The 144,179-nt window shown below is 40.6% G+C and overlaps 4 protein-coding genes across 19 annotated transcripts; 2 read left to right on the top strand and 2 right to left on the bottom strand.

The window, feature by feature from the left end:
- Positions 1-30,289: 30,289 nt before the first annotated feature.
- TMTC3 (transmembrane O-mannosyltransferase targeting cadherins 3) lies at positions 30,290-65,227 on the bottom strand. Of its 2 annotated transcripts, XM_083573423.1 has the most exons (16): positions 64,869-65,227; positions 61,829-61,939; positions 57,226-57,320; positions 56,025-56,240; positions 53,708-53,926; positions 51,126-51,225; positions 49,681-49,796; positions 47,345-47,517; positions 45,720-45,972; positions 43,856-44,004; positions 39,200-39,320; positions 38,047-38,158; positions 37,216-37,319; positions 36,016-36,185; positions 34,225-34,451; positions 30,290-33,073 (listed from the first exon to the last, which is right to left on the bottom strand). In XM_083573423.1, exons 4-16 carry the CDS (start codon positions 56,211-56,213, stop codon positions 32,232-32,234), a joined length of 2,775 nt encoding a protein of 924 aa, XP_083429549.1. In that variant the 5' UTR covers positions 56,214-56,240; positions 57,226-57,320; positions 61,829-61,939; positions 64,869-65,227; the 3' UTR covers positions 30,290-32,231. The 2 variants fall into 2 exon arrangements, with proteins under 2 accessions (XP_083429549.1, XP_083429548.1); XM_083573422.1 differs by lacking the exon at positions 61,829-61,939.
- Positions 65,228-65,444: 217 nt separating this feature from the next.
- CEP290 (centrosomal protein 290) lies at positions 65,445-112,140 on the top strand. Of its 10 annotated transcripts, none has more exons than XM_083573389.1 (56): positions 65,453-65,794; positions 66,595-66,715; positions 66,822-66,899; positions 67,870-67,939; positions 68,455-68,501; positions 69,567-69,710; positions 70,573-70,626; positions 71,390-71,542; positions 72,227-72,409; positions 72,714-72,803; positions 72,886-73,008; positions 75,038-75,058; positions 75,154-75,277; positions 76,148-76,320; positions 76,880-77,042; positions 77,885-77,985; positions 78,109-78,196; positions 78,757-78,869; positions 79,240-79,812; positions 80,297-80,389; positions 80,720-80,804; positions 81,122-81,264; positions 82,223-82,387; positions 82,786-82,935; positions 83,453-83,568; positions 84,093-84,195; positions 84,589-84,819; positions 85,281-85,454; positions 85,881-85,992; positions 86,583-86,788; positions 87,459-87,610; positions 89,476-89,587; positions 89,717-90,172; positions 90,680-90,844; positions 91,036-91,143; positions 91,277-91,411; positions 92,150-92,419; positions 92,834-92,941; positions 93,790-93,989; positions 95,502-95,715; positions 96,810-96,947; positions 97,961-98,182; positions 98,792-98,908; positions 99,307-99,452; positions 99,812-99,967; positions 100,977-101,100; positions 104,234-104,368; positions 104,608-104,694; positions 105,260-105,424; positions 105,682-105,804; positions 106,303-106,475; positions 107,443-107,584; positions 108,349-108,422; positions 108,515-108,618; positions 109,717-109,805; positions 110,606-112,140. In XM_083573389.1, exons 2-56 carry the CDS (start codon positions 66,614-66,616, stop codon positions 110,792-110,794), a joined length of 8,082 nt encoding a protein of 2,693 aa, XP_083429515.1. In that variant the 5' UTR covers positions 65,453-65,794; positions 66,595-66,613; the 3' UTR covers positions 110,795-112,140. The 10 variants fall into 10 exon arrangements, with proteins under 10 accessions (XP_083429519.1, XP_083429522.1, XP_083429521.1 ...); XM_083573392.1 differs by having other exon boundaries at positions 68,455-68,505; positions 69,571-69,710; XM_083573391.1 differs by having other exon boundaries at positions 65,532-65,785; positions 68,455-68,505; positions 69,571-69,710.
- RLIG1 (RNA 5'-phosphate and 3'-OH ligase 1) lies at positions 111,971-119,584 on the bottom strand. The gene is made up of 7 exons (XM_083573483.1): positions 119,363-119,584; positions 117,876-117,993; positions 117,082-117,177; positions 114,378-114,494; positions 113,616-113,813; positions 112,986-113,155; positions 111,971-112,357 (listed from the first exon to the last, which is right to left on the bottom strand). Exons 1-7 carry the CDS (start codon positions 119,450-119,452, stop codon positions 112,169-112,171), a joined length of 978 nt encoding a protein of 325 aa, XP_083429609.1. The 5' UTR covers positions 119,453-119,584; the 3' UTR covers positions 111,971-112,168.
- On the top strand, positions 118,326-138,099 carry LOC310743298 (uncharacterized protein C12orf50 homolog). Of its 6 annotated transcripts, none has more exons than XR_014538929.1 (13): positions 118,327-118,438; positions 122,246-122,322; positions 124,199-124,318; positions 125,354-125,477; positions 127,881-128,039; positions 128,614-128,691; positions 128,784-128,897; positions 131,319-131,429; positions 131,556-131,663; positions 133,484-133,591; positions 133,897-134,008; positions 135,683-135,772; positions 137,865-138,099. XR_014538929.1 is itself a non-coding variant. In XM_083573470.1 (13 exons), the coding sequence occupies exons 2-13, from the start codon at positions 122,251-122,253 to the stop codon at positions 137,888-137,890; spliced, it is 1,314 nt and encodes a 437-aa protein (XP_083429596.1). In that variant the 5' UTR covers positions 118,327-118,438; positions 122,246-122,250; the 3' UTR covers positions 137,891-138,099. The 6 variants fall into 6 exon arrangements, 5 of the variants coding, with proteins under 5 accessions (XP_083429598.1, XP_083429596.1, XP_083429600.1 ...); XM_083573470.1 differs by having other exon boundaries at positions 133,805-134,008; XM_083573473.1 differs by having other exon boundaries at positions 118,348-118,438; positions 122,246-122,412; positions 133,805-134,008.
- Positions 138,100-144,179: the final 6,080 nt, after the last annotated feature.

Raw genomic sequence — 144,179 nt, 5'->3', positions numbered from 1 at the left:
TAGAAATTCATTAATTCCACACTTTTCAGAGCATTTCCTTGCCCTTACTGCAAAAAATCTTTCCCGCCCCCCAAGTAGATTTGTTGCACCAGGGTGACAGAGTGCTTTGATCTGCTTTGACTGCACAAATCCCGATTTCCGATATGCGCTTAAATTCCTCCCACAAAACAGCAACACTCTGGAGGCCCCTACACACATCTGTCTTCACCCCTAGAAAGCAATACTGTCATCTAACTTTAAGGAAGCAAAGCTGTTCTTATTCACGACAGTGCACATTCGGGTCACAGCTAATCCATCAATGTGGACCACTTTAAAAATACTAAAGAACCCAACTTACATGTTTCCCCCGTTTGGTTTTCTCACCCTAAAGAAATCCTTTAGGTTTTCATTCTGATTTTATGCTGGTTCTACCATTCTAAAATAAATCATTTATTTTATTTTTTTGTGTTATCAGTGTCCTTTTTATTCAGGGAGCCTTCAGGAGGAAGGAGTGGGTGGTTAAATTCCTTTTTAAAAAGAAAATATCTACAGATAGTACAGCCTTTAAGAGAGAGTTGTAACTTTATGATGGCCTCCCTGTCTATTTGGCAATGGGAAATGATTTCCTAGGAAACATGAGATAAAAACAAACAAACAAACAAACAACAGTGGTTCCAAATTTGTAATGTGGGACATTTGCAACAAGCTCTGGTCATTTTTCAGCTTCCTTCATCTGTCAAAGGACTTTGTTGCTGTCCATCCCCCTCATTTAGCAGTGGTAGAAAAGAACTGGAAGAATCAATGTGTTTGTGCTTCTTCTCCAGCTCCTGAAAATTAAAGGACGATTACTAGTGTTCCCTTCATCGAAAAGCTAAAGAAAAAAGCCTATCTACCCCTTAGGCATGTGGAATAGATTTTAGTGAACATTCAGTCATATTTTCAGCCGCACCCACCCACCCTGCTGTCTGTTTTGCTCGGCTTCTCCCATCTCCTCACCCAACCATAGATCCTGCTCAGGAAAACTTCAGCAAGCTCTAACTTACAGTTAACAGAATACAGCTATAGGCTAATGCGTGTCTTTGTCAATCAGCACTTTTCTATGGGAATGTGTACATCTGTGTTTTCATATAAATGCTTGATTACAGTAGTGTTATGAATGAACTGGTTTTCATTCACTGGACTAAACTTGACACTCCATGAGCTTTCCCAAGCACATCTGCTTTGTTGTTATGTACAGAAGCTTTAATGGTGCGTGAAATATAGCTTCACAGCACAACCCTACACATGTTTACTCCAGAGTAAGTTTCACTGCCTTTTATTGGGGCCTACTAACTAGTATGTGTAGTGCTGAACTACCTTGAAGCTCAAATAAAAAGAAGGTTTATCCTAATTTGCAAAGAACTTGATTACCTTCAATATAAAAAGTGGAATGAATTGCTTTGTATTGTGGAGAGCCTTGAGAACCAAATTAATAACTTAAGCCCCTTCATGCTAAATTCAAAATATTATTACCATTACTATTATTATTATTATTATTATTATCATCATCATCATCATCATCATCATCATCATTATTTATGCAGCCTGCAATAACAATTAGGTGAAGGAAATATTTTAATCCTTTAAACTGAAGTGGAAAAGTGCTAAATTTGAGCCCGGCCTTGGCTGGGAAGGGCGGGGTATTAATAAAAAAATATTATTATTATTATTATTATTATTATTATTATTATTATTAAATAAAATTACTCTTTCTGAATTAAATTACGCACTTTTGAAAAACAATGTTGCACCAATCTATTGTTTGTGAAAGCACATGTTTCGATTTAGGTTACATATGCTTCAGGTTACAGACTCTGTTAACCCAGAAATAGTGTTTCAGGTTAAGCACTTTGCTTCAGGATGAGAACAGAAATTGTGCTCCGGCCATTAGCTAAAGTGGTGCTTCAGGTTAAGAACAGTTTCAGGTTAAGTACGGACCTCCGGAATGAATTAAGTACTTAACCTGAGGTACCACTGTATATGGAAACAGGCCTTAATCTGAACATGGATTTAATATCACACATACAAGCAGTTGCAGACTTCATGCCAAGAACTGTGGCCTTTGTCCAGCAGCGTTCAGCCACAACTCATAACCAGAAAGAGACTCTGATTACTCAAACAGTGTTTAAGGACATGAAAGATAGCTTCAGTATATGCACCCTGTGTGAAAACCAGGATCCTAATTCATAAAAGCACAAGGAAGAATTGTGGAGCAAGACAGGAAATTTGCAGTTCAGAAAATGACATCAAAAGTTCCTGCATGTTTGTTAATAAGCTCAGTGGTCAAAGTCCTAATGTTACTCCATTTGCAATCTGGATCACTGATATAGAGTAGTCAATCAGCTATAACCAACCCCGCCTTCCAGCTTGATTGCTGGAAAATAAAAGGACTTCCATCAGTTGTTTTGTTGCTAAAAGCAGAGAACCCAACTCAGAAACTTTTCTTCTGAATTGGCTTGCACCCAATGGTGCTGTGGCAGAAGCGGAAGAGAATTTGGCTTGTGCAAAACCACCAGTTTGGGCTGATACCTGCTATAGCTTCCTGTGCCAATAGCATGGCCATGTATACTGTCTCTAAACTGAATGGCAGAAGCTCTCCAGCTGGTAGAGCAGGAGAGGGTGAAGAAAGAGCTATGAGTGAAAGGGGGTTCCCATCCTCTGGACCTCCTGGAGAACTCAAGAAACCGACTGCTTCTGGAACTGGGTGTGGAGAGCACAGCTGTCTGGGACACAGCTATGGGCTGTCTGAGGGAATAGCATCCACCTTGGGCCTGCCCACAAAAAGCAAGTCTAGAGTGAAAGACTAGGGTGATGTCTGCTGTTTTCAGAACCCTTCTAAGTTGTGAGACTTTTGTGGTTGAGCTGAGAGTTTGTTTAGACCCTGGTGCTGAGAGGGACGGTGCATCAGAAGGAAAATGAACTGATATTGATTTCTATATATATTAGTAACTTTGTATTGATGTAACATGTTTATATGTAACTGTGTATTGATGTAATTTTTTTGTTCAAGTTGTTTGTCGTTGCTTCAGTTTTTTGAACACGACTCAGCCGTATTTTAAATATGCTAAGTGGTGTGTAAATTAAATAATCAATCTCCAGAACTGAAGACAGGATCTGCTTGAATTAGGAGGCTTCTGCCTTCAAAACATATGTTCCACCACAGAGCTATAGTCCTCTTCTTTAACAGTTGAACCTCCTACTGAATCCAAGCTGAAGCTAATGAGCCACTTCTGTCACCATTGTCAGAACTAATTACCCAGTCTTTCAACCTGGAACTGTAGCACCGGTTCATAAAATGATTACACAGAAAAATCCTGGCATCCAGTTTAATGCTAAGGCTACATTTTGTGCTGTGTGCCACGGGTAACTGTGAGGTTACAGCCACCTAGAAAGCAAAATGGAGTCTGAATGTGAGATTAGAACTCAAATCATATTGAAACAATAACTGTGAAGCTATTCAACTTTGTTGGCAAAGTTGAGTAAAATGCCATTTATTTAATGAATCCAGCTCACAAAGAAAATCCACAGGTGTTTAAGAGTTCTTTGTTCTCACATGTGAAAGGAGAGACTAAGGGACACTTACCTTTGAGAGTGAATATTGCTGAATTCTAAGAAGTGCAGTGATTTATGAAAGTCAGCAGTTCTTCACCTGTATCCAAAAGAAATAAGGAAGAGCAATAGATCATTCTGCAGCAACATTTAAATTAAATGTAAAACCTGTGAGTTTGGAAAGATCCCATGATAAAAGACAAGGCTCTCTGAGGAATTATATCCACAGCTTGAAAGAACAATGTTAATAAATCTAGACTCTATTGTAATGGAGACCACGAAAGGGACATGGCGCTGGCAAAATGATGAGACAATAAGATAAAGGTCATAAGATGAGCCCTGTTGAATCACACCAAAGGTCTACTTAGTCCAGGATGCTGCTTCACAGAAGTACTCACCAGAGGCCTCTATTAAGCCCCTTACCATCATTTCCCACTATCACCACTGCTCAGAAACCATTAGTATTTAGTAGCACACTGGTGATTTGATGTAGGCAAATTTGTGCAGCATCTTTTACAGCCAGCGGCTATGACCACACCCTGTGGCACTAAATGCCTTTAATGAACTAATGACTTCCTTTTATATTTCAGGTATAGTAGACTCCGCAGCATCTCTGTGGGAAGGCGCCATCTCATTCAGATAGGTCATGGAGCTGCAATCCTCGAAATGCCTCACTGAGGCACATGGTATGAAGTCGTTGTCCATGCAGTGGTACCTTGGTTCTCGAACATAATCCATTCTGGAGTCCATTCAATTTCCAAAACTGTTCAAAAACCAAGGCGCTGCTTCCGATTGGCTGCAGGAGCTTCCTGCACTCAAGCAGAAGCTGCGTTGGACATTCGGCTTCCGAAAAACATTCGCAAACTGGAACGCTTACTTCAAGGTTTGAGGCGTTCGGGAGCCAATTTGTTTGACAACTAAGCTGTTCAAGAACCAAGGTACCCCTGTATTAACTTTGCAAGGTGAAATCCTTGATATCTGTGGGGTTTCATGTACTTTTCACTTATATTCCAGTTGCATGGGGATTAATGGCAGGATGACAAAAATGGACTTTATGGACTGTTATGGTCTCTAAGCGCCTGGAATCAGCACCACTGATTATGCAAATGTCCAAAGACCTTAACACCCACAGTACACTTATGCTTTTGATAAACACCAACTTTGCCTAGTTCAAATGTTAGGTTAGCTTATATTACTCTGTATGCAAACTAAGATGGAAGAATTGATGTTTATTGTATTCTTAATTAACCGGTGGTTGTGGGGTTTTTTTCTGTGTTTTTATTATTCTTTCTTCCTTCCCTCCCACTTTTGTTTTCCCCCCCGTATCATCAAAAATTTTGCATTAAAAACAGTTTTAAAAAGAACTAATTCCTTTGGACTGTCTGCTGATAGTCTTTTCCAGAGTGACCCCAAGAAGCAGCAGCAACAAACTAGACTCTTTGGGAAAGGCCACAACATGTTCCTGTTCGAGGAAAGTTACAATAACTAAGAGGACCAGCGCCAGGCCATCACTGGGAGGGTATCATGTTTTCAAGAGAAGATTGTCATCAGGTGTTAGCATTTATAAGTGATATTCTCTCCCTCTGGTCCATCTGAAATCTCATCATTCACACTCATTGGACTGGTTGGCAGGTCACATTAAACTATGGCTTTAAACCCCAGCTTCATCTTGTGGTTGGTGAAGAGAGAATTTACCAGGAAGGAGCAAAGCAGCTGTGAGCTCCTCTCTGGGAGTTCACATGTTTGCACAGTCCGGGTAAGTCACCGTCTGGCTTATCATGACTCACGAACCAGGCCATTGTAATGTCACATGATAAAGAACAGTTTGAACATGGCCCTTGTTATTGAGAAAGTAAAATATTTTGCTCAATTCAGGAATACAGTTACTTAACATAATACTTGGGGAGGAGGAGATATATATTTTTAAAAATACTTATTATTTGTGTTCAGTTTAATTTTATGTTTTGCTTTAGTGCCAGTTTCCCTTGCATTTCTTTCCTAGCAGCAAATTGCATTACAAACTTGAATGTGTTGGCTCTGTCTTCAGTCAGTCGCAATTATTTCCCACTCTTCATCTTCTTCCTTATCGATGGTAGGTCTCTGTTCTCACAAACAGCTGAAGCAGACTGTCCTGTCACAATCAATTCCTGAGATGGCTTCCCATTATTGAAGCAAAGCTGTTTCCATTATCTTTCCTAGTCTTCCCTGTTCTATGTTACTTAGTCTTTACTTACTATTTTCTTGTAAGAGGAAAATTGCCCATACTGCACCTCAGAAACAACTGTGATTGATAGGAAATCTATCTGTCCGAAATGCCAGCCAGAAATACTGATTGCTGTTGGGAACATAACACTAATGTTGTATAATAGAGCAAAGAATTATCTGGTTTTTAGCACCACAAGGGACTAAAAAACTTCCTACTAGTGCTAACATCCATTAACATTTTGCTGCTACCCCTCCATGGTGCACGGATACATATATAACTTAACAAATCACTAAAATGATTATATTTTCATTTGAAAGAATGCCAATAATTGCTTCAAAAAAGAATGAACTCAGCTAGATGAGCAAATTGGAAGGCAGATAATTTGTCTCCCCCTTTCTACAAGGAGGATCTTTCATTTAGGCTCCAATCTTAACCTCGCTTACCTGGGAGTAAGCCCCACTGAATTCAATAGGACTTCAGTCTGGGTACCTATCATTAAGATTGCACTGTAAATTATTTACTGATCAGCCAAATGGCTTGCTGTAAATGAAGAGAGAAAGAATGGCAAGAGATTAGTGGATTTATGAGATTTGGAGCATCACCAAGATAGCTAAACTGACATTTTATAAGAATCCAGATGGGCTGGAAACCTGAAAATTCCCACATGAGGTGGGAATCTTAATTTAGGAGGTTGTCAGACTTAAGAGAGTGCGCTAGACTCCAGAACACATCCTCCTGGAGGTCAGGAGCATATTAAAGGCTAATTCCTTTCCAGGGAGAAGTAGGGTCAAGGAAAGGAGTCAAAAACCCAAACCCACTTGCCACTCTCATGCTCATTTATTAAAGAACATATTGCAGCATTGAATAAATCTGTGGTTCTGCTGATTCATAAAGAAGAGTTCATAAGAGTATTCAGTGTTCTCTCGCTTTGCTGGTTGTAGCTACTTACATAAAACCCTTCACCATATTGTACCAATAGAAGCAGTATATTTCCTAAGATAGGGGCATATCTATACCACGTTTCTCTCAAGAGATGGTTCAGTGCCATTTAAATTTGTGTTGTTGCAGCTTTCTTGGCTGCTGAGTTGCTGATAATCCAGGACAGTCAAAAACTCTTACAGGAGGAGATAATAGTTTGAAGATTTCTCTACCCCTCATCAATCTATCTGCAAGAAGTGGAATCTGTGACCACAATGCGCTGCTGAGGTATGCATGTAGCAAAGGAAAGAGTTTGCACTTTTGAATTTGGGGAGAGAGAGCCAAAGTTTTAGCTAGAGTTAGCTAAAGTGGGGGTGCTATAACGGTGAGCTCCCAATGCTTTGTCCCAGCTCCTGCCAAACTAGCAGTTTGAAAGCATGCCAGTGCAAGTAGATAAATAGGTACCACTGCGGTGGAAAGGTAAACGGTGTTTCCGTCCGCTCTGCCTTCCATCATGGTGCTCCATTGCCCCAGAAGTGGTTTAGTCATGCTGACCACATGACCTGAAAAGCTGTCTGTGAACAAACGCCAGCTCCCTCGGCCTGAAAGTGAGATGAGCGCTGCAACTCCATAGTCACCTTTGACTGGACTTAACTGTCCAGGGGTCCTTTACCTTTTTTGTTTTTACCTTCTCTGGAATTGTTTGAATTAGGCTAAGCAGATACACTGCCTGCTATAGGACTGCCATCATTTGCTTGTCTACCTGTAAATCAAGCAAATATTGGCAAATAGTACAAAGGCAGTAAAAAGTTTCCAGGGAGTTCTCTGTCATCCAAAGGAGATAAAATCCTCGTGTTGTTTAACTTTTCCCCAGTAGGGGAATACTTTAATGTAGAGATGGCATTATAGTGTTTAGAATTGTGTTAAAAGCAATTAACAATAAGCTCCCTAAAATCTGTAAGAAGTAACAAAAAACATGAAAGAGATCAGGGAGCCTAATTCCATAAGCTTTCTTTTATGAGTAATGTGAAGGTCAAGCAATATTTCAAGGATTTCAAAAGAATTATCACCAGGATTTGGACTTGTTTGAAAGGAAGTCTTGAATCCTACGATACTGTGTCCCCATAAAACTGAGGAACAGACTGCGTGTGAAAGGATCTAAACAGTTCTGCTTGAAGAGATGCTTGCCAAGTTCTCCGTCACGTGCTTACCAGATGCAGCGCTTCATTTAAAAACATATTTGCATTTTGTGTGCATGTGTAAAAAAAGGTTGACAGACTGCATAGTAAGTGCAAAATTCAAGGGATATACGTGTTTCGGTTCTCATAATTGTTCCAGAAAGTGTGAATTCGATAGATTCGGTTTCAAAGGAGACCTGAATTGAATTTCTCTCCAATCCCCACCCACAGATTTGTTTCATTTCTGAGCCTCAAGCAGACATAGACCACATGTTTTCAAACTACTCCCTGTAGGTTTAGTTGCCGGAAGTCCTTGTGCCCCCTGCTTTCCTTCCCCCCTCCCCAAACCTTCTCCCTTTAGACTTGACCATAGTCCCTTTGCTTAATTTCCAGCCAATATCTAGGCTGATGATAGCCGGAAATAAGTTACAAAGATGAGTCATGGTCCAGCTGAAGACAACTTTCCTGTCCCTTTCCCATGGGTTTCTGAACTCTTTTGGGGACAGGGTTCATGCCTTAAAGACAGAACTATAACATCTGCAGCTCACCCTACCCCATCATAGCCTTGCAAGTAATCATCAGCAATGAGTTTTGTGGGAAATAATCTAGTGTGGTATAGAGATTTTTGGAGTGTCACTGCAATCCTTCTGAAGAAGTGTGCATGCACACGAAAGCTCATACCAAGAACTAACTTAGTTGGTCTTTAAGGTGCTACTGGAAGGAAAAAATTTTTTTTGTTTTGACCACAGAGACTTGTGAATCCACTTGGTTTTTAGAATGATTTGGAGATGCCTTGGTAATTTGGGGTTATCACTACCTTGGTGGACCCAATGGTTTCAGCCACAGCCTTTCTTCTTGAGGCCTTCTTCTTAAGCAGGGGTCGGCAAAGTTTTTGTGGCTCGGGCCAGTTCAGGGTCCCACAGATGCCGCAGTGGGCCAGAGTGTGTGTGTGCATGCACACATGCACAAACGCTATTTCTGGCACTCCTTCTGGTGTGGAGGAGGCATGCAGCCAATGGGAAGCCGGCTGGCATCACGGAAGGTGGTCCCTGCTCTGCGCCATTTTAGCATAGCGCACAGGAGCTGACCAAGTGGTGGCAGGGGTCCCCGAGAAGGTGGCGGGGGTCAATGGGCCAGTTAAATGACCTCCATGGGCTGCTTGTGGCCCATAGGCCTTAGGTTGCCAACCCCTGTTCTTAAGCATGAGGGAGGAGTACACCTGCAGACCACATCCTGACCTATCTATGCTCAGCTACCCATACAAATACTGGAGGGATGCTCTGTGAGTGCAGCTAAATGCAGTTGCACACAACTGAGTGCATGGAAGGAGCATGGCTGAACAGGACTATGCTTTGGACATGACAATGCACATATGGCCTCTCTGTTGACAAGAAAACAAAGGCAGCCACATTTCACACCACTTAAAGCACTAAAATCCCATTTTGAGCAGGCAGCACTTCTCCCAAAAAATCCTGGGAACTGTACTTCATTAAAGATGCTGAAAGGTTTTAGGAGATCCCTCACAGAGCTGCAATTCTCAGAGTAGTTTAAGAAAGCCTCTCCTCTTGCAAAGAGGGGAGGGGTTGTGGGCGGGACCTGATGTCTGCCTCATGCAGGGGGCGTTGCCCCCTGCTCCCCCCACTCACCTGGCTGGCGCACCTCGCCCGCAGGTAAGCCCCCAATCGGGTAGCTTGGAGGGGGCGGGGTTTGCAGCTCAACTTGCTGCTGCGCCAGCCATGCGGCCTCATTTTCCACCTTCCTGTCGCGAGTCACCCACCCTCCACTCCCTTAGAGCTCAGGGTTTTGGTTTTTTCTCTTGGCCTTGCTATGGACCTTAGGTTGCTCGCCCAGGTTGTCCAGGGGGCTTGGTAGGAATTTTTCCATTTGGCATTAGGCCTTGTGGTTTTTTCGCCTACCTCGTAGCAATCGTCACAACTTTCTTGGTATTGGTGGGTAGGTTAGGCATTGGAATGTGTTCGTGGTGTGTGTAAGGGCTAGGTGTGGCCATCGCCTACGCCTTCAATTTTGGGTATTCCGTTAAAGGAATCCGGCGGTCGTGGATCCTGTCTGATGCCTGTGTGGCGGGGGGCCATGGCACGACCCTCGGTGACATCAGGGGAGAGCTTATAGTTGGATTAGCATCAACAGGCTCCACCTACTGGTGAATAAACCCCCTTTTTAGGCTCACCCATCTTTGAGTGGGTGGAGTCAATTGTCGTGATCCAATGCCTAAGCCAAGACCTTTTCACTTGCTGTAATCAATAAAGTTGTGGCCTTTTCTTGCCCATTAACCTTATATTACGTGTCCGTGTGTCTTCATTTCACTAAGCGGGGATCGGGTCCTCGAACCACAATCAAATACTCTTGATGGGGGACTCTGGGAATTGTAGCTCTGTGAGGGGCTTCTTAACAAATCTCAGCAGTTTTAACGAAGTACAGCTCCAATAATTCTTTGGGAGAAATGCTGCCTGTTCAAAATGGGATCGTTGTGCTTTAAATATATGGTGTGAATGTGGCTGATGCCCTTTTGGCTTGATCACAGGAGCTCCAAGATATGAAGTTGCAAGAGAGATAGCCAGAGCATACACTGAGTGCAAATTAGAGGACACCCCAAAGTCTATGTGATGATGGCAAAAATCTATTTTTCTCTGGCACCACAGCATCTGATCGACATCCTCTAGTTGAGTTCTGCCAAATAGGAAAGGGTTTATTACATTCAGTTTTCCCAAAGTGTAAATAATCGCCAATGGACTGCTGTGCCCAGCTTCCTAGATATTTTACAGATACAATTGTTGATATTTCTCCCAACTCGGATTCTGGCATTTTTGCAGGCCTAGGTGTGATTGTATTTGAAGTTTCTTTTTGTGCCATTTTGTTGGGCAAGATGGGGGTAAGATTTTTGGAAATTGTAAATGTGGGAGTTGCCCTTGATCATCATGGCTTGTAAAAACCAACCAGTTTTTGCTGAGTTCCTTTTTGACAGCTTTTAAATGGGCATTCGGGGAACCAAGTAAAAGTAGCTGTAATTTTCCCCTTATAGGAAAAGCCCCCTTTCTCTGATATAAACAATTCTAGACTGGTATCTAATTTTGTAGCTGCATAATGGAGTGGGCTGTTTGGGACTACTCCAGGTTCTCTTGGAGAATAAGGATTTTTCTGGACTCATACAAACCACAGCAGGATTCAGAACAGACAATGCTTTATCTTTTAGCAAGCATCTAAAAGCATGGCTGTTTTGGAGCACATTTTTGGTGGTCTGACATAAGATGAGATCATGGTATTAGTTAATTGTTGCTGGTTAGTTATTCATATGTCCTGTAGCATTTTACTGATAGGTCTTTGTTTTTCATTATGATTGCTTTTTCTGATTTTATTGTTGTTTTAAGATCATTAGCTGTTTATGCTTCAGTTGTTGTTCCCAACAGAGAATTATAGCATAGAACTAACCAATGATGTAATGCTTAGATTCACAGTTAAACTGAAAACAAAGAAGGGAGTGGGAGGATGAAAATCTTTGAACATGGACCTAGAGACCTTGGATTAAATCCCAACTCAGCCACGAAGCTAATTAGGTGACTTTGGGCCAGTCACCATTTTTTTTCAGCCCAGTCTACCCCTCAAAGCTGCTGTGAGGATAAAATGGAGGGAGCATGTACGTGATTCTGAACTCCTTTGTGAGATTAAAAAAAAGTTATTTAAATAGTGAGTTTACCTGAGAAGACTCTTGCATAATTCTTTATGGCCTTTTTTTTCTCCCTGTGGGGGAAAGAAAAACCTGTAGTGCTTCCTTTTTCCATATTAAAATAATGCCCTTCAACCTTTTCTTGATGAAATGTCTATGAAATCACAGTATAGTAAATAAATGATTTCCCCACACTTCTTAAACAGAACCTTCCTTCATTATTCATCTGTTCTTTTTACAAAAGAAATGAATTATTGACTGTGTTTACTTACTTTAACATAACATTAAAATGAAGAGTCTGCCAAAGATTTGACCTTTCAGAATGCTACATGGTCTTTTAAAAGCTATAGAATTGTCTCCATAGTTTTATCTTAGGGCAGGTTTGTGAAGATGCCTGATTCATCTTCTCACTACTAGGATATGGGGCTGTCACATGATAATGTTAGTTTTTGGCTTGGTTAAAAGTATAAATACTAGATATGGTATAATTAAAAGGGGGGAATTCCCTGGATGCCCAGATCAAGGTTTGGGACAAATAATATTTGGTGAGAGAGTCCCAGCAGAGAATTAAAATCACGAAACATTCAGCCAAGCAAAACATGGAAATATAAGCTGCTAGGCTTTTAAAATATCCCCTTCTAAGTTGCTTCCAAAGTTCCCCACTTCCCTTAGCATAGAAAGAGACCACATATTTGGTAAGTTAAAAATGTTTTACTTAAAAACTCTTCAAAGGTCAGATTCATGTGCTTTTCCATACAGCAGCAAGAAAAGATAGGCAGTACAGTGGTACCTCAGGTTACATATGCTTCAGGTTACAGACTCTGCTAACCCAGAAATAGTACCTCGGGTTAAGAACTTTGCTTCAGGGTGAGAACAGAAATCGTGCTCCGGTGGTGCGGCGGCAGCAGGAGGCCCCATTAGCTAAAGTGGTGCTTCAGGTTAAGAACAGTTTCAGGTTAAGAACGGACCTCCGGAATGAATTAAGTACTTAACCCGAGGTACCACTGTATAATTTAGGTTCTGAAATGGTAAATGTTTCTAACTTTTTTGTAAAGAAACACAAAGAAGCCACACAGTCTAAGCTTGGAGCATCCCGCTTAAACCTCCTTACCGATATGGTTCACATGGTAGAAGAAAGAGAACAAAGAGTTGGGTAACCCTTCTTCCCAAGATGAGGGGGTGTGGCCTAGTTAAACCTGGGGGGACAGCTTACTCTGTGCTCTTAACCCCTTCATGCATTCATTAGAGTTAAACGTGTTGGTTATGTGAAGCTGATGTTTTAGGACTCATAACCGCTGACCGGGGGGGGGGGGTCACATATTTTCCACTGTTTTTGTAGAGTTTTTCACACACAGAAGGAAAGAGAAGTCAGGTAGACCATGGCAGGTCAACAGAGATGATGGATGGATGGATGGATGGATGGATGGATGGATGGATGGATGGATATTGGGCAATGCATTTCAGTCTTCAAATACGAAAACAAAATGTTCCTATCATCATGAACTAGTTCGTATAAAACCTGCATAACCTTTTTGATTTTTGAGCTTGTGCCAATTTGCACATTTTACAGAATTCTGAGTAACTTTCATAAAATGAAACATAGCCTCTGGAAGCTGAAATTGGGAGCAAAAAAAAGTGGGTGGTGAACAAATGCCTACTTTTCCCTCCAGCTGTTTTTCTTCTCAAACACACCCTCCTCAAACTGGTTTAGTCCCTACAGGGAAGGGACTTTCCTTTGCTGTGGATTGCAAACTTTCATTAAAATAAGAAACTTGTAAAAGGTCTCCATAAATTCTGTGTATTGGCTCTTACACAGAGACAAATAGATGAATGATGACAGTGCAACTGTATGATTAATTGCCTTCAATGGCTGTGGACTGTATGAATGGTTTACTTGCTCTTCCATTGTGGCGGTTGGCAAAAGTTACCATCATTGTTGCTTTTCCTTGTATACTGCAATTAGCTATATTCTATTAGTAACATCTGGAGTTCTAGAACTTCCTCAATTAATGGCTTACTGGTGCATGGCGGCAACGTTGACTATTAGAAGATATTGCCTTGATGCTAGAGAAGCATTGGTAACAAGGGGCTTTCCCACTGCTCCTTACCCTGTTAGCCCCATGGCTTCTCCTGACCATCAGGAATGGGTTAGAAAGTGGTGCGGGAGGTTGAGCAGAGACTGGAAGTTAACCGAAGACTGAGCAAAGGCACTTTCCATGAGCAGGAACTCTGCTCACAAAAGGTGCCCCTGGCCAGATTTTCAAGAGTCCATTCCAAGTCTTCCTGAGCTGGGATCTGGGGGCACTCTTATACAGTGGTTCCACTCCATCCTCCTGGCCGTGTTCAGAAAGTGGTGTTGGGAGATGAGTGTTCAGACACTTGGGCTCTCACTTATGGGGTGCCTCAGGGTTCTGTCCTCTCCCCCATGCTTTTTAACATCTACATGAAGCCACTGAGAGGGATCATCAGGAGGTTTGGGCTGGGGGTTCATCAGTATGTGGATGATACCCAGCTCTACCTCTCTTTTAAATCGGAACCAGTGAAGGCAGTGAAGGTTCTGTATGAGTGTCTGGAGGTGGTTGGAGGATGGATGGTGGCTAATGGATTGAGGTTGACTCCTGACAAGACAGAAGCACTGTTTGAGGGGGGGACAGGGGGTGTGGGGGTGTGGAGGACTCCCTGGTCCTGAATGGGGTAACTTTGCCTCTGAAGGACCAGATGTGCAGCCTGGGAGTCATTTTGGACTCACAGCTGTCCATGGAGGCACAGGTCAGTTCTGTGTCCAGGGCAGCTGTCTACCAGCTCCACCTGGTACGCAGGCTGAGAGCCTATCTGCCCGCAGACTGTCTTGCCAGAGTGGTGCATGCTCTGGTTATCTCCCACTTGGACTACTGCAATGCACTCTACGTGAGGCTACCTTTGAAGGTGACCCGGAAACTACAACTAATCCAAAATGCGGCAGCTAGACTGGTGACTGGGAGTGGCCACCAAGACCACATAACACCGGTCCTGAAAGACCTACATTGGCTCCCAGTACGTTTCTGGGCACAATTCAAAGTGTTGGTGCTGACCTTAAAGCCCTAAACGGCCTCGGACCAGTATACCTGAAGGAATGTCTCCCACCCCATCATTCTGCCCGGACACTGAGGTCCAGCGCCGAGGGCCTTCTGGCAGTTCCCTCACTGAGATGAGAGGGCCTTCTGGCAGTTCCCTCTCTTGTATGAGAGAAGCAAAGTTATAGGGAACGAGGCAGAGGGCCTTGCAGGAAGTGGTGCCTGCCCTGTTAATGCCCTCCAATCAGATGTCAAAGAAATAAACAACTATCTGACTTTTAGAAGACACCTGAAGGCAGCCCTGTTTAGGGAAGCTTTTAATATTTGATGAATTATTGTATTTTATTTGATGAATTATTGTATTTTATTTTGCTAGAAGCCGCCCAGAGTGGCTGGGGAAACCCAGCCAGATGGGCGGGGTATAAATAATATGTTGTTGTTGTTTCAGCAAGGTTTATGCCTGGATCCTGGTCACAGAAGGTGCCTCTGGTTTTAGCCTCCTCCTCCACAGTATAGTTTAGGAGATGCTTTTTGAGGGGCTTGGGAAGCTGTTGCCTTCCACCACCAGCACCCTTCTGCTGATCCTACCCTAGGTCTAAGCCATAATCAAGGCTTGCTGAAAACAAATTCAGAAAATGATGGAGCTGACTCCTTTAGAGTCATTGCCTCTTGTGTGCAATATCGTGGACAGTTTGTACATCCTGTTTCTATTTTACATCAGAGGATTCAGATTCTGTGTACATCATGAAAAGTGAAATGACTATATGGACTGTATGGACAATGAAGAAGTCAGACCAATGGAATTGGAGAGTGGCAGCATCTAAATCAGACAATGAAATACTGACTTCCTGAGAACCATGATGAACAAATTCAACATTGGCTTCAATGAAAACGCAGAGAGTTCCCTTATCTCTTCTACAAAGCAAATTCCCCTTTTGTTCTTGTTTCATGAATCTGTCTAGGTACTAGGTTCATCCTTTTGAGGAACTTGTCTGAATGGCCCTGTCCTCAGATTTAAGGAGAGTGAGGATTAGAAATAGAGCCAACTCAGTTAAGGCACCCTCTCCTTGGAATTCTCTCCTCCTTCTTGGAATTCTCTCCTTTTTCTTTTGGCCCAACCTGAAGGGCCTATTTAATTTAAAGTTTATTAGGTTCATATGATTTGTTTAAAAATGAAGTATAAAAAGGAAAGGAAAATGCCACATTATCATATGCTAACAGTCTAGTCTTTTCTCTATTTAGTAGTCACAATAAATTAGGAGCAGTCAGTGAGTAGTTTGTTTCACCAAAATTCAAGTAAACATTCAAGACCAGCTTTGTACAAAGTTACCTATTCAATATCCAGCTTCTTTTGCTTATGTGGATGTAATGGGTAAGTTAGCTGTATCAGGTTGTCATACATTCAGAAAAGAACTGTTGGTCTTTTATAGAAAGTCATATTGAAAGATGTATTGTTTTATTATATTCTCTATTTTATTGTATTTTCATGTTTTGCTGACCACCACCATATAAGGAGGGCAGTTCTGTTCAGTGTGTATCTATGTTCACATTGCATTAGCTCTGCACTTGATCCAGTGTAAAATGATATGCTGTTCCAACTTGTATTAGCGTTTTTAAGTACAAAAAACCCCCATGGCTTTTTAAAACTAGCTAGCTCGCTAGCAAGCAAAGAAAACAAAGACCAATGGGGATTCCTGTTGGCTGCTCCTTAATACCTACATCAAGCAGGCATGGATAATCATGTGTACCTTTTCGGAGTGGGTGTAACTTTTGGGACTGTGGTTTAACTGATAAACTCCTGAAGCTGTCAATATTAACTTTCGCTTTATTGAGAACTCACACAACTAACATAAACCTTCCTTGTTTTAAAAGCAGAAGCTGCTGATATATATTTCTAACCAATATTCTCTAGAAGTAGGAGTACTAATTGTGCTGCTGCCAAAATAGAACACTGTGCAGTACTTTAATCTTGCAAACTAAAAAACAACAACAAATAGGGTTGCAAATTCCTTTACCGTGTGAAATGCAATTGTTATAACTTCACAAGTAACAGTACGCTGCTGCTCACTCCTATTAATCACAGCACATACCGTTTTGACTGTGATTGGCATCTGAAAAAACAATGAGCAGGTATTACTTTTCACCTTGTGAGAAATGCTGTGTTTGCTTTCTGCTTCAATTAGGTTTGCTCCTGTGCCATTCCATAACAAAGGTGGTTACGGTGATAATTTCCCCCACTGGTTGCCCCACCTCTTCCTTTCATTTCTAGCCCTGCTTTCAGTGCTTACTACACCACTATCACATGCATCCATGCGATGATACCTTTCCAGGTATATAGCCTGCTTCTTTCCCCTCTGTTATTCTCTGTTAAATCTGTACAGCTGGAGAAGGAGGCACAGACTGAAGAAGGAGCCATTGTGGTACCCTACAAATTTTTGGACTGCAGCTCCCATCACCCTTGACTATTGACCATGCTGTCTGAGGCTGATGGGAGTTGTAGTCCACAAGAAATGGAGGCCGCCACAAGAGGACAAACTGTAAGTCCATGAAGCACAACCCACCTGCAAAAATTCAGTTCCATACACCCAATATGCAATAACACAAAGGACCAGAATTTTATAAGGATAATGAATTTGTAAAGCAATGGAGTGTGTTCATTAAAAAAAATATGTTATGACTGCATGGAGTTCTGTTTTTTAAAGAGTCTTCACACAATTCTAGGAAGTTTATCCATTTTTGAAACATAATGCAGTAGTTAGTAAAAAGCTGGCCAGGAGTTGGTGAAGAGCTTGCCAAGTTTTTAAAGAAAACTTTCAAATAATATCCTAGTTTATCAACCCAGTTCTGTGTCTTGCATGGAATTCTACAATCCCCCATTGTTGTAGCAATAAACATCTACTTCTGAAAGCTACTGTGATACACACTTCTTTGACTTCTCAGACACACAGTTTTTAGCATGATAAATTAACTGTGAACGCACTTGAGAACCAGATCAGGTGGCTTGTGAAGGATTTGAGAATCTGATGTCCGCCTCTTTAAAAAGCTCTCCTTCTGGCCCAATGACTTCAAATCTCCAATACAGGGAGGATGGCTTCTCACATCTCACAGACACAGAAACCTGGAAATCCACCCCCCTCCGTTATCACTTTTTCTTCTTCTTCCTTCCTGGGCTGAAAAGGTATTAATTACTTGTCTCCTTCTGTGTGTGTGCTTACAAAACTGCTTACACAACATGATAGTTCCCTTGCCACGGCCACCATTTGGGACACAGACCAGCTCATCCTCCTCCCCGAGCTCAGCGGTGGCAGTGCTGGCTGGGGAAATAGCAATGTCCCTAGAGAATTGGGGCACTTGGAGGATATGCCATGCATTTCAGTTTCAAAGTTTCCTTTGTAGTCCTATGGTCATATGATTTTTGTTCTCTCTCTGAAGTCAAGCATGAAATTCTTCATTGGCTTCCTCCCTCTTTGTTGGACATATTACATGCATGTGTTTAACCAACACAAACACAGAAGCCAGATGGTTCAACTGAGTTCTTCTCCATGGAATTTTATTTCTTACATCAGAAAAACCACCTTAATTAATAAACAAAGCATGACTTTGGCCAGAAAATTGGTGATTTTAGGATCATACTGCTTGCTCCAAGCTAAATTCCGTCAGCAGCTGGGCAACTGTTTTGTCTTCGCCATAAGGCCTCAGTTGACCTTACCAGCTTTTTCAGGGCTCCTCCTGACCCCCACTTCTCTCTGATTTGTGCACAAGGATACTAAATGTTGTCACTCAGGGATCTGGGCGTTGGTGCCAACACTACATTGATGACAACTCCTCATATGAAATGCAACCAGAACTGTCTGTTCTTGTACCACTATGCTGCACTTACATAATGTTAGAATCTGGCCTGAGGACACGGGTGGCATTGTGGTCTAAACCACTAAGCCTCTTGGGCTTGCCAATCAGAAGGTCGGTAGTTTGAATCCCCACAATGGAGTGAGCTCCTGTCACTCTGTCCCAGCTCCTGCCAACCTAGCAGTTCAAAAGCATGTCAGTGCAAGTAGATAAATAGGTACTGGCATTTCTGTGTGCTCTGGTTTCTGTCACGCTGTTCCATTTAGTCATGCTGGCCAGATGACCCAGAAAGCTGTCTGTGGACAAAGGTTGGCTCCCTCAGCCTGAAAGCGAGATGAGCGCCACGCCCCATAGTCGCCTTTGACTGGACTTAACTGTCCAGGGGTCCTTTACCTTTTTACCTTAGAGTCTGGCCTTAATGGTGTTTTACTGCCACCCTTTTAAGATGATGCTTCAAAATGTGGTAAGCCAATCCTGTTGAGTTTGAGGGCTCTCCTGTTCATTCTGATGAGCAGGACTTAGATGTCTGCCCTCAAAGTCATCTCTTGATGGTACCATGTCTGACTATGGTCCACAGGTAGATTTCAAAAGTGCCTTTCTTAAACACACACACTCACTGTAACCAGACACCCAATATTTTGGAGGAAAAAAGCTACACATTCAGCTATGAAAATAAGCAAAAGTGCATCTATTTCCCTCCAAATGCTTAGATATTTTGGACGGTTTCCCTTTGCCTTGTGAGTATTTTGGCAGGGAAAACTGCACTCACCTACACAAGCAACAGCCCTAGTGATGTGATGAAGCTGTTGCTGGTCTTCTTACCATTTCAGATCTGAGGCAGAGGATTGATTATTCTCCACCCAATTCTCCCAAAAATGTCCCCCCCCCATGGAAGCTTCTCTATACATGCAAAACTACCATGAAGATTCTAGCATGACTTTCTGCTGCCAGTTTTGAAAGGTCAGGGATCTCTTCCTCCTTGGAACTGAGCGAGCTGAAAATCCAGTGCCAAATAAAGGTCACAAGATGTCACTTGCTGCCTTCTTCTCTACATTAATTTACAGGTTCAAAAATACAAAATCGAGAAAATGTAGTGTTGGTTTTTGGGGAAAAAAACACACAGTGATGAGTAACTTTTTGTGTTGAGATTTTATGGGTAGCTTCGGAAGTTTCTTCATGCAAGAAAAGCTTGTGACTAACATTTTTAAAATAAAAAGATTTTCATAATAACTAATAGTTTATAATAAACAAAAAATAAAGAAATAAAAACTCATGTCATGATGCCTAAAATCTGTGCTGTCCCTTTCTCAACAGACAAATCAATACTTTGCTAAAATTAGCAGTGCAAGAGCTGATGGCGGAAATGTTATGGCCGTGATACATTATTTTTAATAGCCTCAGGAACTCTAACTGACCTTTTTATTTCAGCAGCCAGCCTATACCTTCTCATCTGAGAAACCAACACTAAATTCACTAACTCTCCTCATTTCATTTGAACATTGGCGTCACATGCGACAGACATCACAATTACATAATGTCTTATGTCTGCCAGAGCCATAAATTGAAACCATTGCCACAGTAACAAAAGAGCTGTTTTTTGAGTGGAGGGCTCAGACATGTATTTAGTACAAGTTGTGTTGTTCTTACTGATTTGCAGCAGCACATTATTACAAGTTGCCCTTTAATAAAGTTGGGACAGATATTAAATGGATTATGCAGATAATCTATCACGTTTGGCCAAAATTCCTTTTTTAAGATACATTTTTATTGAGTATATTTTTTTATAATATACAAAAATAAAAGAAATATTTAAAAAAATCTAATCTAAAAAGAAACAAGAGTGAAGAGAACAAAGAAGGAAAAAAGAAATGGAAGAAAGAAAAAGAAAAGAGAAAAAGAAAAAAGGGAAGAAAAAGACAAAAAGACTTCTGATTCTCTGTCTGCCAGCTAAATATAATAACTTGTTCAAAGTATTCACTCAGATTGACATCCAACTATTCTATTTTCTATAAACCACTATTTTTTCAATCTCCAAATCCAGTTTTTACAAGTTCAGTTTCTTTATTACACAGAAAGTCCATAATAAGTTTCCAATCCTTAATTAATGTAAATAATGTTTTGGGGGTTTTTCTGATTGAACACATTTGGCCAATATTCCATACCTGTCCATTCCTTATCACCTTTGTTACTGGAAATACTCAACACATGAAAGACTTTTGCTTGTCTGTCTAGCATTGCCTGTGCAGTCAATTGCTCCCTGTATTCCGTAAGGCGCCCTAACTCTGTTTAACTCTCACTTGACTGGTTATGACCTAATTGACTGCTGATTTGGGATGGAATGGGAAATACATGTCTGAATCCACACCTTAGAGGGTTAACATCATAATATAACAATCTTAGTTGACTGCTGGTTGTAAAAGGTAATTGCACTGAACAAAGGTAATAACTATATATTTCCCTGGACTAATTGGCTACCGCTGTACATGAACTTTGCTACAATTGTGCTTCAGGAAATAAAATTACTCCCAATTGGTTTATGGCAACATTTATGACCGTAAGTCACCTGCCCTATTATTGTTGACATTTTCTGTTGTAGGAAGTATAAATCATGTGAAAAGGCTTAGCTTCATGCAGTGGCGTAGCGTGGGGGGTGCAGGGGGGGCCGGCCGCACCGGGCGCAACATCTGGGGGTTAGGGGGCGCAAATCCACGGGTTAGGGGGCGCAAATTACTTGCCTTGCCCCGGGTGCTGACAACCTACGCCACTGGCTTCATGCCTCCTTTCATGGACAAGAATCTCAGCTAGGCACACTGCACGACTGACTGTCCCAGACCTTTTGTGGGGAGTGTCATGCAGATTCATTTTAAAAGAACTACACCCCCAGTGACCTTCCTAATAGGTGGTCAACACAAGCTGCACACCTTGCATGAGAAAAATCTGTCCTTAGAGATCGTAGACAGAAGAAATGAATAACCAGAGGGAAAGGGATAGTATAGTTAATCCTTTCCAAATAGCAGATCTACAAGATAGCTCAGTTAGTAGAGCTTGAGACTCTTAATCTCAGGATTTTGGGTTCGAGCCCCCCACTGGGTGAAAGATTCCTGCATTGCAGGGGTTTTGACTGGAATAGATGACCCCCATCATCCCTTCCAATTCTGCGATTCTACTTCCATTTTACAGGTTACTAGAGGTCATTAGGAGACACACGCTTCCTCTGAAGCTTTTCACAATCTCCTCAGCAGAACCCAGGCCTTCCCATCACCCACCGCAACAGAAAAGAATACAAGAAAACTTTCTGCCAGGCTGAAGTTCACAAAGTGTTTGTGCCAGCGTTGTACAGTTTTATTTCCAGAACAATCTAATCAGGATTTATTTTGCTACACCTTTAGGAGGCACACCTGGATTTTCTGAAATGTCTATGTGCACATGTGTCTGTGTATGTATGTATGTATGTATGTGCACACACATACTTTCCTAACACCGATGCATGCCAGCATCTTTTAAGGCATTCCAAGTGAAAAAATCAGAAAAAAGCAAATCTACTCAGCAAAGCTTAATAGTTTTGCTAAAAGGAATAATAAATGATATCTAAAAATTATTAGTTGATCACGGATCTAAGCCAAAGTTTTTAAGGTTCTGTAATCTATGCAGAATATAGATTGGCAGCATTTTCCTATGCCTGCCTGCTCAGAAGTGAGTCATCTTGAATTCAAGGATTGCAGCCTTGCTTTCTTAACAAGCTGTGACCTCGATGAACAACAGACTCCTGCATTTCACTTCCAAATCAACCAGCCACAATACTTAAAGACAGCTACTCTGTTGAAGCAAATGGCACTAAATCAGCTGAAGTCAAAGTGCTCCCATTTAAATGGATTTGTACATGCAGACCTCATCTCTCTAAAATGAGGTAACAGTAGTAAATTATATTGCCCCAGCTCCTCTTTCCAAGATCAAGTAGAAATGACATTGAATAGTCTGAACAAACTCAATTTTCTTCACAAAGAATGGAATAAATCAGAGAAAATGATCCACAGCAACTGTTCAGCTTAGGCAGAGCACTGCATGCTATATTCATGAACTAGCTCTCTATCCTTAGATGCTTCCCTGGTATGCTGCTGAGAAAGAGTGTCTGCTGTGGTTAAATAGCACATGTTCTCCCAAATGGGCTCTGGATTTATGGGAGGTCTCCAGCATCCCCAGCATCCTTTTGTGTGGTGTGGAGGAGGAGATATAAAATGGGAAGGTTCCAGCGTCTGATACAGTGCTGGATTTAAGTGGCGCTGTGGGTTAAACCACAGAGCCTAGGGCTTGCCAATCAGAAGGTTGGCGGTTCAAATCCCCGCAACAGGGTGAGCTCCTGTTGCTCAGTCCCTGCTTCTGCCAACCTAGCAGTTCGAAAACACGACTAAGTGCAAGTAGATAAATAGGTACCGCTCCGGTGGGAAGGTAAATGGCGTTTCCATGCGCTGCTCTGGTTTGCCAGAAGCGGCTTAGTCATGCTGGCCACATGACCCAGAAACTCTACGCTGGCTCCCTCGACCAATAAAGCGAGATGAGCGCCGCAACCCCAGAGTCAGCCACGACTGGACCTAATGATCAGGGGTCCCTTTACCTTTAAACAAGCTATAGCTTAGGGTCCCACTCTCTTGGGGGCCCCAAAAAAGATTTAAAGGAAAAAACCCCTGGATGTACATTTCCAAAATATAAGATAAAAAACAAAATAAAACCTACATACAGCAACAGTGTTTGTGTGTTGTGTATGTTCCTATGATGTAAGTAATGGGCCCCGCCTGCTAGAATGCTCCCTAAAATATCACTATCACTATTAATATGCTTCTTCTTAATTGTATTTCAGTTCAACAATTACTTTGATAAAATACATATTTTGTTATGTGCAAATGGATTTAGATACCTATTGTGCCCATAAATTACCATATAGCATATATTCAACACAAAAAACAGTGACAATTTGTTGCTGACAAAGGACAGCTGGACATATAAAGGGCCCCATTACCTTCAGTAGCTTAGGTCAAGCTAAAAGGACCCCTGACCATTAGGTCCAGTCATGGACGACTCTGGGGTTGCGGTGCTCATCTCGCTTTATTGGCCGAGCCAGTGTACAGCTTCCGGGTCATGTGGCCAGCATGACTAAGCCACTTCTGGCGAACCAGAGCAGCGCACGGAAACGCTGTTTACCTTCCCGCCGGAGTGGTACCTATTTATCTACTTGCACTTTGACGTGCTTTCAAACTGCTAGGTTGGCAGGAGCAGGGACCGAGCAACGGGAGCTCACCCCGTCACGGGGATTTGAACCGCTGACCTTCTGATTGGCAAATCTTAGGCTCTGTGGTTTAACCCACAGCGCCACCCACATCCCTTTCAGTAGCTTAGGGCTCATCAAACCTAAATCTGGTCCTGATCTGATGTATATGTGTAGGTACACTCATATCAAACATTATATCAAATGCATGGAGTGAACGCAAGCATGCACCCATTCCTCCATTGTACCAAACAGAGCACAGATTGCAAAAACCAGTCCTATGAGTGGTTACATAGTAAACTGAAACTGGTTTAACTCTCATAGCCAAATGATGTCATTGCTTCCTGACATTGTTACTTGTTACAGTGCTTTTACATCATTTTATTGTGTGTTGTTATTGTTTCCAGGGTGTCTGCATTGTTTTTAATAGCTTTGATGTTAGAACAACATTGTATTTACTTATTTATACCCTGCACGTCCTGTCCCTGAAGTGGAATCTAAGGCAACCTAAATTGTCAGTTGAAAGATCTAGCTATCTTTCCTTAAGGCAGCACTTCATTTTCATAACAGCTCACAATCATTTGCAGATGGGAAAGTGCTATTCAATCGCATGCAAAAATAATAATAATAAAAAATAGCGTGAACACCTAAAGAAGGATCTTGCCTAGGTCTCTAATTCAGTACTTCTCAAAGTTGTTGCCCCGCCCTGCCCCCCCCCCGCCTCCCATGCAGATCATCTGAGAATTGCCAGGAGTCTCTGTGGACCACTAAACAAACTTTTTTGTTCTACAAATGAAAGCACATACCCTACAAAAGAAAGTTGTTTACATTTACAAGGAGATGTACACTCCTACATCTCTCCATAGCAATATGCAAGAGGATCACACCTAAGAACTTTTCAGAATTTGCACATTTTCAAACTTGGAGGCTAAACACTTGCTTGGAAAATAAGAGTAAAAGCTGGAGGAGCTGTCCAGGTGGCAGATGATATACAAAGCTACAATCTGCATATATACAGTGAATCCACAGGTACATAAAATTAATACTGCCCTGTACGTTGAAGTTGGCATCTCATTCCACCTCTGCTTAAAAACCTTCAACGAAGGAGAGTCCACCACCTTCTGAAGGAGTCTGTTTCACTACTGAACAGCTCTTAGCATCAGAAAGTTCTCCTGAATCCTGGGTGGGACTGGATGAGGGTTATCTTTTTGGGAAACACACAAAACAAAGACTGGGAAGGCTGTCCCAAAGTAAACCACAATTCAAGCCAGCAGTTCCAGTAAGTAGAGTTTTGCATCCCGGCAACTTTAATTTTATGCCATTGCTATCACACTAATAAAACTGAATTTTAAGAGCCGCCTCATCTGGTAGCAATTTAGTCTGGCAGGTAGTAACAAACTATCCATTAGTACATTTAGACTTGGCTGCTGCTACGTTGCATTTAGGAGTCTGTCATCGCCATTCCCCCTTGGATTGGGTTTTATTAATGTTGAAGTGAGAAAAAACACCATTCAGTCCAGCGTACAAGTCACCAAAACTGTGAAACAGTGGTCTCATCACCTCTCGAGGCCTCTGCAATACATCAGCACAATTAGCAAACATCTGCCATGCAGTGGAAAGAATGGGGGGGGTGGAATAGTGTGAAGAGCTGGCAGCAGTTAATGTAATAACAGACCCAAAGTATTTGTCACATCCTCAGTGACACTTTTGTCAGTGCCATGAGCATCCATGTGTATGGCATTTTGAAACTGCAACATGCAGATGGAATGGGAAAATGAAGATCAAACGATCCCTGGGACACACAATACCTAGGTGAGATGGCTGTTGACAGCTTCCTAGGAGCTGACAGACTTGTTGAAATTTCCGTTTGGGGAAAGATGGAGCAGAATGGGACGAGTGGACATTTCCAGGTCTCTGGTGCCTGACTTTGGGCTGCCAATGGAATCTTGTCCAATCCTATCCATATCTACTCAGGAGTAAATCCCATTAAATTCAATGGGACTTAGTCTCAGCTCAGTGTGTGTATAAGATTTCAGCCAGGTGGCACTCCAGCTATCATAAGTTTTGGATGACAACTCTCATTGTCCCAGACCATTGGCTGGGCTGGATGGAGCTGATGAAAGCTACTATAGTCTCCTGCGTGTATTCCAGGAAAATATATTCCTGTTTATGCTTATAGATGGGGATGCTAGAAACATGACCCTTTACACATGCCATAGAAACAGCAACTGTGCGCTCTCGTTCTCTCTCTCTCTCACACACACATGCACTTTCTTTCTTTCCAGGAAATATTATACAATTTGCATTGCATCGATGTTGCATTGTTGGTGAGGTCATGAACAAAACAATGCTTAATGATTTTTATCTATCAGTTCTTTGACTTGCAGTAATATACAGTGAGGCACACCACTCTCTTAACTATACATAGTTTCCCCCTATCTCCATTAATTTTGTACCTTTTAGAGAATAGCGCTTGGCAGCTTACTTCATAAGTTCCTGCTTCCTCCAATCACTCACAACCCTGCAGTTCTGCACATACTATATTCAGACCTCTGCTGACTGATAATGAGGGGGTACATGCTTTTAAACAATTGTAGAGAAGTCATTAAATGCTTCTAGAATTGGCACGAAATGGTTGCTGTTTTCTGAGCTGATACACAGCGATACACCCACACACCAGAAGCTGCTACACTGAAAGCTGACACAGAAGAACCAACTTCAATTATTATTAGTGTGTGTGTGTGTGTGTGTGTGTGTGTGTATCTCAACTTCATTGCTCTCCCATGTCTATTTTGAGGGTGAAATGCATTAATTTCTAGCAACAAATAATACTGATAAAAACTCTGCTTTCACTCACTGTACATTTTATATTTAAGCATTTCATTGTTGCCTTGACAAAGGCTATTGTTAAGAAAAGCTATGGCATCAAAACTACACTGCAGTTACCAATATTTTTTTTTAAAAAAAAAACCCCAAAGAAAGGTGAGAATGCTCTTAAAATATTTAGAAACCAAAAGTCACACGTACAGTATGCTACTTCCTAGAATTGTGATCCTTTCCTCCCCAAAATCTCCCCTATTGTGCACATGAATGAACTACAAATATAGGTACCCTGGTCATCACAGCTTAAAATACACCAGCTCTTTATAAGTTGATGAGCACAAAAGCGACATGCTGCGTAGATGCAAGCTGCACTGTGTCTGTTATTATGGTTCAATGTTCACAGTTCCCTTTCATCCAACAACACAGTGTCTATGCCTGGGTTCACAGCTACCTGTGGAAGTATGTTCTCTAGCTCACTGTCCATCTATCCTCTCAGAACACAAGTGGAACAAAATTTCAGCTAATGCAGGGAAGTTTAGTCTTACCAAGCAATCATATGCATATCTAGTCAGAAATAAGCCTGTCTGAGTTCAGCTGGACTACCTTCCAGGTATATCGAGGTAGCCAGTTTGATATATTTTTAAAAACATAGGTTTATAAAAGCATACAATGGAAGGCCACCGAAACTGAAAAGATTCCATGAGCAAGCTAGCTGGGATTAGATTTTCCCTGAGATTGTGACAACTATAACTACAAAGCAGTGTACCGATAAGTTAAAATGAATCTGCGTCGTTTAAAGAGCTTTGTGGATGCTTTGCCATGATCTTTTTCCTGTTCAAATATAGTCTTTTGTTCCAAGGAAAGCCTTGTTGAACATTCAAAAATAGAGACTGTAGTAAGGAAACATATAAGCCTATAGGAGGAAAATGGCAGGTCTTGCATCCACCCTCTAGCAGGTGCCATGAAGGGTATAGAGTGAAAACAAGCTGCTGCAAGACAGATTGTTGCTGCACTCAGGTACAGTGTTGAAATAAGATTTCACCAGTGCAATTCAAACTATCTCTTTGAGTCTTCTGTGGTGTGATATTTTGGTTAATGTTGGACTGGGAACCGGGCTCAAATTCTCATGCAGGCATGGAGCCTGCTGGGTGGCCTTAGGCCAGTCACAGTCTTTTAATCTAACAGAATTCACAGGATTGCTGTGAGGCTGAATCAAGTAGGTGGGGAAGACCTTGAAGCTAGCATCCTAGTCAAACCAATAATGGATGGCATGCTGTTGACCACTGTAAGAACCAAGATGACATAAGCGATGCTCAAATATTTGCCAGAACACACAAAAGGTTATTCTGGGGGTGGTGCAGAGCAGCAAATAAAAGCCATGCCCCTAGCATCCTGATGCCTAGGCTGCTCTTCAGATCTTTGTACAATTACTACAAAGGTCTGGACATGATTTTTAAGAGTGCTCAGTTTAGGAATTCCCACGATTCAAAACTCTGATAAGTCAGATTTTCTGTTTGTGGGCAGGTTTTTAAGCATGTTAAACACAGTTTAAAACCCAGTCTACACTTTTGTGCTAACCATGCAAAGATTGTAAGAGCACCCCTGGGATTCTGGGGGTTAGAACTTGTTTGTATGCATGCCCTTTCTCCGTCTGCAGCTAAAACTTCAGAATGTGGGTCTGAACACAGCTATAGTTAAGATATTAACACGAGGTTAGGATTATAATTAATAATATATTATTATTGAGTTGAAAATGTTGGCCTCATTACAAAAAAGGAAAGAACTCTTAACTAGTTTGAATTGTCCCAGTCAGATAAACAAGAGTTCTATTTACAGAGGTTTTCACTGACCCTTGGTCTGATCATTCATAAAATTTATAGAATTTTGATTGCACAGTTTCTCTTTAAATTTGCTACGTTGGGCAGGTGAGTAAAAAGCAAGAGAACGAAAATGTGCTCATAAAGGAAAGGAAGCTTTGGGGTTAAGCCATCCATTGAAAAAGGGCCCTTTGAAGGTGCAGTGATTCAGATCAGGGTTTGATATTTTTTTAAGCCAAACTGAAGGCTATCAAGACTGATGTTGAAACTAATTTTCTTTAACACACACACGGTGAGTTTGGAAGACTCACTGCCTACCTAATCCGAGAGGTGCTGGAGGTTGTTGCATTCCCCAATATTTTTGCAAGGCCAAATAACACGGGCATCAAATACAATTATTGGGTTGAAACCTGACTGGGGGTCCATCTGCACAACACATTTAAAGCAGTATCATATTACTTTAAACAGACATAGTTTTCCCCAAAGAATCTTGGAAAAGTCATTTGTTAAGGATGCTGAAAACTGTGAGGAGACCCCTGTTCTCCTCACAGAACTACAATTCTCAGAGTGGTTTAGCAGCAATACCTCCTCCCCAGAAACTCAGGGATTGGTAGCTCTGTGCATCAAAGGACTATCATGTGATAAGTCATATGAGATTTGCCTAAGTCAGGGATGTTGTTGCATTCCAGCTCCCAGCCAGTGTGGCCAAGGATGATGGAGGACCACGGGCTCCCCACATCCATATGCATTGTCCAGGTCCTTTTGAGATAGTCTTTTTTACCTTTTCTGGCTGTGTGGACAAAGTTTTCTAAATAGAGATGCTCCAAATACTAAATCCAGGTGGAGAGGTCACTTGACCCTACAAGGCCTCGCTTCACTACAATCTGCTTCCAAGTTTGAACTGTTGGTATCTTCTTCTTCTTTGGCGATCACTCGTAGCCGAGTAAGATTGTCTTCCATAAACACAGTTTTAACAGTGAGTCTGTAAGTGACTGTGGAGGCCAGTTCTGGATCCACATGTCCTTCCACAGTGGGGACATAGGTTTCCGGGCGGGAGTTGATCACAGTGAGGGTGTGCCTTCCTCTTAGCACATTTCTACCTTTCGTCCCGAGTTCAAGCATCTTCAAAGCCCACAACCCCTTTGGTAAAAACTGTTCTCCAATTGGAGCGCTTGCAGGCCAGTGTTTCCCAGTTGTCAGTGTTTATACTACAGCTGTGGTTGAAGCTGTCTATATGGTATATACACAGCTTCAACCACAGCTTTCTGAAAGTATGTATCAGTTGAACTATATTTTGAATAAATGAAAGCCCAGCCTCCAGATGCCTAAACTATCTCTTGCTTACTTTGAATAAAAAGTCACTGGCACATAGAATCCTGGTATTCTTAACCAGGGATTAAGAAATACATGTATTATTGTTGTGTTTTGTGGTCATACATTAGATGTGAATGACTGGTAGCATTTGCCCTTTGTTCTTATTCCTTCCAAAGCATAGGATTTTTTGTTGCACTTGCAGGAACTTGAGATGCAGTTTGTGATATGGTAAAAGTTGAAATCCTTTTTTGGTGTGCACAAACTGTCTGGTCTTGTGGCTGCCCTTTTTCCAAAAAACAAACAAACACAAAAACAATCCTGAGTGTTCAGAGCTTAAACTAAGCACTAAATTAATTCCAAGGTATTTCATGCGATCAATTTAAATACAAGATGAAAAATGTTTGCTTGCGTCAATTACTCTTGACTTCCCAGTGTTGAACACACTGAAGAGCTCACAGTAAAACAAAACAAAAAGCAGCATTTTTTTTTAGGCAATCCAACAATATATTTAGATGGGGGGGGAATGCATAGCTGCCAATATAAAATGCAGAAGTTATCAATCCATGTTTCATATAAGGAATTGGGTTAACTCATTTTAGAAAAACAATGTCATTAGTGGAAACCATTTGAAAACTTAGCAGACTGAATAAATATTTAATTAAAAGCCCTAGAACTTTTGACATGAAAAGTGAAACATTTAGTGTGTTAGCAATCAAACCAGAAGTCAGTCTTTCAAGGTTGGAAACAATGCAGAATCTGGAGATTACACATCATTTCCAAATGGAATATACATTAGGTGTATGTGTGATCATCGTAATTTGCTTTATGGACACATGATGATCCACACACGTTGCATGCTCTCTCCTACCAGGAAGTGCTTTTACTGCACAGCCTTCCCTAGCCTGGTACTTCCAAATGTTTTCAACTACAGCTCCCATCTGCCTCTGTCAGCATGACCAATGGCCAGGGATTATGGGAGCTGTAGTATAAAACCACCTGTAGGGAATAAGGTTGGGGAAAGCTGATCAGGTGGTCCTCCAGTGTCCTGCAGAAGTGGTTTTCTCCAGCCTGCCCTACAGCTGTTAGGGGCTGATTGAGACCTGTTGCATGCAAATGATGTGCTCTGCCACTGAGTTACAGATCTTCCCAATTAAGTCCAGTGGGGTTTATTCTCAAGGAAGTGTGCGCAGGATTGCAACCTTAGACAGACAAGCACTGGTTTATGTCAAAAAGTTAAAGCACATTTACAGTGATTGCAAAAAATAAAATAATGAGTAGTGATGTTTTGCAATCCATAAAATTTTGGGAGTCAATTTGTGAGAAACTTAAAAGCACAGGATGCCCCACAAATATTGCTTAATTGAAAAGCAAAGGGGAAAAAGAAAACCCACAAAATTTTCCACACTGGATTCACACAAAGTGATTTCCTACAGCATGGCCGGGGGCTGTTGAGAAACAATCACATTTGTTTCTAAAACGCAAGAGCTCCATAGGATTGCAATAAATAGCATAAGGGGCAGGGAATTTCAATAAACTTGAATAATATTCAGTGGAGCCACTCAGCTGGGAGTAAGGCAGAATGGGAAGGCAGGCAAGTTTCAGCAATCTCCCTTCCCAATGCAAACCCCAGTGAGTGACACAAGGATGGGGCTTTAGGGGGAAGGGAAACAGTTGAAAATTGCTTCTCTCTCTGCTCCACTAATGAAACCCTTAGCGTCTGAGTGTCAACTGAGTGTCACTGTTGAATACAAACCTCTGTGGGGGTTTTGCAGGGATGTCCCCCCCCCCCCCGGCATAGCGGACCGCTGCACCTTTAATATGATCTGCGCAGGACTGAAAAAACTACAAAATGCATGCATGCACATACATAACATGAGTGATATTTCCTAGTTAACCTTCAACACATTCTGGAATGCCTGTAATTCCAGGGTGTAGGTAGAAATGGACTGTATGATGCATAACTTAATACCTATAAAAATCACCAATGACTTGATGAGTAAACCCAAGCAAAGAAAGTTATCCAAACGAAAGCTGCGTTCCTAAATCATTTGCACCAGTGAATTTCCCTTACAGTCAGCCTGGAAGCCATCATACCTGAGGTACCCCTGTTAAAAAATTGCCTTCTAGCACTTGACAGTTCTTTAGAAGACACGAAGAACTGAAGATACCTGATTGCTAGTAATTTGCAGCCTGGACCTAAGCAGGTTTACTCTGAAGCAAGCACCACTGGGGTTCAGCAGGGCTTGCTTCCTGTGACTCGGCCTGCAGTTCTCAACAGCAGCATTAGAACTGCAGGTGCTGTACCTGGAAAATCCCCATGTTGTCAGTTATGTTCAAAACCCTAAACCAAAAACATTAAAATCCATTATTTTTACGACGTATTATTTCTTTGTGTGGTAGGAACAGCCTTCTCCTGCATTTCTTTTTAAAGATGATATGGTTTCAGTATTCTTTCCAAATTCAAAAGCTGCCTAGTAGTCATACCGACTGAACATAAGACGCACAGGCGCACAGAACCTCGGAAGTAGGTGCAAAAAACCTCCGGCACTGGAGGTATTCCCAAGAAATTATTCGCCATTCAATATACGCTCAATCTCTTCTAGTCTTTTCAGAGCGGCAACCCTTTTTTTCTCAATGTCTTTGATTTCTTTTGTAGACTTCTTTTTCGTCTCTTTGTCTGTGGTGTTCTTCTCCCCTTGTTTCTTGGGCTTCGCCTGCCCTTTGTTGCTGTCACTGTTTGTGGTCCGAGAGCTCCTCTGTTCATTTTTGGCCACTTTCAAGTTTTCATTTTTTGCCCCTTTCAAGTCTTCAGGAGGAGTTTTCCCTCCCTCTGAAGCTGTCGTCTTTTCCGAGGGAATGGTAGCTGCTTCTCCGGTACCGAGCAAAGCGATTTTACTTCGGACTATGCTCAAGTGACGCTGGATGTATTCCTCATGCGGCGCTAAGGCCAGAGTCTCCACCAAACACTTCTCCGCTTTGATCAAGTCCCGCTCCTCAAAATAAACCACACAAAGGTTGTGTTTCCCTTGTACGTTGTTAGGGTCCATTTTCAGAATCTTCTCAAAACACTCCTTAGCTCCCCGTATATCTTTCTTTTGGTTCATCAAAATGTCTCCCTTCAGGATCAAACCTTTGGTATGATCAGGGTAGTATCTTAGCAGCTCTTCCAGAACTGGCAAAGCTTTCAACTCCTTTGCAGTCTGGGAATAAAGCAGGGCCAAATTGAACAGAGCGCTTCGGAAGCCCGGCTGCAGCTTTATGGCTTTTTTCATCCAGGTTTCTGCCTCAGCATCTTTTTTGTCATCCATTGCAAGCATGCCCAAGTTGAAATAGCCATTTGCATCATGAGGCTCTTCTTTCACATAATTTAGAAGTCTTTTCTTAGCTTCTGGCCTAAGTCTAGCATCACCTAAAGGGAAGAGGGGGGAAAGTATTATGAAATTGTCCTTTTGCTGCACAGCTGTGACAATACAGAACATGAATATATTCTAAACGAAAGTGATCACTGTGTAGTTTTAGCTACATGCTGTGCATGCTCTGTTTTCCAATAATAATAATAATAATAATAATAATAATAATAATAATGGGAGGAAGGAGAGACAGAGCCTCAGTGAACGACTGACAGCAACTGACTTTGAATGCAAAATGAGGACATTGCAGCACACCAGACCTATAAAATTGGACCCGAAGAGGAAGTGATTTCTGCAAGGTCACTAATGACAAGAGAGATGTGAATGCCATGAATACAGAATTCTCAGGGGTTCAGTAACTAGAAAATGGCAGTCAAACACAGCACATGGTGTCCATAGGTGCCCTATGATGAGAAGAGTCTGTGATTTTGTTCTGGTTGAATAAAAGACTCACCAGAACCCCTAAGTGAATAATAAGAGGGTTTAGGGGCACTATGGGCATACTGAGCCTAAAGGGGGGAAAAACTTATGCTGTAGGCAAGGCGATGAGTAATATCACATTAGTATTAAATCTAAACTGGAATAGTACTCAGGATTTACTTAACCATGCAAGGGTGTTGCAGGCTGAAAAGAATGAGAATTCAATGTTGTCTCCTCCATGGATGGAAAGGATTTTTATTTTTTTTTGGCAACTCCTGCTTCTGCCCAGCCCAATCTGTTCTGGATGGTCCCAAGGAGAAATCAATGGAAATCATCTTACACCCTCCTTTACCGACTGATGTTCTCTATCAGCGGAGGAGACATCATTGAACACTGCCAACTGTACTGATTGCACCATTTGTTGCTGTACTTTGAGGTGTAGATAAAACACTGTCCTGCTCATGCACCTTTTAAAGGGGTTCATGACTTTTACTCATGTGCTCTGTGTCAAGCTAAGGTGGAATCTACACACATATAAAAAAACGCTGTGGAAATGTTTTTTTAAAAAAAAACGTTTTGAAAAATATATATTGAATTTGCCACAACTCACCATCGCCATCTAGAGTCACATTTGTATATTTGCAACTGCATAGCTAAGTCCTAAGAAACATAACACAGCCCTTGGTGTGCACGTTATACATATGTGAGTTTTAAGCGAACACACACATACCGGATTCTTGCATTAGTAGTGCAGAATTAAATAGTGCTAGTTTATGACTAGGATTCAGTTCTAATGCCCTGTTGAAGTTCTTCAGAGCTTCCGTCGGATCTTTCAGTTCAATGTAAACAATTGCCAAGTTATACCACAGGTCTGCATTGCTCCTATCCAGTTCGAGGGCTCGAAGGTATGCTTCCTTGGCTTGCAGAGGTTTGTTCATTTTCAGAAGCAGTTCGCCCCTGTTGAAGAATCAAACCCAATGAGTCTGACGTCTTTTGAATACAAAGTAAGATGCAGAGCTTCCAGAGTGAGAGACTAGCTGGATGGCCCCACATCTTCAGATTCTTTAGAAGAACAAGATCTCAAGTTGAAAAGGGGGCCTCTGTTACTTGAGATCAACATAGACCAATTTATAGAATAGATCTACACATCCCTAAAAGAAATGAACAACATGAGCATTGGCTGGCTTTCCCAAGCAGGTGCCTACTAGATGTTTTGAACCTCAACTTCCATCAACCTCAGGCAGCATGGCCAGTGATCGGGAGTGGTGGGCTTTGCAGTCCCACAACGACCATGGTGGGTACCAGGTTGGACATGGCTGATCTATGGGCTTGCCCACTCTTGCAGTTACACCCTTCAAGAGTCAATTTTGGAGGCAGAGAATCCCTGCAGATGTTCTCTGGACTCCACTATGTCTGACCACTGGCCATACTGGCTAGGGCTGATGGGTGTTCAACCACATCTGGAGGGGCACAGGTTCCCCACCTCTGTCCTATTTTGCTCATGATGCATTTAGTCAGCTTCTTAAGTGCCAAAAGGTTCTGTTCCCATTTCTTAATAGCATTCTGGAAGGAGAAGGAATGCCCAGCCTGGCCTTTTCAAGAGTGCATTCCAAGCCCATGAACTCCTTTGTTTTATTATTATCTGAAGTGTACACAGGATGAAGAGCTACAACCAGATGCAAAAGGAGAACCCATCCAGCTTGGCTGGCTAAAGCAGTACATTCCTTGCTCATTCTAAATAGTTCCTTTGTGTTATCCAAGCAGTCACGGGGCTGGAGTTAGACCCAGTGTACAGGGGAAAGCCCTTGAGACTGGACATGTATTCTTTCCCAGATCATCTCAAAAAATAAGTTGTAGTGTTATGACAAGTCTACACCAAGAACTTTAAACATGTCTCTGTCCAGAATCTAACGCTAAATATGGACGGATAATGGTGTGCTGCTCTGGCTGTGTGCAAGGGTATTTCCTGCAAAGAAGGAGATACATCTGTAGGGAATTCTAACTATGCATCTTTGTTGATGCTGAATCATAAGGTCAAAACTTTTTGTTTTAAGTGACCGGTGTAGATGATGGTAATCTAACTCCTTTCCTTTGAAACTTAGGGAAATGTGAAATGTTTTCCTGCTCCAATAACTTTGAACCTGAACCTTTCACACCTATGCATCTTGCCAAAGCTGATTGTTACAGGAGGTAGTCAATGGAAATGGGGACCAGTTTCCTGGGAAGCTGAGGGAGCAAAAAAACTGTGTGAAGGACAACATTATTATGCAGTAGGGCAGCCATTGCTAGGTGGGGATGATGGAAGCTGTAGACCAAAACGGCTGGAGGGCACCAGGTTGGCAAAGACTATAGTAGGTTATGAGGCACTTTCTTCTGATCAAGGCCCAAGGTTATAAAGAGATAGCCCTCTTGCCCAGCTGTGAGATGTCTTAAAGCAATATACCTTGCCCCTTTATTCACTGCACACTATTTTGCTTACATTAATGAATGCCTGGAAATATCTCAAAACATAAATAAATACCTGCTTATGTACGCCTGTTTGAAGTCTGGCCTCATGCTAATGGCTTGGCGATATAACTGGTCTGCTTCTTCAAGGCGAGACTCATTCGCTCGAATCAGGTTTGCAAGATTGATATAAACATTCAGGTGGTTAGGAGCGACTCGGGCAGCGTATTTTTTACCTGGAATAATCTGATAGCAGAAGAAACTGTTCTTAGGCCTTGAAGGCATTAAACTGAGCTGAATGACAAGATCTTAGTTGGTCTCTAAGGTGCTACTGGGCAATTTTTAAATTTCTTTTATTTATTTTGACAAGATAATTTCTTAAATTTCTTTTATTTATTTTGACAAGATCAGTGACAGTGTCCACACATATCTTTAAACCATAGTTAGGTTTATCTATAGTTTAACGGTTGAAGGACACAACATGCTGGTGCACAGTTCTTCCCTTCTGCTACATGGCTTGGTTTAGCATCTGAACTGAAGCTCATAGTTCATTTCCCTTGACAAATCATGAGCAGCAAGCCCAAAACAAAACATTGGTTACGGTTCATTTTTTTGGGAGAGAAAACCACAAATCTCGCTTTGTGTCTAACACTAAGGAAAATAATAACTTAGCTTCCAGCAGCAGGGACTACGATTTTCAACCTGTGCACCAGTATGCTTGCCCATTCAGCTTTCAGCCATGGTTTAAAGTGACCTGCAAACCAGGGCTATGTAGTAAAAACAGCAGATTTATGTATATATATCTTTTTAAAACTGCTTAAACAAAGATATATCTCAAAATATTATTATTTGCAAAGAAAGAGCTACTTCCAATTGCACCAAAAGTAAACATGTCATTGCAAAGCCATGCAGTGAATGACCTGCAGGCAATATCTAGACTGCATCATTGTAATTTTTTAAAAGGAATGCAGAAATTTTAGGAAGCAGAACAGAGTTAAGTTCCACTGCTACCACTCGGGCAGGCTTTCAAAGATTTGCTGCTCCACACTGTATAAAAGCGACTGAAATTCTGGATCTTGATGAATCGTGCAAATAAATGCACAGCTTCTTTTGACCATAATTTTATACGTTTTTCCAAGATAATGGAAAGGTTAAGTCAGGATGCTGCAATCCACACAAATAATTAATGAAAAGGAAGAAAAAGAAACTCCGCTGCTTTTAAAATGATATTCCGGATCTACTGAAAGTGCATTTGAAGAGCTGTTGTCCTACTTACTTGTGGCATCAATGATTTTGCAATCAGGTAAGATTCTTCAGCTTCTTTGGTTCTGTTTAAGTTTTTATAAGTCCTTCCTACATTCATGTGGGCACCAATATCATCTTCACATGTAAAGAAACAAATATTCATATTTCTTTTCCCATAAAAACATTTGCCTTGGGAATAATGTTAAATGGCATCCGAAGATATAATAAACAGGCACAAGTTTTATTCAGAATACAACACCTATGCCAAGTATGGTTGACTACAATTGTCTGGTTCTCATATAACATAAAGCCATCATTTGCTAAAAAACAAACAAAACCTTGGCTTGTTCGATTGTCCAAACCCAGCCCAGTGGCTTAAATGTTTGCGACCAAAGAACCAAAATCTGAAGACATGGTTTCCTATTGGCTCACAAACCTTAGTTCGTTTTAACTATGGCTTGGTGGAATGTGCAATGCTGTCATCTTTCCTTAACCATAGTTTGTTTGGTCATCCCCACTCTAGACACTCACCAGCCATGAAGGCACAAGCCAAGAATAGCTGGAAAATGAACCAAACTTTGCAGAAACAAGGCATGGTGTGAATGTCTTCTCTGACTAATATTGTTTTACAATACAGTTTAGCAATAGCTAGGTGAAACAGAGAAAACCCCTTTCAATACCTTTTTTGAAATATTGCTATTATTGAACTGAGGATCCAAAATAAGCTAGCCAGCCATACACCCTCGTAAATAATACAGACCCCCTATGACTTCACAGTATTAAGCAGTCTGTAATTATGCAAAGACAGAGTAGAATCTTTATTTCCTGGCCAGTCCCTCCAGAAAATTGTTTCCAAACTCACCAGGTTGCACTTGGGTGGCTTGTATGAAGAATCTCAATGCCCTTTCAAAATTCTTTTCATTTTCCAAAGCATGGCCCACATTATTCCAGAGTTTAGCATTGTTCTTATTTACCTGACCACAGAGAAACAAACTTAAGTGCATCCAACACAGCCATGTGCCATACAAATTTAAGTAATGCAATTTTATTGATTGTGAAAGCGTTAGCCTATCTGCCAAATCCTTTGGACTGGGTGGAGGGGAACTGGATAACACCCATATCCAACAAAATAATTGTCCTCATGGAATGACTTCTCCAAGCACAAGGGCACTTTCCCTCTCTCTCCCCCCACATTATCATTCCCCTAATCTGCTCTGGAGTTCCAACACCAGGTGTTGTGCAAGGAAGCGAAGGAAGGAAGGGGGGGGTAGTTCTACTGCACTTGTGGAAGTCGTTTGGTGCACACTATGATGTAGGGTTGTACTCAATTAAGTCCCTGTCTGTGTAGGACCGTCTTTCATACATGGGAGTTCCATGTGTGCACTGTAACTTCAAAGGACTTTTGAAACTGAGCTACTCAATGCAGAGAAAAAAAATCTACAGAACTCATAATAGAAAAATGATTTTTTTTAACTCATGGTGGATTACAGCAATGCACACACATATTCCCTAGTGGAAGAAAATGCCTGTAGCAGTCTGTTAAATCTAAAACAGGGGTAGGCACAACAATGTTTCCCTGTAATATCCAGGTATCCTTTCACCCTAAATATATTTCATGTGCGCTTGGGAAATCTGACTCCTCTATCTACTTTCTTCCTATAGAGACTCCATTGAGATTTAAACCGCAAGTTGTATTTTCCCCAATAGCTTTACCTATCAAACAACAGATATCTCCAACACAACCCCCTTTAGAAGTTCAGATTTCAATTCAACACTATATTAAGGGGCTAAATTGAGGAACCTTTTCTGGGTTTGAAGAAGCCATAAAACAATTTTATTTTTGGATGTGTACTTTTAGATATGAAGCTCAGAGTTTCACATTTGAAGAAAAGACACCAAGAGAATTTGGTCATCCTGGGCACCACTGTACAGAACACACCCAACAGGGTTTTTACAGATCTGAAGTTCTTTTCTATGATGAAAAGTAAGAGAAAGTTGGAATCGCAATATTGTACCTTCAAGGCAGACATGAACAGTGTATATTCTGATTCCCAGTCCCAGTTCCTGTGCAAGGTTTTTAAGGCATGGATAAACAGCACCAGAGAGAGGCAAACCCAGGATAGCTTTCTTAGGACACTGTTTGGGAAGAAAAAGGCGGGAGGAGCAAGTTTAAAAAATACATTTAATTCCATTTTTATCACTGGATGATAGACACCCCAACCGTGCAAGCAAATACCAGACTTCCCCCATATGAACCCATCTTACTTTCTTGGCCACCCCCACCCAAGTCATGCATTTACTCCAACTTTTCACACTTAGTTCCCCACTACAGTACAGAGCCTGCCGCATGGAGTTGCCCACATAGTTTCAAACAGCTTGGAAACAAAGCAAAATAAAATACGGATGTTAAGGTGCCCGAAATGTTCTGAACCTGCAGCTGATTTTTATCCACCCTTCAAACTGGGGATTAAGACTTTTCAGAAGTCATTTCTGCTCTTAATGCTATAATTGGTTATATCCTTTCATTCAATTCTCTGAGGATTTTGTTAGGATGCTTGGAAGGCTCTCTGTGTTGAGAGAATTGTGAACTGGCTTGACGTCTGTGAACTGTGGCTATAATCTTAACTCCCCATAAATGGCAGGACTCTTAATCCTCCAACTGTCAGATAACGGCTTTCAAAGATTTGGAATCTAGCTGTAATGGCCAAATTAATGAAGACGTCCGCCTACACGACAAATAAACAGCAATCTGAAACATTTGACCAGATTTCTGTAAAGAAAAGTTAATGGTTTGGGACACTTAATAGCAGTAAGGTATTTCTGCTGCTTTTGTAAAAGTTATTCCTTGTCTGATTTCTTATTGATACTATTTTCCAGATTTAAAAATACCAGCACTAATACTGTGCTTCATGGACCAATACCAATAATTCTGCTGTTAATGTCATTCCAGAAATTCTGTGGTTTTATAGTCCTCATCCAAGAGGTAATCTAAATAATTCACAGACAAGACATTAGTAGGGGGTAAACAGTAGAAGGGACCATGAGCAGCAGGAGAGAGGGCAGACAACAATTAGGCGGCAGCAGCAGAAGAGCAGGGAGGATGAGGTTAGTTTATGAAGGGAAGTTAGAGAAACAGCACTAAATGTGAAGGTGCAAAAGGCAAAGCAAAAGGAAACAGACCATTCATCTGAAGGGTGGGAATCAGAATAGGGAAAAGAACAGGTGATTTATAATTTAAATAATGAGTAAGAAAATACCACTGAAAATTTAAATGTGACATTAATGGGGGCCTCTTTTAATTTTAGGGTAGTGCCCACTTCCCACCCATTGCAACCTTAACATCTGCTCCAGAGAGTCTGCAGCAGATTTGAGAGAGGGCATGGAGGCGGACAAGGGCAACTACACACAGATGTCACCCTAAGTACTGAAACTTCCATGCTGATCCTTGTCGATAGATAATGATCACCTTGCTTTTAATATCAAAGGACAGAGAGCTTGAGCAATGTTTAGGCAACACTGAATAATGCACTAAGAAGTTGGAGAAGCACAACATGTAGAGAGTGGTTTTCAAAGGTAGATCACAACTATCATATTCCACCATCTACCGTGTTGTTTGTGTGCTGAGACAATAACCGGTTAAGCAACAGCTGCTGGTACAATTCACACGGGGCTGGAATCAGAACAACGCTTGGTGAAAACCGCATTACTGTGCCACAGATTCAGAATTATTGCCATGTATTGATTCACTGTGGTTGTGATCCCATCAGAAGCATGTATTGCAATTTACATGCCTCTGTTCATGTACATGTCAAGGCTGCTGATGGATTTATGGTATCTTCCGCACTCATGGGGGGAAATGAAATAAATTACCAAAATGATGTGCTATTTTACATCTTGCTAAGCTCTTAAGACGGATTCAAATGATTAAGGCTAGAGAGCATGTTTGGTATTCACAGATATTACTCTGCGTCTATATATAGCCCCTGATATTATGAAAATGTACTTTTGAAAAGGAATTTTAATTACCTAATAAACTGCAACTCATTTCATAATAATGATTAAAAATCTGTTGGGCGGGGGGGGTGGGGGCGGATCAGCAACTGATAGTATCTCCCCCTCCAGTAAAGTCAAGCTGGAACAGATTCTCCTTAGATACACCTAATTTACATTTTCTTTGTTCTCATTCTTAAAAAGAGAGAGCAATGTAAGAGAGAAACAAAATTAATCATTTGTTTCTTTGATATAAAAAGATCTGAGACTAATTATTAGGATTAGCGTGGCTAGAAGTGTAATTAGTAAGCTGTAACAAATACCTTCACACCAAGTACAATGTTGGAAAGCAATTATGGTTCTTTCAAAGAGATGTTGAAAACATATCTGACTCTTGGTTTGAGAACACAAAGCCTGATCTAGAGATCGCTCTCTGTGTGCGCATCTGAGGTGTAGATATAGATCTTCTGCTCATGCTTTCCCATTTGTGTCAATGGAGGTATTGTGCATGCACACACATTATTGTGGCGTATGAAGGCTAAGGCCCCTTCTTTGTCCTATATAGGAAAATAGGCAGGCAGGGTGACCATGTGGCTCAGTTCAGGGCAGGGATATTGAGAGGATAGGGATATTGCAAGGATTCAAGAAGGGTTCCTTGCCTACTGGAATCCTTGGAATGAGGTTCAAAGCAAGAAGGGTCCTGTTTGCAGGGAAAGTGCCCTTGTGCTCTTCAGCACACAGAAAGGACACAGGTGGCAATGCGCAAACTGGTGGACCCTGTTTCCCTACCATGGATGGGACTACCATAATCTATAATGCAACAGTTGCCCAACACAAATTAGGGTAAATACAGTCCTTCCTGATCCTCACTGCCCCTACGACAACCTCAAGCTTCCATAGGAAGTCACCTATGTCCAGCTGGTCCTGACTGTGTGTGTGTGTGGGGGGGGGGTGTCATACAATATGGTCCCCCTCCCCACAACAATGCTATTGCCGTCTATCAGGAAGAAGCATATCCCAATACCAGGAAAAATATACAAAAGTTGCACAGGTTTGGGGTTGATCAATCATAATAGAGATTGATACGAGGTGACCATACCACACTCACTTGCTCTTGCCTGTACATGTCTCCCTGTCTCTCACAGACCACACTCATAGCTACCATTTCTCACTTACCATTTATGCCTTTTCCTCTCTCACACGCCACACCTCCTTCCCACAAAGACCACACACACACTTCTCTCTTTCCCTCTCTACCACAGGGAACCTCTCTCAATCGCATCCCACCCACAATATTCAAGCCTCTCCTCCTTCCCCATTTAGAAAAACTCCTCTATGCACAAAAGAAGTGCCAGCCATTAATACACAAGGGCCACCAACCTGGTCCTGTGGGCAATGGTTTAGTGATCCCTAAACTATAATGTCTGCTGGTGAGATGTATTTTAGGAAATTACTCTTTTAAACAAGTATGGATTTTAAATCATGCCTCACGAAGCTGTGCAGTTAAACTACAATGGAGACGACTCCCCAATCTGCTTTTCCTTCCTTGTTCCAACTTATGGAAAAGCAGGAGTTCTGTTTTCAAATTGAAAACACAACCATTTTATAATAGCCACATGATGTTTCAATTATAAGAAGTGCTCAATCAAATATAAAAAAATCCCTTTATCATATTTAGTGGCAAATTATATGAAGCAAACACAAATATGTAATAGCTATGGGAACCGAGGGAAAGAGAAAAAGGGGGGAAAATTACTCAGTGTATAGGATGTACCCAAAATTGTTTTCAACAAATACTTATTCATTTTTGTTTCAGAAGGGTATTTACCATTTTATACAGCCTTGCATTTAAGCACTTGCCTGGTAGTCAAAGTGACTGCATGTAGGTAAGCATATTACAGGAGGAATAGAGTGAATGGCCAGGGAAGCAAAGCCCTCTCCATGCCAACCATTAAAAAAATGTAGTGGGCTGCTGCAAAAGGGATGGAACTGCCTGTCTTCCCTCCATCAATCCCAAGGCTAGTGAACATTTTCTGCAGGCTAGTAACTTCTGTAGAATTGTTTATAAGACTGATTTAACAGGGCAATCCTCAGCGCCACTGAGTTCACGTGAACATGCTTCCAGAAAGAGTGTTTTAAGGTTGCAATCTTGTGCACACTTTCCAGGGAGTAAGCCTCATTGAACGCAATGGTAGGTAGGCAAACATAGGTGTCCACTGCAAATTACTAAATAGCTACTTTCAAAATATTTTTACATTTTAAACAAGGCAATTGCATGCTATGCACACTGCATACAACTGTGAGAGATTTCCACCAGACTTTTAAAAATGGTATTACTTTGTACTGTGTTGATTTTGTTCAAGCTGCATTTTTAGAAAGAGTGGGTTATAAATTCTTAAATATTAATAGTAATTATTGTTGGAGCTTTATCCTCATATTGAAGGACAGAGTAGCAGTTGTCACATTTGTCACAGGATATCCACAAAAATGGCCTCCTGGCCAAATAGAATGACACATAAGGGCGCATTAACCCATGACTTTGCTAATCATGTTAATGGGAAAAGATGGTAAAGCGAGTTAAGAGCTTGAGCCACAGAGACAGCTGCCATGCATGCAACGCCACAACATTAAATTGCCCTGTGAACCCCATTCTCACCCGCAAGCAGTAACTTTTAACCTACCTGTTGCTTGAGAGCTTTTTCCACCCATGGGCTACTAGCATGCAGAATCCCATGCTGGGAACATACAACACTCGCTCTGCTACTACGAAGCCAACAGGAAAAAAAAGGTTGGAGGCTGGGATGAATGGCAACACTATTAAACAAAGCGCCTAAAAAAAGCAAAAGAAAAAAAGACACACAAACACTAGCTAGAATTGCAAATTGTGCATATATTCATATAACTCACTACATTTATTTACCACCACCTTTCTTCTTTGGCACTCTGACATTCATAATAAAATAACAATAATTCTGAAGTGCAAACTGCATGCCTTCAGTTCTACCGAAACCATGACCAACAGTACACTTTATCAAATCTGTAGAACAAGTGAGCTGTAAAATGAACGGAAGAAAAATCTTGTTATGGCTTCAGCTGATCCAGATTGCAAGACATGCCTACTCAAGAGTCCTGAATCGCCCTGGGGACTGCTCCTATATTGAATTTTGTTTGAATTCTCACACCATTTCTGTAGCAGGGATGGCTGTTAACAAGTAATAGAGCAGCTGCCAGCATCCTTGCTGTTCACAAATTTTGATTCATCCCTAGAATGCGCGTGTGGGGGAGAGAGAGAAAAAAATCATCCTGTCCTAATGTTCACACTGTTCCTGGTGCTACTGGCATGATGTCGTCGTAACCTGACAAAAAAACTTTGCTGCCAACACGGCCCACATTGCGTGAACACATTACCGAGGGGGAGGGGAGGGATACATTACAAGGGGCGATAAGAGTAGAGGGGGAAATCGGCAGTCACAAAAGTACACTGCAAAGCAGACAGTGCAAAGTTAGAGATACACTGAAAAATGGGGCAAACTATTGACAAACACTACATACCATGCAACCTTAAACTATAGCTATACAATGTACCAATTTGATGGTTCAAAAGCATGTCAAAGTGCAAGTAGATAAATAGGTATGGCTCCGGCTGGAAGGTAAACAGTGTTTCCGTGCGCTGCTCTGGTTCGCCAGAAGCGGCTTAGTCATGCTGGCTACATGACCTGGAAGCTGTATGCCGGCTCCCTCGGCCAATAAAGTGAGATGAGCGCCACAGCCCCAGAGTTGGTCACGACTGGACCTAATGGTCAGGGGTCCCTTTACCTTTAAAACATTCTTAGGAGCACTGATCTAACTCAGCTTGATATGTTGTCATGCTAAATAATAGAAAGCCATGTTAGGACCTACTAGGTGGTGGTAACAAATATATAAAAGAGAGTTAATTTAGGGGTTCCGTTCCTGGCCCTCGAGTTCGTCAGCGGACCACATGTTAGTCCATTCTATCCTTTTCCAGGTCCAAAAGGACCCACATGTCAGTGAATTAACGCAAAATGGTCTAACAAAGGAAGCAAGGTAGTGGAGGTGAATGAGCACATATCTAGCAAGGATCAATTAATATGAAGCAATGGAATCTGGCAGTGCAAGTCCCTGGTGCATGGCCCCTAAAAGGTGTATGAACACAGCTCATACCCAAAGGCTCTAAAAGGAAGGAAATGGATTTCCCTGTTAACCAGTTTAAGCAGCACTTTAAGGAATCATTCTATCAACACTAATGCATCTTCATTTTCTGGCACTCAGGGCCCTTTGATGCGTCTAGTGTTAGACTTAAAGAGCTTCTCAGAATCAGATTCATGAAGAAACCTGCAAAAAAGTTTCCATTATAATCTGAATATGGATATTTTCAGGTACAGTGGCAGGATAGAGACAGGCACCAGGAGACTGGAGCAGGAGAAGAGTTGTCTGAAAGAATACCCAAGATGATTTTCTCCTGTGAATTCTGGTCATGGACCATTCTTCCATTTCAATTCTAAATCACAGTGAGACATCACTTACCATCAACACAGTCTTGGAAGAATCTCCAGCATAGCGGAGACTGAAGATGAGCAATGTTCCCAAAAAGCAGAAGAAGGCGATGGTGGCAACATTTCTGATGTCTAGAAGAGATTCTACCAAAGGTATGGTGCCCATCGTCCAATCACAACATAATTCTGAGGGATTAAGAAGCAGCCAGGCATTCACAGGAAGGAGGTAGTTGAAAGTCAGCTGCCTTGCAGGAGATGGACTGACGGCAGCTGGGTTATCAAACCTAGTTCAAAGCAACAACAAAGGTTCTGTTTTAAACCGTTCTGAATAACAGGAGATCCCAAGACACTGCAAAGAACAGCAGATTCTGAACTTAAATCATAGTAATTTGCCGTAAGAAAAGTTGGAGGAGAAAAATCTTGAAATCTCCAACTCCATAATTGATCAAGCTTTGCCAAGATTAACAAATATAAGCCATGGGCCGTAACAGTTAAGTCAATCTGACAGCGTATACTCTTTCTCACTGCTGATCAGCGACCAGAATGGATTAAGGAGAACCTCAGAGTGTACTGAAGTCCACAAGTGAATCATGCAAGAGTACATCTGGCCTGCAAGGGGGAGGCTACATGTGCCTTCTGATTTCTAACAGCTTGTGTGTAAGTCCCTTTGCCTTCAAGTCTTTGCAATGACCTAATAATGAGTCACAAGTAGAGGTCAAGTTGAGGCCTGTCTGTTCCCCCAGAAACTCCTTCAGGAGCCTCACCTTAGAACAAAAACCACTGAAGAAAAGAGATAGCCTAGTCATTGTCCGGTTGCATTCTTATCCACCTGAACTACTATAAAATAGAATCAATCTGCCTCATACATTTTGTCTCAATAGCATGAGCTACCAGTGTAGAACTGTGCTTCTGTCAGAAACACACATCAGCCATGCAGCTAGTCATGAAGAACAAGGTTGAAGTATTACCATGAGGTCACTTGCAAAAGAATGGCTAGCATTCTGAAAACCTTTTAATTAAAAAAGTTGTTTTATTCCACCTGCAATGACAGAACTGGCCATGGCTTGGAGTTTGAAAGATGAGCCACAAGAAACTTCTTCCCTTCCCTCTCTCCTAGTGCATTTGAAATGAGACTGGAAGCTCCCACTTCAGTTTTAGATTAACCACAGTTAACAGGCATGCTGCCTAAACCCAAAACTGTGGTTATTAATCTCTATTACGGTCAGTGAAAATAAGATCTCTTCATATCATAACTATGGTTAGCAAGAACAAGTAAAGATTAGCCAGCGTGGAAAGCTGTGGTTAATCTAAAATGTACACAAAACCTTTCATATCCTTCCTTGTGGCTTTGCCAGAGGAGAGGGGTCGTTCAAGCCCAAGACTTGCCGAGGCTCATTGTGTAACCCTAAATTGTGATTTAGTGGGCATTTGGTGAGAACAAGATGACAGACAAGATGGGCCGCTGGACTGAACCAGCAGGCTTTGCATAGCTTCTTCTTAAGGACATGAATTAGGGACATATCTTAGTTTTCAGAGAAATCTAACGATATAAAAGAATATCAGCTCTGCAATAAATCCAAGTGGACACCTGGTGGAAACTTACTCATCACCAAGTTGTAATATTTCATAATGATATACTGGGTCCTTTTTTTTTACCTTGTAAACACTGGCAACTGCGACTGAATGACCTGGACTCTGATCACAACAAGAAGCAGAGTACTGAACATCAGAACTATCAGCTTCAACAGCATTTGGAGCATACAGTAAGGAATGCTGCCTTTGCCTCGGAGAATCTGTAGCACTGTATCCCAAAGAATAGGCAAGGTATACTGAAAAAAAAGGGGGGAGAGAAAAAGCTTAGTTTTCAAGCAAAGTAAACCTTTCACTGCCATTCACTGCCATGAACCAACACCAGCAATGAATACACAGTTATGGTTAGTTAAATCGATAGACCAATTTTGAAGTTCCCCAAACAGCGTACAATAAAAGCGCAAGCAATAAAGTCACATAAAGGCAACAAGAGGCAGCATAAAGTAAGCACAGCCATAAGTACTGTCCACGAGCCTTGCAAGAGTGAAGTGCTTCTATGGATGCCATTAATGGTTTGCTGCTGCTGTATTTTTTATGGATCCCAGCTGCTGGAAGCTTTTGTGGTGGCTCTATTCAGCCAAAGCAGCCTCTGCAAAGACTCCATAGCTGCTGGGCCATGCAGTGCCCCTGATTTCATGTACTTCGGAGGTTTGCCAGGCTGGGTTGCTTTCTCTGGGGAGTCGTGGCATGGCAGCACACAGGAACGAGCCATCCCATTTCCCAGCCCCCGCCTCACTTACTGAGGCTGTGCAGCTGTGGCAGCTTCTGGTGAGATCTCCGGGGAACCCGCCACCATGCAACCCCAATGGTGGAAGGGCACCCATGGGAGTGCCGCCCCACAAGATTTTGCCACCCAAAGCGGCTGCTTCAGTGTGCCTCATGGGCAGTCTGGCCCTGGCGGTGTGGACTGCACACCTAGTCATCGCCAAATCATTAAGGATCCCCCCTCCCCATTTGTTGGATCTCAGACAAAAGATCTTTCTGAAAATAAAGGCCTAACTATTCTGCTTTAAGGGAGAAAGATGCCTACCCACTGACCCATCCATCCTGCCTGCCTGTCTGTCTGTCTGTCTATCCCAAAGAATAGGCAATATCTATATCTATATCTATATCTATGTATCACGGGTGGCCAACCCATGGTCCTGCCCAGGAGTAGGAAGAAAAACACACAACCCAAAATCCAATTTGTGACAGTCCCCTGCCCCACAATGTTTATTACCAAAACTTGCAAAGTATCTAAGAATGCAGATATTATATAGACACACATTGTGAACAACTTCAGAGAACCTTTTCAGTAAAGAAGAGAACGAGGTAGATTCAAGGAACGTGAGGATAGCATGTTTTCCAAGTTAATTTTAAGGACTGTGGGGGGGGGGGGAGGGGAGGAAACTTATTTGTCTCATTCTTAACCACCACAATTATAACTTCTAAACCTTGATTAAAAAGTCTTAAAGTTCACCAAATTAAAAAGTCGGCGTGTTTTAAATTGAAAACATTTCTATTGATATTTTGTTGGGTGCTTGCATGCTCCCCTATTCCCCTATTGGCTCAGAAGTGGATCTCTAGAAATATGAAAGAGTCTGCGCTCTCCTCCCCAGTTGCTCCGCCCTTCTCAGAAAAGCTAGGATTTTGTAATAGGGTGGAATGATGCTAAGGAAGTTCTGTTCAACTGGCTAAATGGGAGGGATGCTTTCAAAACATCTCTAGATGGTGATTAATCTTGAATTGCTTTGAAGACAGGTGAAAGAGGATCCTGAGAGACATTTAATGACTAGGAAAATAAATCAAAATCTTAATCAAGAAAGACACTGAAAAGCGGTTATATGTAATCACATGATATTATGATGAGGGCTGATCTGAGGAGCCAAAATATTTTTATTGGTTCAGGATGATGGGTTGCATTTATTAAGCTTGCTTGGTTTGATTTGTGAATAGAAATCATGTGTGTAAACTGGAAATGTATAAAAGCCCATTTCTTTGGATGTGGTTCTTTTACAGCCTCCTCATTTTTGAGGCTGTCCCTATGCACATTTGTATTTCAATAAAGGCCTATTTTTTCACTTGAAGCCTGCATCCTTTTTATTTTTGGTTTCTGGGAGGGTAACCTGCAGTCTAGGAACCCCTTTTAAATTTTTCCAACAGTGGCACTGTACCTTGTGAGTCAACCAGCCTGGAATGTTTTCAGTCCGTCTGTTCTGGCACATCAAGACTGACTAGATTATCTTGAGGTGATTTTTAGTTCTATGCTGCCACGAACCTTTTGAGGGGTGCAAGCCACCCACCCAAGCATGACAAAATAAAATAAGTGGTCACATGAGCACGGCGTATTATCACAAAATTAGAAATGTGCACAATTCTTGGGTTAACCACAGGCTTAGAATGAGATTGCACGAGTTCCTTACCCCTTGAGCTATAAATACTTCATAGACACAACAGATTCCCACCACTGTTATTCCTTGTTCCTTACATAATGTTGCCACAGCCACCAGAAACACAGTCACTGCAATAGGAGTCCACACTGCAATGCAAAAGAGACAAACGGTTAGCTGGCAAAAAATCTAGGGAAAGAAAAAGGTCATTTGTAATTGCTGAGAGCATGACTAGCAATACTTTATGAATTGGGAGCTATCATCAATTTCCTTATCCTTTTGTAGACTAAATGAGGTGGACAAGCCAATCATACTGGGTTAAGCAAAGCGCATTCCTACTGCTAGTGCAGTGGTACCTTGGTTCTCAAACTTAATCCGTTCTGGAAATCTGTTCCAAAACCAAAGCGTTCCAAAACCAAGGCGTGCTTTCCCATAGAAAGTAATGCAAAATGGATCAATCTGTTTCAGACTTTTAAAAACAACCCCTAAATGGGCAATTTAACATGAATTTTACTTTCTGACGAGACCATTGATCCATAAAATGAAAACAATAAACAATGTACTGCAGTCACACAATCAATCAATCAATCAATCAGTAGCTGAACTGGGTTCCACACAGTTACAAAAACAAAACAAAAAGAGCCGCAAAAGCAAAAATGCAAAATAAATAGCAAAAAGAGACAGACCTCAGTCTAACACTCAAAAGGGAGCACGCTCAGTTTCCGAAAAAGGTTCGCAAACCGGAACACTTACTTCTGGGTTTGCAGTGTTTGGGTTCCAAGTTGTTTGAGTACCAAGGCATTTGAGAACCAAGGTATTACCTGTCCCGAAAGCTAACAATAATGTAGCATTCTAACCTACTGACACAGACTTAGAAAGCAATCCTTGTATACACTGCCTATTTTTGAAGTTTTTAGAGGTGGCAAGTAGGGCTTCTTCCTTTAAAAATGAACCTAAAAGCTGGCATTTTAACAAGCACATTCAGATGAAAAGAATCCATCCTAGCAGCTCCTTTCCCACCTGCAGCATCTCCAGGCAGAGTTGAGAGAGACTCCCATCTAAAACCCTGAAAAGCCACTTCCAGGCAGCATAGGCAATGCTGAACTGGTTGGATCAATGGTCTGACTCCTATGTTCCAATGGATAACCAATGGAAGCTTCCTATGTTCCTAATGATGTTTGAGGCCAAACAGGGTTTGAATGAGGAGTAAAAACAATCAGAATGCATTGATTTAAGAAGAGTGCCTCTTTACTCACACTCACCAATTCTTACCGGTAGTGTACTACTACTGGTATACCACTCATAGTAAGAACTACTACTACTAGGATTGCACTATTAGTACTCCACCTTTTCCAGAAGAAAAAGGAGCACCAGAGACCAACACAAAGGGAAGTTTTGATAGCTTTCTTTTGCGGGCTGCACCCTTAGAGGTCATTGTGTCTGTGAATAAAACTACATGACCCAAAGCAGGTATTTACCAATCGTGTTTTCTGGACCTCTGGACCTGGTATATGACAAAAAAGCAGCTAGGAAAAAGATGGAGGAGAGAAGCTCTGCTCTGCCCACTACACCAGTTACCTAAACAGAAGAGGAGAGAGTGATCATTAGGTAAATAAAATTAGGATGTAAAGACAGAAGATAAAAGCAGCTATGCAAGTGATGAACAAAGACTACAGGATAAATGCAATCCTTAGGGGCACCTGTACTAAAAGTAAACTGAATAAAAAAGCAAAGACAAGTGGCATGAGCTTCCACTACTTTGGTGACGGACGATGTCAAGTATAGCATTATTGTGCCCTCATGTGGCTGATAAATGGAAGTACTCAAATCCTAATTAGGATTGCTCTGTTATTTATGTACAAAACGTTGTGAGAAAGCATGCCGAACCAATGACATTTTCGGCGGATGCATTTATAGTCTCACCATGCGCAACATGCACAAGTGCTTGCTCAAAAAGACATGCATGCACCAATTTCCAGAGGGCTCAGCCTTTCCCAGGGCACCCTCCAAGGGTTACAAGACCACCACCACCATTCCCAAACACTGGTCACGCTGGTTGGTGCAGAATAAAGTTGTTGCCCAAAATATCTGGTGGGCAGCAGGTTGGGAAGACTAGCCTTTGCCATAATAAATGTACTGTTCATTTTTTGAGGCTTTTAGTAGCTTATAAAAGCAACACAGAAGAATATAGAACATATTCAGTTAGCAGAACCATCTCCCAGGAGTTGAGTGCTTGGAGTTTGACTGTTATAAACCTTCAATGTTGTTTATTTCTACAACTGATCAGCCATGTTTAGAACTTGCATTTCAAATCCACGGTTAAACTTCTACTCGAGTCCCACTCAAACTGATGGTACACAGGCTGGTGCTGGTCTGCAAGTCATTGGCTGCTCATCCTCAGCGACTCTAATACCCCATCTGTGAACTGCCCTGAGACTCCCAGGTATAGGGCAGTATATAAATTCAATAAATAATAACAACAACAACATCACAGCCCAGCTTGGGCAGGATGCTTCATGGACCAAATACAGTGGTACCTCGGGTTACATATGCTTCAGGTTACAGACTCCGCTAACCCAGAAATAGTACCTCGGGTTAAGAACTTTGCTTCAGGATGAGAACAGAAATCGTGCTCTGGCAGAGCGGCGGCAGTGGAAGGCCCCATTAGCTAAAGTGGTGCTTCAAGTTAAGAACAGTTTCAGGTTAAGAATGGACCTCCGGAATGAATTACGTTCCTGACCCGAGGTACCACTGTATGGTACAGGCCCCTGGCATATGGCGGTTGGGGCGGGGATTGCCAGTCCCCCAGATCAGATAGCTTGAGAAGCACTGCTCTACACTGATTTACCTGGCTAAATTCAGAAGCTTCAGTTGGTGCAGAAGGCAGCTGCCTGCAGGAACCAAGTGATGGGAGCACGTAATACCCTTTGCATTGGTTTGTTTCCTGGTCTAGTTCAAAGTGCTGCTTGCTACCTTTGAAGCACTAAACCAGGCAATAAAAAGCCGACCAGAATTCAACACCCAGCATTCCTGAGCCCTGGACTTTCTGGTTGGGGATGATGGGAGCTGGAGTTCCACAACATCTGGAGGGCATGATGCAAAAGCTAAGATATTGATGGCACTCACAGACAAAGTGTATCTTTTGAAAAGGGGCTCAAGGAGCAGTCAGGCTTATGAAACTACCCAAACTGAACATTGCAACAGGAAGAAAGGAAACTGCCTTATATGAAGTCAGACCCTATAGCTCAGTACAGTGGTACCTCCGGTTGTGCACGGAATCCATTCCGGAGCTCCGGTCGGATCCCGAGGAATTCGCAACTGCAGGTGCCTGTTCTGTCCATGCGCATGGTAGAGCGCTTCTGCGCATGCAGCGAAACCCGGAAAAATACGTCTGGGTTTGCCGCGTGCGTAACCCAAAGGATACGCAACCAGAGGTACCACTGTATAGTCAACATTGGCCATGAATCTCCAGGGTTACAGAGAGAGGACCTTCGCCAGTCTAGAAAAATCAGGGGTTGAATCTGGGACGTTTTGAATGCAAAGGATGAGCTATACCACTGAGCTTCAGCCCATGCCCTAACAGGGATGGAAAGAAACAGAGAGAGAAAATTAACATATTAATCTAGGCCATCATCCAAAGGATTTGTTCATGCAAATGCAAATGAACTATGTAGCTAGCAGAATTCTCTTTGTACTTAACCCTGATACAATTCCCACAGCCAACAAGGTAAGCTCATTTTAAAGACAAGTGACAGCTTACTTCAAATGCCTGTCATTGAAACCTACCACAGAGAAGATGACAAAAAAATGCTCCAGTTGTACTCTTGGAATTTTTTTTACCGTGCCAAACCAACTTCTTGAGATTGTTGGAATTTGAAAGTTGACAAATTCAACACACCACGGTCTGATTTAGGTCTGACTCAATACAAGGCCGCTTTCTATGTTCCTATTCTCCTTCCCAAGATAGATAGAAGACTGTCATTGCTGATAGTTTGTCATTTGTTGTTAAGAGAACTATTCTTTAACAAGAACTCAACAGAGCCCTTTCAGGCTTACTTACCGCTTCAGTGTGTATTGGGTGCACTGCAAAGAGTAAGGAAGCAACCAAACTGCTCCTGTTGTCCAAGAAAAGCTTACAGACCTTGAGGAAGACAATACAAACAGCTGCATGGAAGATGACGTTCAGGAAGTGGTAAGAGACAGCATTTAACTCGCTGAACAGGTAGTTCAAACGGAATGTGAGCACAGTGAGCGGCCTGTATGACTTGTGACTTCGCTCCTAAAAAACAAAAACACACAGACCCACGTGTAGATCGAACTGGGGGGGGGGGATATATCCATCTTTGGGGTAAAATAGCTCAACTAGAGCATAAAATCAGAAGCCTAAAAGCAAGACGCATTGCAAATAGTTGAGTCTTCCCAAGGCAGACACCATAAAAGAAAACCTCCCAACATTCAGAAAGATATTGCTCAGATGCAGGCTTCACAAATATGGTCACTAGCAGCAAAAAACCCTACCTTGAGCAATACAGTCGTACCTCAGCTCCTGAACCCTTTGGGAGATGAACATTCTGGTTCCCAAACACCACAAACATGGAAGTGAGTGTTCTGGTTTTTGAACGTTCTTTTCAGAAGCCGAACGTCCGATGGGGCTTCCTTCAGCCAATCAGAAGCTGCGCTTTGGTTTTCGAACGTTTCAGAAGACAAACGGACTTCCAGAACGGATTCTGTTTGACTGCACACACAAATCCTTGCCCCTGAGATTGCTGGGCATTGTACAGAATTCATAAGGAAGCCTCACACTCTACATTAATAAAGCTCAGCACAATGTGAGAACTTCCCACTGCTCTCCCAAGTTTGCTAGCTTGTGGAGAAGACTTGATGGAAGCTTGGGAGGTTCCCTGATGTCTTTCTGAGCTTTGGATGCATTCACCCCAATTCTGCCTGTTCACCCCAGTAGCATATAAAAAGAACCTGTCCCAACTCCCCTGCGAGCTTATGTCCTTTGATTATTTGTTTACTGCAAACCTTGCAGTTTTGCAGATGGGGCTCGGTGTCTAGATCATATAAGCAGAGCCCTGCAACAAACTGCTACAGATTGGAGGGCTTCTGTTCGGGGTTCCAGCCACTCTTTCCTTCTCTGTCTGTGCCTTGTTATATCTTTGTTCCTCTTCCTCTTAGTGGCCCCATTCCATTCCACTTCCCACCTGCTCTACAATCCCACACTCAACCCAATCAGACAGCAATCCACAGCCATCGAGTCCTTACTGGTGGTTTTGCTTTTTTTAACAGACATTTTGGGTGCTCCTGCAAACCTCATGGTTACCTTGCTCTGCCAATACCTCCCATCTTTTTTTTTAAGGGTCTGTTATTTTGGCAACATTTGTACAAGCTCATGAAGTCATGAATCGGACATAGAGAAAGCAATATTGCTCTTCTCTTGGTACTACAGCTCAATGTCCCTGTATTCCTTTGTGTCCAGGGATCAGCAACCTTTTTCAGCCGTGGGCCGGTCCATTGTCCCTCAGACCTTGTGGGGGGCCGGACTGTAGTTTGGAAAAAAAAACGAACGAATTCCTATGCCCCACAAATAACTCAGAGATGCATTCTAAATAAAAGCACACATTCTACTCATGTAAAAACACGCTGATTCTCGTACCGTCCTCGGGCCAGATTTAGAAGGCGATTGGGCCAGATCCAGCCCCCAGGCCTTAGCTTGTCTACCCATGATCAAGACTGTGAACATATACATTACAAAATAAAGTTTATGGAAGGTATAATACTGATTTTTCAGCTTTTCAAAAAATGTCATTAAGAACTTTAAAGTTTGGGTGTCGCAAGCCACTGGCCTACTTCAGATAATTATATATCAGCTTAGTAAAGGTAAAGGTACCCCTGACCGTTAGGTCCTGTCGTGGACGACTCTGGGGTTGTGCGCTCATCTCACTCTATAGGCCGAGAGAGCTGGCATTTGTCTGCTTACAGCTTTTGAACAAAACCCCTTCACTCCTCCTTTTGCAGGAGTAACATCTAAACCAAGAAATTTCTAACAAACCACCATTTCCCAATCTGGGAAGGTTGAGTTACTGGTTTCTGAAGGAGCCAAGATCTCAAACTAGTTCAAACTGTGAAATGTTCTGGTTCGTTTCAAGTCTGGTAACCCCACTTTCCCAGTATGGGTGGAATGGGAAATCATGGTTAGAGATTTCCTGACCTAATTGAAGCTTGCAAAACGGGGATGCAGACACAAGCAAAAAAGACCTCAATCAAAAACCAGTTTAAGCCAATATATGATTTTCCTAATGTGGCCAATGTTTCAGCTCAGCAAGACACTTAAAAAATGCTGTCAATATTTCTACAGGATGATAATCAGTTACCTCAGACATAGGAGTCCCCCAGAAGTCATTCAGGAAGAGATTTTTTAAAGGAGTAGAAGGATGCAAATCTTTGTTGTCCAAAATGGCTGAAACGTCGTCAAAAACAAAGCCACAAAACAGGCTGTTCCAATAGCAAGCTGCCACCACTCCAACTATTAGTGCAATTTCCTTTAGGTTAACATAAGCCATCTTCTCCGGAGCTCTCACAAATTATAGCTGTGGAACAGATTCAAACATGTCTTAACAATCTATTTTTTCGTAAAAATCGGCATTTGCAACTCAAAATGGCTGATTTAACTAGCACAGCCTTCGCCAACCTGGTGCCCTCCAGAGTGTTTAAATCCAAGCCATATATTTCAGTGCTCTCACCTACTGGTATTTTGCCAGTGCGGTCATATGAATGGTGCAAAGGAGAAACCTACAAACCTGAATCCTGAGATAACAAGAGGAGTCAGGGTAGTAGCGTTCATCCCTGTTTTAGATGGCGAGGGGATAAGATTTTAGTCTGCAATCCCATACCTGGGAGTCAGCCCTACTGAACACAAATGATGATTCCTTATGAGAATACATACTTAAGATTGAGCTGCTAGATTGAGTTTATAGGAATCATAGAAGCAGAGAATTGTAGAGTTGGAAGGGACCCTGAGGGTCATCTAGTCCAATCCCCTGCAATGCAGGGATCTTTTCCCCAACACGGGACTTGAACCCACAACCCTGGGATTAAGAGTCCCATGCTCCACCAACTGAAGTATCCCAGCAGTAAATAATTACTCCTAGCTCACAGCACTATAGTTTCACAGCTCTGTCTCTTAACCACCATACAGTGCTGGTCTCCAAAAGCAAATTTATGGAAAATTCAAACTATTCTTTCACTAGTTGTTCTTTGTCAGGGTTTCAGGTCATTTCCCACCCCCATCAGTGAGATCAGCCACATTATAAAAAAAATAATACAGGAATTAGTTGCAGATACTGGCTTCTATTAACAACCTGGGGTTCACATTCTGATCTCAGGAACAAAGAGACATGCCCCAAAATATCACAAAGAATGCTTGCTGCTAAAAATATATATTCAGTTTTGCTCTTTATATTAGAAGGAAACAACTACCTAGATTTTATTTGGGGTGTGCATGTCATAATTTAAAGCAGTATGAACCTGATGACCAGCGTCTGCTGAACATCTTTAATAAAATCTTTGACTCACGTTTCAAGCACAGTATCTCTTCATTTAAGCATTCTCTTCTTTAAAAATCTGTTTGGAAGTCACTGTGATCAGCACTGGATTTTTATGGATCTTTACTAGAAAAACAGAGAATAATAATTATTATTATTAGCAAGATAGTTAACATTTTGCTAAAAGAACTGTGATTTCCCCATACAATTGCAAAGCCCTTACACCCAGATAGTTGAAAGCTGACAAAATATATATTTTAAAATACTGCAAGGTGTAATAAACAGGATAGTATACAAATAATCATACATACAGGAAATAATTTAGGAAACCACTCTTTAAATTACTTCCAAAAGCATCTTCTGTTTCAATGCATAAATAGGGCTTTCCAACTGGCAAAGGGAACCCCATTAGTTTATATCTATTTTATAATTGATTTTATAGATGTAAATAGCTTAGAATCCAACTTGGCATATAAGCAATTTATACATTAATAAACAGTAACTAGTAACAATTTGAAGATACCTGTTTAACAAACTTGGCCTCTAATATATCAGAACTGGTATATTATTGTAGCATGTTACAATGTACATGTCCCAGATATACAGTTAAACATTTAGGTGGAGTGGGGAGGACATTTTTGGCAATTACCCCTCCCTACATCCCCTAAATCTGCTCCAGAGGATTGGGGGAGTCTCCAAGGGGCTGCAAGGGGCAGCGGAAGTTGCTAAACATTGCTTGCCTTCCTCTTCTGCTAACAGAAGCTTTAAAGTCAGTCTTGAAAGTGTGTGAAGAATGCTCAGAAGAGGGATCATAAACTCAGAGGTTTAGCCCATGCTTCACCCAGAGAAAATTCAATTTATGTCTGACTAGGAGAAACAGGTCAAGTTTTACAAAAGTGAGCAATATACCTATACTGCTTTAATTTTGCATAAAGTTCACATTTTCTTTGTGCATCTTTTTTTGGGGGGGGGGCGCAGAGTCAAAAATACACAGCATTCATAAAGATCTCTGTGCAAGAGCTCTTTGCCATTCACCTCACTGATCACAGCCAGATGCATATATTTGCACAGAGCAATCTAAAGCACCAATATGAATATGAATGTCTCTCCATTTGTGCAATGTTCTGCTTGCATATTTGTAAAGATATTTTAAAAATTGTCCAGTAGCACCTTAGAGACCAATTAACGCAGTTGGTCTCTAATGTGCTACTGGACAGTTTTTTATTATTATTATTTCTTTTGACTGCGTCAGACCAACATGGCTACCTACTTGAATCTTGCATATTTGTGTCCTTCAGAACTTCAGGTGAAGTATTCATTTCCAGTACAGTACACATTTATGCCATGGAATAAAAAATTGGGATGTGGGGTGGGAATTTTCTAGTGCTTTGCTTTCCCATGGAAATCTGTCCATTTTTTGAGTTCATTACTAATCATGCCAATTGCATGTACAGTATTCGGCAAGCTTGGCAGCAACCATTTTTAACTTAATTGACACAGTATAGGTAAAATTAACATGTTATACTAGATTGTTCTCTAAGGCATTATAAATTTTTCTGTGAAAATTGCTTCAATTTACTTAGGAATGTTTTCTATGCCAACATTTTCCAGAAAACACACACCCCTAACATTCTACAGCAGAGAATTAAAACATGCTTAGTAGGTTCTCTCTCTCTCTCACACACACACATTTGGTGTGATGCATAGGTGAGAAATCAGAAGACAGTGAATGTATCTCACACTCTGGGAATTAGAAAATAAAAACAACCAAACATCAGAAAGTTCACAAGCTGTCATTTAAGATCTCCAGAAAAACACTACAGAGGAGAAAAAGAAAAGATAAAAACCAACAAAGAGAACTCTGTCTTCTTTTCTTCCTAGTGCTATTTAAAGAGCAGTTAAATGGAGACCTGCCTGCCATAATGCACACAGAAGGGATGCAATTTTTATGTCAGGGAAGATGTCGCTAGGATATAGGCACCCAATGGGAAATGGGCAGGTTTCTAATACAAACTAACAGGCATATATAGGAGTCAAAATCTACATTGAAAATGGATCATTTCTAAAGAGCTAGATGCAGCTAGATTCTCCCCATTGTTAGCTTTTTTTAAACAAAACAAAAAATCTTCTTAAAGTTGGTATACGTGGTTCTCCTGATTTAATCCCAGCAACAACCCTGTGAGGTAGGTTAGACTGAGAAGCAATGATTGTCCCAAGATGAGCTTCATGGCTGAGTGGGCATTTGAACCCAGGTCCATCAAGGTCCTAGTTCCACACTTTAACCATGAGAGAAAACCATTTGGCATCCTCAGCTAGAGAAGCTACACAGACTGCTCTTGAGAAGACTACCTTTTGATCTGCCATCATGGACCAAGTTCTCACTACAGCAGGGATGGGGAACCTGTAGGCCTCCTAATGTTGATGGCCTATAGCTCCTATCACCCCAGATCGTTGGACATGCTGGATAGAATGGTGTGAGTTCAGAGTCCAACAACATTGGGAAGACCACAGGTTCCCCATTGCTGCCCAAAAGACTGGGCAGGTAACTGAGCCTTCATATGACCCATATGACTATTAATATCAATCAAGTACCTTCACTGTATTCTTATTGGCACCTGCTAGAAACATTCTTGTTCAGACAAGCCTACCCAGATGTTTAGAAAGCTGGTGCAAGTTTTAATTTGTTTCAGCCTGTTTTTGTTTTCACTTTTTGCATGTTTTAAACTATTGCTGTATACAGTGGTACCTTGGGATACAAACGGGATCCGTTCTGGAGCCCGGTTCACATCCTGAACATAACGTAAGACGCGACAGTGCGTCTGCGTGTGCTGCATTTAGCCACTTCCGCACATGCACGTGAAGTCATTTTGACCATCTGCGCATGCGCGAGCAGTGAAGCCTGGAAGTAACGCGCTCCGTTACTTCCTGGTCGCCGCGGAGCGCAACCCGAATGCGCTCAACCTGAAGCGTATTTATCCCGAGGTATGACTGTATTTTTTTTAGTGATAATATCATTGTTGCACCTTTTTTGGAAAGCACTTTGAGTTCTTTTCTATGATCAAGCGGTATATAAATTATATGAAATAAGTAAGTAGCTGACAAAGTAATACTTCATCCCTAGGCATGTACATGGACTACTTGTGTATTGGTGCACACCCACAGGAAAGGTCTCTAGAGACACAGAATGTCGTATTTCCCAGTGAATTTACCTTTAGCCTACTGTAGAGAACCTGGAACAGACAAGGATTTCCCATGAGTCAAGGGAGCAAGGGAATCTTTTGTTTACATCTTCAGCATCTTCCCATCTTGCTAACTAAGCTACAAATGATTTCACAATTCGTCTCAAACGAAGAGGGATTATGCAAGAGCAGGCAACTGGAATTATACCACTAGTCTTGCCCTTTTTTTAGGCCTCAAGGAGAATGTTTGCTACTGAAAATATTGTTTGCCTGCAAAGGTGAAGGAATTTTTGGGAGTCTCCCCTTCAGTAAAGGGTTTGACCACCAGTGCACAAAACTAATTGAAGACGTATGATCACTTAAAGAGTTGCTTGTTAAAACATCAGCTGGAATTTTTCTTTGTAGTGTCTGCAGATCTTGCATGTAGCCCAACAGGTGTTTCAAACATAGCATGTTGAGAAGATTAGAAAGAGAGTTGCCAGGCCTGGACTGGCCCTTTGGACATTACAGAGACAGCCGTGCTTCAATTCTTTCTAACATCCAAGGTAAGGATCTCCCCAAATGGAAGGGATCTTGGCTATGAGAAATAAAATGTGTTCGGAAAAATGAGTCATGGGTCTGGCTCATCCCTCTGTAGATTCACTCGGACAGCTCATGAACCATGGATTACATTTCAAATGACAATGCTGAGCACCAATGCCCTATGGGAGAACAGAAGTGTCTGGACATATTGTTGCACAAAACTAGATAGTATAACTAAGACATTGAATAGATCATATAGGGCAACTCAATGATGTAAATCTTCCTGAATTCACTCACTGTGAACAGAAAGATGTGTGCTACAAACTGTTTTGAGGAAGAAGCCTATTGTACACTTGCCTTGTTAAAATGTGAATGGTGAAAGGTTGATTTCTTCAAAATGTGGTAGTCAGACTTTTGCCTGCAGCCCAACAACTGAAGCACAGAACTCCAACTTTGTTTCAATTTCACTGATTACTTGGTTTCCAGGCTCCTTTCAAAGCCCAAACTCAGCCCTCCAGTTATTTTGGGACTACAACTCCCATCATCCCGAGCTAACAGGACCAGTGGTCAGGGATGATGGGCATTGTAGTCCCAAAACAGCTGGAGGGCCAAGTTTGGCCATCACTGCTAAACAGTCTTGAACCTTGCTACCTCAAGAAGGGTCTGTCCCAGAGCTGCTGTTCTCTATGCCAACATCTTGGGTGGTTATGTGAACAAGCATGAGAGACAGAGCCTTCTTGGCAGTAGTGCTTGGACTATGGAGTACCTTCCTGGTATCTTTTTATATGGAAACAAAACATGTTTTATCTTAGCAGGTTTCAACTGTATAATTTCTGCTGCTGGTTCTTATTTTTGATTGTTGCTTTTTGACAGGATTGCTTTAAGTTTATACTTTGCATAAAGGCAAAAAACTGGAAGATCTAGAATGCTGACCTTTCTGATGGTAATCTGACAAATATAGGAAGATGAAGTGCAAAATTGTAATATGAATCCATTCTCCACACCTGGTTGCACATAGTTATTCAAATCCAGAGGATCACACACCTATAAACATTTACAGTATGAGTTTGAACTGCTGGCAAACTTGTTTTCTCCTGCTCCAGAGGATAGGAACTAAACCAATGGCTTCAAGTTATAAGAAAGAAGATTCCAACTAAATATCAGGAAGAACTTTCTGACAGTTACAGCTGTTCAACAGTGGAACAGGCTCCCTTGGGAGCTCTCCTTCCTTGGAGGTTTTTAAGAAGAGACTGGATGGCCATTTGCCATGGATGCTTCAGTTGAGATTCCTGTGTTGAAGGGGGTTGGACTAGATGACCCTCAGGTTCCCTTCCAACTGTACAATTCTATGGTGCTTTCATTTTTAAAATTCAAACAAGCAACACCGGAAGTGACCTCATACTGAGTCAGTCCATTGAGTCCATCTTGCTTAATACAGTGGTGCCCCGCAAGACGAATGCCTCGCAAGACGGAAAACTCGCTAGACGAAAGGGTTTTCCGTTTTATGAGCTGCTTCGCAAGACGAATTTCCCTATGGGCTTGCTTCGCAAGACGAAAACGTCTTGCAAGTTTGTTTCCATTTTCTTAACACCATTAATACAGTTGCAACTTGACTTCGAGGAGCAACTCATAGAACGCAGTGTACATAGTAGCCTTTTTTGAGGTTTTTAAAGACTTTGGTGATTTTTGAAGCTTTTCCAAAACTTCTTTTGCAGCCATTTGGTAAGTTAAGCTTTTAAAACTTTTTTTGGGGGTTTTGGATTTTGGGTTGGGGTGTTTGGAATTCAAGGACTTGGTGTTGGGGAGGGGTTTGCAAGAATCTGGAAGCTTGTATGTTTTTTTCTGCATTTTTATGATTTTCTGTGACCATTGGGCCACTCTGCTGTTTTTTTAAAAAAATTCTGGGTTTGAATTTTGAAATGCTCTTTACAGTATGTGTGACTTTAAAGAGCACTTAATAAACTCTTGTTGTACCAAATTTGGCTTTGTTTGGACTTTTTTTGACCATAGGAACGCATTAATTGATTTTCAATGCATTCCTATGGGATTTCGTGCTTCGCAAGACGAAAAATTCGCTAGACGAAAAAATTCGCGGAACGAATTAATTTCGTCTTGCGAGGCACCACTGTACTGTCTACAGTGCACTACTGACAACAACTCTCAAGGATTTCAGGCATGGAGCATTCCCAATCAAACCTTCTGCATGCAAAGCACTGCACTACAACCCTTCCCAAAATCTTCAAAAGGTGTTTGTGATATGGTGTGGAAATCCGTTGTTTAGAAGAGAAAAATTTAGAAGTCTCACAGGACAATTAGAAGTCTTTGGGCTCACACAGAGTAGATAGAAAAGCTATTGGACTGGGGCTTGAATCACCACATCCAGTTATACGGTATATTAAAAACATCTTTGTCGAACTGGAGTAGAGTCAATTACTACTTTTGCACCGACCATTTGGCATTCTGCACTGCACTAATTGCTTTAAAATGTTTGTTTGTAAGGTATGCAAGCTTCTCTCCGAGCATAAAAAGAGCAATAATGCACTTATAAGAGAGCTATGGTCTTTTTATTGGTTCTTAAAGAGAGTGTCTGGGAAGTGACAAGCTGATAATACCAAGAATATTCACATGTAACAGATTATTCCTTGTCAGGCTTATACTAACAAAAAAAAGGACACATGAATAATGAAAGACGACAATTAGAATGCCTTTGGTTCAGTATTGTTGAGCATCCCAATTACTGGACTGTTCTTTATTCAAGCTGCTCAAGGCTGCTTATGATAAGAGGTCAAATAAAACAAAGCAACATTGCAGATGGGGATAAGCAGTCAGAACCACATTTTGCCTTAAAGTTTCAGGCTCCCCCCCCCCAGCTCATAGTCTGTAAATGGTGAATAGATACAGTATAGATACAGTCACCAACAAACATTAAACCTTGCTAATAAATTATCTATGCAGAACGAAAGTGACACCCAAGTTTATATATAATTACTGTGTGTGTACTCGGGTATATATTTCCTCTACCCTCTTCCTGTTCCAAAATGAGTTTTGTTGCAGCCTGATCTCCAAAGCATTCCTTAACAAATGTTATAGCATGTAGAATATCAACAAAACATAACAGCAGTCACTTTACTCTGCATTGCTACTATCTACTTGATGAAATCAACATCGTAACGAAAAACGCCACACATTACAGTATTTGTAACGTTTGCTCATAACTTGTTACACAGTAACTGGATTCTCCATAGTATAAATACAGAGAAAGTAAGAGAAAGTAGCGCTTAAGCCCCATGTAACCAATCGTATCACTCAGTTGAAACTAATGTGCGGCCATTTAACTTCGCTGCGGCTTGAGGGTGCAATCCTAAACTCGTTTACTTCCCGAGTAGTTCCTATGGTATGCACAAACATTTGCTTCCGAGTGCACGGGATTGTGCTGGGCCTACGGTGCACTAAGAAGTTGGGAAACACTTAGGTTTTCCCATGGGGCATGTGCAACTATTTCATTGCAGTCACTATTTTCTACACAGAGAGCACTTTCCTCTCTGCCCCGCCCCCCATATGCACGAAGAAATCCACGACTTAACTCGGGGGTCTTTACAAGCGTCACGTGTGAACACTCACGCTATACACTGCAAGCCTTTCCTTCGGACGACCATATCTTAACAGCACATCCTCCCACCTTAAGGGAGACCGCGAGCTGCTGAATCGCACGCGAGGTCCAGCGCGCAATTCCAAAAGCAAAGGCGATTCATTCCTACATCGGGTTGAATCCTGTACCTGGCATGCAAACCGCAGCGCTCTCCTCGAGAGTCGCGCAAGAAACCGCACCGGACAGAGCCAGGCACCCCCGCCTCTTCCCCTCCGTCCCTCTCCCGTCCCCGTCGCGTGGGGGCCAGAGAGCCAGCCGCTCTCTTCTCTCAGAACCCCAGCCCGAGACTCTCCCCGCAGCTCTTAGCTGCGCGCGATCCTGTACCTGGGTCCGCCTGCGATGCACACGCTCTCCGCCATGTCTCGCTCCGCTGGTGCTTCAGCCGCACCTCCCTGGGAAAACCGAACCCGGGGCGAGCGATCGGAGCCTCCCTCCCGTAAGTGCGCACGCGCAGACACTTCCCCCTGTCACCCACGGAGCTCGGCAAAGGATGCTGGGAAGCCCGACTCCCTCCCCCGGCATTCCAAGCGGCGGATACTCCGCCGGCTTCTGCCTCTTGGACGGCGCGGAGCACCCTGGGATATGTAGTTCTCTCCGTGGCTCCCGCCCTTTCCCTTCTTCTTTAGCCTAAGATTTCTTCGGCGGTATCTTTTCCCTGCTGAAGGCCGCGGCATGCCGTAAACAAGCACGCCGGCACGCTCACTCGGGAAAGCGAGTCTGCCCTTGTTCAGTAGGAAGTCAGCCTCAGCGCGCGCCCTGTTCCCTTTCGGTCCGTTCACCTCAAGGCATGCCGGAACTTGTGGTCTTCGGCTGGGGCATGATGGGGGTTGTAGTCCCGCGGGAGTTTTGACTGGGCTCTCGCTCCAGTTAAGAAGATCCGGGTTCTTCCGGCTGAGGGCGAGCAGTGTTTGAGGGCGTCGCCTAGCAGCAGCGGCCTGCTCCGCCTCCTCCGTGAACGACTTGAGGAAACCAGCGAGCCAGAAGGAGGGAGGGAGGTTTTCGTGAACAAATAAACGCGGATAAACGTCGCCTGCACCTGGCGGGCGAGGCGGGGCTCCGGAAGGGGGACTAGCGGCCACTAGGCTGCCCTCCTCGCAACCCGTTTGGCTCCGAGAGCGGAGAGGCGTTTCCTTCCTTGGGGAAACAAATGGCTGCAATCCTCGACCCGCTTCCTCTGGAGTAAACCTACTGGCTCACTGCGAAGCGCGCAGGAGAGATTGCGTGAAGCCTCCGCATCCTAGGTATCCGGGGTAAAAAGGCTCATAGCTTCGCTTCCTTTCCCAGCTGACCCACTTCGGAGGGTCTAGAGGCGCTTTCGAAAGGTTTATGGCGAAGGTGTGTGTGTGTTTAAACGCCTTTTAGAGAGTCTTGTAATAGACATTGAAAGACCAGCCAATCTGTTAATCTTTTCTCCCCCCGTGAACTATAGGTTCAACTATATACCTCTATATAGCTATATACCTCTATATAGCTACATACCTATAACTATATACCTCTATATACCTCAGCTATATACCCGTGAACTATAGGTACAACTATATACCTCTATAGGTTTAGGGTGTACTCGCTTGAAAGTGTGTGCGCTTCACGACCGTAGGGGTTGTGGACTTGAGCCCACTGTATCAGGTAAGGACATAAAAAACGAGCCAACTATAAAGTTGTGGGATTCAATCCCATGTGAGAGCAACAAAGCCATGCACATATACCATTAGAGTTGTCCTTTCCCTCTCTTGTATGACACGAGTAGCTCAGGAGGGCCCCTCCTATAAGTGATGGCCCCTCCTGAACTACTCCTGGTACAGTTAGAGATGTTAAAAATGGAAGTGATGCTGAAGCACTTGAGCACACAAGCAAGAATGTTTTGATTCTAATAATGACCTGTTTTGTGTTTCTGTTTACATCATGAACATAATGTCTAGTAAACTTTTGCTTCCTTTGTAAATATCTTTGTAAATGTCTTTTGCTTCCTTTATAAATATCTTTGTAAAGGGAATGACTACCTTTGTGGATATTTTCATGTCTTCTCAAAATACCTTTCCTTTTTGTTCAGAGATAAATGAACATTCAAGATGGCACCCATTTTAGAATGGAAGAAGGTTATGAGAGTAGATCCTGATTCTTTACCTCGTCAGGAGGAGCTAGCGGATACTTTGCTGGAGATGTTGGCTAAGGTATTTTGAACAGTGAATTGAGCATTTTATGCGAAGAAACTAAATGGATATAATGCTTAATATTAAACTGTTTAATAGTAATAAAGTATTTTGCTTTTATCTTTAGGTTGATGGAAGCGATCTGAAGGATGAGAACCCTGAACGTTTAATTCAGCTTTTTAAAATTTCTCAGTCACTAATGAGGGTCAGTACTGGTGCGTCCTAATTACTTCTAAGAAGCAAATTATGCATGAGCATGAGCTTTCCATTCCAGGCTAGGCAGCAATGCAGAGTCTATTTCCTCCATCCTAGGGCAAACTCTCTGCTTGCAGCCTTTCCCCTCCAGCCAAGTCAGCAGGTGCCCCCAACAGTAGTAAGTGCAGTTGTTCCTGTCAGGAGTGTGGCAAAAGTCCATCTTGTTGTGGAAAGTCAGTCTTTTTCACTTAACCTATGATGGAAGTTCTGATGTTTGTGTCACAGGGTAATTACTGTTTTTTTACAGGGATAAATTAGAATTTTGAAGTGAAACATGTCATTTTGGCCTGCCCATCTACAGTTCCTTTGGTTGATAAATGCAGTTAGGAAAAATGTGACAGAAATGCTTTTTCATAGTTTCATAGTAGTGCAACCCTCTTGAATGCTAGTGACAGTGCCCTGAGTAATTTGAGTTTTGTCCTCCTGGTCTATAGGAAGGTGTACACCCGTTGAAAGATTCCCAGTCCTTAGTCTGAATAACCCTGTTAGGAAACAGTCTAATTTCCCTGGAGTTCTTCTTCTGGGTCATAAAGTTTTCTACCCAATTCCTATTGCAAGTGTGAAAATGAGAAAGTTTCTTGGTTTCTGATGCATAGTATAGAGGTTGCTTTTTTTTTTTTTTTTTTTAGCTAAGGGCTGCATGGATCCATTCCCAACCCCCCAGGAGTTGAAAAGTGGGCATGGTCATTTTTCAAAAGGGCACATTTGGAAATAGCTGGATGAATCGCTCCCTGTTGCTTGCTTTATAGGATCTGCTGAAATTTATAACGGGTGCATTCCTCCAGACTAAAACCTCTGCTTGCTTATATTGTGTTTATCTGTGTGTAGTAACATGCATCTTATTTTAGTCTACATAATCTTGTAGCTTCATATGTAATTATTTGTTCTGGGCACTTGTCTTACTCCTATATTTGTTGTAGATGAAAAATCAAGAAGTAGAACTGGCATTGGAAGAAGTTGAGAAAGCTGGGGAGGAGCAAGCCAAATTTGGTAGCATCAGTTTTTGTGGATAAGTAACACACACTTAAATGTATACTTGTATATTTCCAATTTTCAGCAGGGTCAGTAGATGATGATGGAAACTTCCATTAGAAGTTAAAACATATTTAAGTTCCTGAGTTCAGTGTCTTGAACTTTATTACGCCTGGCTCCTCTGATTCATCCTGTCCCCATTTTTTCTTTTCAGCTCATTTCCTATTTTTGTATTCTTTCTGTGAAGTATAAGATACACTAGTCATTTATATGATTTATATTGACAGTCCATCAGCATGTGATTCGCAATTTCTCCTCTATTGCTTGTTTTATTGTTTTCAAAACTATGTAAAGAGTATTTTTTTTTACAAAAAGTATCGTAATATAGCTTCAATTTTGTTGTTACTAAAATTTGATTCAAATAAGTCACTCATTGTAATGTTAGCAGAGGTTGCCACCAAGCTTATTGTAGATTTCATTTGGAGGCTTATGGAAATATATTTTGGTAATTTTGTGTGTCTTTATTCTAACAGAAAATCAGTTAAAAACTAAAGTGATGAAATTGGAAAAGGAGTTAGAGGTATGTCAAAATGTAAAGTTGCATTTAATACTATTTATTTTGTTCTTGGTGGTACTAGTTGATGTATTGCATTTTTAAGTTATTCTTTTTTTATGGGCATTGGCAAAGCAATCCTAACGAGAGGCAGGGCAGTGGTGGAGTGGAACAGCAAGTCCACCAGTACATTCCAAGTCCTGCTGGCTCGTTCTGGCCAAGGCAGAAGAAGTGGGAAAGAACATATTTTCTGCTGTGCCAGCTTGAGTCTGGCACTCTTGATGGGTTCAATAATTGACACCTTTACGAGACCCAAACCCCACTGTGGAACATCCCAGCTTCATACTGGCAAGAACTTCTGGTGATAGCTTTCCATGTGCCTGAGGAAAGTTTAGCTTTCTTTCTGTGCAGTCTCCCCCTGGAGGATGGAAACTACATATAATCCTAATCCCTTCCAATCGTAAACATTGGAGAGGAGAATAGGATTGTGTTTCTAGCCTTTATTTTTAACATTTTATTTTATTTGATTAAACATAAACAGAACATTTGGGGACACAACTATAAATTGTAAGTGTGTAATTCAACCTTTTAAAGTTAGATACTTTTAAACGCTGTCCTGCAATTTCAAAGGGCAAATGAAATAAGCAGGACTTGAATTTGCTTAACTGTAGGAAGGTCAGACCCTTATTGGTCAAAATCACAGCTATATTGATCACAGGTTTCATCTGTAGCATAGTGCCTTTAGAATGTAGCAAAGGCAAGTTCCTACTGCACGCTATAACAAAATCACTTTTAGATTTTCCTTTATATAGTGGGAATGTAAAACAGCTAAAAATATATAATTGTGCATAGTTAGTCCTTTAAGACATACCTTTATTTTAAACCATTTGAATTTTTGAAGCTGAAATACCCTGCAGTACAAATACTAGATTAAAGTCAGGTATAACCTGACTTTTCCCAACTTGTGCAGAATGAATGAATGCAAAATGTTTGTGTGTGTGTTGAAATTTTGATTAAAACAGTTCTGTACTGCCCTGCTTACCTTAACTGGAAACACATTCATAGCTTGTTATATTTTAATGGTGTTTTAAGGCAGCACATCGATCTACTGGTGGTCGTGATACTCGCTTTTTGCGTGATGAGATCCGTCAGCTGGAAAGGCAGATGGAACAAAAAGACAGAGAGTTGGCAGATATGGAGAAGGAGCTGGAGAAAGAAAAGAAAGTCAATGAACAGGTATGCAGTATTTTAAGTAGACATCTGTAAAACTGTGGAAAATAATATAAAATTGAAGACTTGTATTGAATAATAGCAATAGAAATGAAAAAAAGTTAATGGTGTATGCATTTGCACGAAACAGAGGTTGTGTATACACTATGAGACCGGGAAATAAGAAATATACAGTGGTACCTCGGGTTAAGTACTTAATTCATTCCGGAGGTCCATTCTTAACGCCAAACTGTTCTTAAACTGAAGCACCACTTTAGCTAATGGGGCCTCCTGCTGCCGCGCCACCGGAACACGGTTTCTGTTCTCATTCAAAGTTCTTAACCCGAGGTACTATTTCTGGGTTAGCGGAGTCTGCAACCTGAAGCGTATGTAACCCGAGGTACCACTGTAATGCAGTGCAGTCTTGTACAGTTTTAAGAGGAGCAAAGGGATGAAATATTTTGTTCTCTTCAATCCCCTGCCCCTCCCCAGTGGCAGCAGTACAGAGGGATCTTGGGATTGGAGCAAGCTGTGAGGGGAGAGGGATTGGCAATATGGTGGGGGTGGGTTGGCAGGTAGGCTGAGATCAGTTGAATTCGTTTAAGGAGCTGTGAGGGGATGTGGGCTTTGGGTGAGTTGTAAAGGAAGAGGACTGGCAATAGCATTGAAGGGTTTGTTGGGGTAGTTGGTAGGAAGGGTTGATGAGAAATGCGAGCAGGAGCTGCCCTCCCCCTGTGTGTGTTTGTGTGTATCTATTTACCTACCTATCTATGCATATATAATACAATATTTACTATTCATGTACTCCAGGAGTGTTGATACTTCTGGAAAATATGCCTTCGTTTTGTACTTGATACATTTTCCTAGCTAACTAATTTTGTTGTTTTAGCTTGCTCTTCGGAATGAGGATGCAGAAAATGAAAACAGCAAGTTGAGAAGGGAGGTTAGTGAAGAACTTTGGAATCAATGTTTGATTGACCTTTCCTCCCATGCATGCAGCTCTCCCTCCCTCCTCTGGTTTAAAATAGTATTTTAAATAATTTAGAGTGAGACTCTGTTGTAGGGCGGCAAGGACTTGTGTTACTAAGGAGTATTTTCTGTTTCATAGGTGTTCTTTATAACCTGCTTGTTTTCTTTGTCTTACTGTCACAACTGTTTTATCAGGCACTGTACTTCTAACCTGCTGTCTGTCTATCATTTCTTACCTCTGGCTTGTATCCAAGTCCTAAATATATTTTTTAAATTTAGGCCCATTAATTTGGAATGATTTAAATCACTGTGATGGGTGAATTCTGATGCAAGGAGAAAGGAAGTCCTCACCTTCTTGCACAAAGACCTCTCACTTTAACTTATTAGCCACTGCCAACATAAATTTCATAGCATTACGCTGTTAATGTGCTTTTTTGATGTTTCCTGGCCAATTATGAACAGCTCTCTTCTTTTTACTTTTAAGCTTTCCTAAGTTATATGTTAATTAGCCTTGATTTTCTTTCTTATTCTACTCTATTTCCTTTGAAGAAAAAGCGAAGAAAAAAGAGGGTGAGTATTCAGCTTAATAGTTTGTAGGATTATTGGATATATTTGTGTGTGATATTGTAGTTTGTTTCAGATACTGTAGATCACACATTGACTTGTGGCATTTGTTGGCACACTTCAAATGCTTGATTTGTATAATTTTCCCAATTCCTCCTGTTTGTCTTATGCAGAATGAACAACTTCGTCAGGATGTAATTGACTATCAGAGACAGATAGATACACAAAAAGAAACCCTTCTTTCACGAAGAGGAGAAGAATCAGATTACAGGTCACAGTTATCAAAAAAGAACTTTGAGCTTGTCCAGTATCTAGATGAAATTCAGGTAAACTTAAAGGGGTTGCCCTTGTCTTGTCTTTATTTTCAGAATTTTGAATCTAATATAAATCTTCGGACTGTATCATTCTATCTAGTGGACTTTCGGAGTCTTTCTTCTGCCAAGGATACTTAGTTAGGAATTTGGGTTATTGTGATGAGTACTTCACCTTTCAATAACGAGAGAAATTTGTTACAGTGGTGTTTTAATTTATTTTTATCCTGCTTTTCTACAATAATGACCAAAACAGCATATAAGTATCAGCGTATTAAAAATTATTCAAATTGTTTTTTGCTGTATATTGATACAATCAGCAGCACGAAAATAGCAGAAGAATTTAAAACATCAGCATTCAGTGAATTTTGTATCTTCTGCTGATATGAAGATGGCATAGCTCCAATTTTTCTAGATGGACGTTAATATGACACTTAGGATATGGCTCTTAAGATCTCTTGATTATTAATGTTGCAGATGGCTTTGTTTTAGACTTTGGGGCTAAGAAGTAAGTGAGTAATATATTTCAGTGGATTCAGCAGTGGTTGTCAGTTGTGGTGGTCTTGTGGTAAAAATTAATCCTACTTTACTTGGATTCAGGGTTGGCACTATCGGTCCATTTTGGAGTTTGCCAGAGCTGGCTTTTTTCAATTTTGAAATGGGTTTCTCATTATAAATATTTTACTTTTAAATTCGTAGAGTTTGACCGAAGCTAATGAAAAATTAGAGGCTCAGAATCAGGAAATGAGGAAGAATCTAGAAGAATCGGTGCAAGAAATGGAAAAGATGACAGATGAGTACAATAAAATGAAGCTTATCGTGCAGCAATCTGACATTGTTGTGGACCAACTAAAAAAGGAAAAGGAACAGTATAAGTTTCAGGTAAAATGTAACCTACCTTCTTTCCAGAAGCAGATTAGTAAAGATACTGTACAACTATAAAAGACCTTAAAATTGGAATACAATGGACCAAAACAGAAAGATCAAATCAGAAAGATGACACATCCTGCGTGACCACTGAGTGATGACAAATTGATCATTAAATAAGTATTTGATCCAGTAAGCAAATAGAGTAAAAACTGGATTACCATTGATTCCCTTTGTTAATGCATCTGGAGTAATACACTCATAGCTTGTATTTTCATACGTCATATTTCATGCATCATATATTGATGGTATCTTACAGGTGCATGAGTTAATGGAGCAACTTAAAGCAAAGAATGAAGAAGATGACCCTCTCATGGCAGCTGTGAATGAAAAAGTGGAAGAATGGAAGGTATTGCATATTTTATTTCAGCTACCTTTTAAGATTTATGTTTTGTTGAAGATTTTCCACCTTACCATATTCTGCTTTGCAGGGAATCTTGGCTTCTAAAGATGAAGAAATCATTGAGTATCAGCAAATGTTGTTAACTCTGAGAGAGAAACTGAAAATGGCCCACCTTGATGCTGACAAGAGCAGCGTTATGGCCCTCCAGCAGGTAGTTTTCTGTCCAATAAGAAGAAACCAAACAAATATTTGTGTTAAACATTAGAAATCTATGCATGAGTATAGAGTACTGCACAATGAACAGAAATTTACTTTATGTCCCTGTTTTAGAGTGGCGATATTACAGATTTTACCATCAATATATGTGCTTTCAGTGTACAATGTATTATGTAATCTTAATCTTAATAATACTAACTAATAATAATTTTATTATTTTTACCCTGCCCATCTGGCTGGCTCACAGCACATATCAGAACATACTAAAACATCAAACATTAAAAACTTCCCAATTCATGGCTACCTTTATATGTTTTCTAAAAGTCATATAGTTGGTCATTTTCTTGCCATATGAAGAGAGGGTGTTCCACAGGGAGGGTGCCACTAACAAGAAGGCTCTCTCTCTGGTTCCCTGTAACCTCGCTTCTTGCAGTGAGGGAGCCAGCAGAAGACCCTCAGAGGAAGACCTCAGTGTCTGGGCTCAACAATGGGGGTGGAGACGCTCCTTCAGGTATACTGGGCCGAGGCCGTTCAGGGCTTTAAAGGTCAGCACCAACACTTTGAATTGTGCTCAGAAACGTACTGGGAGCCAATGTAGGCCTTTCAGGACCAGTGTTATATGATCCCGGTGGCCACTCCCAGTCACCAGTATAGCGGCCGCATTCTGGATTAGTTGTAGTTTCTGGGTCACCTTAAAAAGTAGTCCCTCATAGAACGCATTGCAGTAGTCCAAGTGGGAGATAACTAGAGCATGCACTACTCTGGTGAGACAGTCTGCAGGCAGGTAGGGTCTCAGCCTGCATACCAGGTGGAGCTGGTAGACAGCTGCCCTGGACACAGAATTGACCTGTGCCTCCATGGACAGCTGTGAGTCCAAAATGACTCCCAGGCTGTGTACCAGGTCCTTCAGGGGCACAGTTACCCCATTCAGGGCCAGGGAGTCCTCCACACCCCCCCACCCCCTGTCCCCCCCCCCCAAACAGTACTTCTGTCTTGTCAGGATTCAACCTCAATCTGTTAGCCACCATCCATCCTCCAACCACCACTAGACACTCACACTAGACCTTCACCGCCTTCACTGGTTCAGATTGGTTCCTACTTATAGAATAGGTTCACTGGTTCACCGTCACTGGTTCCTACTTATGAAATATGAAACCCAAGTTTCATTTGGAGGGGAAATCTGATGACTTCTCCATGTGTTAGGATTTTAATAGGTGTTGTAGACCAAGAATATGTATCTGTTAAAACAGTGCTTCATTTTCTAATGAGCTGCATGTATTAAAACTTACTATAAACTCAGCTGAAACATCTATATATCCTTTCCAGCATGAACTATACCTTCTTTCACATGCTAACATTTTATTATGTTATAATCTTATATTATACCCAACTATGTCACACACTGAATAGACACACTGAAATCAAGGAATTTAAACTAACCTGAGATTATTGATTTCAATGGATCCACTCTGAGTATAACTTATGGTCTTCAGACACTAAACATTTAGCTCTGAAGTTGAGGGTCACTATTCATCAGTGGGGCTGTGGCCCTATTTGAAAGCATGCCAACTTCTTTGCCTGTTCTGCCTGTGGGGCCTTCAACAATGAACAGCAACCTCCGGTTTACCTTTTGCTTGTACTTTCTCCAAAAGCGCAGAGTGAGGGGGGTGGTAGCACTTCTCCCCCAAAAATCTGTGGACCCCTGGAAAATTCTTATGCTATAATTTTAATTTGGAAACTTCACATGCATGTACTGTGTACCCATAGTAACTAACATGTGGCTCTTTGGCATATGTTACCCTAGTGTAAATTATGAAAAAAACTGTTGTATGCAGTTAAAATGTTAGTTCTGTTTTCATATAACAGTATATGGTAAGTAATATCTGTCTGGACCAAAGTACAAATTAAATTGAGTTTAGCTTTAAAAAAGTTCCTCGTTTTTATGATGATGCAGGATGTGCATTTTATTTTTACCTCTCTGCTTTTATTTTTGCTGCTTTTGCCTTTCCTTGTCGTTCTTCTAGATAATATCAGAACTCTATGTTGTAAGTACTTCTGTTTTTCTTTTAAGATTGATCTTTTATTTGTTCATGGCTTACTATCAGTGCTATTAATTAGGTACCAAATTATATTTTTTCAGGGTGTGCAAGAAAGAGACAGTCAGATCAAACTGCTCACGGAACAGGTTGAACAGTATACGAAAGAGATGGAAAAGAATGCAGTGCTTATTGAGGACATGAAAAGAGAACTTCAAAAAGAAAGAAGTAACTTGTTTATGTGTTTTGTGTAACTTTAGCCATATGTTTTGATTGGATTTGAAATTGATTTTATAACCTGGTTAAGACTCAAGTTTGGTTAGTGTTAACCATGATTCTTGTCTGTGCTGAACCCATTTATCGTGACTAATACTGTGGATTTTGTGCATGAGACAAGAAAGCACATATTCTTGTGGACCACTACTGAGTGGGAACATTATGTCTGCATGGCCTCATAATGATACGTTTCAACCAGTTGAAGGGCCACATGCAGAGGCCAGTCCTCTGCAGGCCACTTCCACAAGTGGGCCAAACCACCCACCAGTCAATCACCTGAGTTAATATGATGTCAGGTGATTAAAACTTCAAGCCATGGCTGTGAAGGAGGATTCTTCCTTTCCTAGTAGCTGAAGCTTTCCCCATGTCTGCATCAGAGGACGTTAGGTATGGGAGAGGTAGGTATTGGTTATTCCAAATGTCCTGCTGGATCTAATTAAGTCCAGAGGTCCCCTACCAATGGCCTGAACCTTTTATGGATATTTCATTTCCTGTTGTATGTCTTATGGTGCATTTATGAATATAAACCATTCTTCCTGAGGTCTCACACATTCCACAGGCAGGTTTGTCCTTATAACTGCAGATGTTTGACCTTCCTTTGGAGAAAACCTCACCCAGTTCTGGTCCTGCTTATTGCATGGAAGCAAGTTCTTACAGAAGCTCCTGCTTTTATATGCTCTCCCCTTCCTGAATTAGATATATATGATGGGAAGGAGGTTTGATTGTTACTTGCTATGAGTCTCTTAATTTGAATTCACTGTTAGTATGTCTTCCAGTTAGTTTCTCACCAACTTTCTATGGACGTTTGTTGTATTTTTTTAGGTCTGTCATCTTCTGCTCAACAGGGCCATATTGGGAACATCCAAGAGAAATTACATATGTTGGAACAGAAAACCAAAGAAGCTGAAATGGTAGCAGAACTTGCAGAAGCTGATGCCAGGGAGAAGGACAAAGAACTTATTGACACTCTGAAACGAATGAGAGATTATGAATCGGTATGTAGTTTGATTTGACTCAATACTCTAAAAGGGTATGGGGAAGACAAATAGCAAATTTGTTAAATGGGTCACACATACTTTTAAATAATATGTCCCTGAGGTGATGAAAGAATCTTGTCCTGGAGTCCTTTTCTTTATTTATAATTTCTGTCCATGCCAGATCTGCCCCTTCTCTTGAATATATTAAATTAGCCAAAGTTGTTAGACCATTAATAGGTCGATGTCTTGTGATCATGACAGCAGAACCACAGAAAAGATGCAAATTCATTAAGTTTAATTATGCATATATATATCAAGCCAGTGGCCCATCTAGTCCAGCCTCCTGTTCTCATAGTGCCAATCAGATGCCTGTGGGAAGCTTGTAGCTGCAGCCCTCTTCCCTCTTGTGGTTTCCAGCAGCTGGTATTCAAAAGTCTCCAACAGTAAAGGTAGAACATATCTATCATGGTTAGTAGTCTTTGATAGCCTTATCTTCTGTGAATTTGTGTTACTATATTTCTTGGTTAATCCATTTGGTTAATGCACTTCTTAGTTTATCTGCTTTTCCTTTTCTAAGGGAATTTATGGCCTGGAAGATGCTGTTGCTGAAATAAAAGATTTAAAAAAGCAAATTAAAATAAGGGATCATGAAATTGAAACATTAATTAAAGAAGTTAACAAACTTGAACTTAAAATCAATGATTTTCTTGATGAAAATGAAGACCTCCGTGGACGACTGGGTATGTATCATGTTAACTCTTGGAGATATTTAATTGTACAGCGGCCCTTAGATAACCTTCCTATGACCAGGGGGACTGCAAACTGAAAGCAATTGATCCTCTTGTGCTGCTCTATCCTTTTCCATTTCCCCCTTATTTTATTCTCACTGGAAACAATGGAAGTGAAATAAATGGGACTGAACTACCCCTGTTCCACGGCTATCATACGCTCTGGTTTAGGAACATGTTGGGACACTGGAAAGGTGTTGGATCTTTAGGAACCAGTTGTTTCCCTGGTATGCCCCAGCAAACCCATGACACTGAAGCTCCAGTGTTAGGACAAGGACAGCAGAATTTTTTGTGGCAGTGGGGAAGGACTATCTGACATCATGTAATCAAAAGGTTGGGTCTTCTCTCTCCCCACCTTCCCTCAGAGCAAGAGATCCAGGGCTTATTATGACCCCTGTGCCAAAAGTGGAAAGTGCAAATAATTACAGAAGAAGTAGTCTCTCACTGCCACACCAGGGACAGTGTGAGAAACGTTTCACTAGGATCTGAGAGTTGGTTTATTTGCCATTGTTAGGAAGCGTCTAGAACTGCCACCTAGTGCATGCTCATAAGTGTATATGAGAGTGCAGTTAGAGAATTCTAGAGCATATTGCTGCCTTTAATGAACAAGCTGAAAGCAACGGCTGAGGACTGCTCCTAGTGTGGCTGGCTAAATGAGGATCTTAGCAAAAATATCCAACTGAGTGATATGTAGGACGACAATTCCCTCCCTACCCTAGATCCCTCAGGCCATCATCCTTGACTGGAATTCTTCTAATTGAATATACAAATTTTTGCAATGTATTACATTTCAGGTCTTGATCCCAAGACAATGATTGATTTAACGGAATTTAGAAACAGCAAAGCACTGAAACAGCAGCAGTACAAGGCTGAAAACCAAATCCTGCTGAAAGAGGCAAGTGATAAATGGACATAGTCGTGATTTTCTTGTCTAAACATCTCAGTTGATTCATCTCCATACTGTTCCAATAAGATTGAAATAATAATAATAATACCAGGGCATTTGAATACATTACAGATTGAAAGACTAGAAGAAGAAAGAGTTGCCCTGAAACAGCATATTCGTAAACTGGCTCAGGAGAAAGGAAGAAGAGCTGCAACATTAGGTAGGCTGTCTCTGAAGTTACTTTGCGCCATGCAGCAAACAATAGATGATTCCAGAAGAACATCTTTGTTTATCTCTTGGAACAGTCTGAATAATGACTTTTTGGTACTGCTGAGGAAATGAATTAAACATTCCTTCTCAAATTCATTGAACTCTTGTTGGGAATCTAGTGTGGTCTTTGGTTTCTATGACAGTCCTAAACAGATGATTATAGCATTTGCCTTTGAATATATATCTAGAGGGAGATGCTAAACCTCCCTAGGTAATCTGATCTGCTAAATTGTTGTTTCATTTAAGCAATATCTACCTCCTGTGAGATCTCGGCATCCGGGCTGGCCAGTTCCTATCTGTGTTCTATCTAGACCCTTAATCTCTTCCTAAATCAGGTTGGATGTGTGAGGACCAATGTTTTTGTTGTGCAGGCTCCTCAGAGATAATGAGAGATCTTTCTTTTAAGTTACGTACAGAGTTTTTTCACATGACTTGCTTTTGAGACTTTTTATTGCTACTGAGCATTGTTTTAAATTTTAAAGTACTGCTTGTAAACTTTGTTCTGGTTAGGATTGGATACAGATGACCTACAGCTGATTGATACCTTTACTGAAGATCTGAAGATGAGGAGGAGTAAATATGAGTTTATGAGTACAGTTAACGTTGACGAGGTTAAAGAAAAGGTAATGGCCTAGGTTTTATTCATTGCAAATTCCATTTTGACTGATTTCTTAGATTGGAGTATCATCGAAGTATCTTTTTTAAAAAAAACAACAACAAAGCATTGTATACAAAAAAATCTATATTGAAATTATTTAATGTGTGGCCATCTTGTTAATTGCTTTCACGTATAATGAATGCTAATCTTTATGGCATTAGTGTAATACAGAAAGAAAAACATAGCTTCTCCTTAAACAATACTCTTTTCCCTCAGAGTTGTAGGAGGCAACAGAGGAAAAAAGTAAAACTTTGAGGAAGGTATTGAGAAGATCTGGAATGTGTTAAAAATTTATTTCTCTGAAAAAGTGAAAGCATATCTTCTTTTCTTTTCAGTTGAGTTTTCATCTTGATTCAGAGATACAAGTGACTGATAACTGTGATGGCTCCGAGTCTTTTACAGTAGAGGAACTTTACAGTTCTGTAAAGCAGCAATCTAAAGAAATGCTAGGGAAAGCTTTATGTCCGGTCAGTTTCAGTGAATCGAAAGAACTGAGAGCAGACTGTCCACTATCATTTTCTGCTATGCAAGGGAAACAAAGGGCTAGTAAAAGACGACAAAGACAGGAAAGGCAGATGAAGAGACCTGAAGCATCTCGGGTTCAGACCCTGTCACTGGATTTCCAGGAAGGGCTGCCTCTTTCTCTGCTTGGAAAGCCAGTGTCCTCCTACGTAGTGCAGGAGGTCCTGTTGCGAGATGAGAAGGACAATTCTGAAATAAAATTGTTGGATTTAAGAACTGATATGAGAGAGATGGGGAAAGACCAGATCTATTTTCCAGAATCATGGCCAGTAGAACACATGGATGAAGGACTTGATTGTGGCCTGCGAATGAATACATATCAGATAGATCGAGTTGAGAGTCTTATAAGGCAGTTGAGGAGTGAATTAATGTTCCTTAGGTCAGAGGTGAGACATCTTCATATGTGCTTAAATTTGTGCTTTCCATAATTGATTTGCTTTGTTTATGAATCGCTTCATTTGAAACATCTTGAAGCGATTACCAAGTAAACTAAGTTCATATTTAAAACTAATCCACTGCAATACAGATGCAGATGAAGGTGCAGACATGTAATAAATACATATATATGCTTTCCACAGTAAAGGCACAAAGACTGGGACTTCAGAAACCCAAACCAATTATTTGTCACTGTCTGCTGTTAAGATTGGCTGTACTCGCCCATAAAAGTGTTTGAAAATGGTGGTATTATTGCATTATTACAAAAAAAAACTTCCCAGTAAAACAGCAGTGACTGTGTTATCGATAGATACCTTGTTGTAACTCATTATGAAAGGCAACTACAAATAGTTAAAACTAAATTGTGAGACATATAGAATGTAAAATTCTTTAGGAGTTGAAATTCAAATGCATTAATTATTACTTGTTCTCTAGAACGAGCAGATATTGAAAGACTTGTTCGCCAAGAGTACCCTGAATAAAGATGCAGAGCTAGAGCTTGACAGACACAGGAGCCAGGAGTTTGAGGTAGTTCAGGGTTTCCACCTGAGAGATAAAGTCATGATAGTCCATATTAAGAGACTAATAAGTATTTTTCTAATAACTTAGTATTCTTTGACTAAATATACTGTCATGCAAATTGTAGTGTTCCTTTATTACAAAAACATTACTATTCTTATTATTGCTGTTTTGTTTGAAATACATGAAATGCAATATGCTGTCATACATTGTTCAAAATGCAGGTTCGATATGATGTTTTGTCTCATTTAACATTTTTTCAACAACTCAGTTTAAAAAATGACCTTTTTTAAAGTTCTGGAAACCCTTTTTTAATGGTTATTCTGTTTTTATTGGCAGAATAACTACCTTACCAAAGAATTAAATGAACGTGACAGGGACTTGGAACAAAACAGGGCCATAATAGCCAAGTTTCAATTGAAATGTAAGCATAAATTTTAATTTACCTATACAATAAGAGTGCTAAAGCAATGGTTAATGAGTCTGGCAAAAATAAACCATCTTGTTGTTTTGTTTTATAAATCTTACAAACCTTGTAGTATTTACATTGACTTTAAAGAATCCAAGTTTGAAAATATTTTCTGAATGAATCGTTTTGAGTAACAACTCTTGCTAAAATTCATTAATATCTCCTCTTGGAAGTGTGGATACCATAACTAGAAAACCAGCTGAAATACATATGAACTTGCAATTGTCCATTGCAAAGTGTGTGGAAATGAACTATATGTAATGTAATTGCAGTAAAAGAATTGGTACAAGAAAATAAGCACCTTGAAGAAGGCATGAAAGAAATCCTACAAGCTATAAAGGACATGCAGAAAGATCCAGGTGTGAAAGGTGGAGAAACTGCTGTAATCATTCCTAGTCTGGAACGATTAGTAAATGTAAGTCTGTATTTCATTACTTACTTAGCTTAGCTGAATCTGTTTAGCTGAAAACGTTAAAAAGATTTCATGATTGCTTGCCTTATGTACATCATGACACAGGTATGAGATGATAAAGGAAATTGGGTTTTGGAGGGGAAAGTGTATCCTTACCAAATACTTTGAACGGGTTATAGAATGTTTTTTGAAACAACAAAGGCAGCAAAAATATAGTTCAGGTGCTTGCAAACTCGTGTTGAAATTCTAAGGATTTTGCTTCCTTCCTACATAATTGCTATCTGGAGAGGCTGTTCTCTCCAACTATGACATGGTCTGCACTGGAAGGCATGGGGTATCTCTCTTGAGCCTTTCTTATCCCTCTTCAGCAAATGGTCGCAGGGCCATGACCTAGTGTGAAGAGCCAATCAGCGTTGGCTTTCTCCCTTTGATAGGCAAAGTGGAAGAAAGGAAAGACTGAATGGATGGGCGTTGGGATTTGTAGCTTGGATTGCTGTAGTCTGCCCTCGGGGAATCTGCTTAGTAGTCAAGCTGCTGTAGTGCAGCGGTTAAGCAACTGAGCTGCACTTCCCAATTTGAATCTTGTCTGTCCTGTGTGCTAAAACGCTATACAAATCATGTGGTAATGGAATTAACTGTTGCAGAAAAGGTCCACACACCCCCCCAATACATTTGCCATATGTAGAATCACACCTTTGCAATATTCCTTTCCATTGCAGTTTTATTCCTCATGCAGATAGCATGTTTTACTCTTTAAATGGCCAGATTTACTGTTTGGCTTTATATAGTTTTAATTGAAATTGGCGTGTGTTTGTTAACGGAGGAATCTAGGAGATTGGTAGAGTGCATTCTATGCATGGGAAGAATTACCAGACTTGTATCTCCATGTAGGGCTAGGAGAAGAGAGTTTAACTTCATGGAAAGCACTTACTTTCTTTTATGGTGAATCAATTGTTGGCAGGCAATTGAATTAAAGAATACAGAAGGAAACTTCGATGCTAGCATACATTTAAAGACGCAAGTTGACCAACTAACAGGACGAAATGAAGAATTAAGGAAGGAACTGAGGGAAGCACAAAAAGAAGCAGTGAATTTTTCCAATCAGCTTTCAAAAGCAAATGCCAAGGTATGCGGGCTATCTTAGCCTTCAAAAGTAGCCTGGGTAGCAATACAAAGTGAAGTACACATGGGTTTCTATCCACAGCTCCTCATATGTGTCATGCAAGATTTGATTGATAGACAAAGGTAGACCCACTGAAAGAGTGCTGCTTTAGTGTGGGGGATTATGGGTGTGTACTGGGACCCTGATAGTGATGCTGTAACTTCTGCACACCCAAACAGCTGCTCATCTGACCATCACTGGAAGCAGCTTTTTAAAAATTGTGGCGCTTCAGAAACATTTTTATTTGGTGTAAGCTTTCTGGCTAGTAATGACAATATTTTGCAATACATGTAAATGATATACTATATACCATCTAGTTTTTCAGTGATTCTTTGTGCCCTATTGTTGCTTATATGTTTCAGGTTGCCTCTTTAGAAAATGAGATCCATTTGCTGCGGCAATCAGAAGATGCTGGTATGGTGTTCAAAGCAGTAAATCTTCCGGAAGGAATGGCTCCATCTAGTGTAAACATAATAAATTCACAGAATGAATATTTAATATACCTTTTGCAGGTAAATACTTTAAAACTGACTAGTGGGTGTATCTTAACATGTTTACCTCTGTCCATTCTCTCTCTCTCTCTCTCTCTCTCTCTCTCTCTCTCTCTCTCTCTCTGTCTTACACACACACACACACACACACACGTATGTGCATATGTATGTATATACCATGGTGGTTTCAAAGCCATGCAGTATTTTAATGAAAAACAGAGCATTCTATATTCAAAGTTTCTTATTCATGGCAGTTCAGTATCTCATCAATGGTTTTTAAAGTAATAGTGAAAGGAACAAAATCCTGTTCACATATCTTTTATATAACCTTGATATTATTATTTAAGGTGAAAACTGATATTACATCTTGAACTGCAACTTTTCCCACAGACAAATATATGTGATGAGGTCAGTCTTTGTAGAATATTTTAATTCAGAAAGCATATAGCTATAGGAAGGCGCTCCATTTTATATATTTTATATCCATTAGAATTGAAGCTGAGATATGTCATGCAATTAATTTGATGTGTATCATTAGGAACTGGAAAATAAAGAGAAGCTGCTGAAGAAATTAGAAGAAGCGCTAGAAGACTATAAAAGGAAAGTTGCAGTTGCCCGCCACCAGCAAGGCTTGCTGTATAAAGAATATCAAAGGTATAATTCTGATTATATCTTGGTATAGTAGCCAAAGAAGGTGAATTACAGTAAATAAGGTGTGTCTAGGTGAATTACAATGCAACCATAAAATCAAACACTACAGTTAAATAGTGTATTTTTATCTTTTTTGGAACAAAAATTGTATTTCCCCCCCTAAAGAACAGTTATGGGGCAGCAAACTAATGTTGTTAATAAAAATTAATAAATTAGTACTTAATAAAAAAGTTTATTAATACATTTTTTTATTCATATTAAATAAATATAAATTAATTAAAAGAGTTTCAAATACCCTTAATAATTCTGGTGTCAAAAATTGTTCATCTCTAGTACAAAATGCTTATATTCAGCCATGCTCTGCAATGACGAAAGAGTTAACTTGCTCTTTCCAAAATCTGTTTCCTCTCTATTGGCAGCTTATAAATCTTTTGTTCCGAACTTTCAGACTTCAGATTTTACCTAGCACAATATGACACAATAGTTGCAATAATGTGTTTTACAAAACATCCATTTCCTTATTTTAGTGAAAGGGAACACTGGCATACTGCTGGTGAAAAAATACAAGAAGAAAAGAAAAGATTGGAACATCAAAAGGAGCAAGATGATGTAAAAATAAAAGAATATTATGTAAGTAGTGATCCTATATTCATGGGCTTGGGTGCCAAGAATTACAAGTTCCACATGAGACAACAAGGCTTTCCCACCTGCTTCCTGCTAGGAGCCCTTTCATTTCCTGAAAAGCTGTTTCTAAAGGTTGGAGTATTTTATAAAAAATAACGTGGGGTCTGGCAAGGTTTTTGAGGGGAGATTTGCAGTGATTTCTCTCATGCCCATGTCTCATCTCATGCAGTTCTCTGGAGTGGCTTTTCCAGGACTGCATAGGACTGGGAGGAGGGGAGAAGAGGCCTGTTATGCACCACTGTATCTGCTTCTGTTTAGCTAGATCAAGGCCACTGACTGCTTAAAATATGTGTTAATACTCACAGCACAGTGCCAGTGACATTTTTAATCTTCCCACAGAATTTATTAGATGCACTTGAAAAGAATAGCGATGACTTTAAACGGCTATTTGCAGACTACAGTAGAAAAATAACTGTTCTGAGGGTAAATGAAAGGTCACTGGCAAGGCAGTACACAACCGTACTTGAAATGGAGAAGCATCTCCGGAAAGAGAATGAGAAGATGAAGGCCGAGTTAATAGCTGTGGAGGCTGCAGTTGGAGAAAAGATTGGCCGTTTGCAAAGGTTCAAGGTATGTTTTATATATCATGCCAGCTCTGCTCACATGGCGATTGTGTGCAAGACGCTTTTGTATGCAAAACAGCAGTGAGGTTGTGCTTCCTGAACCATTTCCAACATCACATCCTCAGGCAGCACCGACTGTGTGCCACCCAACATTTGAAAAGGAATCCCAAGTGTTGCACACAAGCTGCTCATAAGAGCACCATATGGGTCATATTCCTACTCAGATCAGATGTCCTGATTGTGTGGAGCCTCGATACTTCTCTTTTTCAATAGGATTTATCATGTACTCTTTCCAAGTGTCTGCAAAATCCAAGCTGTTTTTGCACTTTTCAATATATGCCACAGCTATTCTCACAGTACAGTTTGGCTTCTATATTCCTAGTGACCTGCTGCAGTATTTTTGTGTGCACCTTCGGCATTCCTCCTTTTTCGAATGCCATATAGACTGTTTCTTCCTTCTTTGTTCAGGAAATGGCAACTTTCAAGATGGCAGCATTGCAGAAAGCGTTGGATGATTGTGTACCTCTGAATGATCTGGAAATGGCCAATAAGCAGTATAATGAATTAACTGCTAAATACAGGGATATGCTACAAAAAGATAACTTGCTTGTTCAAAGAACAACTAATTTGGAGCACTTAGAGGTAATACTGCCATGCTACTTTGAGATAACTTTAGATTATCTACATTTCTCCATCTCAATTTTATGCTGGTGGTGCAGATCCAGCAGAAGATTCAGCTGTCTAATATTGTAGGCCGGATTTGAAAGGAAAACAATCTTTTTATTGTCCTTCCCAAATACTATTACAGACCACTAGTGCTTTAACTATAAAAACAGAGAGGGAAGGATATACTTAGGTGTGATCTTCATAGTGATCTCTTTTGAAAGCTACTTACACTTTAACTTGGGAGACAGCACTGTATGGATGGATCCCTTTCTTTTAATTAGTGTCTAACATTCTCTCACTGCTTGCACAAAGCAATATTTTTGTTTTGTTTTTAAACTGTTATTATATTTTAATTTGTCTTTAAATTGTTTTTGGTGTGCCACATCTTGCCATGCCATATAGCGTGAAAATGCATCCCTGAAAGAACAGATTGAGTCTTTAAACAAGGAGCTGGAAATTACAAAAGAGAAACTTCATACACTTGAACAAGCTTGGGAGCAAACAGCAAAATTGGGTGAGTGCATTGTATTATGATCATTTTATTGCAATGAGATGATACATGTTTTCTCTGTAAACCTGGTACCTTAAAATGTAGAGTTGAACAACATTTTGAAACACAAGCCTTCTTATTCTTAAATTAACAAGAATCCAAACATTCACTTGAAAGCTTGTTAGTATTCTTAAATGGTATTCACACAAGCCTAGAACTTTTTTTAAAGGGAAAAATAAAAGGGAAAATGATGTTGAGCTCAATATATCCCCAAAGGAATCTGTGATCATTAGTACAACTTACCTGTTATTAGAGTGTTTTATTTGCGAAGACAACCCCTATAGTGTATTAGAAGTGAGATATCCTGTCAAGATTCTGCCAAAGTCTGAAAAGATCAACCCAGTCCCTTTGATAAAAAAGGGAAGTAATAATAACTAAACAAGGTAAAGGGCAATTATAAATATTCCAGTTCTGAACTATGCAAAAGATGTTTTAAATATTTTGAAAAAGTTGAAGATTTCTGCCTCTGTTCCGTACTGCAGATTTTATATTGTTTTGTTTTTAAAATGTGTCTGTCACTAAACTTTTCCATTTATATTATTGTCAATTTGTAGGAGGAGACAGTGCTACAGATAAGGCCACAAAAGCCATAACAAACAGTGAGATTGTTTCTATTTCTAAGAAAATTACTATGCTGGAAATGAAAGAACTAAATGAAAGGCAAAGGGCAGAGCACTCTCAGCGAATGTATGAACACTTACGGAACACATTAAAACAAGTGGAAGAACGCAATTTTGAACTGGAAACAAAGTTTGCTGAGGTTGGCTGCTGAGCTGTGATTACATAGTTTGCTTAAAGTGTTGGAAAATGCATTAGCATACTGTTCTCTTTAATTACTCCTATCATTCCCCCGCCCTCCCCCAATAGTTTCTTGGAGCTAGTTGCATTTAGAGATGTTGCACTGTTTGAGATACACTATTGAGTAAGGTGGAAAGTAGGCATATAAGGTTGACAAATTCCTAACACCTAGAAGAAACTGCTTTATGACCAAGCCAAACATCACTTTAAAATGTAGTTTGAAATAAACTGTGGATTAATGTGAATACACAGGATGTTGGTGCATTCTGCTGAAAGGCTCTCATTCCGTTTCTCTCCCCCAGTTAATTCTTCAGGCACATGAACTAAGAGAGTGGCGTTTGGGGGCAAGTTTATCACAAGCTGAATACAAGATTGTTTGTAGTTAGTGTTTGTAAGGCTCCTGTATCTTGAAGTAGTCAGAGCAGGCGGAAATTCAGCCCAGGAAAGACATGCTGGTGTTCTACATTACAGCCAGCTGTGCATGCCACGAGTCCTCACAATCCTAGCAAAGCATGCCACAAACACCTGATAATTCATGTTGGCTACCCATGTACTAATAGGTTGTTGTTGTTTTGGACTGAATGTAGTGTTCCGATTCTGAATATCTTTACCAAACCTGCCATGTCTCTTAGCTTACAAAGATCAACCTTGAAGCACAGAAAGTGGAACAGTCTTTGCGAGATGAACTGTCAAGCAGTGTGAGTAAAGCAGTCAGCGAGGCAGATAGACGTCGAATTATGGACCTGGAGAAAAGTGAAACTGAGCTCAAGATTGAAGTATCAAAGTAAGTTTAAAGGTTCTTGCATTACTCTGATTTCAGCCCTGCGTAGAAGAGGTGTGTGTGTGGGGGGGGGGGGAGAATACTTCCAAGTTTATTTGAATTTCCCTCTAGAACTGCTCCCCTCTTCCCTTATATGCACACACACACACACACACACACACGTCATGGGAGCCTTTTAAAGGGAAAATTGTGGGGAATGACACTGGTTTTTCACTTTAAAACCCAACCATTCCTCATCCTGGAGCTGCTTTATGACCTGGGGGAAGTTTAAAGAGTAATTGGGAGGTCTGTGGGAAAGATTTGCAAAGGAAATGTTGAAATTGTGCACGCATGCTGCTCTTTGGAGTCTAGTTTTGTTTAATTAAAATTTTATCGGTCATTTTTTCAGGCAGCTTTATGATAAAATAATCAAAAGAGTAAACATACACACATTATTGTATTTGTATTCTGCCTTTCCATAGTTAAAACCATGCTCACAGTGGCTTATGACATGAAAATATTTACATAATTACAAATTAACAAAGGTAGAAATAAACAACAAATAAAACACATCAGAAAGTACACAACCAAATTTAAAATTCCCACATAAATAATAAATTACAAAAATAAAGATACAAAAACAATATCACAACCTAAGAGTCTGTTCAACAGCCTCAACTTTTGTAGTTGAAGTCAGTCAGGGCCCAGCCTTCTTAGGCGAGGTGGGAAAAGGCCTGTAAGGCAGAGTGTGCAGGTATAAAATATATAAAAAATATATAAAAACATTACAAAAAATGATACAGCAGCAGCATCTGAAACCTATACAAGTCCACAGAATAGAATCTTATGTTTGGAAGCAGCTATTAAAAAAACCTACATGTGTTTAACATAGTGGTCTGGATTGCATTGTACAGTGGATGCTCGGGTTGCGAACGTGATCTATGCGGGATGCATGTTCGCAACCTGCATCTGCGCACACATGGGTTGCGATTCGGCGCTTCTGCGCATGCGCGACCACCGAAACTCGGAAGCAACCCGTTCCGGTACTTCTGGGTTTTGGCGGTCAGCAACCCGAAAAGACGCAACCTGAAGTGGCCGTAACCCGAGGTATGACTGTAATGTGAAATCATGGTTTAGTGCTGCATGGATGAAGCTCCATGAGCCCAAATGAAGTGCCTGGCTTAAATGAGCCCTGCTTTGCCATTGTATTCAGAAGACCTCTGCTAAGTTATAGTATCAGTTTTACAGAATCTTGGCTTGGCGTTATGCACAAACCAAGGATCAAACAATGGTTTCACAAGCCAGCAGAACCTAGGGTTTGAAAATGGCTTCTTATGAAATGTACCTGGTTGAAATGTAATCCTAAGTCAAGAGTATTTAAAAGGGAAACTAAACTCTGAAGATGTCCTTTCACCAGACCTGCAGAAGAATGCAAAAGGGGGAGTGTTGGGAGCCAGATCTTTTGCTCAGGCTTGCTGTAGCTTGTCCACATAGCTTTAAACTATGTTGCATGTGAATGCAGCCAGTATGTGGTGGGCTACAACTTAATGTAAACAGCTCATTTATAGCATCAAAACTCAGTAGTGTTATGTGACACAATTATTCCATGTGGCACTTCATATGGACCTAGTGACAGTGCTGTTGTGACAATGTTTCAGGTTTCAACCACATTCTCAACCTGTAAACAGTCTTTAGGCATCGAGGCTCAAACAGCTTTTTCATCTGCTAGACATTTTCATCTGCTAGCCTTAAATGTGCAGCAGTTCCATTCAACATATATCCTTTTAGTACTGTTTTTTTATTATTTGCATATGGGGGGGAGGGAGAAAAAGAGAATACTGTTACCCTTGCAGTGTTTTTTACTAAATAGGTTTCACTTGTCTTGCTAGGCTAAAAGAGCTGTCTGATATTGCCAAGATGCAAGTTGATGCTTTGGAGAATCGCCAGCAATCCAGAGAGAAAGAAGTGGAATCGCTCAGAATGCAGATTTTGGATTTTCAGGTATGGGCTATCTCTGCTTAGAAGCATAACCATTCACCCCTGTGACACAGATAATAAGCCCAATACCATGTAAATGCTTGGCGAATGCATTTGATTAAAATATATATTTTTATCTTACTTGCTATTCAGGCACAATCAGATGAAAAAACACTTGTTGCAAAATTACATCAACATATCGTGGCCCTTCAGGTTAGTGAAGCCACTGCTGTGGCCAAGTTAGAGGCTGCCATGTCAAAACTTCAGAAGATGGAGGTGGCTAATATGCGCCTAGAGCAGAAACTGGATGATAAAGAGCAAGCATTGTACTATACACGACTCGAGGGGAGGAATAGAGCTAAGCATCTCCGCCAGACTGTACAGTCACTGCGACGACAATTCAGTGGTGCTTTGCCCCTGGCTCAGCAGGAGAAGTTCTCCAAAACTATGATTCAGCTTCAGAATGACAAACTTAAGACTATGGATGAGGTCCAGCTTGCTCAGCAGGAGCGCCGAAATGCAGAGAACAGAGCACTGGAGCTGGAGACAAAGCTAAAAGGATTAGAAGAACTAATAGCCACATTGAAAGATACAAGAGGAGCACAGAAGGTTTGTGATATAACAACTTTAAATATTTATTTGAGAATTGACTCTAAGTTCACATAAGGTTTTGGGGTTTGTTTGATTTGATTTTTCATTTTTATTGCCTTGATTAGCCAAGAGAGAAAAGCAGCATCTGCTTATCAATGTCAATTGACAGAATGTCAATTTCCACTGTAAAAATGTCACGTCACCCCCATTTGAATGTGTGTTGTAGTCCATTAGTGTTTCATCACTCAGATTCTTTTGTTTTCATATTTAATCACATGCACACATTCTTCATTTTGTTAATCTGGGCCAAAATGCAAAGAATTAATGAGATGCTTGCTTGTGCACCAAGGATTCTACATGGTTATGTATTTTTTCCCAACCACCAATCCTTTCAAACAAATTCTGATTTTTGAGAGAAACTCCACAATGAGATAGTTCATCTTTTTTTCTGCAGTAGTTTGGCACTATTTGGAATCAGTTTGGTCCTTAAATTGTTGTCAGATTTGGTCATTTGTGTATTGTCAGGTAATTGAGTGGCATATGAAAATTGAAGAGCTTCGTCTTCAGGACCTTAAACTGAACCGCGAATTAGCCAAGAAAAAGGAAGAGATTAAATATTTGAACAATATCCTTTCTGAATACGAACGTACCATTAATCACCTGGAAGAAGAAATTGTACAGCAGAGCAAGGTACAGAAAAGCTAGTGGTGTTGTACTATTGGTGTTTTTTTTTAAAAAATGTAACTTTCGAAATTCTGCAGAGAAAACTCCTACAAAAGTTTTGCTGCATGTAACGTGAAAAATGTTCCTGTATCTAACATATATTTGTGCTGCTCTCAGAGGCTGTGTACAGTCCTTATTAAACCCCTTAAATCTTGTAGTTCCATGAGGAGCGGCAGTTGGCCTGGGAACAAAGAGAAGTAGAATTAGAACGTCAGCTCGACACTTATGACCGTCAGCAGAAGGACATAATTAGAACCGCTCAGAAGGTACCTGATTTCATACTGATAAGTCCCATAACACATCAAGTGTCATTCTTCCACCCGGCTGTTGCCTGGGGTTGAGGGGGGGGGGTCTCCGCCTGCCTGCGCAAAACAACCATTTCTGTTTACTTCTCTGCAGTTTGATGAAGCTACAGGATCAGTTCCAGACCCCAGCTTGCCCCTTGCACATCAGCTTGAGCAAGCTCTAAGGAAAATACGAGAACACGTCCGAACTATCCTGGAAGTGCAAGCCACCTGCAAATCCTTAGAAGAGGTGATTGGATTGTTCAGCTAACTGAATCATATGCTTTTAGTGATTTATAGAGTAGAGATTTTGCCTCCGGCAGAGGAGGGTATCTTTAGTTGCATTGCTCCTTCCTCTCACTCCAGAAGGCTGTTCAGTTTTTAAAATCTTTTTTTCTACTTTTATTTATTAAATTTGTATGCCACCTTTCACCTAAGGATCACACAGTGATTCACAACGTAAAAATATAAGTTGAGAACATAAAATTCATAATAGAACAAAAAGAAAAAAAAACTGAATAATTTCTTCCACAAACCCATTTAAAAGGCCACAGAATGTTACTCAGCCAAAGGCTTGGTTATAGAGAAACAGATTGGCCTGGCACTTAAAGATATGTAATGAAGGCGCCAGGCTATCAGGTTGGGCTTTGACTCCACCTGGTGGTCAAAGGCAGGAACAATGTCTTGGGAAGTAGGTATCTCCCAGAATACAGTTCAGTTGCTCCTGCCTTTGATTAAAACAGCTATGCTGTGATGTTCTTTGTTGGTTGTCTAGTTCTGTTGACCTAAAAATGAATAATCTATCTATCTATCTATCTATCTATCTATCTATCTATCTATCTATTCTGGTCCTGCCCCCACCACTTGTTTTTCACAGCTCCCCACTTGCCTTTATTTCCCCACTCTTTTCTCCATGTTGAAAAAAGAAGAAGAAGAAATCCTCTCAATTATTTTTGTCGTTTTTGGTAACAGATTTATTTTATTACAGAAACTGAAAGAAAAAGAAGCTGCTTTGTGGAAAGCAGAGCAAAGTATCTTATCCAGGGACAGGATCATAAATGAACTGAGACTTCGATTGCCAGCATCATCAGAGAGAGAGAAAATAATAGCAGAGCTTGGACCAAAAGAAGAGGACTCTGCTGCCTCTCCTCGTGCTCTGAAAATTGCGCACCAGACAATTGCAAATATGCAAGCAAGATTAAATCAAAAAGAGGAAGTGTTGAAAAAGTACCAATACCTTTTGGCCAAAGCAAGAGAGGTATTTACAATACAAAATGCATGAGCTGTTATTGTAAACAGCCCTGGAAATTTTGAATTGAAGGGCTTTGTAGAATTTTTTTAATGAATGAATAAATGAAAAATGCTGGGTTACACAGGGCCATTTGAACTGAGCAGTGGTGGCACAGAGGTGCCATTTGGTGTTTCCAACATGACTTGGGACTGCATTATTCTGAGTGCCATTCATGGGGAAAAGTCCTGAATATGTAGCATAAGGAAGTAAAGGAAGCTAAAAGTGACTTCTGTGTTTGGAAAACTTGAAGAGTATTGCCTTTTGTTGTGGACATCCTTTTCAGTTACTTTTGCATTTAGTGTGATAAGATTAGTAACTATTTGAAATTTTTGTAGAATAGAATGGACACAAAACAAATATATATATTTTTGCACTATTTAGGAACAAGAGGAAATTGCAAAGAAACATGAAGACGACCTCAGAGTGCTACATCAAAAGTTAGATATACATGCTGACAGTTCTTTTAACAAATTCAAGCAAACTGCATTAGTAAGTATAAGTTTTGTTCATGATTTCTGCATTTGAGGATTTGGGGAATAAAGGTAAGATGGGGACAGAATTGAAATATGGTGATTTCTTATCCTTTATGGCTTGGATTCAGCAAAGTTCTGATGTAAAGTAATTTGTGGAAGCTGTCTCTTTACAGCTGCCCACCCCACTGTCAAAACGCTGGTCCCATGGGTTGGAGACAACCTTGGGAATTGTTTTCTGGTTTTTAAAGAGGAATGCATATGGAGTGGGAAGTCAGCGCAGATCACTGTCCCACCCATTGAGTGAGCTGAATCAATGTCTGCTCACACCAGGAGCCCTTGGGTTCCAGCCACTGATTTCCATCAGGCTTCCACTGACTTTCTGCATCCTTTGGGGCACCATTAGTGACGAGTTGACATATAAAGCTCTTAAGGATCTAGGCCCCAAATTTGCAGTGATGACTTCATATCCTGTGACCGTGGCTCAATGTTTAAACCAACAAAGGTGCCTTTCTTAAGATATCATCAGTGCCATAGTGTACTGCATTCCTGATGATAGAAAAGTAATAAAACACACACTGGTAATAAAAAAGATTTCTGGAAACCATTTTTAGGAATTTTTGTAAAACGCTATTTTTAGACAAGCTATTGTTAGGGCTTCACAGCATGTGAATGAAAAACATGGTTATATTGCAAGAATTTACCAGGTAAATAGGGGCAAATGAGCCATACTGTACCCCAACTTAGTTAAGATGCAAATATATCATGCATCTTAGCTTATACATTACATCCAGGATATGAGTTAAACAGTAATATCAAACAAAGAATGGAATATTTATTCATTAGATAACCTGTTTTGTTCCACAGGAGTTGGTGAAAAAGCCATCTTTAGCTGTCCCAGCAAATAAACATTTAATTCGTCTGGCAGAGATGGAGCAAACTGTAGCAGAACAGGACAGTTCCCTTGCATCCCTTCTGAACAAATTAAAGAAAACATCGTCCGAATTGCAGAAGCAAAAGCAGATTACTTTGGCAAAAATCAAGGAATTTGATAACATCAGGGTCCAGTAAGTGTAGATTAGAATTATACTTCATTCTGTAAATGATCTGCTGAGATCTTGAGAGTCGTCATGTTTCATTAATCTTTAGAAAACCTGGCTAAAATATATACATAACCGTAGAGGTAAGCATTCAGCTTAAACATAGAGCTCATTATCATTATATAAAAATAATGGGTTATTTTTGTTTTCAGGAGTATTTCATTATACTCCTTTAGGCGCCAGGCAAAAGTGTTCCTTTTTAACCAGGCCTTTGGTTGACCTGATCAACATCCCATACCCTTTTAAAATGTGGCTCTTTGGCGGGGGGGCGGGGCGTATTATTGGGTTATTGCTTTTATTTTTATTTTATATACTGTGATCTTTTTATGTGAACCTCTCTGAGACCTCCGGGTATACGGCGGTATATATATTCAAATAATAATAATAATAATAATAATAATAATAATAATAATACTACTATCTTTTAAAGGTATGTTGAAAAGATCAGTTCATAGGGCAGTATCCAACTAACAGTTCTTCTTGCACAAGTCCTTTTGGCTGAACTATGGAGCTTCCTCTCCCACCAGGCCCCCCAACCTGCTCTGGGGGAACCCCAGAACATATTTATGAACTGCATGGGGAGAGGAGAGGGAGAAGAAGTTTTATTGCTTGGGCTAGTGGAACTGCTTCGTTGGATACCACCCTTTGGTTTTTATAGGATTTTGTTAAAAGAATAAAATTGGTTGTGGTCCATAGCCTGTAGTCCTATTTAGTTCAGCTTCATTGCTCTGGAATAAGCATTATGTAGACAGTATCCTTCCCTCCATAATTAACCTCTTGTCAATGCGGTTGTTATATAGTGTCTTTCCCCCCAAATTAGATTTAGGTATACATGACTGGATTGTAACTACTTGCCTTCAAATTACTGGAAGGTTTGACCAGTTGGAATCCATTCACTGGTCTCCAGTCTGTGCATCACAGAATCAATGTACAGTTGGGTGGGGAACCCATGGCCTTCTAGATGTTGCTGGACAACAGTTCTCATTCTCCTTGGCCGTTGGCTTCACTGTATGGGGCTGATGGAAACGGAGTCCCACAAGATCTGAATGGCCACAGTTTCCTCATTTCTGGGTCACATGCATTAGATTCAGCTTTCATAAACCCTATTCTAACATGAAACTTAACAAGCAGACATCTGGCAGAGCTCTCAGGATTTTTATGCTGTGGGTGGTGGCATGGACTACCCTGATGATTCTCCTCCCAAGCATATGTTTTGAACAGTAGATTTTTGAGCCACGAGGTGAAATAAAGTGAGGACATTTGTTTGTTAATGAGCTATGAAGAAAATAAATGAGAGAACACAGCTGACTTTGCTTATCACAAAGACAGTTTAACAGTGTGTTGCTCCTCTAGGCTGCTGTTGGGAATAATGTATAATTATAATCAAAACGATGCAATACTTCAGCCTAGTTAGTCCATCTGGAACTCGCTCAATTTTGCCAATGGATGTCATTATTATTTATTATTTTGCTCTGCTAGGCTTGAAGAGAAGCATGCAGCTGAAGTGAAAAAATTGAAAGATGAAGTGGATGAGCTAAGAAGTTTGTTGTCACAGATGGAGAAAGAATTACTGAATGCAAAACTGGAGCTGGAGGCCCAAAGAGAAGCAAATAATAGAGCTCCAACAACTACAATGAAAAATCTAGTGGAACGGCTGAAGAATCAGCTAGCCTTAAAAGAGAAACAGCAGAAGGTAAGCATGGAAACTAGTAATTGGGTGTAAACCAGCTCATTTTCTCTAACAAACCAGAATTATTTCACCTTTTTTATTGTGAGCCTCTCTGCAAGGACCTACTCATTTTTCTTACATACAGTGTCTAGTATATTTTAGACACTTTTGTGAAATAAGAACAATAAAGAATTAATTGAGGGAACATTGGCTTGAATTCTATAACTTTTTGAATGTCGTCGGCTCAACTTCACTCTAAACACTTAACCAGTTGCTGGATAGCACAGGAGGGGAGAATGCTCTTGTGGGTTTCCCACTGTGAGAACAGGATGCTGAACAATTATTATTATTATTATTATTATTATTATTATTATTTGTAACCCCCCCAATCTGACTGGTTACCCCAACTAGATGGGCCACTGGTGTGAACCAGCATGGCTCTTCTTATTGCCTTATGTTAACTGCCACCAGAAATGATGGCAATATATTAAGCAGAGAGCTTGTTGAATATTAGGCTACTTTATTATTTAAACCTAATATTAACTCTATGTACTGTTAACCTGGGTAAAACCTCAGCGCCTAGGACTTGCCGATCGCATGGTCGGCGGTTCGAATCCCCGCGGTGGGGTGCGCTCCCGTCGTTCGGTCCCAGCGCCTGCCAACCTAGCAGTTCGAAAGCACCTCCGGGTGCAAGTAGATAAATAGGGACCGCTTACCAGCGGGAAGGTAAACCGCGTTCCGTGTGCTGCGCTGGCTCGCCAGATGCAGCTTGTCACGCTGGCCACGTGACCCAGAAGTGTCTGCGGACAGCGCTGGCTCCCGGCCTATAGAGTGAGATGAGCGCACAACCCTAGAGTCTGGCAAGACTGGCCCGTACGGGCAGGGGTACCTTTACCTTTACCTTTACTGTTAACCTTTTCCCACTTTGTGTCATAGACATATATCTTACTCCTGTCTTTTATCCCTGTTGGATTTTTTTTTACTTGCTTGCTTTCTTCAGCTGTCCAGCAAAGCACATAGGCATATAACTGCAAAATTTTGACCTAGATGTTAAAAGGATTTGTGTTTATTGTTTTTCATCAAATTTATCATTTTTAAGATTGATAAATATTTTTCAGGCTTTGAGTAAAGCACTTCTGGAGCTCCGAGCAGAAATGACAGCTGCTGCAGAACAACAGATTATTTCTGTAGCATCACAAAAAGAGGCACACATGAACGTTCAACAGATCGTTGACAAGCAAACAAAGGAACTGAGGGTGAGCAGGAAGTGAAGTCTTACCTATATTGGCTTGATGTGAAAGCAGAACACCAGAGGGGATAGATGTCACCGTGAGCATTACAGACACCAATACGCTGCTCTGTCTTCCAGTCCTCAAATAGTACTTTTGATTGTTAAAAGCCCCATGATGCACTTTCCCAGACACTGCTACTTAGCAGTTTCTGTTAATTTCACCACATTGTGTGTGGGCCTCCTGCACAAAATTGAATGAAACTGTGTTCCGTATTACTGCGATCAAGGTACACTGATAATGTGTCTGTAATTGTAGTCTATTCCACAAAAAAACATACTTGTGCTTCCTTGAAACCTGGCACATGGATTGCAAGATGTATGGGATACTACCCATGGTTTTGCACGTTTTCTTCCCTAGAAGAACAATAAATTGATACATCATAATACTTTATTGGTGTTTAGAAAAATTGGGTGAATGTAGGCTTGCAGTTCAGGATTTATTTACTATGTGGTAGTAGGGCTGCTATGTGGTAAACCATGTCATTTTGTGTACATATATTTCTGGATTGTATCTCTAGCATTGCCACTAAAATTATTTCAGTTAGTAACTTTCCAAGAGACAGGTGCTGCCTATAAGAATTGATCATACTGGGCTTGATGCACCAACGGCCCCAGCTTTTGATGTTGAATCCAGCAGCATAGAGTCTTAATGCAACTGAGTATTTGGTGTGGTTAAGAAAAAAAGGATCTCTCCTTTTAGCTTTTTTTGGTCACAAATATACATGGCCAGGGTTTGTTTTTTTTAGAACTGTGTTTTTAGTAGGTGATATCTAAGATTAGTCACATTCAGAGTAGACAAATAGAGATCATTTGACTTGTATGTTGTTTTCAGTGGATCCGTTCTGGGTTTAATTGACCATGATATCACCCAATATTAGCAAAGATGTTTATTGTCTGACATGGCATGCATTGTCATTTGTTTCTTTGTTCATTTTGTTGGCAGTCCTGAAATAATATATCATAATTTTTTTTTCTTAGATTCAGTTAGAAGATTTAAATGACCAACTTTCAAAACTTAAAGATGCCCTCAAGCTAAGCAAAAATAAAGAGAATTCATTACTAGATGAGGTGGATGATTTAAATCACGAGCTTCAGAAAAAAGTTAAAGCCCACACTAAATTTCTAAGGGAGAAAGAAGAGATGGAAAAAGAAAATGAAGAACTGAAAAAGCGAATTAAAAGGTTAACCAATGCAATTCAGGTAAATATATTTTGAATTATAAAACAAAGAACATTGTTTTGGTAGTATACAAATAAATTGCATATTTCTTGAGTCACTGGTTGGCTGGTTTTGCACTGCAACAAATCATCTGAACGTTGTTTTGGTTCTAATTGAGAATTTTGTACACTGCATATATATTTATCTGAGTTTGCAATATATAAATGAATTGAATAAATAAAAACCTGGCAACTATGATTAAGTGCAAATCAGCCAGCTTATCTATGTATCTGTGCTTGTGTCTTATTTAAATCGTAATTATAATCTTATTTATATACTTGAAGCATTAAACTTGGTTATTTGAATGAAGAATATTTGCATGTGTAGAACGCTTGCATTTTCGCTTAATGTGTGTGTGCCTGTGTGTATGTGTGTGTGTGTGTGTGTGTATAATCATTTCTGAGAGCCAGTGCTTCTCTAATTAAGAGCATAATCCAGAAAAGGCAGCCACTGTGTATTTTGCATTCATTTCAATGGAGTTTGAATATCGCATCTGGTTGTGCAGTGATGATACCTGCTAAAATGCTCCCAATGTCCACAGTCATGATGCATGGCAATTAAAGTTAGTTTAAACTTTTCCCAATTTTTCAGGGAAAAGCTGATGACCAAAGCCTGATAGAGGAACTTCAAAGAAAAATTAAGAAGTTGGAAAGTGAACTAGGAAAGAAGAGCGATGAGTCAGAAATGAAAACCCCAAGAGAGGACAAGGTATGAGAGATGCACGACTAAAATAAATTTAGCTTACATCATTTCTCACTATCATGTTTTTCTTCTGCGTTATAATGACTCATTTGCTTTGTTATGAATGAAATACTTGTGGGCAGGGTTGTGATGTGTTTTATACGGTTTTGATATTGCAAGGCTTCTTGGGTAGGCTGTGCCCCCAAAGGCAGAATGCAAATGAATGAATGGCCAGATAGCATGACTGGTCCTGTCTGTCCAAAAAGGGTTCTCTATTCCACAGCGAAGAGGATAGAAAAAGCAGCACATCAAACATTTATGCGTGCATTTATTAAAGAAAAATAAGCAGACTTAAATGTGGATGTTTTCACTCTTTAGAAATAAAATTGGAGAACTTTACATATTTTTTTTTGGTCATTTTGCAGAGCTCTAAGGAAGAATTAATTAGATGGGAGGAAAGTAAGAAATGGCAGATGAAAACGGAAGGAATGAGGAACAAACTGAAAGAAAAGGAGAAGGAAGTAGAGTCCTTAGCCAAACAGTTAAACACAGTAAAGGAACTTTTTTCAAAGTAAGCTTACTTTAATTAACAAAACTTACAGCAATATGACATACCACTATTTATTGATCAAGGACATGGTGCTATAGTAGTGTATTGTATGTTTATAAGGCTGCAGACAGCACTTTCTCAAATGTAGTCCACTGGCACAGTTTTCTAGATCTCCTAATTATAGGTACTCCTGGAAAAAACTTCCTCAAGTAGGGCTGCAATCCTGTACACATTTCCTGAGAGGGAATCTCATTCAACTGAGTAGGAATGATTTCTGAGTAGGCATGCATCAGATTAAGCAGACCAATTAATCTTCAAATGTTATTTTGTATGGAAGCAAATGTACCATTATATTAATGCAAATCCATTAAATACTACAGGGCGGATAAAGAAAAAATTGCTTTGCAGAAGAAACTCAAGAGCTGTGGTGTTACTGTTGATCAGGTTGTAGGAGTACGAGCCTCTGAATCAGAGAGAGAGCTGGAAGAGCTACGAAAACGAAATATAGATTTGGAGAATGAGATTGTTCACCTAAAGTAAGAAATACTTCCAAAAAAAGTGAAATTAAGAGTGCTCTGTTTTTTATGGTCTTTTCTAAATAGGCACTTTTGATTTATTAAGTACATTTCAAGAGAGCACTGTTCCTGGAAGCTGAACATTTTAACCATTTTGAGGAATTAATACAAGCATGGCATTAAAAAATTACGTTAGTTTTAATGTACACACAATGCTGGATACTTGTTTGTTTTAACCATGGTTTTGTTCAAGAAGCAGACAGGCAAACAAGCCACAACTTATTTTTCTAAAGCTTAGTTTGCTTTCCAGTTGTTCTTGCCTCATGACTGTAGCTTGGTGAGTGGTTGGGGTGAGTTGGCTCAACAAACCATGGTCAAGCATAGCTTTGGGGTTTGTGCGTTACTCCAAATCAATGTAACCCAATAACCAATTGTGGCTTCACAATATGGTTTGTTGGCAGAAACAAATATGGGTAAAGTAGTAAGCTGGGTTCAGATTTTCAGAAAAACCATACTTTAGCTAAACAGCTATGGGTTAGCTTTATGTACAAATTAGGCTACTCTTGATATTTTAGAGAGGAATGCTGCTTTTTCACAAACAGGTATTTCTTAAAAGAGGATTAAAGTTTTCTGTGGCACCCTCTTATTAACAAGTTCAGTGCAGAAATATGTATTTTTAGGAGTTCTGATGAAATGATTAATCGTGGTTAATTGAAAATGGATGTGAAACCTTCTGATCAATTGTTCATAGTCATGTTGGAGGAGGAGAGGGGAATGGGTAGTGTACAAGTCCGAGAGTTATGCATGTAAAACTAAAGCATAGTTTAGCATTTCATCTGAACCAGATCAATATGTGTGTGGATAGATATATTTTATGTAATGCTGTAGGATAGCATGTGCATTATAGGAAAGCTGGTGCATATCTAATGCTACTCATCCTTACCCATGTTTAAGTAGAATAATTTTTAAAAATGTAAATCGTATGTCAAGTCATGCACTGGTTCTGCAATCTCACATGCTTTTTATGCAGGACACAGTATGCTGTCCCTCGAGATTCTGTTGTAGAAGATTTACACTTAAAAAACAGATACCTACAAGAAAAGCTTCTTGTATTGGAGAAACAGCTTTCCAGAGACACTTTTTCAAGACCTTCAGTAGGTTAATCTATTCTTATTACTTGAATTATGCAGCCGTGTGTGTGTGTGTGTGTGTGTTTACATTCAACTTGTAGCCTTCATTGTGTAAGCTGTCTTGTTTCTGTTCTTTATCTCAGCTGATGAGAATTTTATTGCCTGTGCAAGTGCTGCAGAAACCGGGTACTTAAAGCTTTGTAATTCTGAACACCAATGGGTCGGTACCTGGTTGTTTTGTAATGATAGCATTGTACTAACATTAGGAGAACCTTCAGATTTTATATTGCAAGGAGTGAAGTGAGAAGATTGAAGCATCAATGCCTGTCTTGAGGGGTGATGAGAAAGTATATAAGGTCCTGTAATGGGGGAAGAATTACTGCCTGAGCAGGCTTAGATAAAAAGGGAATTTCAATTCCATCTCCACTAGAGAGATACACTGAACTTAGTAACATCTGAATACCCCCACTTAAAGGTATGAACTTAGTAGAAGTGAAAAATGCAAATTCAGAGTAAGGCACTTCTTAGAAAAAGGATATAAAATCAGTGTCAGTGTATCCTTATGTTATGATGCAAGCACATATTGTGCAGTTTTAACCTTGCTATTTCAAGAACCAGAAAAGGGCACTAAACGACCAGGGGTTGGACCCAACTCGCATCTTAAGAAAGATTAAAATGTTTGGGGCTTTTAAGTTCAAAAAGAAGGCTAAAGAGAGTATGATACTGATTTTAAAAACTTGTTAACGTTATGGAAAAAAATAAATTATGGAAATTTCATCTTCCTTCATAATGTTATAATTCAGGGTTGTACTGTTAAATTGCTGGTGTGGCAGTGTATTCAAGAAAGACAAAAGAAAATACTTCTTCAAACAACTTGTGGTCTGCTTATAGTAGTCATTACTGCAGTACAGTGATAATTGCTAGCTTGGATAACTTGGGGAAAAAAATAGACAAACTCAAAGGTCTGTTTAGTGGCTCTTTTGTTACGACTAAATGGAACCTTCAATCTCCAGAGGCAGTCTGCATCTCAGAGTATTAGATGCGGGGACAAACAGTGAAGTACCTACCAAGAGCACCTGACTGGTTAAAAACAGAATGTTGAACTAGATGGGCCACAAAGTTCTGTTAGATTTAAGGACAGGGAAAAAATTTTTTATTTGAATATGGCAGCTTAGTTTAGAGACAAGTGGAAGCAGAGGATGAATTAAGCTTTAGAGAACTGAAACCAGATAAAATTGATGTACTGAACGAGTCCACATCATCCTGATTTGCATCTTGTTTCTTCTTGCAGTTAAGCTATATTCCGATTAAGTTACATTAATGTGAATAGGTGTCATCCTTCCTTTACTATCTACTACTTTTCTTTCTATGCAACATTACCTCTTTCTTCTGTATCAGAGTTCTCCATGTGAGACAGCTGCATTGGCTAATACTTCTCTTACTACTAACAAATTCACTAAGCACAAACATCTGAAATACCTGCCTAAGAGGACTCTGTTGGGCAACACCAAGTCAAGACACCAAGCTTTTGATGATATGACTAACACAGATGATGATGGGGACGATGAGGGGACACATATTACAGACGAATCCCATCAGGCTGCCAAAGGTGTTGCTGTCAATGGAATTCCAGAACAGCACTTTGAAAATGGGGGAAATCAAGTGGATTTAGAGGCAGCATCAGAAGGTAAAAAGAGCAACTCTCCAAAAACGAGTTCCATTGAAGAGAATGCAGAACAGAAAAATGGTTCTGCTGAAGAAGAGAAAATTGACCAAGAATGTGAAATAACCAAAGGAGAAACAGAAGAAACTTGCAAGCATTCCAGTGGCAGTGGTGGTGGTGATGGAGATGAAGGTGGTGAAGATGAACAAGAAAAAGCAACAGGGCATGAATCTTGTTCTGATGGAAAGAGCTCCATTCAGCCTAACTCGGAGGAAGCTGCTAATCAGCCCAGCGATTCCGATACAGAAGTTGAAAAAAATAATGATGAGATCATGGTAGAAGATGCCCATGAGAGCCATCAAACTGAGCAAGAGAGGGCTGACCTGACTGCAGAGTGTTGTGAAGTTCCTCAGGTTTGCCAAAAACAAGAACTCCCTGCTTTTCCCCTTTACCAATCCTTTGTGTAGCTGATCCTGCTTGAAGTATGTAATGTAGTGAAACCCCGTTTCCTAGTTTAACCTACAGCACCATCATAGTAAATGTCGACACCTGAGGCTTTTTGCTCTAGAATACAAGTGCATAGGATGAAATAGGCTACCACAACATCCAGGACGGTGAAGAAATGTAAAAAATTGTACTAAAATATGAGCTTGTACTTCTACAACAGAAACATTCCAGCATATATCCTGAGCGTTGTTTCTGGTTCATTGTGAATGTGTCTTGTTGCTGTTGCTTGTTCAAGTCCTATATGTTCAGTCATAGAATTGTAGATTTGGAAAAGGGGCCCCTCCTGTGATTAGTCACTGGGAGGGAAGTCGGAAGGGGCCCAAACATCTAGCCTCCATATCTCTGCTGCATCCCTGCCACCTGGCCTTACCACCTTCCATGTGTTGCATGTGCACCCAAATAGGGCTTGAATTTATTTGCTATCTGTGCATATAATACTACAAGTAGTTATTTGCCACCATGAGCAGCATATTAGCATACAGTTCTGTGCATAGTGGCTAGCTGTACAAAGTAGTTAATATTTTCATAACAGAACCATGGCAGGTGTTGCAGTGAGTTGAGCTCAAATCAAATATTGCTGTTAAATTCTGGTTGAATTCAGTGGAACAGTACCCATGGAATTATCGTGTGAATAGGACCCAGGATTCACTACTATAATGCATCATGTGTATGTGACAGCTGCTGTTCGTTCAAAATATATCTTGTAAGTCTGCTCACTGGGACTATTCTTGGAAATGGCTTCTAGTCCATTTCCAAGCACAATTCAAACTGCTAGTACCTTTAAAGCCTTTGCAGTGAGCAACATTTCTTTTTGACAAGTGTTGTATCAGACGCCATATATCAGTGACCAACCCAAAGACAAAAATGTTATGGATAAACTGATCAGGCATTTACCAGAATGTTACAATTGCATTGCTATTTGTCAAGTGAAACAATGCAAATATTCAGCATTTTGATACTAATCTTTCTCCTTTTCTGCTTGCCAAGACATCAGGATTAGGATCAGATGATCAATATCAAAAAGAACAAGAGCTTCAAAAGGAGAACCTAATGCTATCATCTGAAAATATGGAATTACGATTCCAGCTGGAACAGGCCAACAAAGACTTGCCAAGATTAAAGGTATATTTTTTTACATTCAACGTGTTGACTGGTGCCATGGAATGCCAATGTATACTTTGGGGTTCACGAGTCCTTTCATTATGAATCATTTATATGATAAGTCACATATATAACCTTCATTTACCCCAAACAGAAAAATTCATTAGATAATAATGGTTCTGATCAATTACTTTCAGTGTAAACTGCATAATTTTTAGAGTATAGTTTTCAGCTGGGAAAAACTATTTTATTCTCTTTAGAACCAAGTAGCTGATTTAAAGGAAATGTGTGAGCTCCTGAAACGAGAGAAGGCAGAAGCTGAGCGGAAGCTAGGCAATGTCAGAGGGGTATGTATTAAACATTGTGGAGCTTGAATTTTAAGAACAAGTGTAAACCAAATATTTTGTTTCCTTTTTCCTAAATCATACTTATTTTATAGCTATTAACTATTCACACAAAAAACAATATGAAATGTTTAACTTTGGGAGTCACATACGCCTCTGCTTCAAAGAACGCTGTGTCCCAGGATTAAAGTCAATGCCACTGTGGCAACTGAAAAGGAAATTTCCAAGTGAGTAAAAAGGGAATGCAATTATCTGCACTTTTCTGGGTATGTGTCTCTGGATGGATGAGTTTCAGGGCTAGAACTTTCGAGCCAAGTGTTGAGGAGTTTTCTTGAGTGCATTAAGATTATAGGGAACGTTTGGCTTTTGCATGACCAAGTTTATCATCCATAGATAGATGGATGGAGGTGGTCCTGCAAAAACACCATTCCAGCTTGCCAACCCTTGATAACTAATGTTTCAGAAAAAGCTAAAGATTCTGTGAGAACTAAATGAAAATGAACTGGTGCTGTCTAATAACTCTGGAGTTCTTTGACATGAAAATGACAAATACTTCTTTGTTGTATAGTCTGGAAGAAGTGGGAAAACTATTCCAGAATTAGAGAAAACAATTGGTTTGATGAAAAAGGTTGTGGAGAGAGTTCAGAGAGAAAACGAAGAGCTTAAGAAAGCACCTGGAGTAGTCTCCAATGAAAAACTAGCCAGCCTTGAACAAGAAAATGAATATTTAAAGGTAACATATTCCCTTTCGAAAGCCGTATGATTTTGTGTGTTAATATAAAAATTAAATGTATATAAGATCCATGGAAAGCTCAGTGTAGGATTCTATTTTAAACTTATTGGTGATTTTTAAAGAATTACACACAGCTGTCTATAAATTGGTGCGAGTTTTTTTCATATACTTAAATGGGCACAGTGCTTTTTTCCAGTTTGTAGCAATATCAACATGACAGATAACCAATACCCTTTTTTATTTATTTCTGAATTAAGTCTGAAATGGAAAAACTAAAAGTTCACCTTGGAGGGGAATTGAGTATGCGCTATGAACTGAAAACTAAAGGCACGGAAAAGATAATTGCTGAAAATGAGAGAATCCGGAAGGAGCTGAAAAAGGTACATCTGTGAAAACGTTGATATCATGAAGTATTCTTATTATCATTCAGTTCTTCTCTCAAAAGACAAAGGCCTTCTAGCTTAGAATATCTAATATAGCTTTTTAAAAATTCCTTGTTACAATGGATCCTTTGGGGCATAAAAACCCTGGCATGTTAAAGCATAGTATATAGCAAGTAGGAATTAACACTCTCCTTTTGCCCTTCCCTTGCACAACAGCTTCCACACTTGTTTTATTCAGAGCACAGTTCTTCATTACATCTGAAACAAGCTAATATGTTTTTGTATTTACTAATCAGGAATGAAATATGGTTTCTGAGATCTAGGTCTGTAAGCATGTATTAAAACAGTTTCTCATTTCGGATATAATGAACAACTCCTTTGAATTGAACGGTGCTTAAGCTGACATAAGGTATAGGCGTACCCTTTCTTGAAAAATTCCATCTGAACCAGTTCAATGCATGCAATATTCTTGGGGGGATTTTTGTTGGTCAATAGGAAGCAGAGAATTCAGAGAAGCTGCGGATTGCAAAGAATAATCTTGAGATAATAAATGAGAAATTGACTGCAGAACTGGAAGAGACCCTAAGGAAGTTAAGCTTGGCAGAAAGCAGAAACCTGCAGCTTGAGGGAGCTGATGGCAAGGGTGGGAAATCCATTGTGATAACAAGGTAAGAACTTAAAGATTAATTGGATAGCTTTGCTTGTCTATTTTCCTCATTGTTGCCAATAAATGAGACTTATTTTCAGAATAAAAAAAAAATTGTACATATCCAGTATATGATCCTGAGTCATGTATACAGTATACTTATTTAGTCAGTCATACATAATCAAGTTAGGAAAGTGTATAAATGCTGTTTGGGACAGTTGCTGATTGTTGTTAGACTAATGTGAATAATATTGTGTGCAATAGGAGTGAGTTGATTTCAGGTTGCTTTTATTTTTATTAAGTGTCTCTGTGGTCCATTCACATGTCACACATTTGTTAAAAGAGGACATACTTTGGGACTTTTTGATGGTTAAATTATCCTTAATTTGCACTCCAGTTAAGGAGTATAATAAACGCCTTGCCTATATCAAAGGCTCTGTCTAGTCCAGGATACGTTGCAAGATTCCCAGCAACTAACAGGCATCAAGTGCTCCATAGAAAATGGTGTGCTCATGAATACTCACCATCATATAGATTTCTTCTCATATTGTAGGTATTTTCTTTGAACTTTGAGCAACAATGTTGGAAAGAGAGAAAGTATCCTTTTTGTTAAAAAAAAAAAAGCCACCATCACCAAATTGATAAAGCATCATACTGGTTTCATATTTACTGAAGAGAAATGGCTAAAAAATTGCCCACCCTCCTTATTTATATCTTCTCCCACTTGTGAATTTCATCAGTTGATTGTTTCTGCTTTGTATATTAATGGAAAAATAAATGGATGTTGTGCAAGTTCCTTAATGCAAAATTTGTTAAGTGTGGTGCCTTAATATAATTTGTAGATCAGCAAGGCTTGACATATAAAACATCTTTCCCATACTGTTTTGTAAAATGATCCCTCTTTGCTGCACTCCCTTGATATAGCAGCTTAAGGTTTTATTCTAACTCTAGAAACAACGTTTTGAACAGATCTTAATTTTCTCTTTCAGAATGTATGAAAATAAGATGAAAGAAATGGAAGCTGATATTGCCAAAAAAACTCAAGCCATTAGTGATCTTAAACAGGCATTACGAAAATCCACAGAGAGTGAAGAAAAAAATGAAAAATATATTGAAATTTTAAAAGAACAGGTAAGTAAACATGATTCCGGGTGTAATTTGCCAACCATCTTTAATTTATATTTTATCTGCAGAATTTTAGTGCACAATCTACCTTTTGTTTAGGATGCTGTACTTTCCTCTCCTCTACACATCTAGAGGAAAGGACTTGCATTTGGAATAGCACCATCTCCTGCTTGTGTCACGTCTTCTGGCTTTACAAAGAGTTTTTTTTAAGAGTCCCTTACAGTTTTATTTTCAGCAGGCTTTTTAATTCATTACTTTTTAGATTTTTCTTTCCTTTGGAGTCAGGCGTGTATTACCTGTTCTTGTTCACATACCACACCACAAACCCAGACAGCACAGGAGCTGAACTTCGAGTAGTTGCTTTAAAGTCCAATTTTCAGAGAAGAAATCAGCGCTCTCCGATCATGGCAATGCGGCTTCACTCAGCAGGCTTTGTCAGCGACCCTCAGCACCGTGCCGTTCTCCCGCTGCCGCTCCAAAGCCTTTAAAAAGGCTTCTTTGCGGTTTTGGGGGGGCGCAAAAGGTGCCCGCCGGATCTCTTCGCTCACAGGCTCCCGCGCCTGTGATTTTTTAGGGTCCCCGCTTCGCCGTTGCGACAGGACCCGAACCCGCGGAGCAGGCTTCCCCCGGAGCTCGGGGGAAAGTCAGCCATTAATCGCCGGCGCTGACCGGAAGTCCCAGATTGCCTGTAGCAGAGCAAAGAACCCAGAACACAAAGACCTAGAAATTTCTAATGTTAAAAGTATTTTTTTCTTTTCTTCTATGTAAAGGTTGAACTTCTCAAACACTTTCCTGAGGGTGCCAAAACAGAGCAAGGGCTTGCCAAAGAACTTCAGCTTCTCAGGTAAAGCAAAGAAAAGCTTGTTTCTTCTACAGATCTACATGGAAAAATATTGAGGACTATTTAGATCTTTGTCCTGTTTTATGCGGTTGCAGATTAACCAATGATCGTTTGGAAAAGGAAAAGGCAGAGTTAGCTTACCAGGTGGAGAGTTCTCGAAAACAGACTGAAGTTAAGGAAGATGGTGGATTTGCAGCTGGTAACGTTTAAAATACTACAGATCAAACCTACCAAAGACTTAAATATAAAGAAGCTTTAGCAGAACTTCACTCACACAACAGGGCTGTCTAGCCTTCTGAAAAGCTACTTCCTAGAATCAGGGACATATCTGAACAATGCTGAATGAAGTGTGGAAGGCTAAAAGAGGGAGGAAATGGTAGACGTATGTGAGCAAAAGTGCCTTCCACTCAAGCAAGGGAAGGATTAGGACTTTTGACTAATAGGTTTTTGAATGTGAAGTAAATTACAGTAAGCAGTATCTAAGTTTTTGTAGAACCATTCTCCCAGAATATCCAGTTTTTGTCACAAAGGAACTCAGGTGAAGCTCTACAAAACCTGGGACTCCCCGGTTTTATTTAATGATAAAACTTATCTTGAATTGTCATGTAAGGACTTTATTTACTCACCTGGCTGGACCAATGAAATGGCTTCATTTACTCCACTTGTATTGGAAACTTTACATTTATTGAGGGAAATCACATTAGATTTAGAATATTAAGTTTCAGGAAAATGAGAACAGAACACTGGAAAGTAGTGGTAGTTTTTACTGTATTCTGAGGTTATACAGCTATAGCACATAAGGCTGTTAACTGGCATCTAAAACATATTGAGTATTATCTACATGTCTATTGAACTGCCTGTGGTACAAACCTAGTAAACACATGAGCAATTAGACTATTTGTCTGAAGATGCCTACCTATGCTTATGTAAATAATGTAAAGGTGACTCCCTATTTACGTGGGGGTTGCACACACAAAGTTGTGTAAAATGGAAGCACCCTTGATAGGAGTCCTGCTGTCCCTTATGCTCACAGGAGTCAGAGGGGTGGCAAAGCAGGCACAGCTGACATGTATGGGACAGCAGAGCTTGGCTAACCAGATGCTCCCATTTCTGGGTACCACTTCCAGGTGCCTTGCACCGCAAGCAAATCAAAGGTGCATAAATGGGAAGCTGCCTGTAAATGTTTGTAGTAAATTATTAACTTTGTAGCAGTAGAGAACAGACTTTCTAGCTTGTAACTTTTTTGGAATCTTCATCACACACATACATATGGAAAATCTTCCATTTGAATCCCTAGGGAAAGATGGAAACTATAAACTACTGGCAGAGGTAACAAGCCTCAAGACACAGTTGAAAACCTCTGATTTAGAACAGCAGCGACTTCATGTAAGTCTTGTAAATATTCCAATTACTTCCAGATAAGTATCTGTTTATTGAGAAGATTTTTCAGAATGTGTTTTAGCTATCATTACCCACAATTTGAGATAAGCTATTAACAGTCATTCCTTGCTAGATATTTCACCTGCCACTCACAGGTTACCTCTTTCCTATCAAGCTTTTCAAGACAGGTGAAATTTCCCCATATTGGATTGTAGATTCCCAAAGGTAAGATACTAAACAGTATGGGCACAAGCCAGCAGCACCAGATATTTTTAACCTAATTCTGTGGAAAAAATAGTAAAACTGTCCCAAGTGCAAAGCTTTGGGGTTTTGAGAGTACATCTAGCAAGAAGAAAGACTACGAAGTTCCAGCAAGCAGAGAAAATGGCAGAGCAAACCCAGAGCTTGTCTATAGGAGCTAAGGCAAGGCTGTCTCCCACAGATACATTTCTGTATTTCTACTGTCCTACCTAGTAAAGTGAAGAGAAACAACCCACCTGAAGATTCACTCCTCTACTACAATGAAAAGTTGCATCCGTGTTCTTAAACTCGGAGCATGAGCTAGCCAGACTTCTGGGTCCCATTGATTTTAGTGGGCAAAGAGCTGCATTCTTACATCCCCACTAGAATCTCTGGGATTTAAAAGTACTTAACTTTGGCTAGATTGTGCCCATTATGTTTACGGCCTACATTTTACATCAAAGCCCCAAGCCAAAGATGAAACAATGCACATGTATCTGAGATGAAATTGTTAGGATTTAATGTGTAAGGATTTATTGTGTGAAATTTTTGCTGTTCCTCATTAGGAAGAAGTCAGAAAGCTGAAAAATGAACTGGACCACTTTGATCCATCCTTTTTTGAAGAAATTGAGGATCTAAAATACAACTATAATGAAGAAGTTAAAAAAAATATTCTCTTGGAAGAGAAATTGAAAACACTTTCTGAACAATTTGGTGTTCAGGTAGATATTCCAGCCAGAGTTTCTATTGATTAAATGAAAAAGTACAGAATGTTTTTAAAGAAGACCTGAGGCTTGGCACAGAAAAGAAACAAGAACATTCTTATGTCAGGGGTCAAACAAGCTTTTTTTATACTTTCTCAGAAATGTGTTTCAGCTCTTGCCAAAGCAAGCATCTCCATGAGCTACTGCTTGTTTTCACTTCTGCAAACACAGGAGCAAAAGTAAGGACTAAAGGTATAGTACTATTACACTGTTGTTTTTTGTGCTAATTTATTATATAGTCAGTATTATATTTTTATAGATCTTACATTGATGTGCTTGCAGTGAAGGTATAAAACTGAATGCAGTTTAGAAATTATTTATTTTTCTACATTTGTTCATTACTAGTGTATTATTCAAACAGTTTAATGCTTATTTACCCTAAAAATGACAGTCCAGAAATATGGGCTTTATCTAATAAAATATATACAAACTTGCTAAACAAGTTTACTTCTCATTTTTTGCGTTCCATTAGTACGACTGAATTTTAGTTTCATTATCAGAAGCGACTTTACGTAAAGCTGCCCTAACATCATTTAAGCAAACAATGTACAGTAGTATTGTAACATATGCATTTCAAAAGAAATGTATCTTATTAATTTAAACATTTTAAAACAAATGCCAGTGGCTTCTCAAACATTGTATTCCATGACATATACACGTGTATCTTACTTTTATTACTCATAAGATATATGTTGCTCCTTTGAAAATATATGGAAGCAACAAAATCACATGTATGTATTTTTGAGGAAACAGCAATGAATTTGCACACAGCAACTCTTCAGAATTGATTTAATGCACACAAGTATTTTTTGCTACAATATTTGTAGCAGAGTATAAAATATAAAGCTACCCCGTGGCTACTCAATTGACCCTAAGTTAGTGAAGAATAATGTTCTACTCCTCAAAAGTTTGACAGTAAAGCATTCTGTTAAAAAAAAGCGTTTAGGAAATTTTTCTTTCACTTTATAGTTTGATCTGTTGCAAAATTTAAATATGCTTTTCAGTTATACGTTGCCAGAAGAAATTCATCCATACAAACTAGTCATTACCACAACTGAATGTACAAACTATACAATAATTTAAAACAAAAAGCAGGAGATTTCAGGTACGTAACCATCACTTCAATAGGTATGTTTCCCACACAATAAAAAAAAAAAAACCCCACTCAAAAGTTTATAGATTTTTATTTGTGGCTTGTCTGCTACATAATAAGCAGCAGTATGTTATATATACATGTACACATTGAGCCATGTGTTGCCTAAATACTATTTACATTACATTTCAACAATGGAAACCTTTTGACATCCCCTATCTAAGGAATGAACAATCACACAGATGCCTACTTTTTTTATAAAAAAAATTTGGTCACAGATTACTTACTATATCTCTGAGACTATTGAATCTTTGTCCCTCCAATTTTGAAAAATAATGGAAAAGTGTCTTTGGCTCAAAATTATAGTTGTATTTGGCACCACTAAAGGTGATAACAACTGGCTGAGAAATCAATTGAGGGTCTGCAATTGGCCAGCACAAGCCAAGATGATGCCGATGGAGCTATGAAGAAAAGAAAAACAATTACATTACTAACTGCACTAAGTACCAGATCAGAGTCTGAAACAATTGCACGGACACATTTTAATACTCAATCACTGAGACATGTTTTTAAATTCTTGATGATTGAAGGCTTCATCCTTTCCTGCTTGTGTTTGAAACAGCTACTCCATTCTTTTCTCCAAAATTACATTACAAGCATAAAATAGAAGATACAAATTGCACCAAATCAAAACTGACATCTGGAAATGACTCTGGAGGCTTAATATTTCATTCCCATGGCTTTCTTCTAAAATAAACAGCCAAATAGATTGAATGATGAGCAAACACCAAGATATTATATGGATTCACATGTGTATATTTGCATGTTTTATGCAACTTTTTCTGTAAGCACTGGTATGTTGAAATGCATTCATGTATAATGTGAAAGTGCTTCTAGGGAATTAAATGATAACATAATTTGGTGGTTTGTTTTTTTACTAAGCTTTCAATTGCAGCTGAAAATCCATTTTCTTCTTTGCTCAATTTTTAAAAAATAAACTTGGCAGCATGTTGAAGCTACTGAACTAAAGGCCTTTCATTCGTAGATAAAATCAAGATGTTGGTTATTCAATAAATCTTTCAGAATTACCTTAATTAAGTTTCCATCAGCACAATGCCATACAATTCCTTCAATTTTCCCTTCTTTGCTTTCATCAAACCAAGACAATATGTCATCATGATTCAGTGGAGGGGCATTTTTTATTTGAAATGTTCCATGTGGTACGAGAAAGTGGATAGGATGTTTCTTGTCTCCTAAGCCTATTTAAAAGATTATTAAACAAATACAATCAACTATTTTATTGTATTACGGAAGTTTCCAAGTCCCACCTTTATTTCCTAATCGTCAATGATACTCCCTTAGCCAACTCTCTTGGGCTTTTGCTTTTATAGCTCCATGCTACTTGTAGCCGTTTTCCAAATATTTTGTTTCTAGAGTCTGAGCAATTCAGCTAAAGACAGACAGGAACCCTTCTATTTGCTGCAGCTCAGCCGACCACTGCTCTAGGCTTTATCAACATGATGCTTTTATTTGTTATTTGTTTAGTTGTAAACACTTCAAGCAAGCTGCATATTATTATGTTTGTTTGCCAAAGGTTTTGCTGTGTATTGTAATTCTTAAAAGATTGTGTTTGCAATAATCGTACACAGTGTTTATTACCAGTGCCTGATATAAAGCTCTCAGAAAAATATCTTGTTGATGAATATAAGATATGCTTACCATATGGATTTGCATTAATGCTCGTTCCAATAAGCTCCAGAGTTTGTTCTGAGAGATCTGATAAGGGCACTAGACTAATTTCCAGAAGACCAGGTTCCTCAGTGTGATTCTTCAGAATGAGCGCTAGTTCAAATTCATAGTCAACAACAGAGGTATGCCAACAATATTGTTTGCTGTTTTGTTCCACGGGCACCCAGCCTGTAAAAAAACAAAACAATATTTTCCCCCTATTTAGGTTGGCTCCATTGTTTATAAAAATATTACAGGTGATATGAACATTAATACTGCTCAAATATGAAAAACCAATGGTTAAAAAATAATCTCTAATCGGACACTGAGGTCTTGCATATATCCAAATTTATATTGCTCACTAGGGAACGCCTCCAACAATTCTGTCTCAATATTGCACTTCAGTGTGATCTGGAGAATGCATGTTATTCAGATCAGCCCTGTCATGACATTTCAACCTTAGTCCCTCAATAATATAGTGAAGGTAAACAAGCTATATCAAGCTACCTGAACAAGAAATAGGCTATACAAGGACTAATTCACCATGCAAGTATGACTTTTGACATGGTAATTCCCAACTTACTTGTTTACAATATTGATAGGCCACTCTAGAACAAATTTATATGGGTGGCTTGTTTTTCAGTTATAATTGTTGAATGAGTAAATTAATAAATTATTACATAAAGTATTTAAGATCTCTAAATGACTAAAGTTTGGAACAGATTTTTCTGGTGTTAAGCTATGTTTTTCTACCTGGAATATGTCCATTTTCATCAGGAAAAGGTTTTCCATTGCAGTACTCTATTTCCTTTGTTGGAATCCAGCATTCAGGGACAGGCTTGAAGTCATCTTCAATATTCCAAGTAAATCCTGGAGGCAAGAATATGAAATACACTTGTTATCTATCTTCTGAAGAAGTATTGACACAATTCATCCTAAGACAAACAAAACTGGCAATAGCAATTGATTACATGGATTTTATAAATTTAAGTAGTATGGACTGCTCTGTTAAGAGTATTATCAAAGATATTAAAATGCTGATTCTGCATTTGTATGTATAATTATTTTTCTTATACCCCACCCATCTGACTGGCTTACCCCAATCACTCTGGATGACTTCCAGCAAAAATGCAGGAAAAGCAGCAGCAGCAGCAACATCAAACATTAAAGGCTTCCCCAAATAAGGCTGCCTTCAGATGTCTACGAGAAATTATACAGTTGTTTAACTCTTTCACATCTGGCAGGAGGTACATGCAATGTACATGGCAGGTGTGACTACCAAAAAGACCACCTGTGTGGTTCCTTGTTGAAGGCCCTCAGAACTGACCTCCATGTCTGGGCTGAACAATGAGCATGGAGATGCTCCTTTAGGTATACAGTGCTGAAATCTTGTAGGGCTTTAAATGTCAACACCAACGTTCTGAATTGTGCTTGGAGCTAATGTAGATCCTTTAGGACCGGCATTATGTGGTCCCGGTGGCCGCTCCCAGTTACCAGTCTAGCTGCTGCATTCTGGATTAATTGTAGCTTCCAAGTCACCTTTTAAAGGCAGCCCCACCCATTTAGAAGCATTTACTTTTTGAACCTTCCTACATTCCTCCTAAAAATGTTGATGTTCCAGTCAACAAGAAGAAAGGAGCACGTGCACATGATGGCAAATCAACAGAGACTTGAGGAAATGGAACGACACCAACTTCACCCTCTCAGACAAAATAGCCATGAGCAAAATGATCACCCTCCCAAAACTAATCTATTTATTCCAAACCTGGATTCCCCCAGCCCAACTCCAGAAGTGGCAGAAAAAAACTACCCTCGTTTATTTTCTCATACAAAAAGTCAAGAATAAGCCTCAAATACCTGTGCTTCCCCACCTCAGAAGGATAGGGAATCCCCAAAATAGAATCATATTACATCACCAACCACGTACGCCACATAATCCAGTATATTCTAGAAGACGAGACAAAACAATGGGTCCACTTGAAGAAAGAAACCATTGAAAGCATCCCCACAACAGCACCCCCATTTCTCCAAAACAAACTAAAGAAAATCTCCACAACACTGAACAGTCCATGCTTAAAGCATGGAATGGAAAAGTAGGCAAACTATCCCCATCCCCACTAACCCCCCTGGCCTACCACCCACTATTCCAACATGCAGCATAAAACCTCCAGATAAAAACCAGGCTAGCCAAAGGCCAACACTGTCTAAAAGAGTTCTACAACAACAGCAAACCCATACCAACACAAGAAATACAGGACAAACTAGGGAACACCCAAATAACTTGGCTAACACATCATCAACTACATGCCTTCTTAAACAATCCAACAGTAGAATCAGCAGCCTCTAGCCCCTTGACCACCTTCAAAAACCTTCTCCTGACAGCAGAGGAACACAGTAAAGGAATGGTATCCACAATATATAAAATACTGTTCCAAAATCCCACAACCCCCCTTGATGCAATAAAGGACCATGGGAGCATGACATAGGCTATGAAATAAACTCCGCACAATGGTCTAGAATGTGGTCTAAACCTCCTTTTAAGTCCGTGTCAGCCAAAAGAAGGGAACTCACTCTGAAACTCATCTACAGGTGGTACTTAACACCACAGAAACTGGCACGGATATGCCCAGAAACCTCACCAAGATGTTGGAGAGGCTGCACCTTCACAGGCACATACCTCCAGATGTAGTGGGAATGCCCTAAAATCCAACCCTTCTGGACAGCAGTCCTACAAGAGATATGCAAAATAGCTAAACAGGTATTAGAACTCACCCCAGAATTGGCCCTACTGAACATCTTCCAAGATCATAATGACCACTCACATTATATAGTTTATAACCCACCTACTCTCAGCAGCCAGAAGCCTCATAGTTAGACACTGAAGGGAATTTTCAGGAGTAAACATGAACCAATGGTATCAAATTGTATGGGAAATGACCTTGCTAGAAAAGCTAACCAATAAATTGAAATTGACACAGGGACAAATAGAAGACGATGACGTCACCCCAGTATGGCTCTCCTTTATCAGCCCAACAAGACAACGACAAGAATCTACTGACAGCATATGAATCAATCTGGTTTACCTGACCCTACAAGGCCCCCCAAATGCAAACAAACCCCACTGCAGTCAACCACAGTCAACCAGCCACACCCTGCCCCCCAATACATCTCACTACCAAGGAAATGTAATAAACAAAAGAAAACCTACCCAGTTGATGCTGACACAAAACCCCACATGTACACTATACGAAAGAATATAAGCCTCACCACCCCACTCCTCCTCTTCCCCCTCTTCTTCCTCAACATTATACTGTACTCAACACTAATGTCTCACAACAAATGTAACTGATTTGTAGGACAGACTGTACAACCAAAAGAGATAGGACATGTACTTTTGTAAACCAATAAAATCTTTAAAATAAATAAGCTCTTGGTTACCAAAAAAATAGCCACTAACCTTTTGAGTCGCCTGCTGAGTGCATAAAACGTTTAAATCTTTTCTCGGCTTGCTTGTTTGGTTTTCTATCCAACCGGGCCCAAAGGTATGGCTGCCCTATAGTGAACAAAATGGCATCAAAATTTATCATGGAGTTCCTTACAACAAACAAGCAAAAATATAGACAACTGCTTTCAACAAGTACTGAATATTGCTTTTAACTATGGCATGGAGCAGCTGCTCGTATAAGCTCTTACAACAGTCTTGGAAGTAAACCCACAAGAGTTACGAATCTGCACAAATTTCTGCTGGCCTGCTAGAGGGATAGTAGCCCCGTGGTTCCACACTGGCCTAGAGGAAGGAAACTTACAAAAGCGTCTAGAGAAAGCATGGGGCCCAGATGCCTGCAAGTGAGAGTCATGTGTAGGGGGAGAAGAGAACAGCCAGTCCCTTTTGCCAATCAATATGTGGTGAGGAAAACCTTGCTCACTCAATTGGGGGGGGGGGGGGCTATAGAGAAATGGAAGGAGGCGACTAAGCCAATTGCCCAAGGTCTGGCTTGCCCAAGGTGGCTACAGTGACATCAGGCTATCACTGTTCTTATCAGTGAAGATAGTGTGGGCTGATGTACTCATCTCCCTCAGCCTGGGCAAATGCAGGAGGCTGTCCTCCCTATCCTTCAGCCTCTGACCATCGACAGGAGCCCAACACTTCCCTTAGCCATGAATTCAGTATGGATAAAGCCCATATTTTGAATTATGTACAGCATATTTTCACTATAAAAAGGCCTACTTAACAGAGCTCTTTCACGTTACCTTTGTGCATAGTTATGTAGCAGCAAGTTCCATCCACCTTTTCAGTTGGGACCGCACTGTATATATCTGCATCCAATGCCTTTGGATTAATTGTTTCGGTGGCCAGCACTTTAAAAGGCTAAGGAGAAAATAGGTGTCAAAGTATTTTGGAAGTATAACTTTTTTCAAGGCAGGAATTAGCTCTCCATCCCCACCCCCATGTCTGCCCCCAAACCCAGCAACTTTCATTCTTAATAACATTGATTCCATGACACTATACAGCCATCATTTCTATGTTGTAAACCGCCCTATGATATTTATATGAAGAGCGGTATATAAATTTCACAAGTAATGATAACAACATCGATTCACAGGATGAAATGTAGACTCTCCGTTTCCTACTGAATTTCAAAGTCATTTTGAGAGGGTTCTCCATTTTGAAGGAATCAAGCCTAGGGTTACAGAATCTTAAAAGCTACTATATCCATGGCAACAAAGATTCCATGCATCATTTATCATGGGAACAACAGTTGCTCTCAAGGCTTCAGTTTGAAATTAGAAGCCGCATCACCAACAAAATAATGGTACGTAGCTATGTTTATTACTTTGAAATCACAGGGATAATCTCATTAAAAGATGGCTACACTATGAAAATCCAACTTGTAATGTAACCTTTTCTTCCATCAAACTTAAGCAGAGAAAGAGTGAGATGTATTCTGATGGTTTGCGGTTACTGCTGTTTCTTAGCATCTGAATACAGAAAAGTTATTAAGGAACTCGCTCAGTGCATTATAATGGTTCAGCCTGAATGCGAAAATATACCCGAGAGGGGAAAGCAGGGAGGGATCTTCACCTTCACAAGTATCCAGCCCACTCCAGCTACTGATGGCACTTGAGTAGATCAATGTAAATGACAAACAGAGAGCACTTACTTGAGCAGCAGGTGCAAAAATAAAATATGATACACCTGTTGCGTTAAATGAGACTCATATATTCCAAAGGAGGGGTAGTGGTGTTGATGTTGTGTGCAGGCCTAGAAATGGGTGGATGGGTGGTTTTTTTTTGGGGGGGGAGGCTAAGCCGAGCTAAGTCTTGGCCCAAATATGATGCTCAAGTAACTAACGACCCACCCTAGCAAGGGCCAGGAAGCAGAGAAAGGTGCCCCAAAACGTCCTCAAAACAATTCAGGGCCATTTCGCTCCTGCAGACATTCCTACAAGGAAAGGTGCACGCAGGTAAAGTGCCCTTGCATGCGAAGCACAGGCTGAAGGGTCAATAATAATAATAATTAATAATAATAATAATAATAATAATAATAATAATAGCCGCCTCACGTGGGCTGAAAACACGAGGCGAGGCGATCAAGAAGGCAGTCGGGGAAGAAGAAGCGCCTTCCTTTCCCAGCTGCCGACCCTCCTCCCCCGCCGCCCCCGCGCTGGCTTCTTCTTCCCCGCCGCCGGCTTTCCCCCGGCGGGCGCGGGGCTCGCTCTGCCTTCCCCGCCGCATACCTGGCGCTCCCTCTTGGCCGAGGGCTCCTCCTTCACCTGGGTCACGAACAGGCAGGCCACCTTCTGCTGCACCGAGCCCAGGCGGCTCATGGTGGTCCCTCCGGCCTCGGAGCAGGCAGCGGCCGGCCGGCCGGCCCGCACGCGACGCCGGTGATTAGCAGCAGTAGGCCTAGAGGCTGCCTCCCCCCGGCGGCGACCGGAGCAGCAAGCGTAGCTAGGCCCGGCTGAAAGGGGTGCCGGGAAATGTAGTCCGGGAGGGAAGCTGAGGGACTCGTTCTCGCGTGACGTCAGCGCAGAGGGGCTGGTCGGGCCGCTCGCTCGTCCCTAATAAAGAGAGCGCAGCTTTTGCATATGCCAGACTTGAAGAGTTAGAAATGATTGTGCTTGGAATTAAGACAGTACATCTCCCCCTAGCGGGGAAAAGTATGAGCAAAGTGACCCGCATGGCTTTCCAGTCAGCAAGAAGCACCCAGGTGCTCCCTGTTGATGGCCAGCTTTTTCCACTTGGTTTGTTAGTATTTATACTCCGCCTTTCACCCCCGACGGGACTCAAGGCGGCTGGCAGTGAAAAAGAGGAGCCGCTCAAAAGAAAGAAGAAGCCAAGTTGATAGAATTAAAGCTGTACACATATATACTTTAAAAATGGATTTGGACAACTCCAGCAATGCATTCAGATAGAGGACTGAATTGAACAATGTTTCAAATGGAGCGCCGTCTTTTGAGGGCACTGGCAACACACACGTTTTAGATATTTATATATTGCTTAATTACCAAAGTGGTGTGTGGTTATTCAGGAAGGAAATACCGTTTAAAATATACATCTCCAGAGTTTATACCATTTTACAGGCTAGATCTGTGCACTCGCTGGATGTTTATCCCTGCAGCTGCTGTTTGGTAATGTACCGGTAGTTACATCTAAATGGGCAATTTAGTTCATTTTCTATAGCATGTGTCCAGCGGTTAGCTTCCATAACTCTGAAAAAGTTTCTGTGTTGCATAGACAAGTCTTCAGGTGATTTCCCTTTGTGTGGGGAAATGATGGCTAGTCTTTAAAATTAAATGTAAGGGTTGTAGAGAAATCTATGTTCACAAGTTACTATTATAAATATTCTATTAGATATGTAGCCTGTTCAGCAGAAGTGTTTTGCTTCTCTATTATTATACTATGAGCTGTCATAAAAATAAGCGTGCCCTTTCTCCATGTCAAGCATTAGACTGAATTAGATCAATGTTACTTTTGGCTTCAATTACATACAGATTAAGTTGGAGGAAGCCCCACTGAAAACAATGGAACTTCCTTCTGACTATTGAATTCTAGGGTTTCAGTGTTACTAAACACATGGAGAACTGACACTAGCCACATATATTATTTTAAAATAATACCAAATCAGCTTGTTTCTTCATTCAGATGACTTATTCATGGTTTCATTTATGGAAGGAACACCAGTTGCCACAGAACTACAAGAGCCATTAGGGTAAACATGCTTTATAAGGTTGCATACACAGGCTGAATAGCTGTAGCCGGTACTGTTCTATGTTTTCCCAAGCTTTAATAGCAAGAAGTTCAGGACCAGTCTTTTACATTAACCTTTTCTCATTGTTTCTTCTTCTTCTAATGTTCTGCTTATTTAAAACTTATTTCTAAACTCATTGTGTGTTTTTTGGTGTGACTAGCTCAATTTTTAAGGCAGAAAACAAGTCCTGTATAAAATGTAAACTATGTTTATTAAACATGTACACTGGTTTCCAACAACAGTTATCAAAGAAACCACACAAAAATATTAATTGTAAATATAACTAAATGCATAGTAACAATATTTTTTACAAGGATTGAAACAACCATTCTCCAATTTGAAAGCAACTCCCTTTAAAAGTTTATGACCTTAAAGCCTTTCCATAGATAAAGCCAGGCTCATGGCAGCTTACAACTTGAAAAGATTTGCATAATTACAAACATAACAATAGCAGTAATAAGCAATAACCAAAATGCATTAAAAAGTGCACAGCCAAATTGAACAGTTTGCATATAAAATAATAATAAAAGCTAAAAGTAAAAATACACCGCCCTAACAGGCCAGGTGGGAAAAGGCCAGCAAGGTCTTCCAGGACATTAATCCAATCTAGATATTGCAAAGCATAGTTCACAAAGGCTGCATCATCAAAGGAGATTGCAGCTGGTGTACCGGGTGAAGCTAGGAGGAGTTACTCCTGATCACAACCACCACTTGATAGTCTAGGAATAAGGCCAGATGCAGAAGTCATAGAATGCAAATTTGTTCTTTCAGGAGCGGTGAGACTCTATATTGGGTAGACCATTCATTCATTCCACAATCCAGAGTCCTGGTAACCACCTTAATCCATATCTTTTCTAGATAATTGGCCTTCATCCAGCATGTTACTGATTTTGTGTCATGATTCAGGGATTCCACTGCTTCACTAATATTTGAGGAAAAGCAGAGATGTAACTGAGTATTAACTGCAATACTAATGACACTGAACTCCAAATCCTCCAATAATCTTGTCATTTAATGACAAACAGAACTCTGTGGGACTGGAGAGGATAATTTAAAGGAGGCAAAACAGGAATCCCTCCCTCCAGAAATGTACAGAATCACTCCCAAGGAACTTCAGTTTGTAGGGTAGATATGCCAGTCAGCAGTGATCAATGATCAAGATATATTTAAAAACCAAGGCTTTGGCAGGCAGGCAATTATTGAAGAGGGCAGGAGCTGACGTTTTCACTTGCTTTCACTCCCATCCTTGTGCTTCTCTTAATTATATAAGTTACAGATGTTCTTCTCTTAATTAAATTCTACTGAGTAAGGTACGACGAGATGAAAAGGCTACACAAAAATCACTGTTTTCTTCCTCTTTTAAACATAGGAGCAATGAAAATAAGCGAGCACTCCCAGTTTGAGGGGTCGTATGGTGGCCTTTGTGATGATGTCATAAGAACCAAGGTAACAATGAGAGAAATTCTGGAAGTTTGAATTTGCGCACTGTCTAGCAACCACTCTCAATCTGTGAGCACTTCAACAAACCTGGAGAAGGTACCGTCTGTTTTACAATTAGTATAAGTAACCCTTTGAATAAAACTCTCAACTGGAGGTCTCCCTTTAAGAGGAAATAGAATTTAGATCCCGAATACAGCTGTATTCAGAACAAAAGGGAATGTTCTTTCCTTACACGTTGATAGTTCTTACATTTGCATTGAGACCTTTCTAAAGGCAGTGGAGTAGAAGCACAAGAGGTGGCAATGGCAGAAGTTGGGGATGACTGCTATTTCTATTTTCATTCAACCTGTATAAAGGTAAATACTGCACAATTTATAATGGCTTGCATCTATCATGTTGTTATGTGCCCTCCACTTTTCCAAGTAGTGAGATGTTTCAGGGATGGTGCTGAAGGGTTCAGAGAGCAAGTAAGCTCCATTCCATGTGTGGAAGTAAGCTCCATTCAGCAGACTCTAATCCCAGGTACGTGTAGAAAACTGGAGTCTCGTTCCCTTTGAATAAGAAAGAGCACTGGAGACTTCAGTTGTCTTTGTAATAGGATGATGATGATTGCACAGCAAAAGCAAACATGCATTCCCACAATGGGCAAAAGAGGCCCTAGAGAGCACAAATGCTTCATTTTGTTTAATTCCACCTTGAAATTCTCAGGTCTCAGTTGATCTACCTCTTTGTGTTTCTACCATTTAAAAAACTGCAGATTACTTTTGCTGTTTCTCTCCCCTTGTCATTGGCAGAAGGAATGTTCATTTGCCTTTTCCATTGAAACCCACAATAATTATGGAAAGTGCAAACTACTTTTTGCTGCTGCTCTGCTCTCCCCATTCAGGAGGAGTGTTCACCTTCTCCAAGTTCAAATGGGCATCCACTTAGAAAACTAAAGAGGGCCTGCAGCCTTCCCCTAATGACTTTTCTTCCATTACAAATATGGCTTAAAAGAGTGGTGGTGATCGCAAGGTTTCCCCAGTAGGAGATGACTGACAAGATTAACAAAAAATCAAGAACATACAAGGCTATGTGCAGTTAGCTGTTTATCGGTTATGAAGATCTTTTCCCATTAGCAATGAATGAGTTGTGTGACTAAGTATATATACATGTTCCCAAGCTGGACCATCATTGTCCCTCAAAACATAACAATATTTACAGTTAGCTAATAATCATTTCAGGATCCCACCATTCTACTCCCACATCACTTGCAAACACTAGCAAGAAATTCCTTCAGTTACAGACAGTCCTTACACCTCACCAGTTTTCAAATATCAATGCGCTCCACTGGCATGGTCATCTCAATATGCTACACCTACAAAGCCCTTTCAGTATGTTAAATGTGCTTCCACATTGATTTCCAGCCCATACTGTCCGTGCATAATTTCTAGGTTCAAACTGTTGATCTGTAACTTGCAGCAAGTCTTTGTCCTAAGGCAGGGGTGAAACTGGATCTTTCTGGTGGTCTGGATCATTATCTCCTTCACACCTACACACCCCAGCGGCCTTGTTTGTGCAGTGGCCTCCTATGGGAGGCTTGCTTGACACCACATCTGATGTATCTCTAGGGCCAGGCAAAAAGTGCTTTTCATTTGTTCAGGCCTTCTAGCATGTCACATAATCTGATATAATCCAATCTTATTTGTTATTTTATTAGTTCAGCTTGGTATTTATTGCACTGCTGCCGTTCTGCTGGTTCTCTGACTGGAATGTTATTGTATTTTTAATTGTTTGTTTGTGATCCATGCTAGAGTTTTTGGAAACTGAAGGGCAGCCTAAAGAACATTTAAAGAAATACTGCCTGGCCGAATTTTCCAACCTCTCTCTCTTCTCTATTCAGGGATCAAAGTGCCGATTCCGTCACTGTGAAAAAGCCATTGGCAGTGACACCGTGTGCTCATTATGGAGAGAGGGGAGATGTTCCCATCAACTTTGCAAATTTAGACATATGGAAATACAGGTAGAAACGGCAAGCGCTTTGAAGTGTTCTCTTGTGAAGAGATCTATTATAAGCATTTATTGGCTCTCTCTCGCCTCTGCTGCTGCAGATGTGACATCTTAAGTTTCACAGTTAAGATGCATGATGTTCCTGTGACGCCCAGATATCAGCTTTGGAAATAGTCAAACATCATTTTATCACCTAAAGATAGAACTGGTTCACACCTTCTACTCCACTTGAAAAGCTGAACGAATTCACTGAATTTTAAGGATCCCTTCATCTGTACTTTATTACAGCTTTATGTTCCCATAACGCTCTTCTTTGCACTGCGAGAATAGAATGTTTTTATACTGCAGTGAGTATAGAGGAGAAAAATGAGCTCCCTTTAGTCAAATTTTGAGTCCTCTTAAATTTAGTGGCAACATGTTTTTGCGCTTCAAGTCGATTAAAAGGAAGCTGGGCAGGGGATCATCCTCCTTTCTCAGATACCACATATGGGTTGGAACCCAAGGAAATGGGCAGAAGGGAAATACTTATTTCACTTTATTGTTTATTTATTAGATGTATATGTTCACCAAAAGGTCTCAAGGTGGTTCACAAGATAAAGCCACTAGCAGTGCTCTGCAAAAGTGAAAGAGCTCAATAATACTATGTTATAATGCAAATGTTCAAGTGCTCGTACTCAACACAAGTCGAACAATAAGTTTGGATTGAGTTTTACTTTCCTCACACAACTCCTGTGATTGGAAGGGTACCTTTAGATTCAACAGAAAATGTGTAATGTATAAAGAACCAGAAGCCTGATTCTCTTTTGATAGCTGATTGGGTAGGGAAATCAGCCAAATCATTTTCAATAAGATCACGTTCTCACACATCTTTTATTGATATCTCTGCAAGTTTCTGTTGCAAAATATAAGGGACAGAGCCTTCTCAGCAATTTCTCAGCCATTGCTCTTCACTGTCTAGTTTTATGGATTCCAGTGTTCCAGCTATGACCCGCTTTAGTATTTTGTAATCATTAAATATGGAACCACCTTTTTCCCCTTTTTTCTATAGCAAAAATACAACAGCATTTCATGTTTCTGGGAGACACAGCCGTTGGGCTGTGTGAGAATCAGTTGTGTCTTCCATCACCGGAAACCTCGTAACATAAATGGACTTTTTTTGCCACCTAGTAATGGTGAGTACAAATGTCCCCCCCCCCATATTCTGAAAACTGAAATATAAATGTTCTAGAGTAGAGTCTAGTCTTAAAATATTAAGGACATCACTGTAGAAGGACACTGTCTTTTACACACTGAAATACTCTGGGCTGTTGCCTAACTGATCAGAATGAGGTCAGTGTTTTCAAGGTTAACATTCTTGAAGGAGGCAGTGGTAAAACCTTCCCTGGATTCGGAATACCTAACTAACTACTGGCCAGTTGCTAATCTCCCTTTCCTGAGCAAGGTTCTGGAGTGAGTGGTGGCAGACCAGATCCAGGCACCTTTGTAAAAAACTAATTTTCTGGATCCATTTCAATCGGGGTTTAGGTCTGGTTTTGGTGCAGAAACTGCTTTGGTCGCCCTATATGATGACCTCTGTTGAGAGAGAGAAAGGGGAAACATGTCCCTGTTAATTCTTCTTGACCTCTCAGTGGCTTTTGATACCATTGACCATGCATCCTTCTGGAGCAGCTGTCTGAACTAGAGATGGGTGGCATCACTAGTAGAATGTTTAGAATTCAAGGCAAATAGGGCAACATATTAATGGCCCATCCATATGGATAAGAACAGGGCAGGCACCTGGCTGAGTGGACCCTCAGCATAATGTCACCAATGCCACCACCAAACATGGACTTGAGTTGCTGCCTCCTCCATGCCATCCCTCTGTCATTACTGCCCTGTCTTGCCATCCCCACAGTAATACAAGTGCTGGTCCTGACAACCAGAAACTGCATTAAGGGGGAGAAACCATGGTGACCACCAGGGGCCAATTGGAGCCAAGCAACCCCTCTGCTTCCAGCCAGCCCATTACATCAGCAGCACGGATAATCCTGGGAGGAGGGGAAGAGGTGGCTGGCAGTTGCAGTGCTGCCAGTGTCTGTATCTGTGCTACTGAGGAATTCAAGCACAATATTTTACATTCTGCATAACTTCAGGATCTTCTGTTTGTTTATTTTTTTAAAGTGCAAGTGTACATATTCCATCGAAGAATGAATGTTACATTTTACATTCAAACACAAGAATATGGTTACAATTTAATATGTTTGTGTATGGAAGAATACATGTGGAAAGTATTGTATTATAATGAGCAGGGGTGGGGGAGAGAATCAGCTTGGATATTGCAGGAAAGATCCACAGACTGAATTCTGTCGTGTATCTTTCTTGCAAAATGCATGTGCATTTCCATTCCACTCTTGATGGGTTCCACATGCATTTCCTGCTCAGAAGAGATATATTTTCTCTGAACTAACTCTGATTGGAGAGGAAATGGGTGGAATAAAAGCCCCTTCCCCCCAAAAGCTATGATACAGTGGTACCTCGGGTTACATACGCTTCAGGTTACAGACTCCACTAACCCAGAAATAGTACCTTGGGTTAAGAACTTTGCTTCAGGATGAGAACAGAAATCGTGCTCCGGGGGCGCGGCAGCAGCAGGAGGCCCCATTAGCTAAAGTGGTGCTTCAGGTTAAGAACAGTTTCAGGTTAAGTATGGACCTCCGGAACGAATTAAGTGCTTAACCGGAGGTACCACTGTAATGGCAGAGGGCATAGAATTGTCTATACAGTACCAGGGTTTCCCAACCTTGGGTCTCTAGCTGTTTTTGGACTATGACTCCCATCACTGCTAGCTATCAGGACCAGTGGTCAGGGATGATGGGAATTGTAGTCCAAAAACAGCTGGAGACACAAGTTTCGGAAACCCTGCTCTAGATTTACAGAGGTAGCAAAGGAAGTGATTAACATGAGTGGGATGGCACCATTGTTGTATTCATTTGAAGGCACACTCTTAAGCCCAGGCCCACCTCATGTCAACAGAGGTAAATTGATATGGCCAGCTGTGAGATTATGGGTTTGTGCCTACTGTGTTGCAAAGGTTGCATATTTGCATTTGAGGTTTCAATTGTGATATATGCTTTCACTGGTGTTTTGATGGTACTGGGGTCTTATGTTGTACCCTGCTCTGGGATCATGAATGGTGAAGGGTGGTCTTGAAATCGAAATAATAAATAAAAAACCTAATCAGAAGTAGGGAGCCCCACTGAATTTGATTGGGCTTGTTCCCAAGTAAGTGTGCATAGGGTTGCAACCTTAATCAATTAATAGGCTGCAATCTTCTGCACACTTGCATAGGAGTGAACTCAACAGAACAGAATAGTGGGCATTTGAAGCAATGCTCTGTGTAGGATTCATACAATTAATCAACTATGATTTAGTTAGTTACCGTAGTTGATGGCCCAAGTTGTAATATGTATCCGCTGCATATGTGTCTAAGAACAAAACCAAACCACTGTCTTGGCTTTTATGAGTGAGTTAAGTATGATGAGGACTTCAAAATTTTACTCAAAGTTTTATACTGAAATTTAAGTTCCTTCCTATAGATTCTACATTGCAAAGGGAAGTTCAGGAAGGGATTTTACCTCCTGCCCAAAGTCAAGATTCCACAAAAGGTCAAGAAAACACATTAAGACCTATCCATCCTCCACTGATTATTACCATCAATCTTGAGGACGATGACGAAGAAGAACAGGAGGAGAAATGTAAATACTTTGCCAGACATTTTTGTGTGCTTGTTCAATGTTTCTAGCAATTTGAATCTACCTAGAAAAAGTTTACAAAATAGGATCTCATATAACATTATATTAGAGGTTTTTTTTTAGCGTTTTTGTGATAACTGTAATAGTATTTAAAAGCTCCCATCCCAAGCAATGTGACTTCAATCTTTTAACAAATACAAAGAAAAAACGTTTTAGACTTTACCTTTTACCCAAATGTATCCCAAAGTAGTGTTAATATATTTAATAAATGACCAACCCTGTTTGATAATAGAAGTTGGCCTATTGCGTTTAATATTATTCCTAAAATAAATTACAGCTGAGTTGAGGATTCAAACTTTTATTAACAAAAAATAGAATGTTAAGCAATAATATTATTTTATCCAGAATATTGAAAAACCCTCTAGAATACAGCCCAGTTGAAGAACCCCACCAGAAAAAAATTATATTGCAATATGTACTATGAATGCAATTGCAGTTAAGTTTTGCTTTACACGGTACAAGAAGATATCTGGCAAGGTCTTTGCTTAGTAAGCTGTGTGAAATTCGTTCCCTACAGTTGCATCTTATTTACTGTCTAAGACACCAGAAGACATAGAAGAAGAAAAGGCAATAAAGGAAATGTGTTATAAATCTGGTAAGAATGTTATTTCTGATTCTCTTATCTCACTTTTCAGCTGATATCACTCTGGTAACTGCCCCCATTTTCTCTTCCTTGGGGTGAAACAGGAGAATACTACAGAATTCAGACTTCTCCGGAAAACCACTTAACAAAAAACATACCTTTGGTGCTGGAGAACGAGCTCTTGAAAACCATGGAAACTGGCAGAGATTTACAAGAAGGCAAGGACCTGAGCAATATAACTTCTATTTTATTTTTCATATAGGAGAACAAGCCTTGCTGAAGCAGAGGCAGCAAGGGCAAGTCCTGTCTTACTAACTTACTAACTCTAATGAGTTCTCTGAGAGTGTCAACAAACATATAGCTAGCGCTGATCTGGTTGACATATAGTGTATTTGGACTTTCAAAAGGTTTTGATAAGGTACCTCATCAACGCCTCCTGAGGAAGCTTGGCAGTCATGGAATAAGGGGAGAGGTCCTCTTGTGGATCGGAAATTGGTTTAGTAGCAGGAAGCAGACGGTAGGAATAAATAGACAGTTTTCCCAAAGAAGGACTGTAAGAAGTAGTGTGTGTCCCAATATGTCCTGTGGATGGCACTCAGCTTTTTCACCCTATACCATCAAGAGGCAATTCAGGGGCTGAACTGGTGCTTGGAACCAGCTGGAAGTGAGCCAGTAAACTGAGTTGAATCCAGATAAGACAGAGGTACTATCTGTCCTGAGTTTTCAGGTCCAGGAGGTGTGGTGATACATGTGCTGAAGTCTTGTTCTTGTTCTTTTAAAAGTAAGATGCTAATATAAGTGGCTCATTGATATTGTCTTAAATATTTGAAGCTGTTTGATTAATGTGAGAGTAAACTATCAGAATCTGCTACTATAATTTCAAAATCAACTGAATTAAGTAAAGCAAGCAAACAAACAAACTCTGAACATTGATACAAATGCCCCCATCTACTTTCGTTGTTACTATTTTTACTGTACTTATTCAGATTTAATGGACTGTTTTTACTGAGTTGTAAACCACCCTGGAATGTTTTCAACAAAATAAATAAAAACAAACAATACTGGTCACGTAAAGGAAATTAACAAAGTGAGAAAAATGTATATTTTTACATGATTTCTTTTTATTAGATAGAGATGGAAGTCATTGCTCACTGTAAATGGGCAAATTATTCTGCCTTTAGTGACCCCGGGGTTTTCCCCAGTAGGTTTTTTAAAGGAGCAGTCAGGAAAAAGAACCTGTAATATCTCACGTAATCCATGTTTAAAATAAGAGAACTCAGGAATAATAATATTTAGGAAGTGCTGATGAGAAACAGTAATTTGGACAAAAAAGAAGAAATAATTAAATTGGCCCAGTCAATTTAAGGAGAAAATATTTAGTGGAAGGCTCAATTTAGTTTCACTGATTTATTTTGCTGATTCATCAGTATGTTGACTTCAGAGTGGACCCCACTAAATCTAAAGAGGCACCACACTGTGACTTTATATTTTGAACAAGCCTTTAATAACTGTAAACCTAAAAAGCCTGCTTCAGTCACTATCCTTTCTTTGGAGGGGTGTTTAACAGTGACCCTCTCAAAAAAGCTGCTTGAGGAATAATCCGTTTTGATTTGTAAAACTGTGTTTTTCTGTCAACTGCTGTTCATTATCTGTTGCCACATTTGATTGAGATAGATGTCTCTAAACACATCTGCAGACTACTCGGGGAATAACAAAATACAGTGGTACCTCTGGTTACGAACGCTTTGGGTTACAAGCTCCGCTAACCCGGAAGTAGCTGCTCCTGGTTGCGAACTTTGCCCCAGGATGCGAACGGAAACCGTGCGCAAGAGGCGCATGTGCAGCGGGAGACCCCATTAGCGAAAGCGCACCTCAGGATAAGAGCGGTTTCAGCTTAAGAACGGACCTCCGGAACAAATTAAATTCGTAACCAGAGGTACCACTGTAGCAATTTAGTGACTTCACACAGGGAGGGCAGGGAGACCAAGAAGGAGGGATCTAAGTATGGTGGCACAGTAAACTTTGGTTTCTAAGGAACTGGAAGAGAGAGAGAGATTCGTTAACATACCCACAGATGTTCAGTGGAAGATGTGCTTCTAAGGAAGAGGAGAAGAGAAGGGATGAATCTGCAGAAAAGAAGAAATGGTCTTTTCACACACATCTACTCAGAAAAGATGAAAATTGGAACACCTTGCTCACCATAGTTGACTAGGAATTCCATTTAGGCAATTGAATGGGTTGCTGGAAGGTGAGATGGATTGCCCTGCTCATCTTCCACCAACCCATATGCTAGAAGATCTTTAAAATAAAATAGCTTGCTAATATGCCTGTATTTCCATGGTAGCCCAGCATGGAAATGCAGTCTAGGTTGTTGTTGTTTTAAATGTGCAGGCTGATAACTTTGGTGTCTTATTTACCAGCCTTATTTATCTTCCAAGTGTTCAAAACACTTTACAAATGCCATCTCAGCAATCCTTATTAGATTATTATAATATTATGATCCCCGTTTTGCAGATGGGAAAGCTGAAGTTAACAGAACAGCAGTTTGACTAATGCTATGGTAATACCTATGCCATGGGCATTTCCCACTATTAAAATAAGTTTAGTAAGTTCAGTGATTCTGTCTCTTGCCCTTTTAGGTGATGGCGTTGCAGTTCCGTCAAAGTTCAATATTGCAGAAAGGCAAACGGAGATAACGGCATCATTAGATTGTAGCTCTCGATCTGATCTTAGTGCCTTTGAAAATGGAGGTAATTACTTCAAATGTACATTGACTATTTAAATTCCTATGATTTACATGACAATCAAATGACAGTGGAAACTAAAATACAAATGCAAGTTCTGTGATTTATTTATTTTTTTGTCTCTCTTTGTAGGAGGTGATTGCTATTTGCCACAAAGAAATATATTTGTTGCAGGGATACAAAGCAAAGCATTCAGTGGAGAAAAAGAATTTGCCATGCTGAAGTGTTCAAACATTAAAGGTATTCAGAGCTCATGTATTGTCTTTTGGGGGAGGGGGAAAATTGGGAGATATATGTTTCTTCCTTTCTGCGGTTTGAAAATGCATCTGCACAAGCTGCCTGTGTGATTTTTCTATAATTTGTGCCAGGGAATTCAACTGTACTGGTGGTTAATTTCATTTTCTTATCAGAGTGAACACTCGGCTCATTCCCCACCCCACCCCCAGCTACAGCTCATTCTGTCTATTCTCTTTGGTGCCAACACAAGCTTGTTACGGAGTTTAGCTTTGGCAGGATCATCCAATTAATTACTGTGATCATTTTTACTGTTCTGTGATGCAGTGAACCATTGCAACTTCCCAAGAGTCTAAAAGGGGACCGTGCTGAGAAGTATTAGATAGCGGGCTCAGTTTCACGACACATTTAAATGTGTGAAATGATCAGCTGGACTTTTCACATAACGCCAGTTATCACATCCACCAAAGATGCTTCTGTGTTAACCTGGATATAGCCTTGTTTGACAGCATGATACTTCCTCAAATTCAGACATTCTGTAGGTGGGGGAAGCACTGGGGGGTTCTTCTATGGAGGGGAGGGAGGTGGCTAGGCAAAATCAGGGGGTCCCCTTTATTGAAGAGTCTCACATTTTCATTGGTGTTGTCCATTCACTTGCCCTGTCCCTCCCTGCCCAATGTTCACCAATGCCCAGTGTGTGTGTGTGTGTGTGTGTGTGTGTGTGTGTGCGCACTAGGTAAGCCGAGACTGCTGTCCCTTCTTATTATGCCAGTCACTTCTCACTCACTTGGATGCAACAGGTAAAAACAGGCAACAATACCAAATGGTTGCAGCAGCAGAATCAGGGCACAGTGATGCATTACCTGGTAGGGCAGGAGCTTCAACAGATACCCCGTGGTGCCCCTGGCTGCCATTGAAAGAGCACCATAAACGATCCATTACTGACCTCCACAACAGGGATCTACTTGCGTAAAATGTCAGCCACCTCATTTTAATACATGCAATTATTTTTTGTGTCCCCTCTCTGTATGGGTGGACAGCTCCTTTCAGCTGCTTCAGTCCAGCTGCCTCCCGTAAAAATGGACTGGGATGGCGACGGAGAAAATCTATATTGTGTTGCATCTGTGCACTGGTTCACATAGATTGATAAAGGTAAAGGGACCCCTGACCATTAGGTCCAGTCGCGAATGACTCTGGGGTTGCGGCGCTCATCTCGCTTTACTGGCTGAGGGAGCCAGCGTACAGCTTCCGGGTCATGTGGCCAGCATGACTAAGCCGCTTCTAGCGAACCAGAGCAGTGCACTGAAACACCGTTTACCTTCCTGCTGGAGCGGTACCTGTTTATCTACTTGCACTTGACGTGCTTTCAAACTGCTAGGTTGGCAGGAGCTGGGACCAAGCAACGGGAGCTCACCCTGTCACAGGGATTCAAACCACCGACCTTCTGATCCGCAAGCCCTAGGCTCTGTGGTTTAGACCACAGCGCCACCTGCGTCCTCACATAGATTCAGTAGCAGGTAAATGAGGGAACAGCTCAGGTGTTAGGTGTGCTACACACACATGGCCAATTTATACTGCACAAAAAATGGGAGGAGAAAGGGAGGATTGTTAAAACCATACTTATGCATGTAAGGCTATCTGCCGGTCATTTTTGGATCACATTCCAGGTCATGAATACAGCAAGGTTGGCCTTTACCATGATCGCCACCCCCCTGCCCCCACTGAATCCTCAGTGAATGCATGAAACAAACCTGGGAATCTTCCTCCTTTCTCAACGCCCTAGAACTGAGAGGCAAAATCCTGTTGTCTTTTTTCCTTCTCTTTAGCTACAAGTCACTCCGAAAGTATAAAGAAGCATCATTTTAAAGGAGTGAAGAAAAAGAAATGGATTTCCGAGGAACCCAAAAACCTTCCTCTCCCGTTGACAGCAAAAGGTATTTTGAGAAACTGTTTTTAGTAGGTTGAAAAAGTCTCACGGGGCCAATTGACTCATTTGGTCCTGGTTCAACATCAGAGGCAATCTCTTAAAAGGGGCAAGCTCTGTATTTGTATTGCATGTCCCCATCCATTGCCCTATATGTTGAGCAGCACTCAGTAGCTTCTTATAAGTCTGGGGAAAATATTGATTATCGTATTATTTCTTGCAGCAATGCATACTTCAAACCCTAAAGGTAAAGGGTATTGCCAACAAAATGATCAAAGCAAGAATGCTGAGAATGCTTCTTATGTTCCTTCTCAGAGAGCCAGCGGGAGAAGTATTTCCTTGAGTTCTCCAGCAGTTGCAAGGTCACCCAATCTGACCTATGGTAAAGTTGGTGCAACCAAAGAATCCAAGATGAATTTGGCTGCAGGTGAGCACATAGTCTCATAGACCCCTCCTCCTGGCACAGAAGTTTGCCCGCGTTATTGAGTTTGTGTTCTGTTATACCACATTTGACTTAAACATAAGACTGTCTTACAGAGAGAGCTTTTACTGTTGTGGCGCCCTGAATATGTAATGCTTTCCCTCAGCAGGTTCGCCTCGTGGCCAACATTGCTTTCTTTTAGAAAAAGGAAAAGTTTCCCCTCCCATTTTCTCAAGATTTTAAGGTAGCTTTATGTACAATAAGCCCGCAGCTTGAACACATTTAACTTGTGTGCATTCGGCATAAATAAGAGGCAGAAAGTGGGAAAGAGTTTGGCAGTCCCGCCTGCCCTTGCACCTAGTTGTGTTTTGACTAGTTATAGGCATGATCTCCGGAACATAACCCCCACATAAATTGAGGGCTTACCATACTGTTTACTGTTGACTGTTCTTTTACCTATCAGTCTCATCTATTATTGTAAGGTTATATATAAGAACTTGATTTTTTAAACCTTCTAAACTGTCTGTTTGTAATGTCTCTGTCTGGTCAATAGCTATTTCTGAAGAAAAAACAACAACTTGTAATTTATGTTTATTGCAAGGTAAAAACACAGCCACAAGATTTTGCTGCAATTTGGTGGGGTTGTATTCAGATACAAATAGAGATGATTTGTTGTCAGATGTGGCAAGAATGGTTTGGACGGTCTAATTCTTCTTCTTTTGTCTTTACCCTCCTTAATGTTTATTTTGTTTGTTTGCTTGTTTGTTTTCTTATAAATCTGTCCCAACTCTGCCAATTTTGTAATGACAGTGTCATAAAAATCAGACAATGAGTTCCTCTAGTTTAAATTTTGTCTTGAAGTATCGCGAGCTCTAACCCTTACGTTATGCTCAGAAACATGTTTGGTTAATTCTCTGTGTGGTTTCATATTTTGTCATTTTGCAGTAGTTCTTCTTGTTTTGTTATATTAAACCTCAGCAAAAAAGAAAAAACAAAAAACAAAATGAGTGAGAGGTTTGGGTATCATCTGAATTACCTCACCCAAAACTTTCACATGGATGTTAAATAGCGTGGGAAGTAAGATGGAACTTTGTAGTATCTTTGGAGTCCAATGTCCTATCAGTTCTTTTCCAGGCAGGCGATCCAGAAGTATATCATGGCCATTGCTATTAAGCACTATTGCTAGGGCCTGGACAATCAACAGCTATCTTCCTCCTGTCTGTTTCCTAATGGAGGTCAACCACCAGGACAATTAAAGCAGTTCCAGTCCAAAATGAATATTAGAACAGATCTAAATAATTGGTTTCATCCAAGAATACTTGGAGTCCCAATAGCACTTCTGTAAGATTAGTGAATTTGGCAGAGGAGTTGTTGGGTTAATTAAAGGGTTGAAAAGTCCCAAACAGCCAATGGAATCACACCTTCTTTTAAGGAAGTATTTACTGGTCCTGCCACCCATATGTGTTAAGCTTTCCCTCTCCCAAAATCTAGTTCATGTTCCCAGATTGAAAATGGAATGCATTCTCCCTTGGGGTTAATATGTTTTTCGAAGTGATCTATGATTTATGTGATCTCAGGTAACATCATGGCTAAAACTCTCTCTCTGTGTGTAATTAGATTGCCAGAATATGATTATAATTATCACTGAAAATGTAAATCAAACTGTATTTTTCTTTACAGAGAGGTGCACTTCAGCATATAATATACCAGCTTGGCGAAAAAGAAGCCCACATACTAAAGTATATACTAAAGCGGAAAAAATGCATTCAGGTATTTACAATTCCAATATGAACGTATTTGCTAAAAATGAAAGAAAATTAGAAAATGGGGAACATTTCTAAAGAGCAAGTATCTTATTATGTAGATTACTTTATCTTTGTATATTGCTAGTGGATAGGAGGGGAGAACTCACGAAATCTGTTTAGTGTTGGAGCCTATGCACTTGTGCCCCAGAGACACTTGGGATAAGAAGGAAAAGTGTTGACATCTGAGATTTGTTCTTTAATCTTGTGTTATTTAGACAAATAAGGACATCCCTTACTGCTTTTCTCAGTTGTTACTCTCACATAGTAACTGGGCTTGGATGCAGATGACAGTTTTCTCTCTCCAGTTGCGTGTTGGCTACATGGGAGGTTATCCCACCCATTTCTGTCCTTTACTAGATAATACTGATCTCAGAAATATCAAGATTATATGGTGTTTTTTTCTGGGACAGATCCCTCAGAGCTCCTGGTACTGTAGTTATGCAGCCACCCCCTTTTTTTATCCCACTGACCTCCATTCCCAGCATAGTCCCCTTCACCTGTTTTGGGCTTCTTGGAAACTTCACCTGTGCCTTCTAGAATGGTATCCTGAGTTTCCTTGCTGTCCTTTCACATTTCCACACATTTCCACTGACTGTGCCACTGTCATTGCTCCCAGTCTAGCATATAGTCTGCTAGGAAACTATAATGAGATATATGGGATTGAAGTTGGGCTGGGAGGGGATCTGATAAGCTGAACCAAAACCACAAAGGGAGGGGGAAGTGTGATAATGTCCTGAGTAACAGAGGGTACAGATGACATGTGGCAATCAGATATGCAAAATGATAACTTGCGTCAATCTGTACTTTTGCCTAAAACCAGCCCAGGGTTGCCAATGTGGTGCCAGATGTTGTGGACTACATCTCTCATCTTCCCTTACCCCAATGGCCATGCTGACTGGAGTGGATGGGAGTTGGAATCAACAACAGCTGGATGGTACCAGGCTGGCTATCCCCTATCTATCTAGAAGGTGGTCTGAAAATGGAACAGTCCTGCCCATGTATTAACATCTCGAGATGAGGCTCTTCTTCATTTGTGTTTGTTGGGTAAACTTTGCTATGTGTCAGTGAGGAATAAAACCTTCTTTGTGGCGTCTCCATCTGTGGAATTCCTTTCTTAAAGGAATATGACTGGTGCCAATGTTACAATCATGTTACAGCCATTTCAGTGCCAGGCCATTTATTTGTCCAGCTTTCTTTTTGTTTGTTTGGTTTGAAGTTTAGTTTCCAGTCCTCTCTGCCTGATTTTAGTGTGTTTTTATTTATTATAATAATGTATTATCTGTTACTGTATTATACTAAATTTTTGGGTGCTCAGTAACTTTAGGAAGGAATTGAAAAAACATTCCTGTTCACCCAAGCGTTTGACGGCTGTAAGATGCTGTTTCTGGCAGTGTTGAAATTATTAGCTGTAAGGATATGTGACTGTTTTATTTTGTTTTTAATTGCATTGTTTTGTTGGTTGCTGCTCTGGGCTCCTGAGGGATGGAGGGCAAGATAGGAATTTTATTAATATGGATTATACTTTCAAGTGAAATAGCCATGCACAGTAGAATATGAATTCTGCTTAGAGGAACTTGTTCCTGAAGTTCTTTTTCAGTGAGGCCTGCTCCCAACTATTATCTGTTTTCGTCTTATTTTCTTACATTTATATCCCATCTTCCTTCCGTCAAGGAATCCAAGGAGATGTACACATGGTTCCCAGTAATTGACCCATCCAGCACCAACCAGACACAGATGATGTTTAGCTTTTGTAAAGTAATAACCTCAAGTGCCTTCAAGGCATGCCTTAGGACAACAGTTTGTATTGTGCAGAGGAAGTGTACCCAAGACTGTTGTCCAGGGTGCTGATAGATGGACTTTTAAACTCTGGCAACTATAGTTAGATTATTTCCATTTTTTAATTTATTGAGGCTCCGTTTCATGTCAGTTATAATCCCAGTTCCATATATTATTATAGTCAGTGGTTTACAGCATCTCTGTTGTGGAACACTTTGATTCTGTAAACTTCACATTTTGGGTGCCTGTGTTTTCAAATTGTGTGTGTGTCTTCATTTCAGAGCCCAGAAGAAATGGAAGCAGATAAAGTGGAAGCAGATTTGAAGGAGAGGGAAGGGCAAAAAAAGAAGTGAAATTCTGTTCTTACTACCATCATAAGGGAAACAAAAGTGAAAATTCAAATGATACGGTTATCAAGGAATTAAACTGCAGATGCAAAGGTGACAAAATTTAACACTCAAAAAGCAGGAAGTACAGAGAGGCTAAAACATACGTATTAAAAATATGTAAACAAGGCACATCTTTCTGAATGAGTTATTTTGCAACTGAAGTTTAAATATTGTTTGACAGTTTTACAGCTTTAAAGAATAGAAGTTTCCATGTCCCTCCCCCTCCAGAATACAGTGCCAGCAGGATTTTAGAGATGGTAGTATGGATCATATGGTAGATTTTGACAGACAAATCTGATTTCCCCTTTTCTATAATGCTGAAATAACAATGTTGTGATTCATCAATGAATGCACAAGCTGTTGTTTTTCTGTATTCTAGGAGACCATGATTCAGCATGACTAATCCTAACAATGCTTATTCAGTGGTTTTCTGAACAATACAGACAATAACTGTCTGAAATTCTGAGGATAAGAGGGGCTCATTAAATGCAAGCATTGTAAGAGTTCAATTAATGCAATCATTTTTACTTAGTAGTCATGCTACCCAAATTTGACATTGGGGCAAGAATGAATAAAGGAAACATTACCTTCTAAAGTATCTGAGTCCAATTCTTGTGTTGGACTTCCACGAAGCTTCAATAATATTTGCCCAGCTGATTCTCTAGTCAAGAGAGAGGAGGCTAGACTGGAAAATGATCAAGTCTTAACTCTCCTAAATTCAGAGGGTTGTTTTTTGTTTTGTTTTTGCCTTTAGATATCTCAAGCAAAATGTGCACAAAGGACTTTAAAGGAACTGTTTATATATCAAGTTTGCATGTGGTTTGGGATTTCTGTAATTAGCGGTGGCTGAATTCTTGTGAATGGTTGCAGTTTATTCCCAATTCTTTGGTCTCCAGATTTTCCAACACCGTACATCTCCTTTTTAAGCTTTGTTGCTTCCTGACCTTTCCAAGAAAAGAATGCTGCAGTCCTACATGAGTCCTACATGCAAAGCAGCACCCAATTTTAACCTGTCTTTCCTTGCTACATTGCTTCTGCATTGTAAGTCAGGAATAGGATCATGGCACTAATCTCACATTCTGTTGCTTTTACAGTCACTGGAAACTTAAACCTGTCTTGTTGTCTTGTGTGGACTTATTAGATGTGCCCATTCTTACAGGCACATTCTTATGGCTATATTTTTTCAGAATCTTTCTGAACACTTTGCATTCTAACTTACCTTGTACTTCCAATCAGAAAGAGAAGCAAGACAAGCACAGAAGAGGCACAGAATATATGTCAGCTTTGAGGCCAATAGAAAAATGTATTTTTTATTTTTTATTGGAGAAGGATCATATTTTAACATTCTAAAGATGCAGTATGTTGTTGAAACTGTTCCCCCCCCCTTCCTAATTGGATGCTGTACATTTGAATTTCTAGGCCACATAACCCTATAGCTATGTTTCACATCTTGACAGCCCAAAGCAATTTAAATTTTTAATTCCAAAAGGCCTCATGCGTAATTCTTGTTAACTGGCTTGGACGGGGGCAGATACTCACAGGGTTTTTTTCAGGCAGAAGTGTTCATTTTTGCAATTACTACCTGCTCAGCAATTTTGTAATTCAGCGCGAGAAATACTGCATTGTGATAATGTGCAATATTAAGGTTTCATGTCTGCAAATGTTGGCGTGCTAGCCGGGACATATTATTCACTCTAAAGGTTAAGCACCCTTAAGAGCAGAATGAGTTCCCTTCCCATTGCCAAAGAAGTTTAGTTTGCGGAATGAAAAGCGAGAGGGAGGGTATTACCCCGGCCTGCTCACAGCTTGGCTATTTTTCTATAGGACTATTCAACACCAACCAGGAGGTTCTCAAGCTAGGGATTTTTTTGATGGAAATAAAGCAAACATTTTGACCCTTGGTAAACAAAGGACAAACGAGTTATGAAGTGTATGTGCATAGCATAGTAAAATAACCCTGAGAAAGAGCCCGGCCTGCTTTTATGTTCAACAGCAGTCTGGGTAAATCAGTAGGTGAAAACTCTTTCATAGCATGGAAACAACATTGTCACCTGCTGAAATCTGCAGGTAAAGTTTTGCTTGAACACGGACCTGCAGTGACTGGTTCAAGACCCCTTCCTTCTCCACAGACCCTATTGGGTGTTAAGATCTGCAGGGGGAGCCCTCTTGGTAGTTATTTCTAAATAGAGGTACCTCTTTACCTTGGTCGTTGACACCTGAGGTTTGTGTGTTCAGGTCCCACCCTATTCCAGAGACTGTAACCTGCTTTAAATCCTGAGTTTTAAATTGTTGCAAGCTGTCCTGAGACTTGCTGGTGAATGGTGGGTAGTCATCATCATCATCATCATCATCATCATCATCATCATCATCGCCATCATTTATGCTTATTGTTATGAGTTTGGGAAGGAAGAATAGGCTGTATGTGAGATCCTTCTCTAACCCCTGAATCCAGGTAAAGGTAAAGGTACCCCTGCCCATACGGGCCAGTCGTGTCTGACTCTAGGGTTGCACGCTCATCTCGCTCAAGAGGCCGGGAGCCAGCGCTGTCCGGAGACACTTCCAGGTCACGTGGCCAGCGTGACTAAGCGGCATCTGGCGAGCCAGCACCAGCGCCGCACACGGAAACACCATTTACCTTCCCGCTATAAAGCGGTACCTATTTATCTACTTGCACTTAGGGGTGCTTTCGAACTGCTAGGTGGACAGGAGCTGGGACTGAACGACGGGAGCTCACCCCGCCGCGGGGATTCGAACCGCCGACCTTGCAATCAGCAAGTCCTAGGCACTGAGGTTTTACCCACAGCGCCACCCGCGTCCCCCAACCCCTGAATCCAGCAAGTGTTAAAATATAAATCTGGCCAGCTTCCTGTGTGACCCAGGTGATCACCTGGGTGATGGACCATTAGGAGAAAAGAGGAAAGGGGGCTCTGTGTGAGACGGCCAATGAGCTGTCCCCCTCTCAACTCAGAGATAGTTAGAAGGACAAGTCTGAGTTTAGAGTTAAAGTGGCATTGATGTGACCCGGAAGCGAAGCAGCAAGCTGGAGAGAGAGTCAGAGCAACATTTGAGAGCAATGTCTGAGTTCTGTTTGAACCCAAGGCTGTGCAGCTATTGGAGAAACAAGACCCCCTGGAGTCTCGCACTACTCAGGGACTGGGGTTGTGTACAACAATATACATGAATGCACTCTCTTTGGGGTTCGTTTTCATCATACACAAGCCTTTTCACAAGTCCATAGGGAAAACTGTTCAGATGACATGTGCAATCTGTGTCTGCTTCTGAAATGTGTGCACAGCCCCAGTTTGAATTTTCTTTTGCCTGTTAAGAGGAAACAGTGCCAGCTGTTTGTGAGAGTGACTGGTGATGGTTCCTGTAGTGCCCAGAGCTATTCGAAGAAGCTCCTACACAAATGTGAAATTGCCTTCCCCTGAGACTCAGGGCTGCTTCACACATGGTAACATTTCTACATAGCAGGAATGGAATGTGACAATTTCTGTTTGGGGATTTTGTCATGGATGAAGGAACCTGAGGAAATTTCAAAACTCTTAAAACTTTAAAAAGAGAGAGTAAATGCCAATGTTTCACTGGTGAGAGTCAGCACAGTGGATAATAGTGTATTATCCCCTCAAACCCAATGATAGTGATGGTGAAGAGGAAGTTTTAATTTTACAAGGATGGTGCATTAAAAACAAAAGGAACATGAATGAATTTGGTTCTCAAAAACAATGGGGGGGGGGCGGAGAATGCAAATGGTTATGGAACAGTAACCACTAGAGGGCAATATTAGCACATGCATGGAACTTTGTCATCAAACTATCCCATCGCGGTATTTAGGCAATAAAGAGTTGTAGACCCGATTATCATTTACAAAGAAGTTTGTACAGAGATCTCATTTGCTATATTGGGGTGCCTTTTTAAAAGTATGTTTCAAAAGACTTTATTCTAGCAGAGAGGGGAATAGAAGAGAGAAACTGGAAGACAAGAGGAAGCAGTTAAGTTGGGATAAGGCAACTGGTAAACACCTGATTAGACTTGTCCTGTGTTTCACATTGAGAAAGATTGTGAGGCATTTGCTTCCTGAACCTACAAAAACAAATCTAATATGGGATGGGAGCACATGCCTTGTATGTGGAAGTTCTCAGGTTTATTAATATTCTCTTAAAAGGGACCTGGAAACGGGGGATGTGAAAGAGCTGCTATTAGCCAGAGAAGGCAAAACCGCCTTACCAATTATAATACAGCTCATGATAAGCCAGGAATCCTATATACCATTTAAGGTTTTAAGTCATTAACACCATAGACATTTCCACCTGAAATTGTGAAATGTTTCCTCCCTGCCTAGAGTTCCATGAGCCCTGATGCGTTCATAGGGATTCTTGCACAAGCTGGCTCCCCACTTCACTTCAATAGATGGGGCAGTTCTGAAATCAATGAGAGAAAACGTGTCACACAAATCATTGCCGGTATCACTCCACATGAAAATGCCAGTAGACTGAGGCATTTGTATATGTCAGTAGTCCATGGTATTTGCTAGGGGTGTGCATCAGGCTCTGAGTATACCCTGTGTACCCTGAATTATGATGTGAACCAAGGTGAGAACCATGGCAGGCGCCATTCCCTCAGCAGGTTGACCAGGCCTGCAAATTGGCACAATGCTGGCAGAAAATGAATCCTTCCAAGCTTTTCCCTTTGTTTCTTTCTTTTAAATCAAAATTTAAAGATGCCCTGCATAATTATGACTGCTACAATTTGGCAAGGTTAATCTACTCTTGAAAGGTTGCCATACATGCAGATTTCATCCATTTTGGTGAAAAGGGAGAGGAAATTATAGCCATTTTAGATTGCCCATTATAGTAAATGGGAGTGGCTCCCACACAGCTCAGGCTACTTTCCAAAGCTACAGACACAACTATAAGTTGTTTTAAAACAACTTAAAATTGCAGAAATAAGGTGGGTCCCAAAAATACCCACTCCAAGTGTCAAAAGCCATGGCAAAGAGATGTGTCATCAGCAATTGTGAGAAGCTGTATAATGAAGGTGCCAGACAGACCTCTGTGGGGAATTCCACAACTTGGGGGCCACCACCACTGGGCCCTCTCCAAGACCACTACTCCGCCCCCCACTCCAAGCTTCTAAGCGTGGAGGTACTACCTAGGGGCCAATCTTGGCACCCAAGAGAATCTTGGGACCTGAATTGTTTAGGGCTTGAAACACTAATGTGATAACCTTGAATTTGAGACAAAGGCCGTATAGTTAAAGCCATGGTTTTCCCAGTGGTGATGTATGGAAGTGAGAGCTGGACCATAAAAAAGGCTGATCGCCGAAGAATTGATGCTTTTGAATTATGGTGCTGGAGGAGACTCTTGAGAGTCCCATGGACTGCAAGAAGATCAAACCTCTCCATTCTGAAGGAAATCAGCCCTGAGTGCTCACTGGAAGGACAGATCCTGATGCTGAGGCTCCAATACTTTGGCCACCTCATGGGAAGAGAAGACTTGCTGGAAAAGACCCTGATGTTGGGAAAGATTGAGGGCACAAGGAGAAGGGGACGACAGAGGATGAGATGGTTGGATAGTGTTCTCGAAGCTACCAGCATGAGTTTGACCAAACTGCGGGAGGCAGTGAAAGACAGGAGTGCCTGGCATGCTCTGGTCCATGAGGCCATGAAGAGTCAGACATGACTAAATGACTAAACCACAACAAAAAGGAACTTTGGGGCTGGTGCGCACCCATAACATCTACTACATCTCATATTACCTGGAGAACGGCAATGCATTCAGGACTCTTCCTTCACAAAAAACTTGTCACCAGTGTTAAAAACAACAAATCTGTATTGGAAAAGCTGTGATGGTAGCTAAATATGGAACTCAGCACTAGGTGTGATCAATAACTATTGGGAAGTGGCAGTTTGTGTCAAGGTGATGACACCTTTATCTCCACGTTGCAGCAAGAGCGTGTTCCACAGAGGAGTAACGGCAAGAAATCCCCCTCCGATAAGGTTATGGCAATGTTTCAAGTCTAAAAGCTAGCAGATGCTTAATATTTCTTTCCTCGAGGCCACAGCTACCCTGCTGTTTTGATTTAGCATGTTAGAAAAGCTCTCAGCATGGCCCAAGCTGAAACTGTGGCAGAATATACATCTTCAAAAGTTCAACTCATCTTTGTTCTCGCGTCTCCTTTGCCCTTGGTCGCGGTGCACAGTTTTGA

Source organism: Podarcis filfolensis (genome assembly GCF_964270895.1).
Source record: "Podarcis filfolensis genome assembly, chromosome: 10".
Taxonomy (NCBI): Eukaryota; Metazoa; Chordata; class Lepidosauria; order Squamata; family Lacertidae; genus Podarcis; species Podarcis filfolensis.
The sequence above is the reverse complement of the archived record's forward strand: the minus strand, read 5'-3'. Positions and strand labels throughout refer to the sequence as shown.

Excerpts from the sequence above, each read along its gene's own strand:
- TMTC3 (XM_083573423.1), bottom strand. The coding sequence starts at position 56,213 with ATGGCTTATGTTAACCTAAAGGAAATTGCACTAATAGTTGGAGTGGTG. Across the intron at positions 51,226-53,707 it reads ACCCAATACACACTGAAGCG|GTAACTGGTGTAGTGGGCAG; the intron begins GTAAGTAAGCCT and ends TCTTCTGTTTAG. Across the intron at positions 45,973-47,344 it reads CAGTTGCCAGTGTTTACAAG|GTTTGATAACCCAGCTGCCG; the intron begins GTAAAAAAAAAG and ends GCTTTGAACTAG.
- CEP290 (XM_083573389.1), top strand. The coding sequence starts at position 66,614 with ATGGCACCCATTTTAGAATGGAAGAAGGTTATGAGAGTAGATCCTGAT. Across the intron at positions 89,588-89,716 it reads TGCAGATTTTGGATTTTCAG|GCACAATCAGATGAAAAAAC; the intron begins GTATGGGCTATC and ends CTTGCTATTCAG. Across the intron at positions 93,990-95,501 it reads TTTGATAACATCAGGGTCCA|GCTTGAAGAGAAGCATGCAG; the intron begins GTAAGTGTAGAT and ends TTGCTCTGCTAG.
- RLIG1 (XM_083573483.1), bottom strand. The coding sequence starts at position 119,452 with ATGAGCCGCCTGGGCTCGGTGCAGCAGAAGGTGGCCTGCCTGTTCGTG. Across the intron at positions 113,814-114,377 it reads TGAAAATGGACATATTCCAG|GCTGGGTGCCCGTGGAACAA; the intron begins GTAGAAAAACAT and ends GTTTTTTTACAG. Across the intron at positions 113,156-113,615 it reads CATTAATGCAAATCCATATG|GCTTAGGAGACAAGAAACAT; the intron begins GTAAGCATATCT and ends TCTTTTAAATAG.
- LOC310743298 (XM_083573470.1), top strand. The coding sequence starts at position 122,251 with ATGAAAATAAGCGAGCACTCCCAGTTTGAGGGGTCGTATGGTGGCCTT. Across the intron at positions 124,319-125,353 it reads TTAGACATATGGAAATACAG|CAAAAATACAACAGCATTTC; the intron begins GTAGAAACGGCA and ends TTTTTTCTATAG. Across the intron at positions 134,009-135,682 it reads CAAGATGAATTTGGCTGCAG|AGAGGTGCACTTCAGCATAT; the intron begins GTGAGCACATAG and ends TTTTCTTTACAG.